At 37.7% G+C, this 119,349-nt stretch overlaps 5 protein-coding genes across 7 annotated transcripts; 2 read left to right on the top strand and 3 right to left on the bottom strand.

Annotated features, from left to right (window-relative positions):
- Positions 1–16,497: 16,497 nt before the first annotated feature.
- Positions 16,498–17,664, bottom strand: LOC149838955 (peroxisomal membrane protein 11A-like). Its single transcript, XM_090007875.1, has one exon. The coding sequence runs from the start codon at positions 17,549–17,551 to the stop codon at positions 16,790–16,792; it is 762 nt and encodes a 253-aa protein (XP_089864001.1). The 5' UTR covers positions 17,552–17,664; the 3' UTR covers positions 16,498–16,789.
- A 1,022-nt stretch (positions 17,665–18,686) lies between these two features.
- APP1 (aminopeptidase P1) lies at positions 18,687–56,694 on the top strand. 2 transcript variants are annotated; one of them, XM_090006891.1, is made up of 16 exons: positions 18,687–18,914; positions 20,935–20,998; positions 21,716–21,855; positions 23,635–23,919; positions 24,036–24,158; positions 25,354–25,617; positions 25,754–25,840; positions 26,741–26,808; positions 38,540–38,606; positions 38,749–38,883; positions 38,992–39,072; positions 42,193–42,247; positions 42,349–42,453; positions 42,606–42,677; positions 54,320–54,444; positions 56,336–56,694. In XM_090006891.1, the coding sequence occupies exons 1-16, from the start codon at positions 18,813–18,815 to the stop codon at positions 56,501–56,503; spliced, it is 1,941 nt and encodes a 646-aa protein (XP_089863017.1). In that variant the 5' UTR covers positions 18,687–18,812; the 3' UTR covers positions 56,504–56,694. The 2 variants fall into 2 exon arrangements, with proteins under 2 accessions (XP_089863017.1, XP_089863018.1); XM_090006892.1 differs by lacking the exons at positions 54,320–54,444; positions 56,336–56,694 and adding an exon at positions 51,981–52,111.
- A 9,240-nt stretch (positions 56,695–65,934) lies between these two features.
- On the bottom strand, positions 65,935–69,006 carry LOC149838953 (DNA topoisomerase 2-like). Of its 2 annotated transcripts, XM_090007873.1 has the most exons (5): positions 68,275–69,006; positions 67,035–67,977; positions 66,814–66,947; positions 66,553–66,721; positions 65,935–66,441 (listed from the first exon to the last, which is right to left on the bottom strand). In XM_090007873.1, the coding sequence occupies exons 2-5, from the start codon at positions 67,107–67,109 to the stop codon at positions 66,364–66,366; spliced, it is 456 nt and encodes a 151-aa protein (XP_089863999.1). In that variant the 5' UTR covers positions 67,110–67,977; positions 68,275–69,006; the 3' UTR covers positions 65,935–66,363. The 2 variants fall into 2 exon arrangements, with proteins under 2 accessions (XP_089863999.1, XP_089863998.1); XM_090007872.1 differs by lacking the exons at positions 65,935–66,441; positions 66,553–66,721; positions 66,814–66,947 and having other exon boundaries at positions 67,361–67,977.
- Positions 69,007–70,944: 1,938 nt separating this feature from the next.
- On the bottom strand, positions 70,945–72,586 carry LOC149838952 (protein BZR1 homolog 1-like). Its single transcript, XM_090007871.1, has 2 exons — positions 72,185–72,586; positions 70,945–72,088 (listed from the first exon to the last, which is right to left on the bottom strand). The coding sequence occupies exons 1-2, from the start codon at positions 72,413–72,415 to the stop codon at positions 71,258–71,260; spliced, it is 1,062 nt and encodes a 353-aa protein (XP_089863997.1). The 5' UTR covers positions 72,416–72,586; the 3' UTR covers positions 70,945–71,257.
- Positions 72,587–107,326: 34,740 nt separating this feature from the next.
- Positions 107,327–114,274, top strand: LOC149838951 (Major facilitator superfamily protein). The gene is made up of 4 exons (XM_090007870.1): positions 107,327–107,577; positions 109,461–110,084; positions 112,702–112,877; positions 113,508–114,274. Exons 1-4 carry the CDS (start codon positions 107,516–107,518, stop codon positions 114,104–114,106), a joined length of 1,461 nt encoding a protein of 486 aa, XP_089863996.1. The 5' UTR covers positions 107,327–107,515; the 3' UTR covers positions 114,107–114,274.
- Positions 114,275–119,349: the final 5,075 nt, after the last annotated feature.

Below are 119,349 nucleotides of genomic sequence, written 5' to 3'. Positions count from 1 at the left end.
TGATGTGAATGCACCCAAAGCAGGACGATGTACCAGGGATCTCTGTAACTGTAAGATAGCCCTCCTTCTTTTCTAACATTTCTACAATGCCATTAGCTTTTGAGGTAGGGATCGGGTATAAACAGGTCAATATGTATCAGAGATCGTGGTCTACTGGAACCGACACTGGATCTAGTTTTTGAAATGTGGATCCAGTTCCGAATCAAGATTCTAACTTGAATCTCACGTTGGAGTCACAATTTTGGTTATGATGTCTGAGTTCATGTGCGGCGGGATACATTAGAAGCTTGTAAAATATGTGTTGTGACGCTACAAGTTATCTACACCTTCTCCCTAACTCGAAAAAACCTGAATGTGGATTATGCTGAGACCATTAACGTAGGACACCAAGTGTTTCCTATGATTATAAATTGGCCAAGCCGGCCCAGGGCATAGGCTGCTAGTATTCATTTTATTTGGCAGTGGATCTGGGGAAAATGGGGCCCCGCTCTGCTTTGCCCTGTTTGGACCGGGAATGGAGGACATGAAATGGGGATGGAGGTTAAAATCAAAACCCGTGTGGGGATGGACTTAAGCTTTTTCAATCTCTGTCCTGCCTCGCCCCCTCCCCATCTCTAATCCCTGCCTTGCCCCGCCTTGCCTCATTCTCGATATTTTTTTAGGGATGACAGTGGACCGAGGGGAAATAGGGCCCCACCTCACCATGCCCCATTTGGACCAGGAATGGAGGATATGAAACTGGGATGGAGGCAGGGATAGAGGTTAAAATCAAGACCCATGCGGGGATGGAGGTAGGCAAAATCCCAGTTGGGGTCCCATGATCGCTCTGTCTTACGTGGCTTATCTCTCAAAGCTACAGATACACTCATGTTGTAACACCTCATCTTTCAAATTTAAAGAGATTTTTTTTTAACACAGCAAAAGACTTTTCAAAACTACCTCTAAAACTTTGGTGCATCACAATTTATAATCAAACCATTGCAATTCAATTAAAACAGAAAAAAAAAATCTATAAATTAAATTCAACATTTATAATTCAAAAAGGTAAAAACAATAGAAGAGTCCAATCCAATCCATCAAAAAAACTTGAAGTCTATGTGTACCTCGACATCTATCCATCTACATGCGCGAATCTGAAAATAATAAAGTATGAAGTGTGAGACATGCCATGTCTCAGCATGATACCTGATACCCTTACTAAGTCTCTCAAACAATCACAACACAATGGTTACGATTAACTATGTAACATTTACCTTATTTTTAGCTAATATAGAAAAATATAAATGAATAATTACACAACGTACGCATATCCTTTATGCGCACTAAAAACAAACAACTTATACATACCTCTATGCATAATTAAATATATAAGTCGTGTACACTTTTATACGCACAGAAAATTCAAACATATAATCATAAATATGTTTATTAATGCATTCACTTATGTGTACAGGTCACTCGAGCATGCACTTATGCCATGTGTCGTCGTCTCTGGTTGGAAGGAGGAGTGGGGGGGGACATTACCCCCTGCCTCTCTTTTTGTCTGGTCGGCGGGGGCCGGAGCCCCTACCTTTCTTTTCTTTTAGCCGACAGAGGGCTCCACCCCCTTGCCGTTGCTTCTTCTTGGCAAGGGGCAAAGCCCCTGCCATTGTTTACGATCAGCAGGCAGGGGGCTTCGCCCCCTGCTGTTGTTTCTTTTCGGTAGGGGTAGGACCCTTGCCCTTGTTTCCTCCAATCGACAGAGGGCTCTGACAGCCTGCTACTATTTCTTCTCGTCAGGCAGGGAGGGTGAAGCCCCTGTCTGTGTTTTTCTCCAGCCGACAGGGGGCTCCGCCTGCTATCATGGTTCTTTTCGTCAGGCAAGGCGAGGCAGAGCCCCCTGCCTATGTCTTTTCCTTTGGCCGACGGGGGGGGTCGCCTTCTGCCACTATTTTTTTTTCTTTTGACCGACAGGGTCGAGTTCCACCCCCTGACTGTCTCTATTTTTTCTTCTGGTGGGCACAGTGAGAGGGCTAGGACCCTCCATGTCGCCCTATTCTTGCGAAGTAAGGGCTAAGCCTTCCTTGTTTCCCCTTGTCGCAGGAAAGGGAGGGCCAAGCCCCTTCCTATTTTTTGCCCGGGTGGAAGAGAGGTTGGGCCCCTCTTCCCCTTTTTTTCCTGCTTTCTATTTTGTCAGACATACAGAGCCGAGCCCTTGTCTCTGCTTCCCTTGCAGGTCAGAGCAGAGCTCCTGCCTCTACGTCTTTCTACAGGGATTGGTGGGCGGTTGAGCCCATAGCCCTTTATGTCGATTGGGCAGGCAAAGAGTAGGGCTCTCTGCCTCCGCTATGTTTTGTGGTTTGCTATCAGCAAAGCCCTGAGGGGGGCTTTGTTGTTCTAGTGGGCAGTGAACTACGGGCTCCCTGCCTTACTGCATTTTCTATTTTTCTGCGGGGAGCTGGGCTCCCTGCCTACACTCGCATTGAAGTCCAGTACCACTGCAGGATTTATCAGACTCATCTCCTTTTTTTATCATGACATACTAACATCTTTGTGCTTTCAAGTTGCATGACGGAGCCCTCTCATGCCCTGTGGCCCGAACACGTTCATACCTACGCTTACAAGCGTACGGGAATTCGCAACCACACAAGCTAGAAGAAAGTTGCATGAAAGAACTATGAATGAACAAAACTAAAATAAAGAAAATACAATTAAAGTAAAAGATAATTATATATGTATACATATATATATATGTATGTCTTTTAACTCAAGGATGCAATTTTGTGATCCTTGTCCTCCTTTAATTTTTGTCATTTACCTTTCTGTTGTTGTCGCGCTTTATGTGCCTAGGCTTTTAATTTATGTCCTTTATCTTTTCTGCACTTTCTTTTTCGTTGCCTTGTGCTTTATGCGCCATGGCTATTTGCTTTTCTGCATTTTTCTTTCTGTTGCCCTACGTTTTATGTGTCGTGGCTATTTACTTTTCTGCACTTTCCTTTTTGTTGCCCCGCACTTTATGCGCCATGACTATTTCTTTTCTGCACTTTTCTTTTGTTGCCCTGTGCTTTATGCGCCATGGCTATTTGTTTTTCGCTATTAATTTTAGTACTTTTCTTTTTGTTGTCTCGCGCTTTATGGGCCTTGGCTGGTTACTTTCTGCTTTTAATTTTAGCACTTCTTTGTTGTTGCCATGTGCTTTATTCGCCTAGGCTTTGTTGTTGTTTTAGTTGCTTGCATTTATGCTCATGCTTTTGATTACTACTTTTCTTCTTGCTTATGTTATATATTATTATTTCTATTTTTGTGTTGGCTACTTTTGAGCTTTGGCCATAGAGGAAGCAAGGATTTTGCCTCTTATGATTGCTTACAGGATAAACCTTACAAGATGCGAGTGCATGCATACCAAGGTTCGCTCCTTTTGGGCGATACAAAATTGGGTACCAATGCCTTGGTCTCGAGAAAATATGCCCTACAGAAACTCTGTTTTATCTCAAGAATACTTACATGATTGGACTTGTTTTGGGTGCTTTTGAATATCCCTTGCCTACCATTGTAATCCCATTTTTTGACAGTGATGCGTGATACTATGATGTGTAGCATGAGAGGTTATTAAACCTCATGATGTGCAATAGGGCACAATTGTTGGAATTCCCAAAAATGGTAACTAAGCGAATTCACAAGCAAGATGCTCGAGTAGGTCTAATAGACCCAAGCATATAGAACGGGGCAGCGGTTAAAGAAACCTTCATTGTATAACGGTGTAATTTATGTCCTTTACCTTTCTGTTGTAGCCGCACTTTATGTGCCCAAGCTTTTAATTTATGTTTTTACTCTTTCTGTCGTTTACCTTTTTGTTGCTGCTGAGCTTTATGTGCCCAGGCTTTTAATTTATGTCCTTTATCTTTTCTACACTTTTCTTTTCGTTGCTCTGCGCTTTATGCGTCATGGCTATTTACTTTTCTGCACTTTCCTTTTTGTTGCCCCACGTTTTATGTGCCATGGCTATTTGTTTTTCTACACTTTTCATTTTGTTGCCCCACGCTTTATGCGCCATGGCTATTTGCTTTTCTGCACTTTTCTTTCTGTTGCCCCACGCTTTATGCGCCATAGCTATTTGTTTTTCTGCATTTTCCTTTATGTTGCCCCACACTTTATGCGTCATGGCTATTTGCTTTCCGCTATTAATTTCAGTATTTTTTTTTGTTGCCCCACATTTTATGCACCTTGGTTGATTACTTTTTACTTTTAATTTCAATACTTTTTATTGTTGCCCCACGCTTTATGCGCCTAGGCTTTATTGTTGTTTTAGTTGCTCGCATTTATGCTCATGCTTTTGATTACCGTTGTACTTCTTGCTTCTGTTGTATATTGTTATTTCTATCTTTGTGTTGACCACTTTTGAGCTTTGGCCACACAGGAAGCAAGGATTCTGCCTCTTATGATTGCTTACAGGTTAAACCTCGCAAGATGCGAGTGCACGCGTACCAAATTTTGTTCCTTTTGGGGCGATGCAAAATTGGGTACCAAGGTCTTGGTCTCGAGAAAATATGCCCTACAGGCACTCTGTTTTCTCTCGAGAATGCTTACATTATTGGACTTGTTTTGGGTGCTTTTGAGTATCCCTTGTCTACCATCGTAATCACGTCATTTGACAGTGATATTGTGTGATACTATGATATGTAGCATGAGAGGTTGTTAAGCCTCATGATGTGCAATAGGGCATAATTGTTGGAATTCTCAAAAATGGTAATTAAGCGCCTTTACAGGCAAGTTGCTCAAGTAGGTCTAATGGACTCAAGCATGTAGAACGGGGCGGCCGTTAAAGAGACCCCTGTTGTACTCGTTCGAAGTGGTTCGCCAAGAAAGATGATGGATGGTACAAAAACTTTGATAGGCAGGTCATTCATGGCTATTACAGATAAATGACTCGATTTTCCTAGTTATCAGAGTTAGGGAAAAAGAGGCTACCTTAATTATCCTAGGTGGTTGTCGCCTGACACTTCTACAGAAGTCAGATACATTCATAGGCCTTGTATGCCTTTAGAGACTTACTCTCTTGGTCACTAGTCGTCCCCTTAGGAGCGGACTCAGTCAGTCATTCAAGGTAACATAAAATATATGGCATAATAGACCCTCAAATCGATCTCGATTGTTTCTACATTTTGTGCCTTGTGCGTACCCACAATGGCCAACTAATAATCAGAACAAAAATATGATTGGCTCACATCATTGTTAGACTTGCACTCTGGTAGAGTTAAGATAGTTAATTTGTTCTTGGGCTTGGTTACCTGTTTTTACCTTACTACTTGTGATAGTTAATGGCGTGCATAGTTGGCCTTGTGGTAACTGTATGATTAGCTTGGTTATAACTACTTATAGTTAATTTTGTTATAACTGCTTGTGGCTAGTACTTGCTCTTTGCCTATGAAATTAATGCTTGCACAGTTATGAGCATGCTTTATATTAGTTGTTGTTCTTTCTGTTCTTTGACGCACCTACCAGTTTTTTGCGAAATTGACCTATTTTATGAGTGCAGGTGACGAGTAGGTTCTCTTTATAGTCGGTGTCTCAGTGCAACATAGATCAAGGCCTCACCCTTCTTTCTAGCCTCGTGGTTGCTTGTTTTGGATTTTGTACTTTTGTTCTCGGGAGATGAAGACCCCAAATCTTGTATAAGCTAAAATGATTATTAGTAAAATTCTCTTTTTTTGTTCACTACCTATTTTGGCTACAAATAGTTTCGTTGAATTTTTTTGCTAACGTGCTCAAAAGAATCAACTTGTTCATTCTTAAAAGAAAATCCACTATCGCTAAAAGCTTTCACTTTACAAACTCTAAATTTCGAAAGGATTTCACTAAATGTTTTCCTTATTTCAAGTTGAACTTTTGGGGCGTTACACTACCAGGATTGAGAAATCGTTTACATCTGACTTGGCGGAAACGACTTCTATAAATATTCACTCATTTTCTCGGAGTCAATATAGTGTAGGTTCACATATGACCCACTCACTCAACCTCAATAGTAGGAGCCAAGGTTACGGTATCACAAGGTTTGAACTTGGACTTACTTTCAATTTTCTTATGTTACGAGAACTTTTTTCTTGATGAATGTCATTTTACAAAGAATACACATGCCCATATATTATCACATCAACAGTTGCACTCGGGTCAATACTTGTACATTTCATGTTAACCAATCATACATCTTGTGTATATCACAAACTATTCGCCAAGTATGCGAATATCAAATATGGATAGTGAAACCTCACATTTGAGAACTCATTTAGGTTAATGCCCAACACATTCACATTTGAAAGTATACAAAGATACACATATCACATTTATGACTCATCATTTGTCACATTCATAAATACCATAAACGAATGGCAAAAAATCATATTCTTAAGGATCATTTTAGATAAATGCCTCTAAATTTACAACAAAACTAATACAATTCATTTACAAGTATACATTCACTCATCTTTATGCAACCTATCATAATCAGATATCTTCTAACATGTGCACTCTGTCCTATGTAATTAAGATTTAATGCATGCACCTATTCAATCTTTCTCATTCCAAATGTACTCTTAGACGAGTAATGTATATGCCAAGCTAGCATATATGTATCACAAGGTCAACATTCATCATTAATGCATATGACATATTAGCATGTCAAGGTTACCTGATTTCAATTCAATTACTTCATAACGATGAACATAAATAACAGAAATATTCCCGAGTATGCATCAGTTGTATATGCATGTATCACATATCAACATCCGATATTATACAAACTACCCAAGCACATGTACCTCATGAATATTATTGTTAAATCTACTTTCTCAATGATAAGAGTCATGATCAATGATGACGCTCCAACTGAACTAAGCACTAAGGGGGGTTCGCCTGAGCGCAAGCGTTTATTAGCCCATTAGGAACTAGTTAGCAAAGGAAACAAACCAAACAAGGGTTCGACTTCTGAAAATAAGTGCAACGAAAATATACACCCTGAGTACATGTGTGCAACATAATTCTTATATATATATATCATAATTGTATATGTATGCATTATAATACACACGATCAAACATATCCTCTATTGCATACACACACACAAATAAATATTCATTCGTATGTTGTTCTGACACACGTACACAAATAACAACATATTTTTCGTATGTATGCTGTAATCGCATATGTATATATCACATCACATATGTCTATGTGTATGCCTTACTTGCATAGGTGCACAATTATATACCCATACATATGTCGTCCTCACACACACACATCAAACATACACTTTTAATAGTCTAACTTATAAAATACAATTTTATATATCAAATTTTATCTTTTAAATATTTAATATTCATCTTGCAAAACAAAACACTTTAAATATTTCAGATCACTTGGTTCTATAATTTTAATCTCTCGTTCGCCAATTCCAACTCTCGTTAGTGTATAAACAATTGTTAAATATTTATGAACCCAAAAAAGCTTTTTTTAGAGTAAATATATCTCGACAGAAGTTAGGACAAAACTTGCCCTATTTCCGTACCCAATTATCCTAAGATGCAGGATACAAGGAATTGTATCTCTAGAGTCGTGTTCTTTGTTCATATACTTTTCAAACTTAACACACATTCTGGTGCAATATCGACCACGTGTGGGGCACACAACAATGACAATAGGGTATTTGTGGTGCGGTATGCGACAACAAGCATGAATGGCACAACAATGATGTTGGTGGCGCAGTAGTGATGCGAGTGGTGCGACAGTGATACAAGCAATGCAGGTTCAACAACGACTCTTGCCTGACATTAACATGGGACACACAACCAGTGGGGTTGTGGTTGCAGCTCCGATGGCGCTCTAGTGGTGTTTGCATATGGAGGGCAGCAGCGGGGCTGCGGCCGACTCTTCCCTCTTCTTCTTATTCTTCTTCTTATCTCCTTTATTTATTGTTTTTCTTCTTCTGCTTCCTTTCTTTCCCTTCATGGTGGAACCAAAAGGAGTAAGAGAGAGGCACAATAGAGGAGGGAGATAGGGTAGGCAGTGGTCGACAACAAGCAAGAGGAGGCCAACAAAGTGGTGGCTGACATAGGGTGGCCCTGACAGCGGTCAGGTGGCCTTTGCTGGAAGGAAGCCCCGACTGACAGAGGTGGTCGATGGGTGGTGGGGAGTGGCCTCGGCTGTGAGGAAACCCGGATGAACAGGGGTTTCGACTAGCAGCCGATCGATGGAGTGGCAATGGGAGTGGTGGTTAGAGTGGTGGCGGTTTGACGAGAGAAGGCTGACATGAAAGGGGAAAACATAGAGAGGAAGAGGTATAAGGAGAGAGGGTCAGTATATATATATATATATATATATATATAGAGAGAGAGAGAGAGAGAGAGAGAGAGAGAGAGTCACGCGGTGACTCCGTGAGAGGTCCCTTCTATGGGGACTTCCCAAAATGTCCTTTATTCTAGAAATTTTCTTGTAGTTGCTCCTTTGAGCTTCAGTTTTCTGAATACCTATCCAAGCCCACTCTGTATATGTCTCGCTTTCTGATAAAATGGGCTTTCTATAGTCCTTGTCAATCCAAATTCAGTTTGGATAGATTTTTTGATAACTGCACAACTCTATTTCTGAGTTTAGACCTAATTTCCCATGTTTGGATCACTATCAGATCCGAACTTACACAAATCTTATGTAATTAATTCCAAAAAACCATATTCAAAATTATAGTTATTACACATGCGCTAGAGGGGTTTTATCCGGGTCATCAAACCAACACCTTCACAAGCATCCCACTGGCCACACGAGCTGCTAGTATTCATTAAGCGACCATTTTTGCACTTTGGTATGGTCCGGAGATTCTGTACCCGAGATTCCCATGGGGAAGTAGGGGTGATATTGAATTTATGTATTAGATCTAAATTCATATTTTGTTATATTGGGATAAATTATCTTTCAAGAAGGTTATCAACGTAGGTAGTTTATTTGAGTTATAATTAGGTAAAATTTTATTTGTGCGTAGTAGTAGTAGTGTAACATAGTGTTTCTTCGTGAATCCAGGGTTCTATCTGCATTAGTACCCAACCCTGTATAGGGTGGGCCTGCGTAGGAAAATAAGCACATGACTCGAACCACAATCAACCGAATGTGGCAAGAACTAGATCAGGTTGTCGGTAGGTCAGCTTTAGATATTGGCTCATTGGGCCCTAGAATGTCGGGATGACGATGAGCGTAGTGCAATATGTATCAATAAGTTCCAACCGGTTTGGAAAGAGCATTGTTGGGATGGGTGTTTATGAAGTTTATGCATTTGAAGAAGTGGCGGCTGCCAAATTCATGATTTAGTGTAAATACAAAGGAGAAATGACCTCACTTCCCATTCCAAATGCATAAATGCCCATCCCAATGCGGAGATTCCAAACGGGCCATAAAGCATGGAATTGACAGCTACCACCTTGCCAAATCCAGAATTTAGCAGCTGCCACTTCCCATCCCCGCTACTAGTTTCCAAACAGGGCCTAAACAATGAAGAGGGAAGCTGCAGTCGGCATGATCAATAATATTTAAGCTTAAGATTAAAATAATTCAAGAAGAATAAAAAGAATATAACATTGTATTAAAAGTATTGTAGTTTGTGGACATACGCAAAGAAATAGAAAAAAGTTTTAAACTGTTATAAGAAGGTTTTTTAATTAGGCAAGGGAAAACTCGGTCCCGGTTGTATAGGGTGATTGATGAACATTGTAAGAGAAAAAACACGAGCCAACACCAAAAGACAAAGACATTGTACGTATTCTCCAGGCAAGGATCGTGAATCATCAACCAGTTGAGGATGCACAGTGACCCTACCACACAAACATAAAGCCGCAGATCCCGCTGGAATAAGGAATATAAACGGGTTGGATTTGGTTACACAGATATAAGTGGGACAGTAAAGCAGTTGGACTCGTGCAGATATTTCATGTTGTATTCTGGGACAGTTACTAAATATAAATCCATTCAATTACTTATCAGTTTTTGCGTAAAATGAGGTGGGACATTTTGTGGATGGCATGGATTTTTTTAGATATTTGTGTTTAGATATCGGATCATTATGTATGACCCATATTGTTATGATAAGTCTTATTTTTTTAGAAGGTTATCAAAATATGTAGTTAATTTGCATAATTTAGAATTAAGTAAAATGTCACTTATTCATAGATGAGATAGATGGATATTTTATTAAGATATTGAAATCAATTAATTTATAAATTTTCATTAATTTCTCATTATTTTGTTATTTTTTTCTAGCATTTCTTTTATATTTATTGTTTTTCTTAGATAATCGATCTCGTAATTGAGTAGAATTTTCTGTAAATCTGTTATTGCATTTACATCAAAATGGATAGAAATTGGTGACATTTTTTTCTCAAAAAAATGTTTGTGATCATTTTCCAGTCAACTCCTTGATAAAGTTGTTTAGGATGGTAATTCAACTTGGATGACATTGTTAATTTCCAACCAGCAAATGGCTGGGAAACAGCTACAATTTGTTTAGAATTGATTTTTGACCATCAATAAACCAAAAAACGGCCAGGATGCTAATTGACGTCCAGCTTGAAGGTACCAAAGCGGCCATCTTGTGGCCAGTGGTGCGCTCTCTCTCTCTCTCAAAGGGCCACCATTGCCATTTTCTGATGATCCCCTTTCCTAGGTAGGGGTGCAAACAGGTCAGAGCTCCAATATGGTTTTTAGCTGGATCCATACTATATTGTCATATTTAGTCAAAAAATGTCAAAGATAATTAGTAGAATCTCAATGAAAATAAGATAAATGAATAGGTTCGGATCCAGTTGAAATGGGGACTTTATCTATACCATACTTGACTCATTTTCTGCGGTTCCAATATCAAAGTGCATCAAATCCTATCCTCATCTGAAATTCCACGATGCATTGCAAGTCAGATCCGGATTTGAAAATGAACCCACTGGCACCACATTCAATCCACTTGCAACCTTACCGTCTGACTGAAGGATAGCTGGTGGTTAAGAAAAAAGGCCAGCCTCAAAAAGTAAATTCTATAAACTAGTGCAAATAGCACAAAATCAGATTAATTGCCATCCAAACAGCAAAACCAAGTTTTCAGAGTTTGCTGGCGATTCCCTGGGTGCAAGGTGTAAGCCCACGGAGTTTTATACTGCCAGGGTAAGCACGGCAGGCAAAGTCAGCATGGCTAGGTCTCTGATGGGTGGTTTCTTCGTGTAAATATAAAAAAAAAAAGTTTTCAGACTTTACAAAAATAGAATTGGAAAACTAAGCTTTCATATATCTAGAGAGTAAAAAAAATAAAGTTTTTTCAATGTGTCATTCAAATGCCCTTTAACAGATTTAGGTTAAACCGAATAAAATCACATCTAGCTGAATCATCATTTGGGAGTTTCTATCTTGAGACGAGACAAAAATGAATTTACTGGGTTCACAGGTTGTCTGCTATTTTTTATACATTACTTTTACTGATGCTTAGCGTGGATCAATAAGCACCAAAAATACTGATTTTTACAGAGTTTACAAGTGGTCTTTTGTTTTCGATGCATTACGCTAGCCTAGCTAACATGGTTTCATACTTTCTGTTTCTCCCATTTCTGTTCATATTTCATCCCTAATTGGAAATCCTTCCTTTGTTTTTTTTGTTGAAACCAATACATGTGCAGAATCCATTATCATGAAAACTATAATTTGCAACATTAGTGCACCCAACTTAAGCTCATAAACCGTATTCTAACATTTTGAACATCCACTCGGTTGCAAAGAACTCCCAAGGCAGCTAGTGCACGTACGTCACCTTGTGTTGGGACGTTGCAGGTTCAAAACTCAATGGTATAGTTGTAACACCATGAAATTTTGTAAGAATTTTTAAATTTTAATTTAGTGTTTATGAAATTCTGAGTTATGCTTTTATATTTGGGACTTAGGGTTAGTTTGTAAATAATGGATTTTATAAGGACAAAATCATAAATCTTGCACATGAGAAGGGCGTATTGATAAATTATTTTTTTTCAACGGCAATATCATCTTTTTACAGGAGCAGCTGGCGTAAATATACTGAGCTCAACCCTCACGTTTCTTTTTGTTTGTTAACAATATATTTTTAAGCTTAAGATAAAACCCGTAAGTTTGTGTTTTTTTTCTTCCCTTTATAACCTAGTTGAGTCTCTATTTCTTTCTTTATCTTGTTTTCTCTCCCTTGCAACCAAACCATCAGGGAGACAATTATATGGATCCTAAATGACGATGGTGCTGAAAAAATCCATCCTATGGTCTAGGAGGACCCGTTCTCCCGCCATATAGATTAGGGGATTTATGTAGTGACCAAGTCTCGGTTGGAGTCCTAGTGCTCCTGATTGTTTATCACTTGGTGGTTTGTTTGGATGGATCGCAACGATGCCATTTTTCAAGAATCTTCAGTTCACATTAATCTTCTTGCGCACAAAATCCTAATGAACGTTTATGCGATTCTGCATATTCATCTTCCCTATCTTACTTTTCCTGCTGGTGTTGCTCCGCTCCCCCCGGACAATTTTAGTTTTAAGGTTCCTGCGTGAGCCGCTTGTTTCTGTTTATTTTGCTATGCTTTTGTTCTCTTTGGGTTCAACTATGTTGACCTTTTTTGTGGCTATGTTGAAATCTTGTTTCAGCTCGGAGTTTAAAATACACAAAAATGTCTGTTTAAATATACACCCCCTTTAGGATGGAGATCATGCATCGAGGAGTTGTGCCATCGATTAATGTAAACAAAATCGAAACAATAACTATGAGTAAGTGTCACGTAAGTACAACAAAAATTAAATACAAATAAATAAGATACACTCATGCATTTAGAAAAACATTGTGTGTGTATTGAGTCGGCACCTTTGCAAGTTTTCTCTTGTAAAGAGATCCGCAGAGTTGCCTGCCACTTTAGAGGAGTGGGCCGAGCCGAGAGTTTACTTTCGATGTCTGTTTTTTATTTTAGGTGCTTACACTGTTTATTTTACGTGCTTACACTTTTGTACTACCTAGGCATGTAGAGGAACAAGTCTACAAGACCGTTGTTGTCTAAATTTATTACTTTAATTATTTTCAGATGTTGCGAGGCTCGGGACTTGGAAGGATTATGGGACAATTCTCTATGCTTTTGGATTTTTGTTGTAAATAAAAATTTGTGTGAACTTTTTTCAAATTAGAAATGAAATGATATTTTGTCTATGAATGCAAAATGTTTGTTGTATTAAATTGAGTTATGGGATTTGGTCCACTTTTTTTTACTAAAGTTTTCTTGATTATCAATTTAAGACAAAAAAAATAGCAAATTTTTGAGGGGTTGCAATAGTTGTATAATTGGTAGGGGCATGCTTAACCCCATATTGCCTTAAAAAAAAAAAAAACTCCCAAAGCAATTATCAGAGAACTGCACAAAGTGCATTGTGGAAATATATCCGACAAGCACATATTATAATTTTGCATAGACAACCATACTGTCACGGGCTTAGAAGCGAAGCCCCCCCGCAACGTAGCTTCGAGAATTTGCAAACATTGAAAGCAGGCCTTTTAAGCACACAAGCAATGCATAACACACGCGCACGAGCGGAAGCAAAAGTACGCACATGCACAAACACAAAGAAAGCAAAGAGACAAGGATGAAAAAAGCTTCTTTATAGATACTTGAAAACAAAGTACATCAAGAGGGGAAAAGAGGGTCCAAATACACGGGGTTCTTAAGCCGTAAGGCTTTGTGGGGCACTCTAGAGTGCCAAAGAGGTATATACATCATAGCAAAAAGGTGAAAAACGTGGCGGTCCGAAACACATACAATACACGAAAGATTTCATCTTAAGAATTATACCAATCCATGACAAAGTACCAACGTGCGTGGTTGGTAGGAGCTGTCAGTGCACGTCTCCCTGGACGTTGCAGGTTCAAAACCCCAGTGGTACGATTGAATAATAACCAGCAGGTGTATGCAACCCCAGCTAGACTTAAAAAAAAAAAAAATCCATGACAAAGTAAATTTGGAGAAAGCATCTTTTAGTTGAAGTCATAAAGAGAATTGAAATTGTTCTCCCAATAGATTCCAAATGTGCATGCACAATCTGATTAAGAAAAATGGATATATGGAAATTAATATACTACCCACCAAAAACCATTCGGGTATGAATTTCTGTTTCATTTCAGTGAGGCGACAACTACTAGCAACGGACAACAAGAAATATGCAACGTAGATTGATCAATTGAAAATGAAAAAAGAACTTGGAAGATGGTTGAGCAACTGCAGATATTCTATTTAAAACACAAATATCCAAAAAGAAGGCATTGTTCCATACTATACTGAGTTGAGCATAGATTCTGAAACTATTTGAAAATAATCATGAAATAGTTATTGAATTTGGTTATAGTTCAGTAAAACAATGAACCACATAAGGCATACATAAATAAAATGAATCCAGTTGGATTTGAAGTAAACAGCATATAAAAGGATTAAAAGTGAAAGAATGAAGTGAGTTACAATGGTGGATTATCATTTAAATGCCATTCATAGATTTGCGAGATTCCATAGGCTAAACCGTCTGACAGGCTAAATGATACAGATCTCTATGTACCGACCAAATTTATATTTAATCAGAAGCTCTCAAGCCAGGAACCTTGGCTAAGGACAAACTAATAAGTATGGGATACTCTAGGATTTTTCAGAATCCCTGGATTTGTTTTCCTTTCAGAATTTAGCTTATTAGGCACTCTTTCAACTATGAGCACTTAGCCGAAAAACCAAAAAAACTTGCAAAGAAGTTCCCGCTTCATTAACTCGAGGCTATTTCAACAATGACAGAAATGATGAGAGAAAAGAGAGCAGTCAAACTAGTTTGTAGCAGAACAGAACATGCCATAGAATACCAACTATGAACAAGAAAATTTCAAAGAAATTCAATGCCAACAGATTTGAAGGTAAGCTTAAAAAAGACTGTCAGAAAAATGTCATGATGTCTACAATGCATGATAGATATTCAGAAGAATTTCTGCAACGGTGCAACCACATGATTCCAACATAACTCCATGTGTCATGAATGGATAATGAACTGATCACATTTTTCTCCAAGACAATGGTACTCTAAGAGAATAATTTTCCAAATTTTGTCTAAGTTGCCTTGTGAAAGTGCTTTCATTCAGAAGTCTGTAGATGTCACACATGCAATCACCAAGCAAGCTCAGAAACTTTTGAAATGAAAACTGTCATACTTTTGATTTGAGAAAAGACCAAACTCCACAGAATTTGGAAAACCATTGGATGAGAAGCCCATAACACTCGCACAAAAAATAGAGGCATCATGGGTTGGGTTAGATTTTAGATGACTAAACAAAAAGTAGAATTGCAGTATAGCTTCCAAGAGAACAAACTAAATTCTCTTGCTGAAGAATGCCAGGCTTGCCAGCAACAGAATTAAGATCTTGTCTTAGGCACCATATCTCCTTGAATAACCATGACAAATACTATATGAAGTTGAGATAATCAGCTTACTCTATTTGTAATATGACTGTGCAATACTCACAAGAAATATGGCACAGAAAGGCATTTCCAATGGACAACAAAAATTTGGTGGAGGTCAAACGCACCTGCATACACCACCACCACCAAATCACATCTATTAGCTTGGTGAAATTCACAACAGCTGTCACTGTTGCTATGATGCCCTACAGATCTAAGGGAACCCAAACTGCGAAGCCACCTGATAGTTGCGGATCATGTTGCAACATCTAGTTCTGTATCAAATTTATGATCTTGGATATTTAACTAGAGGCAAGGTATTGTTGATGCTGGCATTGGAAGCTCTTATATTGTTGACCTTGCACTATCTACAAGCCTTCCTAAGCCACAAGGCAAACATTAACATTTGGGCCATGACAAAACATGCTCCGTTAAACCCATTCAAACAGAAAATCTGTCTACAACAAATATGCTTATTAAACAAAATAAGCAACACAGATTTGGAGACCATAAAAAACTGGATGGAACTAGCAAGCATCTTAGTGTGGAACAAGGAAAAGAATTTTGAAATCAATGAAGGAGTTGATCATCAGGCTACAGTGATCTTATAGGTGCAGCAATAGACCGAAAAACCTAAAAAGGACACAGATTTCTCACAAAAATGTTTATATTATGTATGAGTTCTCAAGGGGTCGAATGTGATAGATGCACCAGTAGAGCCGCACCATCTTAACCGGCTCTTGGATTCGAATCCGACCAAGGGCTAACCCCATCTTGCCTGTCAATAGAGGTATAGTTTTCAAGTAAGCTGAAAAGCAGCGAACAGAAGGTACAATTTCTCTTAAGGCAAAGGTACACCTTTGTGGCAATATGATTCATGTGACCGCCACCCCGTCATATTACTATTCCTCCCATAGATCTTTTGAGGCTTTCACCTCCTTCTCTACAATAAGAACTGATACAAGAAACGACTTTTATGACAATCCACAACCAACAAGCTAGTGCAAATCCAAATCTCACGCAACACAAGATAGAGGAACGTGTAGTTTCATCATTCGGCAACAGATAGGAAAGATAAATGAATGATGGGAGCATTGTGTCTTCTTTTCAAGTATATACAACAAAATATTGGCAAGTTTACTTGTGGTACGCATCGCGTCACACAATCACCGCATAAAAATCTGCACCATCGGAACAAGAACCCTTAAATTGCATCGAGAAAGGATGCAAAGTAAAACAAGAAAATTCCCTCCTTATTTTTTTTCTTTTATTTCCCCCCGATTTCACGGTACCTCGAAGCCGACCGCTCAGTCAGCAGGACGTCCAATTCTTATGCGTGCTGATGAGCGCAGACAGAAGCCCCGCCGAGGCGAAGAGGATAGGGTTCGCCAAGAAGCCCTTTCCGTCCTGCAGATCGCCGATCGCCATGAGGGCGTCCGCGAGATCCTGAACGATCGAAAGCTGCCTCAGCAACGCCTTAGCTCGCAATCTCCTCAGGTCTCCCGCCTCTTTCTCGAACCCCTGGCCCTCCGATCTCAAACTCTCCACCGTCGATTCCAACCGCGCAACCTCCTCAAGGATCACCCTCAGATCTAGGGTTCTCAACGCGACGCTGCCAACGTAGCCGACGAGCTCCGCCCAGGCACTGATCTTCTGCAACCTCACGGCGTGGTGGCGGTCGATCAGGCCCGCCTTGGTAAGCCAGACGAACTGCTCGATGAAGTAGTAGACGCCCTCTCCGCCGTAGGCGATGAGGCCGAGAATTCCCTTTCCGGAATCTAAACGCGACCGCTTCAGGGCGTTGACGTCCTGGACGAACTTCCCGAGCCGGAAGGCCTTCCGGCTGACGCCGACGCTGGACTCGAAGCTCTTGAGCCGCCGGTTGAGGTCGGGGCGGCTGGCGGCGAGGGAGGGTGCGATGGCGAGCTTCGCGGCGTACCTGGAGATCTTGAGGAGCTTGTCCACGCCGTCCCTTCTGGCGAGGTAAGCCTCCAGGTGGTCCGCAAAATCCCTCCCTCCCTCCTTCTTGGCCGACGCCTTAACCCTGGACTCGTCTTGCGGTTTCGACTCCATGGTGCGGTGCAGAGCCCTACCGCATCCGGTTCCGTCCGGCGCTTTTCGAGAAGACGCCCGCCCTGATTGCGTGCGGAAGCCCGTCCCCCTGCGCCGCTCCGCTATGATTGCGTGCCCTGCCCTCCAAGTTCTACATCCCGTCGGAGCGTGCGCAAGTTTGTAAACGGGTCTGATACGGATCCACACCCGGTTGGAAGATCCCGGTATGGTTCCGTCAACGGGTCGGATCTGTATCTATATCTGATTCGACTTGGATATGGATTTTCGAATAATTATGGGCATGAAAAGTAGCTCGGACCTGAAGATCCCAGAGATCTCAACGGATGAGAGACCCGAGGATTTAGATGGTTGATTTCTGTTTGGATCCAATGGCAACCAAATCAGATGGGGATAAATATGGGTGAACCAAACCTGGCCGCAGACTAGGACTCAAGTCAATACTAAAACCAGACTCAAACGTCTATTTCATGTTTAATGGTTTGGAAACCCAACAGGCTTAAAGATGCCGTCTTGCAATTAGCCAAGTTTCGAAAACAGAACTGCATTCCGCATATATTCACATGAATCGGGTCTCATTTAAGCCAAACCAGCTGAGCTTGAAGCCTTCAGGTTTGGCTCATTCTTGTGCCGCGAGCCCAGCTGATTTAGAGCTCTAATAAACCTAATGTCGATGAAAGCTTTGATTTGGCAGCCAACAATGCTGGGCTCATTCAGGTCCCATTGGGTCAGGAAATTCAACAAAACCTGAGCGAATATTCAAAATGCCAATTTTGTTTTCACATCGTAAAATTCACATTAAGTTCGGACCGGATGCCCAAAAGGAGTTTAGCGTAGTGGGATGCGACTTAGACTGCTAGGCAGGTGGTCCAAATCCCATACCCGTGAACAAGTCTACTCTTTTGGGGCAAGGGGGTAGGCTGCTAAGACAGCAACCCTAAGTACGGCAGCCAAAGCGGTGGCTAGGTCTCTGATCCTGGTTTCTCCGTGTAAATATAAATAAAACCACACTGGCCCGACCCTAGTCCCAACTCCATAGCCCAAGCAGAACCTAATCCGGCCCGTTTACATCACTACGGACCAAATCCAAGGCGGAAAAGAAAAGGCGTACGAATAAAGAGACGGATCCAAAAGAAAAGGAGGCGATTGCTCCTCCCTCGGTCAAGACTGAAGAGTCCCTCTTCACTAGCAACGCAACGCAACGCAACGCAACGCAACGCGAGACATCGGGGCCTTCTGCGGGAAAAGAAACGGAGGAAGTGAGATGGGAGAGATGGAAGACCCTCTCGATGCCCTAAGGTCGCTAATGGCCTCCTATTCCCCTACTCTGGCTGCCCTCATCGTCCCTTCTGAAGACGCTCATCAGGTTCCCTTAACCATCTTTCTTTGTGAGCGTTTAGTTCGTTCTTCCCCTCCTTTTTGGTGGCTCGAAAGCTCTTTATCGAGTGATTGTTTTCTTTACTGGTTTTACGATCTCTGTAGTTCCTTTTGTTCCGAACGAACACACCGAGAATAGCGACTTCTAAGAAAAATCAAAATATATGTGCATCTTCTGCGTCGGTTTCTCTCCTTTTATGATGTGTTTGGATGCACCAGTTTATCTGGGGATATGGCAGAGGATCGAAAATTGATCCCACTTTTTTTTTTCCGTATGAGTGGATGCATCTAAACTCCTCCTTGGCATGCGGGATTCTCACGGGTACACGTGAATGCCTTCTGAAAATCTGGATTTTTACATGATGAGTTAAGTTGCAGATGATCTAATGAGTTCGTTACAGTCCACGATTAATGAATTAGCTTCGGAGATCAATAGGATTAAAAAAAAACAGGTCCCTGCATGGATGTCGTGATTGGATATTTGATTAGAATGGTGGAGAATTCCTTGGAAAAATTTTAGCCTTTTCGGTGTCTCAATTAGGCTTCCCACCTTTAAGTCCATATCACCCGGTTAGCGCTCTTCAGCCAAAAAATATGTATGCATTCCCATATTGGTTGGACTCTAAAATTTCTCCTGTTTTTTGGCTGCTAATCTACAGCTTTCCAAGGGTTATAATCCATGCCAAACACTTGTTTTGGTTAGTGCCTTCGGTTGTGGTTCCCTACTTGAGTTGGACTAAAAGACTGAAACTCCTCATCAGTGGCACCTCAATGAACGATGCCATAATTCATCCTTCACAACGTAGTCGATGCTAAGTGGATTCTAGGATGCTAGTCCTTGTCTTTTAGTCATCTAACTTGTCTCTGTAGTTTCCTGTTCTGCATTGATGTTTGCTCTGGGGAGACTTTCGTGACTTAGTTGAATCTCTTCTCACATTTGGGCACACATTCTATTTCTTTCTATTAGGTAGAAATCTATTAGGTAAAATCATGCGCTGGATTTCCCCTGTTGGGTTAAGGTCGTGTTCTCTGTTGAGAACTAATTGCATGTTTCCAACGGCACAACCACCTTAAAACAAATTGCTTTATCGTTGTTGACATCTATATAAGATCCTTCACATAAAAAAACTCCATTTCCTAGAATGGAAAACTCTAAATGGCCTTCTCTACCATATGATAGAAAAGTTGACAAACTGGGGGATATGGGACCTTACTTTCTTGGATAGCGATTTCCGATGAAATTTGTTGTGTGTGTGTGATGGTGACACATCTTCTGCAACTTTGAGGGTATATCAGACAGGCCTCACAATGATGGTATACCCTAGGAATTCTAAAAATTAGCAGCAAACTTAACCATTAAGGAATTCATTGCCACTTGAATTTTATGGGCTGATATGTATATCAAGATGGACCCTCCATGTCTTCTCTTTTAGGCTGTATTTGCGGATCATGTAACTATTCATGAGTTTTATGATGGAAAATTATGTGAACCCAACACATCCAATGAGTTCTGATTTCCGAGTAAGTTGCAATATTATGGTCTGACCATCTGAAGGTGAATGACCATTTGAAAAGATGATTCTCTTGATTCAGGTTTTTCACACAGTTACCAGGTGTCTACTTTGGGCAGCAAACTCTGACCATGATCTCACATTCTGAGTGTACCTGAATCCTTTTAGTCCAAATGAACTAACCCCAGAAAACCAGGCCCTTTGGCCCTTTGTAACCCACGAACCCAAACTAATGAACCTGGTGTCCAATGGCCAAACCTCCTTTTCAATGAACACTTTAAGCAAAAAATCTGTTCTTTTAGTCAATTCATATAGTTTGCTGATTAATTGTTTTAGGCCTTGAAACTGTTTCCATCTTCCTTCATCTGAACTACTGCCCACCTATTAATAACTTTGTTACTAAATCATTTCTGGTCAATCCACATTTTTCATCGTGAATAGAACCTGATTGATTCACATTTGAAAAATTGTGATGTGATGCTATGCTGATTTTTGCAGAGCGAATATGTGGCAGCATGGGACAAACGGCGTGCGTTCATTAGTGGTTTTACTGGCAGTGCAGGTGAGTTTTTAGTTTTTACTTGTTTGATGTATTTTCCATTCTCTTTTTCACAATAGGCAGTTCTATTGCATCATTATAAGAAGGCATGCCTTTTTTGTACTATTAGAACTTGGTCTTTGTTTTTTGCTTCATGTCTAATAATCTAATGAACACATGCACACACATACACACATATATGCTCTCTCTCTCTCTCTCTCACACACACACACACACACATAGAGTAAGGGGTGGACCCAAATGCGGGAGAACATTTCCATGAGGGGAGGCCTTTCGCCTCCCATTTGTTTCTTGTCGGAGCCCCATTTACTGCAAACAAAGTCCAGGAGAGTGGGGATCAGACTTTGTTTTCACGGTATCACTCTCCATGCATAGTGTTCTTGTGTGGCACAAGCATGCCCTTGGCAAGGCATTTCCTAGCATCTCACCTTGAGGTAGGTGCCTCCTTTATTATTAGTTGTGAATAGGTTGGTTTTTTATAATGAATTGGGTGCCTTGGCTTGGTTCTTTTATTCTTCCCTTCTTTAAACCAAATGAAGAATGAACCACAGTTTAGGATCATCATGAATTGTTTGATCCTCTGATTCTCCCGCCTGTCTTTAAAAACTTAAGCATAGTGGAATTTTTGTCAATCAATCTATCAATATCTTTATTTTCTTTTTCTCCTTTCCACCTTCATTTTTTGTTTGTTTCTAACTCTAAATCTTGGAGTCTACCCAGGCTTGGCACTTGTAACAATGAATGAGGCTTTTCTATGGACCGATGGGAGGTACTTCTTGCAGGCTTCACAACAACTGAGTGAACGTTGGAAGCTTATGCGAATTGAAGAGGACCCTGCTGTGGAGGTTTGGCTGGCTAATGTAAGTTCCCATTTGCTTCAAGTAATGAAATTATCTTTGGCTGAACATGATGTCCATTTGTTCCATTGGTAGATGCACACATGATGTAGGTTTGTGCATCTCAATATCAATCAACTTTTAAACATCTTATGTTCTACAGACTCTCAGACATAGTTGCCAGAACAGGAATTGAAAACGGGAAGCAGTACAATAATCGGAATCGGGAAGCGGTCAATCCAAATTTTTGGAGGATTCGGGAAGCGGTAGGGGGATTTGTTCAGGAAGTGGTATAAGAAAATATGAGATATAATGATAAAATGATTGATGTAAGAAACAACTTTTAAAGAATGAAGTTCTTTGAAGAAAAAAGAAGTATGTCGAAATGAATAATTAAGAAATGACGTCTATAATTGACAATTATGTCATCTTATTAGAAAAACTACCTAAGATCATTTAATAGGATAACTAAATAACACATACAATCAATAAAAATGCAAAACCTTTAACAACTATAAGTTCATAAGTTTATTTTGGAGTTTGGATACAAAACATTGATATAATAAAAAATTTGTGCAGCAATTGATGTGTAATTCATCACACATTATAATTTTAAGAAACTTCAACTAAGCCTAACAATATAATCAACTGTCATATAATGCCTTTAAACAACAAGAAATGTACAAGAGTGAACAATTTTATATATATATCCGTGTGTGTATGTGTGCGTGTTAACAAAACAAACATCTAACAACATATAGCTACTTATGTATTACTAATGATTTCATATTATTGTATGTATGAATATAGTAATTGTAATATACTAAAGTTGTATATAAAATACATAAAAGCTACTGAGTTGCTGTGCAAAAGGTAATACAAATTAGGCTGATAAGCTATTTATCCTCTGTTAAAAAATTCAGCAATTTGAAGTTTTGAACAGATGTAGCTATATTATGAAACAAAAAACAAACAGCTGCAATTAAGAGAGAGAACAACAGTCCAACATGCATATAGAAAAACATATCGAACTAAATATGGTAATTCAAAAAAATAAAAGGAACTTTTTTTGCAATCAAAACAAAAAGACTAAAGTCAAAAGTCATGTGCTTTTATATTCTATATAGTATATGATATGTAAATCTGTGCATTTATTTGAGATGAACAAGAGAAAAAGAGGAGCATGTGGCTGCACTAGACAAAACCACACTACAAATAGTGAAGGAATAGAATTCCTATATATGAGGAATTGAAGGAATTATAATTCCAATGAAAATAAAAACTCAGCCATGGGAATAGAGATTCTCATGGTGGGAATTGGGATTCCTTTGTTGGGGAATCATGATTCCCATTCATAGGAAGCGCGATTCCACGCCGTTTCTGGTTCCCGCTTCCTGGGAATCACAATTTCCACCTTATAGTAGTGCTTCCAGTAACTATGCTCTCAAATATAAAAAAGTTTGACTTAGTATCAAGAAATGACTCAAATGCGAAAGTCCATTTGGTCTGCCTACTTTTTCTAGCATTAATAAAACAAAATGGCATGGATCTAATTTGCATTATTTGCTTGCCTATGTGCTTTGGGGTGAAACCTTGTTATGATCACTCCAATTTAACAAAGTTTTTCCCTTATGATTTAAAAAGGGCCTTCATCATCACCATCTTTCCTAAATATCTTCTGTCAACACAAAGCCCAATGATAAGTGATGAAAACATGTATTCATGTTTTTTCTCTTGCTCCTGTTATTAGATGAATTTTAGGTAGTCTTATGTACGGTATCTGGTGGCATTATTTTGATCCAGAATTTGGAGAAAGGAAGCGCTGTTGGCATTGACCCTTGGTGCATATCCGTAGAAACTGCACAGAAATGGGAGACTTCTTTACTAAGGAATGGACAGAAACTAATTCAGTTATCAACCAACTTGGTAGATGAAGTTTGGAAAAGCAGGCCTTTGCCAGAAATCAACCCTGTATTTATACAGCCACTGAAATTTGCTGGCCGCAGTGTTGAAGAAAAATTAAATGATCTAAGAGGGAAGCTTGCAGAAGAAAAAGCTTGTGGTATTGTTATTACAACTCTTGATGAGGTATTGTGTTTACCTTTACTTGTATCAGGGAATGTGTCCTCAACTGGGCCATTTTAAGCCCTTCACTTCATTCACATCCTTGTTCATCTTTTTTCCCCTCCATCTTATTCATTCAGGTTGCTTGGTTGTACAATATTCGGGGGAACGATGTATCTTATAATCCTGTTGTGCATGCATTTGCTATAGTGACTTGGAGCTCAGCTTTCTTTTACGTGGACAAGAGGAAAGTTACTGTTGAGGTTTGCCTTCTGAAATACATATACGTGCAATATGGCTGTACATTATTAGTGTAAACTTGAAAGTCTCACAGAGCATGTTCTCGAAAATTCAGCTTCTGGTGTTCAAAATCTCAATCTTTCTCTTGAGAAATAGCAGAATTGCCTGACTTGGAGCTTGCATTTGTTTTCTTCTTTATCATGACTTTATTTCAAATTGCACTTTGAAGATCTAATATGAAAAGTAAATCACCAGAATGAGGAGAGATTGATATACAATTGTTAGAATATACAATTGTTAGAATATACAATTGGGGGAATAAAGTTACCAATTAAATTAATATTTCTACAAAGTATTACTTAACAAAAAAATGTACCTTAATACCAAATATGCATGTTCCTATTGTTTCATTCAACAAATAATCGAAGACGAGTGGTACGGTAGAAAAGTAACAAGTAGCTAATTGGCATTAATGTAATTGTTCTTCTTCATTTTAATGTGCTTGTTTGTTCCTTGAGTGTGTGAAACACTTCGGTGATATCTTCTGGTGATCAGCTATTCTGCTTCATTATAAAAAATGCCGCTATAGTGGCTGGAGGGGTAAAAGTAAAGGACGGTGATTTGTTTCTTAAATTTTAGGTGTATTTGGTCAAGTCAAACTTGTTTATGGAACTTTTTTTATGGTCTTGTTTTTCAAGAGAGTTCTTAACTACAGTAAAAGATAAAAATAAAACATGAGAAAAAATTGTATGAGTAAGAGAACCCAACTATCCGTCCCTTAAAAGTATTAGGATAAAAGTAAATGGATGATCTCTCTCTCTCTCACTCTATCACATGCACACATGTGCATCACATTCCTCACAACACCTACATGCCCCTAACCCAAACAAAATGAAACTAAATGACCACACTTATTTTATTGTAAAGCAAAGGAACTGCCCCTAACCGTTTGATATCCCATGCACACAAGCACTTATGATGCATAATTAGGTTTCTCTTATTCTGTATCATTCAGAAAAGTGTACATATTTATGTACTGCAAACTGGGTTTTGTGTAAGTCATCCTCAAGTGTCATCATTGCTATGACAATGATCTTGTGTTTTTTATTCATTTTCTCTCCTTGGTGAACTTAAGCAGTTAAGCTTGCTCTTTGGTTTTGGTTGATTGACATGTTAATACAGCTTTGGCCTTTTTTTGGGTTTCCCTTCTTGCTATAGGTACACAAGTATTTCAGTGAAACTGGGATTGAGGTTAGGGATTATGGTGCTGTGGTACCAGACCTACTATTGCTTGCATCTGGTCAACTTATGTGCACATCTGATGTCAAGGATTCTAGCGCTGACCTTCAAAAGTATGAAGAAAATAAGCATAATCTTATATGGATGGACCCTGCTTCATGCTGTTTTGCCTTGTATTCTAACCTTCCATACGATCAAGTTCTTCTGCAGCAGTCCCCTTTGGCTCTTCCAAAGGCTATCAAGGTAACTGATGCTTTCTATCAGATCTTTCTTTAACTTGGACACATTCTTTCTTTGAAGAAAAGCTATTTCAGTGAAGTGCTAATCATGTCATAAGCTTCCTTGGTACAAATTGACACTAAAATTTTTGTGCTGTTAGAATCCTGTTGAGTTGGATGGATTGAGAAATGCACATATTCGGGATGGTGCAGCAGTTGTTCAATATCTGGTGTGGCTTGATGATAAGGTATGATCTCACCATCTGAATTTGCTAGATTAACTGTCTACCTCTCCTTGATATCTTTATTAAGTCAGTCTTGTTCTGATTTATAGTGTCTTAGTAATCTATACATGTTACCATATCACCAGAGTTTCTTGCAGTAGTTGTTGCAGTCCTATACTTGTATGTCTTTTAAATAATTACTTGATTTGTGTTGTGAGAGCCAGTTATTAACCTTCACAGTTGGCAACGATTATTTTAAATTTTCATTCTGTTATGATAATATCTACCACTTCTAGCAGACATCAACTAGTTACACCTACTGTTGTGGTCATTACCATGAAAATCATTTTGCTGGATTTAAGAAAATTCATTCATTAACATCTATTAAAGCCCCCAAATCCGATACAAGCAGTCCAAACTACAAGGCTGCCTTGTGCTGAGAACATGAGCACTAAACAGGGTATGTTCAGCTTCAAATGGCAAAAAGGAGCATCTGGCATTGAACCCAAGTATGATATCAACAAAGCAACATGGCATATTCAGAAGCCTTGTGCACGTGCATGTGTGCATGGGTGTGTGTAGTGTGATTGGGGGGGAAGGGGTGATAGGAACAGAGATTTATTCCATATGCATGTGCATGTGTGCATGGGTGTATGTGGTGTCATTGGGGGGAATGGGTGATAACTTGGATTCCTTGACAACTTTTGAGCCCCTTGCTGCTTCCTTCTCTGTTAGAAAATCTCCTTGTTTCAGCCCCTACTAGATAAGATTTAAAAACATTTGAATATGTTTCCTATAGAAAGATTTTTAAGTGTCCTTATTTTCTTCTCTTTAAATATGGTACTTGATTCTATTGTTGAAAGGCTTTCTTATTTCACCACTTTTAAGTGCCTTTATATTTAAGTGATATTGCTTAGTATGCAGATGCAAGAGATCTATGGGGCTTCTGGTTACTTTTCAGAGTCAAAAGAAGGAAATAAAAGAAAGCATTCGTAAGCTAGCTTTTTGCCTCACATCGATCTGCTTACTTTCAGCTTTTTTGTTATAATCTAGTCTTCATGAAATTTGTTATCTAGTGAGGTTTTTTATCTGTTTAATATTGTTAACAAATAACTTTTCCATCTGTAATGCATATAATCGGACATTTTTTGAGATTAGTTCTTTAATTTCTTTATTTTTTGTTCACTTGAGTTTGATTTGTTTCTTATTTTATGTCAGCGTTCATAAAGCAGACATTTATTGGTATATGTTCTTCTAAAAAATGTAATAACTTGAAGAACAAGATGGGTTCTTGTAGATGAGGAGAATATATACCGAATTTGATAGGTATAGCAATGTCCCTTTGCTTGTCAAAGTTAAATGCCATAAGTTCAAAGTTTGAGGTTATAGGATTGGTGTCTTTTGTAGACGTTGCTTTATTTTGTCAATATGCAGTTGTCTACTTTGTGAGAAAAATTGTTCCACAAGGACTTAACTGTATGGTTATAATAATTGCAGCTGAATATTCTTGTGCAACATTGGAGAAAGTTTTATACAACTTTTATCGGTAAAGAGTGTAAAAGGCCAATATATCAAGGGTGCTTGAGATGGGTCAACAAAACACCTAAAATACCTTGGGACAGCATAAAATGCACACACAACAAGTGCATGATAATCCTAAGTAGAGAACTTAAGATTATGTGTGAGATTTTTAGTGTATCATGATGTTTCCTTAATAATTTTAATTATGTGACCAAGCATGATTTTTTTGTGAACTTAAGATTATGAATCTTAGAATTTTTTTGCATAGTATTGTCTTTAGTGATAACATGGATATCTTCCATGAGTTTATAAGGTCCTTCTATCATCATGTGAATGTATTATTCCATGTATGTTTTAGTTATATTGCATTTTTTTTGAAAAATATCTTATTAAGTAAAAATTATTCTCTAGTTGATGGCTTGTGTATAATGTTGATTTAAGGAATTCTTGCATTATATTCCTAGGTATATGGCATGAGTAGTCTACTGTTAAAACATATGTAATAATACCATAATACCCGATAGGGGTATTATGGTCATTTCACAAAGTACCCCATAGGGGTACTTATTTTGTTTCTTTTATTTCACCATTTTTATTTTTCTTTTTATTTTTATTTTTGTATTTTTTGGATACCGAAAAGGGGCCCCACAATGGAGTCGTTGGGCCCCCCAACGGTCACATATGTGACCGTTGGGGGCTCCCAACGACTCTATTGGGAGCCCCTTTGGTCTCCTTTTCTTATAAATAGGGGGAACCCCCCATGTATGATGTATTGCTCTAGAGAGCTCCTCTTCAATAATAGTGATATTATTTTTCATGTGTGTAGCCTTTTTATAAGGCCCTTTGTATATCCCTTAGTGGATTTTCTCTCTTGTGCTTGTTGCACTTGTCCGTGTGGGACATAGTGAATGCTTTAGCATTCTTGGTTTCTTCCGCTTATTTCATTACATGGTATCAGAGCCATAAGATCTACTAAAGGTAAAATCTTGTCTCTCTCTACTTCTTTTCTTTCTCACATCTTCATTGTGTAGCAATGGAAGTCAAGATCGATCTATCATTCAAACTCAATGGAAAAAATTACATGATGTGGGCATCCGCAATGGAGAATAATCTCAAAGGCAAGAAGCTTTGGGGTTATGTAATGGGAACCGTTCCGGAACCCCAACTTAAGCTCACAAAGATGGAAGGAGATCAAGAGAAAGCACTTGAAGGCGATGCTCGTCTCAAGGCCATTGAAGATTATAATCATCAAATGGAAGATTGGGAGAGCAACCATGCAAAAATCCTAGCATGGTTTATGAATAATGTCGAACTTAAGGTATGTGCAAATATTGCAAAATTCCGCCGGGCAAATGAAGCTTGGTTTTTTATGAAGGGTATGTTTACCCAAAAGGATCTTGCAAGAGCTTATTTCTTGCAAGAAAAAGTAAGAACCACAAAACAAGGAGACATGAGCATACAAGATTACTATAGTGCTCTAAATCCTTTGTGGGATGAATTGGCTCTTTTAGAGCCTAAATGGGTATCTATGGAGGATGTGGTTCTAAGACAAAAACAAATGGAACAAGATAGATTGTTTCAATTTTTATTTGGGCTTCATCCCGAATTTGAACAAGTGAGATCCTCGCTTCTCCATAGATCCACGTTTCCTCCCTTAGAAGAAGCTATTGCCGAGATTACTCAAGAAGAGACTAGGCATAGCATGGGTAAAAGCATAGAGGAAGTTCTTGCCGTATCTAAACCCGGCAATCATGTTAAAACATACAAACCACCTCATTTTGGTAAGCAAGGGAGTGGTGGAAGAAAAATGATTATATGTCACCATTGTTATGAGCCGAGACATATTAAACCCGTTTGCCCAAAGCTAAATGGAGCATTCAAGCCAAAGGTGGCTTCCGTTGAAGAATCCACCACCAAAGAAGATGACGGCAAGAACGGGGATCTCAAAGATACTCTTGGACAAATCTCCTTGGCTCTTCAACAAATTTTAAAGGTCACTTCTTCCACCTCCGGTGCCGCCATTGCCTCATCATCACCTCCCGGTACGTACTCTTGGATTTTAGATTCCGGAGCTTCTTTTCACATGACCCCTCATGAAAATGCATTAACCAATGTGCACACCAATTCAAAAATGTCTTGTGTCTCTACGGCCGATGGAACTTTTCTCAAAATAAATGGTGTTGGAACTCTTGATTCTAAAAATGTTCAAAATTTCCTTGTTCCAAAAGTTAGAATAGTTCCAAAATTAAATCTTAACCTCTTTTCCGTTTCTCAAATAGCCGACCATGGATGTGAAATATCTTTCTCATCCCAAGGGTGCTTTGTGCAGGATCTCCGGTCCGGGAAGCGGATTGGGCAAGGCCATAGGAAGGGAGACCTTTATTTTATGGATAATTTAATGCTTCCAAATACCTCATTTTGTACTTATGTCCAAGACAAAAATATTGAAACTTGGCATAAAAGGCTTGGACATCCAAGTTACTCTAAAATGTATCTTTTTCCTTTTGGACACAAGTTTTGTAAAGAAAAAGATATCAATTGCAAAGATTGCATTTTTGGCAAAATGAAGTCTACTCCTTTTCCTATTAGATCCTTTGTGACAACAAGACCTTTTGAATTGGTGCATTTCGATGTTTGGGGGCCATCTCTGGTTCTATCTAAAGGTGGTTATTCATATTATGTTACTTTTATTGATGATTATACTAGATATGTATGGATTTATTTTCTTAACTTTAAATCGGAAGTTTTTAACTTCTTTAAAGAATTCCATGCAAAAATTTAAAATCAATTTCAAAGTCAAATATCCATTCTTAGATCCGATTCGGGTGGAGAGTACTTATCAAATGATTTTCAATCATATCTAAAACAACATGGCATTTGTCATCAAAAATCTTGCCCAAGAACTCCTCAACAAAACGGTCTAGCGGAAAGAAAACATAGGCATATTTTGGAAACCACTAGATCCTTACTTATTTCTAAAAATATTCCTAAAAATTTTTGGGCCGAAGCCGTGTTAACCTCCACCTATTTAATCAATAGGATTCCATCTTCAAAATTGAATAATATCTCTCCTTATGAAAAACTTTTTAATATGACACCCGACTACAATCGTCTTCGGATTTTTGGGTGTAAATGCTTTGTTCTTTTACATAAAAGAGATAAATTGTCACCGAAAGCAATAGAATGTGTATTTTTAGGATATGGTGAAAATCAAAAAGGCTATAGATGCTTTGATCATAAAAACAATAAGTTATTTGTCTCCAAAGATGTAACTTTTTTAGAAGATGAAAATGGATTTGACATATTGGAAAAATCAAATGAAATTGATTATATGTTTATCAATGATCTTTTAGAAGATTCAAATGATGACTCTTTGAGTCATCCGGAAATTTTAGAAAATACTCATGATTCTCATGATAATGATGTATCACCAACTAATGGTGACAATCTCCAAGTATACACTCGGCGTGAGGAAGCCCAACCTATTAGTGCTTTAGAAAAATTCTTGCGGCTTAATGAACCCCTAGAAGAAACCTCCCTTAGGCGTTCTTCTAGAGAATCAATTCCACCTAATAGGTTTGTCTCATATGAAACTCTTTCACCTAAATATAGAGCTTGTCTAATAGCCTTGCATTCTTATTATGAACCCTCCCATTATAATCAAGCAAAAAGTATACCTCATTGGGTTGAAGCAATGAAAGTTGAACTAGATGCTTTAAATAAAGCTAAAACTTGGGAAATAGTTCACCTTCCTCCAAATAAGAAAGCTATAGGATGTCGATGGGTCTACAAAGTCAAAACAAAAAGTGATGGTTCCCTAGAGCGTTATAAAGCTAGATTAGTTGCTAAGGGATACTCACAAGAATATGGCATCGATTATAAGGAAACTTTTGCTCCCGTGGCTCGCATGACAAGCGTTGGAACTTTAATTGCGGTAGCATCATCTAAGAAATGACCTATATTCCAATTAGATGTTAAAAATGCCTTTCTTAATGGTCAGTTGAATGAAGAAGTATATATGGACCCTCCGCCGGGAATCAGTGTTAACCAAGGTCAAACCCTTCGGTTATTAAAAGCCTTATATGGTCTTAAACAAGCCCCTAAGGCTTGGTATGATAGATTTAGTGCTATCATGTTACAATTGGGATTTCGCTCCTGTTATACTGACACTGCTCTTTTTGTTAAACATGCAGGTAATAGTATCATCATCCTTCTGCTTTATGTTGATGATATGATCATCACTGACAATGATGAAAGCAGTATTCTTAAAGTTAAAAATATGTTAAAACATAATTTTGATATGTCTGATCTGGGTTTTCTCAGGTACTTTCTTGGTATAGAAGTTGCATACTCTCCCCGAGGGTATATATTGTCACAGATGAAGCTTGCTGCAGACATATATTCCAAATCTGGGATTTCAGATGATAAAAAGGTGGAAACTCCCGAGGTTATCAATGCTAAACTACGACTGGAGGATGGAGTTCTGCTGGATGATCCTACGCCCTACAGGCAATTCATAGGCTCCCTCACCTATCTGACTATCACCAGGCCCGATATTGCTCATGCTGTGCACTCTGCAAGCCAATTTCAGCATGCTCCTACATCTGTGCATATGAGTGCTGTGCTCCGGATCATTCGATATATTAAAAATACTTTGACTAAAGGGCTATTCCTATCCTCACTCTCTTCCTTAGATTTACTAGCTTATACTGATGCTGACTGGGGAGGAAACCCAAATGATCGAATCTCAACTACTGGCTTTTGTGTGTTCCTAGGAGATTCGCTAATTGCTTGGAGGTGCAAGAAACAGCAGAAAGTCTCATTGTCTTCTACTGAAGCAGAATACAGGGCTATGACAACTACTACAATGGAGCTGGTGTGGCTTCAAAGTCTTCTTCAAGATATGGGAGTCGAAATTACTGGGGCTTCGAAGCTTTGTTGCGATAACAAAAGTACCATCTACATTGTCAGCAACCACACTTTCCATGAGAGGACGAAACATATTGAAATGGACTGTCATTATGTACGTGATGAATATCTTCGTGGGACAGTAACACTGCCATATGTCACTTCAGAATATCAACTTGCCGATTTCTTCACCGAAGCCCTGCCTGCTCCTCGCTTCTTGTTCCTCCTTGGCAAACTTTCGGTCATTCCCCCGTAAAGTTTGAGGGGGGGGTGTTAAAACATATGTAATAATACCATAATACCCGATAGGGGTATTATGGTCATTTCACAAAGTACCCCATAGGGGTACTTATTTTGTTTATTTTATTTCACCATTTTTTATTTTTCTTTTTATTTTTATTTTTGTATTTTTTGGATACCGAAAAGGGGCCCCACAATGGAGTCGTTGGGGCCCCCAACGGTCACATATGTGACCGTTGGGGGCTCCCAACGACTCTATTGGGAGCCCCTTTGGTCTCCTTTTCTTATAAATAGGGGGAACCCCCCATGTATGATGTATTGCTCTAGAGAGCTCCTCTTCAATAATAGTGATATTATTTTTCATGTGTGTAGCCTTTTTATAAGGCCCTATGTATATCCCTTAGTGGATTTTCTCTCTTGTGCTTGTTGCACTTGTCCGTGTGGGACATAGTGAATGCTTTAGCATTCTTGGTTTCTTCTGCTTATTTCATTGCAGTCTACATGATTACTATTGATGGGATAATTATGGTTTGTATTTAAATACATGTTTTAATAATTTTGAACATATTATGTATTTTGTGTGCATTTCATCTTGAATAAAGATTATATATTTTAGTGTTCTTTTAAGCTCCTAAGTAGCTATTGTGCTTGTCTTTTTTTTTTTGTGAGTTCATATTTGCCTATTGTTTGAGGTGTGTGAGTGAGAATCTTTATATGTTTGTCTTCGAGTGTCTCATAATAGACTTATGATTTAAATCTAGCTTCTTAAAAACTTCTTTTTAATAAGATCATATATATTGTTCTTGTCTCCTTGTTGAGAGTTATTGGATCTTTAGTATGTGATGTGCCTTAGTGCACTTGTTCCTTGATTGGTGGATTTATGATTTTATTTTGAAGAATTCTCAAACTTCATCTCCTCTTTGTAGATTGCTTATATTGCGCATGATTCTTGTTTTCTTATTCAGGGTTGTAAAAATTGCCATGTGACATATTGTTGTGCATATGATTGCACTATATTCATTCTAAGATTTCATCTCCTTTATTGGATTTTGATTTGAAACTTTCTCTTTTCAAATCTGTTATTTTTTTATGGACTCACCTATTTGGAAATTGATATGTGTGAATATGTATTGCCTTTTTATGACATTTGGATTATCCATCACTGAAGTTTATATAATGCACCATTTGTTTTTAGCCTTGTTTTTATTGGGTCTGAGTTAGCCATTGAGGTGAGTTATGTGTGCACCTCAAGTCATTTTATCAATCTAGATTCTCAAGTTTATGAGTGACATATTGTCATTTGTCTTGGGTCTGATTGTTGATTGTTTGACCTTTGAACTCATTGTTGTTAAAAATCCGAGTTGATCGTTGGGGTGAATTGCGTGTGTGCACCTTATGTCAGCTTGTTAATATAGGTATGTGCCTAACTGACTGATGATTGACTTTGGTTTCTATGAGTGTATTTTACCACTCATTTATTTGTGTGACCATTGTTACAATATTGGATGTTTGATATCTTGTTTTTCCTATGATGGTTATGATTTTGAAACCATGGAGTTTCAGAAGATTGATCTTCTTATTCTTCTTAATAGCATTAGTTTGTTTTTCATTACCTATGTCACATAGGTGCGGGTGCGGGTGCAGGTGCGACACTTTAAAAAAACTTGGGTGGGGGGTGTGGAAAGGATATATATATATAATTTTTAACATTTTTAAGTTAACACTATGTGTATTTGTGTGCATTTATGTATTTATATATATAATATAGATAAAAACAGACTTGATTAGGGTTAACTGAATCTACTTTTGGATAAAAATGGACCTCAGTGTGGTTGACTTCACTTAACATAAAGGAAGTTGTGTCCAAGTGTCGAACCTGCCTGGGTGCGGGTGTGGTGCCCTGTTAGAAGAGTTTGTGTGACATAGTTCATTACAAGCTTTCTTTACCTCTTGTGTTTCCTTCTGTTATGCCTCGTATCTAACTGTCATTATATGTAGACAAGAGATATTATTCTTTAATGTGGTGAGTTATGTGCACCCATTGTACTCTTGATCTAGTTGCTAATACACTTATTTAAGTGTTATTATATGTAGACAAAAGATGTTTATTCATACTTTTGTGTGTGTGTTTAGCCCGTAAGTGGTATTGAGATAATACTCTTGTTCTAGTAGCTGATACACTTATTTTAAAGTGTCATTATATGTAGATAGAATATGTTTATTTACACTTTTGTGTGTTTGTTTTTCTTATAAGTGGCATGGTGATTATACTCTTGTTCTAGTAGCTGATACACTTATTTTGAGTGTCATTATATGTAGACAAGAGATGTCTATTTATACTTTTGTGTGTTTGTTTAGCCCATAAATGACATTGAGATTATACTCTTGTTCTAGTAGCTGATATACTTAATTGGAGTGTTATTATATATAAACAAGGGATGTTTATTCACACTTTTGTGTGTTTGTTTTGCCCATAAGTGTCATTGAGATTATACTCTTGTTCTAGTTGCTGATACACTTGTTTTAACTGTCATTATATGTAGACAAGAGGTGGTGTTGGTTATTCACATTGTTTTGTGTATTTTAACTCTTTGTTGTCATTATGATTATGCTCTTGCTCTAGTCACTGATACACTTGATTTTTTGTTAGAGGTCTAGTGAGGTGATTGCTAGTGGTGGTGAAACTAGTGTTAAGATTTGCAAATATAATTCATTGTGTTATATGAGATTTTTAAATCTCTTCATGATCTTTCTAAACTCATTTTCTCTTGAATGAGAAATGGTTATTAAAATATTTTCATGCATTTTGCATTGAATATGCTTTGGTTGCATGATAAGGATTTTTTTTAAATATGTTTCATGATTGATTGTCTTGCCTATTTTGCATAAGTTTAGTTAATTCTTTCTAAACATTTGTTAATGAAAGATATATTATTTTTTACCTTGTGAGTTGATGTGTATTTTCATTGTGTGTTTTCCCTTGGTCCATAAGTTACTTTTTTAGTTGTATGGTTAATATTGCTTCTAAAATGTAACAATTAATTAATTTATGAGTATTTGTCTTTTCTTGAATGATTGAAATCATTTCTTGTATCTTTCGCTGCGTAAAAATGTTTTCATAATTTATACGCCTTTGTGAGTTATTTATTCATGGTATTGATGATGTTGAAAATCCATGCCTGTTATGCATTAATATGTCTTTTGTGATAGATATATGTGTACATGATTTTCATGAATGATTAAAGTGATTAATAACTATCGTGTTTGAAATTAATTCTTACTTTAAATGATTTTGAAAAATGCTAAAATTGACTTATTAAATATTTTCTATATATTGTATGTTTGTGTGCTTGGCCATCCTCTCTTCGTAATATAACTATTTTTTTGAAATCTTCTTGTGATATATGTGTATAATTGGATGTTTTGTTAGCTCTATTTACAGGTTGTTCAAGAATTGATGATATTGGAGATCCTGTGTGTAATTGAGCATACGATTGAGCACCCTTTAAAGAAGCACCAAATGGAAGAACTTGATGAAGTTTATGAAGACATTTTATGTAATGGGTTTTTTCTTTTGTAATTTTAAACTTACGGTGAGTCACTGTAAGTTTGAGGGGGTGGGGTGTGGGGTGTGGGGTGTGGGGAAGAGGGTGTTAAGATGGATGTATTCTTTGTGTGTATATATATGCATGTATATATGTTAATATAATATAATATATATAATATATTATATAATATATATATATATATTTCTTAGTCAAACTAGGTTTGACTACTTCTAGCCGTTTGAGGCTAGTCCAACGGTTAGTAGTCCCAATGTTGTAAAAAGCATTGAGGCGTAGCATAGCGCTCCATAAAAAACTAAAGCAAGGCTTTACGCCTCGAGGTGTAAAGCGTAAGCCTCAATTAAAAAAAACTTAAGAAAACCTTTAAAAATATTTACATAGACAAATAAATAAAAGAAATGCTTTATTGATGAAGCAACAACCAATAAAAAATAGAAAAAATCATCAATATAGAAAAACATGATTCAGATTGTAATAGACAGCAACAAGAACATTGAAAAAAATCAATACAGAAAAAATGATATAATTACAAAAAAATCATCAAATAGAAAACATCATGATTCAGATTGCAATAGACAACAACATTGAAAAAAATCATCAATACAGAAAAATGATATAATTACAAAAAAATATCAATACAGAAAGAAAGCATGATTTAGATTGCAATAGACAAACAACATTGAAAAAACATCAATACAGAAAAAATGATATAATCACAAAAAAATCATCAATACAAAAAAAGCACCTGTCGGCAGAGAGAGTCAAGCTCGAGTTCTTCTTCTTCCTCTTCTTCTTCTTAGAGACGACTTGTAAGAGAGCAGTAGAGTGAGTCAAGAGGCGAGATGCAGACAAAGAGGAGAGGCGAGAGAGAAGAGGGAGAGACAAGAGGGTGAGGCGACAAAGAGAGGCAGTTGACATGAGAGAGAGAGAGAGAGAGAGAGAGAGAGAGAGAGAGAGAGAGAGAGAGAGAGAGAGAGAGAGAGAGGCCCGATCCTATTTAGGGTCGGGCTCAGCCCCAAATTTTGGTCAAATGGGGGCTTTGACCCCCATTTGGCCTGTGTTAACTGAGGTGTGCACCTCACTTTGAGGCGCGCCTCGTCCCGAGGTGCCCATCTCATAACCCATGAGGCTTGCACCTTAAGGATTTTGCGCTATTTGCATGTGCCTCAAGGCAAAAAGGGCCTCTCCTTGAGGCAAGGTGCATTTTTTTGTGCCTTGAGGCACATTTTTAACAACACTGAGTGGTGTCCTCTTTCCTCTATCTCTCCCTCTTCTTTTTCCCTATAAATAGGGATGGGTGTGTGCCTTGTATTGGAAGAGTGTGATGGGTAGTTTTAGGCTTTTGAGTATTGAGTGTTTGTAGTGAGATTGTTTGTAATTTTGCATTTCTTTTTGTATTGTTTGAATTTCATGCTTAATGAAACTATTCATTTAATAATTCTTGTGTTCCATTGTTACTTCTATGGTGAGTATGTATTCAAATACATTATATTTTTGGTTCTTGGTATCCATTCCAGAGTGTATCGAGATTCGTGCCATTTTTATGACAAATCTAATCACTACAAAGATGTAAAACGATGCTCAATAGTACACTTAGGGACAAATTTTGAGTTCTAAGGGCACAAAAAATGATATTAAAGGTAAAAAAACTAAAAGTAAAGTAATATCTTCTAAAAACATAAAAAAAGAAAGGAGCTTACCCTCCTTCAACTTTAATCATAGACAAATGAAACAAAGAACGATGATTTTTTACCTTATCTCACTTCCTTTAGTGAAAATTGGGTGAAAATTCACTCTTGAGTAAATCACAGAAGTCCTCTCCTTTGCACACAGATTGGCCCCCAAATAGCACTCATGACTCTTAGGGTGCGTGAATACCCCTCTAATGGCCTCTACACAAATGAGGGAGTCGGCCCTCAAGAGGTATTTAAAACCCAAAAAGAAAAAATTATGATTCGGCCCTTTTTAAACTACGCCGAAGGTGTATTGTACGATACAATACTGTATTGTATGATACATACATGTATGATATACACTTGTATGATATTGATTTTCTGTATAGCAACAATAAATATCGTACCCTATCATATGATACATACAACCTTGCTCAAAAGTCAAAACTGCTCACTAGATAGTGCCTTCTCTCTTTTTCTATTGTAAGTGGCTTGTGATAGGAGATTGACGATGCATATCAACAATAAATACATACATACATATATACTATAATGATATTGATAATGTTTCGTAACATCTGACATGCATGCGAGGAACTTGACATCCATCTAATAGATGATTGAAATATTGCAGCATGTGAAATGGAACAAGAAAGAAAAAAAAGCACAATAGGTGTTACTCTTTATACTAATTTGATTCTTGTGCCCAGGCATTTGTTCTAATTAACAGCAAATTGTGCATGTTTTTAGCTGTTGATTCTGTGTTGGTCAGACAATTAGTTTTTGACACTTGGTTTTTTGTTTAAAATCTCCAGGGATGGTGCAAAATTAACAGAGGTATCTGTAAGTGATATCTTGGAGGGATTTCGTGCTAAGCAAGAGGTGCAATTTTCCTGGCACTTGTATAGTTAACCATTCCGAAGTGATTTATGTTGTTTAGTGGCTTTGATGAAGCACACATTAGTGCAAGCTTTTCATGACTTCTCTATACAAACTAATCTCCTTTTGGCATGGGCCTTTTCAGTTTTTTAAGGGGCTGAGCTTTCCAACCATTTCATCAGTTGGTCCAAATGCAGCTGTTATCCATTACTCTCCAGATGAGAAGACTTGTGCTGAAATGGATCCTGACAGCATTTATCTAGTTGATTCGGGGGCACAGGTTTATCTGCTACCTTTCAAGATATATTCTCGCTTAATTTGTATGTGAATTGATGCATGGCTTTTGATTCAATCTTTATGGCACTGACACATTACTGGGATTTACAAGTATCAAGATGGAACAACTGACGTAACAAGGACTGTACATTTTGGCAAGCCATCACCTCATGAGAAAGCATGTTATACTGCAGTAAGTGGATTCCTGTTAACCTCATAATATGCTATTTCATGTGCACGAGTTTAGCTTTTAAGTCCATGTCCAGTCTCTTGTTCAGATGCAGCTTTTATCCCTTTTTCTGATGGAATATTGGGATATGTGTTTTGCAATTAGCATGCAGAATTAGATATATTTCTCAAGCTTGCATAGTTTTTATTGATGTGGCTCTGAGGAAATTTCTTATTGACCATAACCTGCTTTGTCTTTTTACCAGTATACTTTTCTTGCGCTTTTGTAAAATATGGAGCACTAACTGTCCTTTGGTTGGTTTGTGGTTTCAATCAGCTTTGAGTCAGGTTTCTCCCTTTCATTATTTTGGTCTATTCCTTTTACATTGGCTACTAGGCACATGAGAAGTCCTTGACCACTGGTCCAAGTTAAATTTTCATTGGTGAAATGTTTCATTGGTGAAATGTTTCATTGATCAAGTAAGTAATAAGTTCTAGTTGGGCAACATGAGGTTGATAAAATCTGTTGAATCAAGGAAAATAGAAGTAATAAAAAGATTGAAAAAAAAGGTTTTGGCATTAAAAAGATCATTCTTATATCTGTTACATAAATCACTAACTTTTCTTTTAACTGCAAATGTTAGTCATGCAGTAATCTGCACACTAAATACCCATATTGGTTTTACTTAAAATGCTGAAGCACACCACAAAATGATTCATTTGCAAGTATAGTGATAGGTGTTGGGTCAGGCAGCCTCTTGGGTATCAGATATCCATAGCAGCCAGGTTTAGACTGCTCTTGGAGACCAAGCGTGATAAAACCCATGATTTGGCCCTACCTGTTAGCTTTCCTGGTGGCTTTTGCGCTCAAATATTGTCCAGAGGTTTCCAGACTCAAGCTTTTCTACCTGGTAATGGAAATAAATACAATAATTTACAAAAATCTGCGAAAGTTACCAGCTATTTACAAGAAGGTGCCTAACATTTCAGTTATTATATTCAACTGCCTGCTTTATTTCAATGTAATTCAAACATCTGCCTGAGGCATAAAATGACATTTTGTCCTTTTCTCATCAGAGAGACAACTTAAGCTCTTTTGCTAAACATATCAATCATGAGCCTTTTTCGTTATTTTGCTTCACTAAACATTGGTTAAGGAAAAGATTTTATGACCAAGCATGTCTTTGAAATGTAAATAAAATAAAAACAGATGCCAAGTGATTAAGCCTGATTAGTGATATGTTGTACTGTTTTTCTGTAATAGCTGATAAGTTGGGAGGCTTTCTATAAGTTATTCAATAAATGTTTTTTTAATTTTTAAATAGTCCACATCACACCCCATTCTTTCTCTTTTTCTCTCTCAGATCTGTCAGACAGTCAGTGTCAAACTGAATCTTATGCATCAGACTTCACACGAAGAGAGAGAGAGAGAGAGAGAGAGAGAGAGAGAGAGAGAGAGAGAGAGAGAGAGAGAGAGAGAGAGAGAGAGAGAGAGAGAGAGAGAGAGAGTGGCGATGCATTAACTGCAAAAAACATATAATGGTCAAGACAAGATTCACACGACATTGTGGCTCATCCATGTGTATAAGGTCAAGCGTTGCCAGGGAATTAACAAAAGGCTTGAGGTGACTTCTGGGCTGAGTAACATGGTATTTCTACCAGGCCTCCATACTGAGGTGCACCCCTACTGGCATTGGATATTATTGGGTATGGACCAACTAGGTTCAAATTTAACTTGACTCATTTTACCCATCTGATGATCCAGCTAATGTTTCAGCTCAACCCCAGAAGTGTATCATTAACTATATATTTGTTAGCCAAGTATATACCTGTGTCATGTTTTAGGCTTTTGATTCATAATTGACAGTCCATAACTTATATCTAGAGCATTTTGTAGAATGTAGCATACTCGTGCATTTTTTCATATGTGTGTGTGCATACCCATCTTTTAGAAATTTTCGTGTCGTACCCAATATCCCCACCAGTATCTATGTGACATAGCTTCTGGGTGAAGCATGCTAACAACTTTACAGATGGCAATGAAAAGTTGCAGTACCCTCTTTCAAACTGACTACAGTCAGCCAATCATTTCCCTTTAAATTTCTCATTCAATTTTTTTTCTTCATTCAAAAAATTTCCTTCAAATTTCTTGTAATATATTTTTTTACTAAACAAACTGAATTGCTTGATATTAGGCTGTGTTTGGGAACCCGTGTTGGAAGGAGTCGGGGGAAGTAGAACTACTGAAATTCAAGGGAAATGAATTTGGGAGTTGTAGAAACTCTCTTTTGTTTGGAAGCATAAACAACTCCTTCAAGGATTTAGGCTTGCAACTATTCCCGATTCTTCACCATGTTTGGGAACCCGTAGGATGGTATTTTGGCCAACCTAGGGCCTATAATATATATATATATATATTATGTATACATATGTATTATGCATATATATTACATATACATATATATATATTATGCGGATATACATATATATCATATGTATGCATACATATTATGTATACTTATATATTATGTATGCATATATATTATGCGTATATACACATATATATATATATATTATGTATGCATATATATTATGTGTATGTACATATATATAATATATACATATATAATATATGTATATATAACATAAAAATATAGGATTTACCGAGGTAAGATCCTATTGTTTAATGAAGTAAAGGTGAATATAGGATTTACTGAGGTAAATGGGGTAAAAATTTTGAACCATCGGAAATTTAGGAATCCACCAGAATCCTTGTGATTCAAGGAGTTGCAAATACCTCCTCTTTTTAAGAGGAGTTCAAATGGGTATTTTGGAGGAGTTGGAGTCGGCTGATTCCCAGGCTAAAATATTGACTCTCTCCAACTCCTCCCAAACAACAGCCAAATCCGTGAGATGAGTGCCACGTCGGATAACCGTCTCCGATTACACTACAAATACTCCGATAACGTGCTCCCAAACAGAGCCTTATGGATGTGTGGAAGCTGTTAAAAACTTGAATTGTATTTTTGTTCATATAATTGGCATTTTCCATTTTTATTGATATTTATTACTGCCCAAAGTTTATGTTGCTGGTGTTTACCTTCTATTCCTACTGATCATTAGTTTCCTTAATTGGTTGAGTTAGGTTCTCAAAGGGCATATAGCATTGGATACTGCTATCTTTCCTAATGGAACGACAGGTGCTTTCTCATATATTTTTGCAAAGTCTCTCTTTTTTGTTAACATCCATTTTCTATTCCAAGCATTACTGATGAATGGAGACCGAGATGAAACCTTGCAGGACATGCTTTGGACATTCTTTCACGAGTACCTCTTTGGAGAGATGGACTTGATTATCGTCATGGTACTGGTCATGGGATTGGATCCTACCTGAATGTCCATGAAGGTCAGATGATCCAGAAAAAAATTCTAAAAACCACCTTGTTGTGTTTTACCATGCTTACAAACTGTCGTACATGTTGCATTTCATCTGTATCCAAGAATTTTGCTTCATTAGGTTCCAGTTATTTGATTCAGCTTTTGGATTGGTTTCAACAGGTCCTCACTTAATCAGTTTCAGACCTCATGCTCGAAATGTTCCACTGCAAGCTTCAATGACAGTAACTGATGGTGTGTATTTTTTTTCACTATTCTTTGACCCTCCGGCCTAGCAACTTTTCTTTATTATTTTTATGTAATATGGGCCAAATAACATGTTCTTTTTGCCAGACATTGTGTTTCACTGAAGGAACCAATCAGGTTTTATGCCTTTTAGCCATGTACTTATATGGGGTCATGTATTTGAGTCTGTTTGAACACCTTACAAAGTGAACAATGGATGTCCTTTTACATGTCAAAGCTCTCAGTTTCGAAGTTGCTACCAATAGGTTGTCTTGCCTTCTTTCAGAGATGTCATTATCAGGGCTGGGAAACGAGCCGAGCAGCTCGTGGTTGGCTTGCCAGGAACTTGTTCGTGTTCAGTTCATATAGCTGGTGAACCGAGCCACGAGCAGCTCATTACCAAAAATGAGCCGAGCACGAACAAGGGGTGCTCGGCTCGGTTCAGCTCATGTAAACTCGTATGAATAGAAGATATAGAATTTAGGTGAAACGTTATAATTTAGGTGAAACGTTTATCATAAAAAACAGTTTTGTACAACTGGTTAGTCTGTAAGGCACCTGGTAGACAGGTTTCAGGTTCAAAACCTATTGTCCACTACGTTGATTTTATGCCAGCTTGTGGCTTGGCTCAGCTGACTCGAGCTCGGCTCGTCTACCTACGAGCACAAGCCAAGCTTGGGCGGACTTAAATGGTAAACGAGCCAAGCTTGAACAGGCTGGGCTGAGCTCGTTTACCAGCCTTGGTCATTATAATTTTTCATTAATCATCATAAATACCTGAAACCCCAGGATTACTTAGAAGCTGAACTTCACCAGTGCACCATGTTAATACATGAAATTGCCAGAGCCATATGGCAGTAGTTTCTTTGGTGCATAAAAGATCTAATAGTGGAAAACTGTCATTAACAGCCAGATAACAATTGAGAATCACATATGAATTTTCTAATGGGTGGGTTCTTCTGAGCAGCAACTTAAGAGTTCCAATGGCTTCCCAAAAATCAAATCCTCAAAAAGAACTGTCAGCTCTCAAATTGTTTTACTGGTTCTACTGGTGGGACCAGTGAGGCTGCTTACCAGCCTGAAAATTGATTTTGAGAAAAGGTTACATAGGATAGAATCCGTTTAATATACAACATGAGAAGTGTGATTTTTCCTTTTTTAAACTCTGTTTGTCCCTCTCCAACCCAAACTCTCTTGACTAACCTCACACATGCTTTCACACAAGGGGATCATGTCATTTACTGTTAGGATGTAGCTGTGTTTATGTTTGTATAATAAGAAATTGACTGAAAGCACAAATAACTCACAAAGAGTATTAGAGTGTGAAAACACACAAAATATAAAAAATATTTTATATTGAAAATGTTTGAGAGTTGAGACAAGCATACCAAAGAGAGGCAAAAGGCCTCTTTAAATAGGCCTTTACAAGGCTCTAAGAGCTGTTGGGAAGCCCCGAACGACTCTAATGGCCTTTTACAAGAATGCCCTTTCATAGATGTGAAAGGGCCAAAATACAAAAATATCAGAAAAATAGAAATAAAAATAAAAAATACAATGCCGCCCTAATGAACAGCTCCTATTACATAATAAGGAAATGGCAAAAATGCCCCTATGGGACATTACTAATTACAAATCATGTAAGCATAATATATATACATATAAATGTATTATACATAAACAAGTCAATATATATACATATATAAATGTGTATATATTTTAACACCCTCCCTCAAATTGACAGTGAGATCGTCAAAAGTTTGTCTAGAAAGAATGAGAACAAGAGAGACAACAAAGCTTTGTTGAAGAAATTTGCAAGTTGGCATTCTGATGTGACATAGGGAAGTTCAATAGTGTCCTTCAGATACTCATCACGAATATAATGACAATCCATCTCTATATGCTTTGTCCGTTCAAAGAAGGTATAGTTGCTGGCAATATAGATCATACTTTTGTTGTCGCAACACATCTTCCAAGGAGTAGAGATGATGACTCCATGTCTTTTAAGCAAACTTTTCAACCAAACAATCTCAATTGTAGTGGTCGCTATCGCCTTATATTCAACTTCAGTCGAAGACAATGACACCTTTTATTGTTTCTTACATCTCTATGATATCAACGAATCACCAATAAAAATATAATTGGGGTGTTTTATTCTTTGCTTCTTATTGAGTTTTTTAATTGGTTATGTTTTATTTTGGATCCTTCGATGTCGTCTTCAGACTCTTCACGTTCATGTCATGGAGATGATCCTGCATGGCAATACTGCAGAAGTATTGACGATGTACCATGATTAGGGTCACCATTGAATTTGAGATGTCTCTTTTGTGATGCTATTATTAGAGGTGGACTTCATAGATTTAAGCAACATATTGCAGGTCAAGATCAAAATGTACGTCCATGTGATTCTTCATTTATTCCTACCAGTTTTTGTGCTGATGTTATTGCTGAACTTGAAGAAATTCAAAGAATTTTGCAAAAATTCTAAGTTAGACTTACAACCATTGTTTCAGATTCTAAAAATGATGATGATAACCCAATTGCCACAAAAATGGTCGAAGATAAAGAGATCATCACGTAGCAGTTGGGCGCAGTAGTTGGATGCAATACTGAGGAAATACTATCCTAATGTTTGGCAAATAGGCTCTAGAAGATAATTTAGTTTTAGGATCTTTACAATTTAGAACTTTAGAGATGAAAATTGGCATGTAAGACATCGGTTAAATGTAAGATTTTTAGTTATAATGAACTCTTAGTAGTTTAGTTATGACTTATGACATTTTAGTATGACTTGAATGTGAATTTAGTATTGGTAGTTAATGCTTTAATTGTGTTTAAAATTTAAATTCTGTAGTTGCATTTTATTTACATTGTCAGCTATTAGTTGCATGGTTTGTTATTAATTTAAATTATAAATTATGTAGTTGCCTTCATATGTGGTTTTATGATTGTATTTTATGCAAATCATCATTGTTTTATGTGATATGATTTTTTAGATTTTTTGCTAAAATTTTTAGATTTTTTTAGATTTTTAGAATTTTAAAATTTTTTTATTAAAAATTTATGATATGTTTACAATGTGATACAATACGATACAATGTTACTTTGGGCCCGACCGATACGGGTAACGATATGATATCGGTATCGACTATATATGTCACCTGGGTACGGGTGAACATCCATACCTAGGCATGTGTAATGATATCAATTTTTTTTTAAAAACATTTTTAATTGTTTCAATGCCTTTTTTATCACTTCCTGTCATAGACACAAATATCAGTATCGGCTATATCTCAGCGAGGCTATTTCTTGCGGTATTATCGGTTTGGTGATAAATCTCGGGAAAATAGGAGGAAAATCTCGTGATTTAAAAGACAAAAAAATAAAAAAATAAGAAAATTTCATGTTTAGACAAAAAAGTACATAAATAATAAAAGAAATAAGTAAAATATGTAAAAGAAAGAAGATAAGATATTTAAAATGTAAATAATAATTAAAAAATAAAACTAATTGATAATATCACGATAATAGCGCGACAATATCACTATATATATCGTTTTTTCATCATATCACGATAATATCATGATATTTTCAAAATATCGCCGATATCTGTGGTTATGCTTCCTGTGATATATCAACATAGAACAACAAAATAGTTATATTGTTCCCTACATTTCTAACAAAGTGAGCTGTGTTAGTTTAACAAGAAACAAACCCACTATCAATAACAATTTTACTAAAGTGGTCGTACCAAGCCTTTAGAGCTTGCTTAAGATCGTAAAAAACCTTTTTAAGTTTAAGAAATTATACTTTTTCAAGGTCAGACCCAGGCAGAGAATCCATATAAACTTTTTCACAAACATCACTATTGAGAAAAACATTTTTGACATCTAATTAATAAACAGGTCACTATTTGATGGATGCTAAGGTCTAAAACTAGTCATCCTAACAACATGGGCAAAGGTTTCTTCATAATCAATACCATACTCATGTTAATATCTCTTTGCAACTAGCTTAGCCTTATATCTTTCTAAAGAGTCATCACTTTTAGTTTTAACTTTAAACACCCATCGACACCCATTAGCCTTTTTTTTCTAAGGGTAAATTCACTACTTCCCATGTGTTGGCTTTGTTAAGAGCTTTTAATTCTAATTTCATAGCATCTACCGATTGTGAATGTTGTTTGACTTTATGAAAATTAGAGGGTTCATGATAGTCATGGATCATCACCAAACACACTCTATATCCTAGGGAAAAAGATTCGTAGGACAAACCTTTGAGGACGCCTAGAAAGCCTAGGAGTTTTTCTAGGTAATGGTTCCTCCAAATGTTTTTCTAATGGAATATTTTGTGAATAAGTTTCAAAAGCATTTTGATGACTTTCCCCCTCACACCAGGTATACACACTAACTTCATTGGATTTCTCATGAAGGGAGTTATCCCTATCAAGGGAATTACCCTTTCTCAATATCAAGATAAATACTCTCATCACCACATTCAAAGTTAATACAATCAATTGATGCATCAAAATTATTTCTAGGTAATAAGTCAAAAAGAAAAGATTAATCAACTTCCTCCCTATATCACCGGGACACGGCAAAGTAGGCCACGTACCCATGTTGACACGACCCAACACGTGTACGGGTACTGGGTGCGACATAGGTACGTGGGTCTGTGGGTTGGGTTTGGTCCAACTAAGACCCAACCCAAAACCCCCACTCTTTTTTTAACTGTCGAAACCCTCTCCTTCCCACCCTCGGTAGCAGGAGGAGAGAGAAAGAGGGAAGTGAGAGTGAGAAACTAAGAGAAAAACCAAAAAGGGAGAAGGGCTAGGGCTATTTCCTTGCCTTTTTATAACATGGCTTCGTTGCTAAAAAAAGGATTTTAATATGGATCCTAATATAGATCCATACACAATCCAGACCCAAAATCTCTCTCTTTATATATATATATATAGCCATGTCCCCGTACCCTTATTTTTTGAAATTGCCGTGTTGTACCCAAGTGACATAGCTTCCTCCTTAGGTTCATTTTGATCAAAACTATTTTGATCTTCTAGGAATGTCACATTTCTTGAAATGTATAGTGTCATTTTTGAACCATAAAATCTATATCCTTTTTTATTTTCACCATACCCTATGAAAGCACATTCAAGAGTTTTTGGTGAAAGTTTATCTTTACCTCGAAAAAGAACAAAAAATTTGCACCCAAATACCTTTAATCTTTTGAAATCCGGGCATATTTTGAATAATTTTTCAAAAGGTAAAATATTTTTTAGAGAAGGCATTCTATTGATAAGTATATAGCGGTAAGTGTGGCTTCAACCCAAAACATTTAGGAACATTTTTGAAAAAGAGAATGGTCATAGTTTCAACAATGTGCCTATGTTTTCTTTCCGCAAGACTATTTTGTTGGGAAGGTTTTGGACAAGATCTTTGGCGAATAATGTCATTTTGGTTAAAATAATTTTGAAATTCATATGACATATATGTGAATATATTAGTTTGAAATTGGTTTTTGATAAGAATATGAAATTCTTTAAAAACAGAAGACATTGGATTTGAACTTAAGTACACACAAGTATGCCTAGTATAGTCATTAACAAAAATAACATATTAGGAATAACTTCCTTTTAAAATGACCGGCACTAGTCTCCATGTATCCGAATGCACAAACTCAAAAGTTTTTTTAGAAACAAAGTTACTATTATGAAAAGGATAAGAATACATTTTTTCAAGAATACAATCATTGCAAGTAAATTCCTTTTCATTACAAAATTTTTTCAAGAATGGAAAGAGATACAATTTAGGGGTACTTGGATGACCAGGTCTTTTGTGCCAAGTGGTAACATCCTTAGATTGAACATGATTACAAAAAGATTTGAAAGGTAAAAACAAAAAAAATCATATAGTAGAGGTCCCCTCTCTTATGGCCTTGCCCAATCAGCTTACGGGACCAAAGAGAGCAATCCGTAGGTGAAAAAGAGACTCTACAATCATGATCAAATATTTGAGAAACAAAAAAAATGTTTTTTTTTATTTGCTCAACTTTTTCAAGATTTTCTGTTCCTTTAACATCTAAGGAAGTACCATCATCGGTAGAAAAAAAGATTTAAAAGGGTTGGTGCTTTGTTTGGATAAAAAAGAGGCATTCAGAGTCATGTGAAAAGAAACACCTGAGTCAAGTATCCAAGAAGACATACTAGGAGGTGATGAAACCACGATACCGGAAGTGGATGGGGTAGAGGAGTTGTTCTTCATAAATTGTTTGAGAACTTCTATAAGTTGAGCGATTGATTCTTTATTGTCTCCATCCCTCTTTGATTCTTTATTTGCTTTGAATGACTTCTCTCCAACGTAAACCACTGTCTTCTCAAGCTTGGGACAAAAGTGATCTACAATTTTTCTCCTTCCACCATAGTTATTCCTCCCAAATTGAGGAGGCTTATATGATTTTATATTGTTCTCCAGTTTAGAAACCGCATGTTCTTCACCAACTTCCTTGTTTATTGAAAGACAAGTCTCTTCTTGGCATAGTTCGACAAATGCTTCATTAAGAAGAGAAGTAGTTCTATGGAGTAAAGATCCTTTTTCTCAAATTCGGGACAGTGGCCATGAAGAAATTGAATGAATCATTCTTTCTCTATTTGACGTTGCCTCATCTTAATAGCTTCTCCTTCCTATTGAGGTTCAAGAAGAACAAGTTCATCCCATAATGGGGATAGGGTACTAAAGTAATCACGAATAGACATATCGCCTTGCTTTATAGATCTTACTTTTTCTTGCAAGAAGAAATGCCTAGCAAAGTCTTTTTGTGTGTACATACCAAGGTTGTAAGTATCGTATCGTTACCCGTATCGGTCGGGCCCAAAATAAGATATGTATCATATTGTATCGTATCGTAAAAGGCCAGAATTTTTTAATAAATTTTTTCTAAAAGCTTAGAAAAACATCATAAAAAAAACAAAAATTATAAAAAAATCATGACACATGAAACAATGATGAATTACACAAAATACAACCATAAAATTACATATGAAACATTTATATCTCATGCCACAAGAATAATGCAAAATATTAAATATCTTGCAATTAAAAACATGCAACAAGACTCATACTTTCATATTATATAAAAAAAAAACAAAGTTTATAAACACTTTAGTGTTAAATAACTTCAATCATTGTCATTATCTTCTTCTTCTCCGTTTTCTTAGACATCCGCATCATCTCCAATATACGTGGGCTCTTCATCATCTACTTGTGCTCCTTCCACATTGATCTACTGAATGTTCTCTTCATTCAAAATGTTTGCTTATTCTTCAGCCCATGCATCCATTACATCAAAGCTTTTCAAATTGATGGGTTCAAATTGCTCTGTGCCTCGTTCATGATAATTTTTCTATTTACCTAAAAAAATGACATGAAAAAATAAAATTAGTTGGGTTTTATATGATATAAAAAACTTTAAATAAACGCATAAAAATGACAAATAAACTTTATAATTTTATATGCCTATGCTTCAGCCATAAGTTGTAGCGAACACAAACGAGGTCATTGAGCCTTTTGTGTTTCATTCTATTTCTTCTTTTTGTATGAATTTATTCAAAGACGCTTCAGTTTCTCTCATATCCACTTATACTACACGTTTGACGAAGAATGCTAATGACAAAAGTTCTTAAATTTAGAATATCACTTTCAAACATGGTCCATCATATGTCTAAAAAAAACAAGAAAATGAGAAATCAATAAGACAATAACATATACAATCATATAATCATTATAACTAAATAACAATATGAAACTAAAATTGAAATAGACAAAATAAATTACCTTAACGCATCATGGCACGGTTTCGCACTGCTGCAGGTCTCCCCATGTCATACAATGCATTATCATAAATTTCATTTCTTTATGAACTTGATCTTGAGTGCCGTAATCAGGGATCAACCTTTCGATGCAATCCAAAAGTCCCTTGTTGACTTCTCTGTCAATTTTAAAAGTAGGAGAGGTATCTAAATGCTGGATATAAATAATATGATGTAGCATGAAGATGTTGATGAAGTTTCCCAATCCACCCATGATCAATGATGTTCCATATAAGCTTGCAGAAATTTTCTTTCCATTCAAATTATCTCTAATGGTCTCTTTTTCCTTATCCATAACCTCATAGAGATAACCCATAACTGGTCTGTCTTCACTATCAAGTGTCAACCAATCGAAGCACCTTCACCAAAAGTATAATGATTTTCAACAACTTTACACATGAATTCCAAAATTCACTTAATACAATATGTATAATTTTTCTTGACTTTCTTTTTTGTGCATGGGGATATGCATTTCACTCATTTGATGAAAACATTTTTTTAGTGCAGTTTTATTCTTTACTAAACTTTGCACTGTCAAAAAGGTTCGTAGTAAATCTAGTAACTGCATTACGAATCAACTCAACATAACTAGTGTGCTTTCTCGTTAGGATCAAAATCAATGCATGATTGTAAATAAATTTAATAATTTCTTGGTAGCATTCAATTGTATGATTTATCTCATCCAGGAGGCCGATGTCCTCAAGCATGAGGTCTATGCAATGGCAACCCACGGGGTCCAAAAGAATGACCCATAATTTTTTGTCAATTCTTTACTTACTGCATATCAATAATAAAATTGAACAATATTTGAAGGTTGAATCACTTCAACAACTTGATCAAATACTCTGAGCAATACATCTGTTGTCTTGATAAGTCAATTGATCTGTATGATACGCCCAAGATGTTATGATGCTACACCCAATTTCTTTCTATGATTGCCTCATCTCGTCATAATATGCCTTTACTTCATTCATATTAGTATCTAAAATTTTTTCTCTCAAAGCATGATACAAAGACATTTTATATCCAAGCATGTTACTGGTTATGACATCTACCATGACTTGAAAATGAAAGGAATTTGCCGTATTGAAAAGAATGCAGGCATCATAGAACCATCTCCCGACTGCACCATTCACCTGCTTGACTAAATGTTGCGGAGTCATAGCAGTACGAATGTTGGGTTACACCCTAGGGGCAATCATAGGAGGAAAAAAGCTCCTAATAGAGCCTCTAGCTCTATAACTCCTTGCCCTTCTTTTTGTATTTGAAACACTATTAGTATCAGGCATACATTTTCCCTTTGCTGCAGAATTTTCTACTTCTGATGCTATGTTAGGGGTTGTAGGATCAAAAGTAAGGAGCTCATCTTTGTCATATACATCCTCCCAGGGCTGCACATATCCTATTTTTGCCTCACTTATCTCTTTTTCTTGTCTTTTTTTTTCTCTCAGACCAGTGAGGAATTGCTGACATTGCCATTTCACGACATCCAACAAATTCCTTGATATGCATGCTGCAACATTGAGATGTGTCCTGACAAAATGATGCTACAACCAAAAGATATCACTAGAAAAATATTATGGTAATAGTTGCACTCGATTTTCAATCGGTTTTTACTCATTACTTGAGTACCCCATTACCATGTTGGATGATCTGATGTCATCTTCCCTAAAAAAAACTCAATAGGAAGCAACACATAGGGATTTTTTACCTTAACCCATTTCTTTGAGTGAAAAAATGGTGGAAATGCACTCTTGAGCAAATCGCAAAAGCCCTCTTCCTTGCGCACGGATCAACCCCCAAATCTCTCTCACGACTCTTAGGATGCATGGATACCCTTCTAATGACCTCTACACAAACGAAGAAGTCGGCCTTTAAGAGGTCTTTAAAACCCCAAAAATAAAAAGCAAGTTTTGACCCATTTTAAAGTGCGCCAAATGTGTATCGTACGATACTATACACCATGCATCGTACGAGGCAGTACGATAGAGCTGTATTGTACAATACACCCGATACAGATACGATACACATTCATATCGTGATACGAGTGTGTATCGTATCACTTTTTCCTATAGTAACGATACAATATGGTACGATACTTACAATATTGGTACATACCTTTAATAAAAATCCAAGCTTTGTTGGCTTTTTTAAATTTTACAAGATTAGCACAAATTTTAAGTTCAACGTTGCTTATAAACCATGCCAATATCTTAGCATGTTCACTTTTCTAATCCTCCATTTTGTATTGATATTCTTGGATAGCCTTTTCCTTCTCTTCTTTATTTAGAGCTCTCTCTTGACCTCCCTTTTTGGTGAGCTTTAATTGTGGCTCGGGAACCGTGTTACTCACATAGCCCCAAAGTTTCTTTTCTTTGAGGTTTATTCTCCATAGCTGCCGCCAACATCCTATAGTTGGTTTCATTCAATTTGAATGAAAGATCGATCTTTGCAGCTTTGTCGGCAATGGCGAGAGAGAGTGAAGAAAAAAGATTTGCTTGTGTACAACCTTCATAAGCACTTCAGACAATAAGGCCCAAGTACAATGCCACTAATGGTCTACAAAGAATGTACAAACACAAAAGCCTCTAACGGGCAAAATACAATAAGCCACAAAGAGTATTAGAGAGAGAGAGAGAAAACACACAATATAAAAAATATTTATATTTAAAATGCTTGAGACAAGCATACCAAAGAGAGGCAAAAGGCCTTTGCAAGACTCTAAGAGCCTTTGGGGAGCTCTCAACGACTATAATTATAGCCGTTGGGAAGCCCCCGTCTCACAGATTCACCTAAGTGGCCGTTGCATCTGTGTTGACGTGACACTATGCTGGTGCGGGTGCGGGTGCGGCAAATATAATTTTTTTTTTTGCATCGGGTGCGGTCAACCTTCTCCCAGGGTTACGTTTATCCAAAATGAACTCGGTCAATTTTGGTCGAAAATTAAAAAAAAATTGAAAAGGGGGGTGGGGTGGTATTAGTTCATGACTGCACCCTGACTCCTTCCCTCTTCTTACGGCGGCGACCCCGACGACGACCACAGAGAAATAGGTACCTCTCTCTCTTTCCCCTCCGCCTCCTCTCTTTCTTCTTCTTCTTCTTCCTTCCTTCTCCTCCTTCCTTTGCTGCCTCTTCCTCTCTTTCTTCTTCCTTCTCCTCTTCCTCCTTTCTTCCTTCTCCTTCCTTCGTTGGCACAAGGCTGGGTTCAGCTCTGGTGAACCCAGGCCTGGGTTCATCAGAACCAAACCCAAATTATATTTATACCCTCCCCGCACCCAAGTTAAGTGACGCATCGCCACACCCGCACCTATGTGACATAGGAAGCCCCCAACAGCTCTAAGGGCCATTTACAAGAATGCCCTTTCACAAATGTGAAAGGGCCAAAATAAAAAAATAACTGAAAATAAAATTAAAAATTAGAAATACAATGCTGCCCCTAATGGACAGCTCCTATTACGTAATAAGAAAATAAAAAAAATGCCCCCTATAGGACATTACTAATTACAAAGCATGTAAGCATAATATATATATATATATATATATATATATATATATATATATATATATATATATATATATATATATATATATATATATATATATATATATATATATTAACAGCATATGGAGTCACTTTTTTTTCCTGCACTTTGAAGTCATTCTCTTGGTTTCCTGTTAATAGAAAGCTGTATGAATGTTGAATATCCTTATCTTCCAACTTTTTGTAGTGCATATGGAGCTCTTATTGGGTACATGCTAGTCTTTGATTTTGGATTTACTTACTTTCTAGAGCCTGGCTACTATGAGGATGGGAACTTTGGCATAAGATTGGAGAATGTGCTTATAGTCAAGGAGGCTGATACAAAATACAATTTTGGAGAAAAAGGATATCTTTCATTTGAACATATAACATGGGTACGTTTTTCTTTTTCTTTTCTCTTTTTTAATTGAATCTCCAACTGCATCGGGTTTGCTGTTCATTGACCATGAATCTTCTGTTAAGAGAAAAGATACATTATTTACATGATTAATCTAATTTAACTTTTTTAGTTTCTTTTCATCCATATGCATAACCTGAACTATTTTGAATTCAGTGGTTTAATCCAAGGTTGCCAAACTAGGAAGCGGAATCTGAAAACAATACGGGAAGTGGAAGCGAGAAGCGATGCATTTTAAAATGTATAGAAGCAGGAAGCGAGAAATAATATATATATATATATATATATATATATATATAAAAGAATTGAATGGAAATCAAAATGAAACACAAATAAAAACTAAAATAAAAGACTAATATTAAATTTCATGATTTTTTTAGTGTAAATTAATTTTTTAACAAAATCTAAAAAAGATGACTACCAATTTATAGAAAGCACATGGAAGTGAGTGAGAAGAGAGAAAACACATAAAAAACATGAAAAGTTGAGTAAGAGAACATATAAGAAGAATAAATGAAGCCTGTGGAAAGCATAGGAGAAGCGTGGGGGGAATCGAGTTTCTCATTAAGTTTTGGAAGCCAGGAGTATCGCGCTTCCGAAGCGAGTTTTCGGAAATCAGGCTTCCCAACTATCTAAGAAGCTTTCGGTAACTCTGTTTTAATTCCTGAAAATATGCTGCTGATACTACCTCAAACTGTTTTTTCATATTTGATTTCCGTGTACCTGAAACATTAGTTAAGTGTTTGCAGCATTTTGGTTGAACCTCTGTCTGTTATAGCAGCATGACAGATAGACAGATGTTGACATCCTATTTTCAGGCTTGGTTTGGCACTTGTAATAATGGTTAACTATTTAAGCAAAATCAGTTATTAACTTAAGGTTTTCTCTACATCAATGAAGATCATATGCAAATCTCTCACTGTTTGTTAAAATTTCTGATAAGTTGCCTTGACAAGAAAATGAAAGTTTTAAAGGTGTTTACCCACCTGGCTGGTGGATGGATGTGATTGTCTTAGGATTCTTGGACATCCCATGTTCTAATCCCCACAACCATGGCCTTAGGGCTTAAGTGAGGGAAGACCTACCTTGGATTTGTTTTTTGTCCCTTTTTTTTGGGGGGGAGAAGGGGGGTTGGACCAGCGGATCCTGAAAATGAGGGGGGTAAAATGCTAATTCCTCCTGGCAATCCTAAAAAAACGGTGTTTTCCCGTCATAAAAGAAGAAGGTTTCAGTTGTTCTCAAGTTCTACTTTAGTTCATGTCTACTTGTAACTTATACTCAACTCTATCATTCTTGAACATCACAATTCATCATTGGCGGTCTCCTATATTTAGCACTTTAATTCTATCATTGACACACTGGGTCTGCTTCATGTTCCTTTTTTACTGTTGAAGTAATTTCTATGTTGCTTTCAGTCCTTTGTTTTCAGTTCCAGGGCTTCATGTAGAGAACAAGAGACGTTCTTTTGTTCTGATAGCTCATAACTGTTTCTGTTTTTTAGACTAATCGGCTTCCATGCGTAGGGGCCATCAAACATAGATATTACAAATTTCAACCAAGTTTAGAAACAGTGCCATTTCATCTTGTGGTGTATTAACTAAATCTAAATGTATAGTCAAAGCGAAAACTGTTAAAAGGACCCAAAAACTTGTGCATCACAACTTCAAGGTTTTCAATGCTATTGTGAATAAGCTTGCAATTGTTGAATACTTATGGCTTGAATTATCTTAGTCTCATAAAGGAAAAAATGAATGCCTCTTTCAGTCGACAAATAAGAACATGCTACGATTCATTAACTATCAATTGAGCTGTTCATTTTTATTATTTTTATCACTTTTCTGCTTATGTGTGTGTTCATACACTTGTAGGTACCATACCAGAAGAAATTGATTAACCTGTCGATGTTAACCCCAGAGGAGATAGAGTGGGTTGATTCATATCATTCTAAGTGTCAAGAAATTTTGGCACCATATTTGGATGAATCAGAGATGGCGTGGCTCAAGAAATCCACAGAGCCCCTAACTTGTGGTGCTTGATTTTCTTTCAGCTGTGAAAAGAACTGTTTTCATGGCCATATTTGGCTTAGAATTAGACAATATAGCCATGAACTTGGAGCCATTCATTTTTATGCTCTTGGATGCATTTATTCATTCCGCTGATTATGTGCATAATTTGTTCATGAAATAATTAAAGCATTTTTAGTTAAGCAGAAACTATTGAAATTGCTTATGCTGTCTTGGAAAGAGACGAGCTATAAAAAAAAATTTAACTGGTAAAAACCACCTTTTGAGCTCATTGGTGTAAAAAGCCCAGGTCCTCCCTGCCCATCATGGAGTGCATCCCTGCTTTAGCCTCACGGCAAGGGATGTTTATTTGTGGGTTTCAGACTCATTATATCTGTTCGGCTTGGTAACATTCACAAGTCACCCCTACCAGATGAGCAGAACCCTCATGGGTCCCCAACAATAAAATTTGAGGACATGGTGGAAATTCTTTCTGTTTGAAGTGACCAAGCGGATTTTTGACGTGAAAAATCTGTGTAAATATATGTCGTAATCTTGCTTCTTTGGTTACAATGTAGAATTGACTATTAGTTTGGACTCCTTTCTATTCCATTCTACAAAAGCATGAAACAACCTCATCTTACATCGACTCTTGCTTGAGCAAGATATGCTAGTAGTTTTGCTCCATCAAACAAATGTTTGCCTCATAATTCTTCAAAGATCTTGCTATGTAATTACCGTATTCAAAGTGGAAGGGATCCTCCAGTCTCAGTTGGATACTAATATTTGGTGAGTTTTACGAAAGGAAAATTTGATGAAGTGAAGCACAATTCAGTCCATCGTTGAGGGCCTTTGAAAGACCAGTTCTTGCCTTTTTATGGTTTCATGGTATTTCTTCAATGCCGTGGATACAAATGAATGGAGAAAGAGAAATAATAACAAGGCCAAACCCACATGGGTGTGAAAATGAAATGCTTAATGAGTTAATAGTGATGACGGTGATGTTGCTGAACTTTGGGTACCAATTAACAGTCATTCCTGAATTTCCTCGCTGATCGGATCCATGGTGGTGGTAATTGCATATGGCTTCATAATGTCTGAAGACCTTGTCAGGTTATTTTCAACTTTTGGTTTTTCCCCTTCGGGTTTTCTCTGGAAACTATCTGCAAAAAGAGAAAACGAAAAGGGAGGGTGGGGACAGGAGTTGATCGCTTCGCTTCTTCTATTTCCGGCAGAGTTCCAAATCTGTTTAGTTGGATTCAGATTTCATAAAGGAAGCCATACCGAGTCACAATCTGATTCCGCTTACAGAAGCCGAGCCTTACACATGTAAGTGCATATCCGGTAAATAGGGATGCAAATGTCCCCAAACTTTTAACCCAAGTCGACCAAGTAATCCCATAAATAACCGTCATTAAAAATGTATATATCTTTTTTTTTTTTATGACGAGAAACCCTCGCCCAAGAGAGGAAAACACTGGGTGAGGCTCCACGACCACCTGCCTTACGTGGCCCACCTCTCAAAGCTATGGAAACACCCATGCACCAGCGGGATTTGATCCAGTGCCTTCATCTCAGCATCCTTACAACCACCCTGCTGGCCACGGGGATGACCCCCTGCAGTGGTAGGAGTGGAGAGCTCATGTCTATGTTTGGGTGTATCGTGCTTACTAATTCTGATCTCAATTCTATATCAAGTTATTGGATGATGTGTTACCAACTCCTTGGTAAAGTCATAAGCTCTTTAGAAGCAATTATACATAATTTTTTATGGAATGGCTAATATTAGGAAAAAAAAAAGCTTTAACTTGCTCAGCTGGGAGGAGGTGTATCGACCCAAGTAACAAGGAGGATTTGGGATAAGCCGACTACTTGATACAAACATAAGCGTTTCAACAAGGCTGACCTAGCCCTTAGCAATCAAAGTTACCTCTTATATTGCGTGAAGATCTTACTAAAGAATCAATTTGGTTTCGCTAGCCTAAGAGTCATGGATCTTGGTCTTGAAAGCATTACAGCATCCATTTTTATCATTGGGAAAAACTCCATATGGGCAAGTCGGGAATGGGAGCAACATTGATTTTAGGAAGACAGTTTAGCATAGGCCCTCTACAAAGCTTGTTGTGATGGTAAACTTGCAGATCATGATAAGGCATACGGTCGTCAATGCAAAATTAAGGATGATAATCTTACATATTTCACTACCACTAAGGGAGGTTGAAAGATAACTGTAAAGAATAAATACTCACATGGAGATGCACCCATTTTAGTATGATAGATTTGAACCGTTAGATGTGTTTATCATGTTCTATTTAGTATAAATTGACTCTTTAACTATGGTTTTCTGATGAAAAAATATATTTTTCTGAGATGTACCTTCTTAGCCATTGATTTTGGATCACTAGAAAAAACTCTGTACAGGTCAGATTCTGGCGATCCAAAAGACATTTTCCACTAAACAAAACCTATAGATCACATCTACGGTGTTAGACATGAGAAAAAATACTTAAAATTATGATTTTTGAAAGTGCCTAACGAGACCTAACAAAAAAGGGGACCTATGATTTTCGTCCACTGTTACTCGGACGTGCACCTGCCACAGCAGCCATGCGTTAAAGGGAAAAACACCCTTTAGTGACAGTCACAACCGTCGCTAAAGGGTATTTCCCACCCAGCTTATTAGTGGCAGTCAAAGACCGACGCTAATGCACCCATATCAATGTTGACCGCACGTTGAATTGCACATTTGCCGTTTTAGGGGTTCAACATTGCCCCCATATATATATATATATATATATATATATATATATATATATATATATATATATATATATATATATATATATATATATATATATATAGTAATGCTCTTATTCGGCCAACATTTCATTCGGTTTGGATCGGCTCCAAGCAAGCTTTCCCATCAACTTTGATCAGAGGACTCGGTGCAACCCATTTGAATGTCCCGCTCATTTGAAAATGTAAAAAAAAAAACAAATAATAACAAAAACATACATCCTGCCTGCCTTAGTGCACGTCCCAAAGCAACCCTGTCCCCCTATTCTCTAGCCTTTTTTTTTGATAGGTCCCTATTCGCTAACCTTGTTTCCGCCTTTCTTCCCTCTCTTTCCCCCACCCTGACGAGGAAGCAGATCAGGTTATGCTGAATATGAGCGTATTTGCTCATGCGGACATCGTGGCCGTCTGTTTGCGTTTTGGATGAATGCCACATGGTTTTGTTGACTTTTGAGCTTTTTAAAATGAAAATCAGATGGCCACGATGTCGGCATGAGCAAAAAACGCTCCCCCCCCCCCCCCCCGGCTACCCCTTTTCCCGCGACTAGCCACATTACCCGATGACCAGCAACCCTTTTATTTTTCTGCAGAATATAGCAAGAATAGAACATTGCTTCCTCATTATCTCTACAAACCAATGTCTCACTTGCGTAGGTGCCACCACCAATCTTGATCATTCGTATGACACTTGTTTTAATAATGTTTATTCTTGAATCAAAAGATTGTTTGCATGGTGTATTATTCACATGATTGTTTTCTTCAATATAAACAAATCTCTCTCTCTCTCTCTCTCTCAATTGTGATCATTATTTGACTATAAAATGATCACATTGGGTAAATTTGATCATTTGATAAAAATGATTGATGCATTATTCAAAAGATAATATGGTTCATTATTTTATATTTTAAGTAGCTCTTAGAAATTAGGGGTTTCCATCTTTTTCAACTAAACTGCGCCCTTATCCTCCTCCACCCACCAGCGCTTGCCTCTACGTGTCAACATTCCAAATCTCAAAGTTTGATAGTCAAAGTACACTAACTACTTAAGGTTTGTGGTTGCAAATTTTTTTTATTGGGTATATTTTGTTGTTGGTTTTTGCAGGCTCTTTTGTGGTGGTTAAATGCTGGCAGATGGTCCAAAGGTTTGTGGTAGTCCAGTGACGAAGATGGATGCACCTGCCAATTTTGGACGTCCCCACCAGTTACATGAAGGCAAAGAACCTGTTCCTTCAGCTTCTAAGAAGCGGGATAGGGAAGTGATTGATAAGGATTGCGAGAAAGGTGCCTCATTCATGGATTTGGTGGAAGGGGCTATTCCTTAGTTCGAATTTGACTCAGAATTGCATACCGACGATTGCTTGGTGTATGATATAGATTCTAGAGTTGCAGAAGCTGGTGCTTGCCTTTTGGTTCCTCCAGAAATTAAGCTATAGAAAGGTCTCATTCTGGTTTCTCTTTCTTTTATGGTACTCACTTGTCCCTTTTCATTCCTACCTCTAGTATCTGTCTTCAAAAAACAAGACCCACGATAGCGTGCTAAATGTTTGATATAAAACTGGATCAAGATGTAGAAATGATGGAGGAGATAGTTCACTTTGTTATTTTCTATTGTGTGAACTGTAGAATGAAATTTCAATAAACCTTGTTTGAGTTTGTGTCTCTGGTGCTGTCATGATAATGTATGAGGTCCCGTTTAAAAAAAATTACTGCATCTTTATTGATACTGTCTTTAGTGTCCGAACAAAGAATTGATGCCTCACACTATTTTTGCTACTAAAAATTGTGTCAAGGAGCCAATTATGATTGCTTGTTTGGTGATTCTGTTTTTAATATCTCAGAACACTTCGACAAGTTGGATTTCTCAATGTCCAATCTCAGGCAGTCATGCTGCTTCTTAGCCCTTTGTTGTTCTTTTGATCAGAACTATGTCATGTTTATTCTTTTTCATGCGTAGTCTTAAGTCTTTGCAACTGTAATCAGGACTTTCTTGCTAGATATTCAGTCCAAAAGAAAGATGCTAGTAATGGAGGAATTTAGACTCAGGCGGTTTTGTAAGAAGCCATGAGCCAAGGCATGAACACGTACTGAGAGGAAAGCTTCTCTATGCTTCAAGTAGGAAAGGAATTAAATGATCAAAACAATCATAAGGTTATGCATATCTTAACTCATCCTGAAACAAACTAAAACAAGTAATAAGAATACTAGAAACATGGCAGTAGTCTGGAATATAATGGGAAAGATCTGAGGTATAACATTAGGAAAGTAGAAAAAAATTGTTCTACCGATCACTGATAAGAGCCAATAAATGGTGGTAGCAAGATAGCAAGATATGATGATTAATGCTGGCTAACAAACTACAAAATAAACTATGGTACTATTTGATCCAAGTGTATCTAACTTCTTGACCATGCCTTTTTCAGCAACTGCTTAGTTTTCTTTCTTATATAATTTGTTGATTTACCTTTTCTTGTTAATATGCCATCTTTTTTTTTCAGAAAAACTTCCAAAGAACATTAGAAGCTCTTATTTTGCAGATGCTTTCTTCTGCTGGAGCAGAAATTCTGACTCAAAAGTTTGAGGAGATGGATAAGAAGACTACAAGAGGAACAATATGTACATTGCCTTTTGCAGAGCATCAGATCTTTGCATTGATCTTGTTATATTTGAACTAGTTTCTTCCTTTTGTTTCTCCATTCAGGATCCCTAACACTTATGTTTCACTTTTTCCTAATCATTTCAGAATTTCAAAATTCTAACAGAACTCTAAAGGAAAAATGTTAATTCTATGTTATTATTGTTATTTATTTAATGCTGGTTCTTTTTCAGGATTGAGTTTTATGGCCTTTTCTATGGCATTTTCGATGATCAGTGTGCTGTAATGGATGCTATCTTGAATGGGAAAGAAGCATTTGACTTTCAGGTAGTTGCATTGTCTAATGGAACCACTGAAGATTGCATATATAAACATTTTATAATATAATAAGTTTTATTTGATTGAAATCCATAGAATATTGATGATCAGTGTAATGTAATGGATACTATCTTGAATGGGAAAAAGCATTTGGCTTTCAGGTAGTTGCTTGGTCTAATGAAACAACGAAAGATTGCATGTGCAAACATTTTAGGTAGAACCAATTTATTAGATTGAAATTCATGTAAGCTCTGTGCTACTTTCTATTCATGGCATCATAGACCAGGAGAACTTTTAGATGTTCCAGTGTGACAAGAAATTCTCCCAGAAATGTCTATGCTGGTGGTTGTAACGAAATTGTTTAATTTTTATAAATTTCAAATATTAGTTGATTGTTGTGATTTGGATATGTAGCATACGTGCCAGTGAGGATAATACCAGTATGGAATTTTCGGTTCTTATATTTCCAATGGACTTGGGACTAGAGTTCTTCAAGATAAACCATCTCCCAAACTGTTATGACATATTGTAGAACATGAGATGCCCATTAATCACGTGTTTCTGTAATTAAAACAGAAAGATTGCAACCAGATTCTGTGACTTTAATCTCCTAAACTGTTAATGCCGGGTTGAACACTGGTTTGTGTTTGCTTTAGGGTTTATCCAAGTACTATCAAACATGATTATTTAAATTTAAAGGTTTTCTCCTTGTGCACTTTCAAGTACTCAGAAATGTGCTGGATCAGCATCTGGGGGTTACATGTGATAGACCTAAAGAGTTATCTAAAAGGCGGCGTACATAGCACAATAAATTTTCATCAGACTGCTGATCTTGAAAGAGTTATTGTTGAATGATTACTTTTTGTTGTATTCAAGGATGTATTCTTCCTCTCATCATGATGGTGGTTTTATCTTAAGCAACGGGAGGCTCTTGCTCTTTTGCTCATTGGAATTTCTGTCAACCAGCTCCGGTCACTTTTAGAGGGTACCACGACGTTGGTTAAAAGATTTGTTAACATTGCAATTCTTTGAGAAAGGCAACATGGTCAAAGATTCCACCAAGATGGTCCAGTCCCTTGAGCTAATGCATCTGGTTTCAGTTGGCAACCTCCACTGACAGCCATGAAACTATCAAGTCCACCAACCACTAAGGTACCTTTTCAAGTTAAGAGCACTAAGGTGATCGTTTAAATTTATAAAATGAATAATCTTTCCTAGTACTTTCTCATTCTCGATAATTCTTTAAGATGATTGATGAATCTTTAGGAAATTAAAAATATCTGTAATGGGTCCAATCAATTTAAGGCATGAACCAAAATCTTTGGAATAACAGTTTTTTATAATGAGTTCTATTTGAAGATGAAAATGTACATTATTCTGGAGGATCTTTAATGACATCATTGCTATCAGTCTGTTGAGGAAACACTGCCAACTGTATTGAATATATGAAATCCTTTCAAAAAATGATCCAAAATATTTTATGAATTTATTAATTTCCATTAAAAACATAAATGTTGGTTTCTCAAAATGGTACTTTAAGAAGTCTGTGTCCTGTATATCAAAGCGTTGTCTCTATGGTGGATGTGGTTGATGTAGCTTATAAAAATCAAATATTCACTAAATTTGTTTGGTCTGTGTGCCATTAACTCATCTTTCAGTGGGTATGTGATCTGTAAACACAATTCAGAATTTTTCATTGAAATTTACAACAATCAAGTAGTAGTTAGTTTTCTCCATTCAGAATTCAAATAGAATTTTCCATTGAACATCTGCAGGTGAAAAAAATAGTGAGAAATAAAACACTAAACTTAGTATATTAGACCCTATAATCATGGAGAAACACCTTACTCAGACACCACAAAACTGACATGTCACACTAGTTAACTGATTTTTTAAAATATATATATATATATATTAAATAATAAGACTTGATCAAAGTTGTGCCCATTAAGAGATACGTGATGAGTTGTGGAGCCTGATTTAGAGTTTTTTTCCTTACAGGAGGGGGGTCCGGGGGTTCCCTCGGTGCGGGTTCCGCTACTCTAATTTTTTGTCAAATGAGAACTTTGACCCTCATTTGATGAAAAAATTCAAGGTGTGTACGCCTCGGCTTAAGGCGCGCCTCAAGGCGTATGAGGCGCACGCCTCAAGGCTCTTTTTTTTTTTTAAATTTTGTGATGGATTAGTGACGGATAATATCCATCGCTAATATTTAACGATGAATTTTCGATGGTTTGCAATGGATTATATTCTGTCGCTAATTCCGTTGGAATATAATTCGTCGTAAACCCAAATCAGTTCTTATTTAGCGACGAACTCGCGACAGATCATGTTCGTCGCTAATCTGTCGCAAATGAGCGATGAAAGTAGCGACATATAAGTTCTGTCATTAATTAGCGACCAGGATTATGCGATGGACGCTATCCGTCGCTAATCTGTCACCATTCCATCGCTAAACTGTTTAGCGATGGATTAACGATGAATTAGCGATGGATAGCGTCCGTCGCTAATCCACATTTTTCTTGTAGTGTACCTTCATAGCCATTAGTTTTGAATCACTGAAAAAACTTATATGCAGGTCAGATTCTGGCAATCTAAAAGTTGGTTCCCACTAAACAAAACCTATAGATCGCATCTATATTGTTATTCTTGAGAAAAAAAACTTAAAACAATGATTTTTGAAGGGGCCCAATGCGACCTAAGGGACGCATTACTCATGGATATCGGGTTATGTAGATATTAAATGCTTCTCATTTTTTATATCGTTGTATACGTTTGGTGGGACAAACATAGGAGGCACTGACTGTGGTCCATGTATTAGATTTTCAGAAATTTTAGCCTTAATTTACACAAAAGGCTTTGGGTTGGGACCATAGGTGAATCACCAAAACTTTCAAAGTTCAGAACTTAGGGAGTTTTAACGCTGCCAGGACAACGACTGTAAGTATGGTAGGCAAAGCCAGCGGGGCTAGGTCCCTGATCTTGTGAGTGGTTTCTCTATGTAAATATCAAAAAAAGTTTGGAAAGGTTGACTCTAATCTCAGATTTGACTCAACAATCCTCTAAACTATAACCTTGAAAAATGCTCGGTGGAACGAGCCATGCATGTGTCTAGTGAACTGGGTTCTATTTTTTTGTTTTTAACAAGTGAAAACCTTGCCCAACCGGAAACTGAGTTCGAACCTGGTACATCTGCTTGTTTTGACCAAGGTGACGCCCCTGCCAGTGGGTTTCGATCATTAGCCATTCCATGACAAATGACGACTTCCGCACCTCGCTGAGTAAGGAGGCTGGAGCCTCAAGGCTATGTGAACTAGGCTCTATTAATTAACGAGTCAAAGCTATATTTCACTACAAGAAAAATATGGATTAGCGACAGAAAGAGTCTGTCGCATAATCCTGGTCGCTAAATAGCGACAGAACTGATATGTCATTATTCCGTCGCTACGTAGCGATAGATCATGTTCGTCGTGAATCCGTCACTAAATAAGCGACGGATTTAGTTTTGCGATGAATAATATCCATCGCTATTTTAGCGACAGATAATATCCGTCGCTAATCCATCACAAAAGTTTAATTTTTTTTTGAAATATAACACCAACTATTTCAACACAAGGCAGTGATATTCATGATAAAATTTTCCATGTCTAATGCTTGTCCATAGATAATCTGGTATTGTTATGAAAATGAATCATGAATAGTTTTGTTCTTATAGGAGACACAGGAAGAAATGTTATAATTCTTAACCTAACAATTACACATACAACTTTTGAAATACATTAGCTGAACACAAGTAATTCAATGCAAAACCACAAAAAGACAATAGCATTAGGCAGTAACAATAGAAATTGTCAACTGCAAACCTAATATCAAGGAGCCTATTTGATTACCTTTAATTTCATTTGATCCAAGAAAGCTGAAGGGCTGATCCTGGTTAAGCTTTTCTTCATCAGAGGAGCGTCTAGATCTCCTCCTCCTTAATAGGAAGAATGAAAGAATCCCTCCAATAACTAAAAGAGTTATCACTACATGTTATAAATGTTCTCAATACTGAAACCACAAAACTGTTACTGACTTTGATGAATGGCTCCTTGATCTTCTCATTCCCCGTCATCATGGACTCCAAGAATTCCTTGTAATCCTGTGTCCACCTACGAATAGGCAGCTTTGTAATTCTCAAGGTTGTTTAATTGATTTGCTCTATGATGCCACTAACTGTATAACTCGCACCGGCTTCTTTTGTAGCAGATTTTTCATTGGTTCCCTATAAGGGATTATGAAGTATTAGCAAAAACATTTCACAATTATAAAATCGTTTAGTTAGTTTCACTGGGGAAGAGAACTTCCAAACGTGAAAAGCAAAAAGCATCTCTACCTTGAAGCCTTTGTACCAAGGATCCATTGGTTGCATACATTCCCCATTCAACACTCGTTTCACATTAGCAACAATATCTCTTGGGTTATAATTTGGGACATAAGAGCTCCACCCAGTCCCAATCCCTTCACTTCCATTAACCAAAACAATGGGTATGATAGGCATGCACCTAAATATCACATTAAAAGAAAGACTTCATATGATTTCATGCAAAATTTAAGAACTAGCTGCGCAGGATGTGGGGCATGCTCAAGTAACTACCATTTGGGTTCAATTGTCTGTCCATCTTCTTTGAGGTAAGCAAGAAGAATATCATCATCTTTAAGGAATAGGAAGCATGTCAAAGGCAACAAACAGGTGAAGATATATCTTGCACTAGCATGATCTTTGCCTCCCTGATTTAATAAAGGAAAAGATTTAGTTCTCAAATTTTAAAAACAAGAACAAGAGAGAGCAAAATGAAACAAAAAAGGATTACCCACTTGATTTCTGGTACCAAACTGTCCAAGTGGAAGCAAAAGGTTCATATTGTTGCTTCCCACATAATCATGAGCCATACCAATAATGGTACTAGCAAGACTTGGAAGCTCAAAATGAAAGTGGCAAGAGAAGCAACATAAAGAAATAAATGAGAAAAATTTAAAAAGCAAATGAAAGCAATCAAGCCTTAATGACTACAAGGGAGTAGCCATTTTTTACAGAATTGAATGGTCTGCATTGATAATTCAAAACAAATCCGATTTATGCTTTTGTTGACACATCCATTAGTAACAACCAAAGAATGCAATGCCTCACAAAAGCAATAAAATGGAAGAGAAACAACAAACATATTGAAAATCATTAAAATAACATTAATGACAAGAGAAAATGGAGACAATGTCCCCAAGATGGAAAACTCTGAGCCAAAGAGAGGATGTAAAATCTAAACCTAAACCGTTTAACCATAGAGATTTTCAAGACATAAAATGGCAAAGAAATTCATAGATTTCAGAAAAAGTATGATCTTGGATTGAATCGCGCAATGAAAATGATTTGTTAAAAGGATAAAGAGTTCAAAACTATAACCCAAAAAGCTAGGCTCAAATTTTAGCAGCTCCATCGATCTCTGGAAATCGTGATTACTCTCAGAAATCCAACAACAGTTGAGGCAGAATCCTCTCCAAGTGAGTTGCTTCGACTTTTCCGGCACCTTCAATGCCGGAGACGTGCAAGTAACTCTCTCACCTTCTATGAGCACCTCGCAGACTTCCTCCTTTGTGACATTGAGGGCTCTAAAAAAGGATGGCGATATTTTGGGACTTCTTTGGGTCGAGCACCCTGTTCTCCTGAACAGGTGAAGGAAGAACAACCCGTCTGTTCGTCTCCTTTGTTGCAACATTCGTGGAATTGCACATGAACAAAGACTCGATCATTTCTTCATTCAATCTGCAGGATGAATGATAAACATATAACCAAGAAAAGCCACAAATTTCAAAATGAAAACAAAGCCAGTAAATGTGATATGGTCGTTAGCGAATATAACAAGAAAAACAATGATGTGTAATCTCTAAAAAAGTCTGACCTTTCCCTCCATAATCCACCAATCAAAAAGTTCAACTCCATAAAAGCTAAATAATCCTTTCAAACGTAGAAGTAAAAGTCTAAACAAAAATCATGCATTCGTAGCATTACCCAACGAAGGAAGAAAATAAAAAATTTGAGATTTATAGCTCAAGTGCTTACTGGAACGAGCTAGATTTCAATTGGTCCCACACCATTGCTCGATCTGAGCTCGCCTTAACCTTGTCCCAGTGCAACGGCTTCAATTTAGGACGTGGGATGTCTTCCGATTTTTCAGCCGAGGGATCGCTGCTCTCCGGCGAACTGGGTTTGCTCTGCGGCTTAGCTTCCGACGAACTCTCGGTTTTCACAGACTCTGAATTCTTTGGTGGAGGTATCAACGGAGGAGGTCTGACAATTGGCCGGCTTGAAGGTCGTGGAGGGATCGGTAAATGCCACAGACTTCCACTTGGGGGTGGTGGGGGAGGCGGAGGAGGAGGCCGGCAGGAAAAAATCAGCTGTTTTAGAGGAGCCGGCTGCCCAGAGAACGACCATCTTCTTGATGCAGCCGATTTTTCCGATACCACCGATCCTACAGAAGGAGAGGGCAAATTTTGCTTCCGTTCGAACGGCATGGGCGATGATGGAGGTGGTAGCCGGAATCTGGCATGGCTGGGTGCTTCAAAGATAGTGGACTCTGTCTCCGGCTCAGGTGAGGGGGGCTTTAAGGCTTCCGGAGACGTCGATTGGGAAGATGGGTAGGAAGGCGTTGTCAAGTGCGAACCCCCAGAGTCACGCCTTCCGGGCGAGTGCAAGGGGAAGGCCCGCCGGGAGCCAGGTCCAGTACCCGGGCTCCCCTGTTGGTTCCCACCGGACGAGCCCCTTGGCGAGTAAGACTCCTAGTCATCGTCGTATTCCTCAAGGATCCAAAGCACATTGAATAACTAACTTTCCATGAAAAGATCAATTTGTTTGTAACCAAAATCAATTGAACATAAGGCCATTATTTTGAAGTTAACATGTGAGCATTGAACGGGGTCACGATAGTAATATATATTAGCCTACTAGTATAAAGGCATGAATAGATGGCTGTATAGATATTTTTTTGTTAATTTCCTAATGATGCATCCTCTTTTGAGAGAAAGTGGAAGCTGTCCCTCCCATCTTCTGCCTTCTTTTCCCTTAGAAAAGGGAAAGGATGAAGATGGCTGCCAATGAAAGAAAACGAAAAGGGAAGCCAAGACTGACGGGTAGGAGGAGGAGCTCACAGGTTCTATGTACCACACCAAAGGGGTTAAGAGTTTACAAATCCCTGTGATCTTGAAAGAAGCTTTGCATTACTGCAGTTTAATTCGATGGAGGGATGTGCCTTGAGATTCAGAGAAGCCACATGCCTCCCCCCAAAGAAGTGACCCCACACAGAAAGTGAGTGAGCTTTGTTATAGCCCCTGGACCCACAGAGGAAGCTGCATCTGTGGATATGAATTGGGGTATTACTGCATTATTGTTCTTCAATTATTTCAATCTCCCAGTCACGTGTAAAGTTGAAATAAAGCTTATCACATTATTGGCCGAAAAGATTAAACGTCTTTATCACATTCATAAAAGAAGTTTGTGTTAATAAAGAAGAAGAAGAAGAAGAAGAAGAAGAAGAAGAAGAAGAAGAAGAAGGGTGGTATTTACACTCATGAACGCCATTGGATTTCCACAATCCCTTACGCTGAAATTTACAATGTTCAACACACACATAGCCAATGTTCACAGTTTTCGTGTGGACTATCAACATGCAATGATCTTCATCTCCAGGACCAGGTTGCTTGTAGACTCATCCTCCCGGCCATTCAATCAAGAAAATTGGCCCACGGTTTTTTTTTTTTTTTAAATGATGTGGTTAGTGACAGATTTCAGTTGATTGCGGGCTACACACATGTTTGTTTTCTAAAGTTCTTGTGAACACATCATGCAACTCAACTTTGTTCAATAGCGTGGTTGGTTCATCTTGAGCTGGGATTAGGTGAACTAACACAGGTTATTCTCGAATATTAGAACTTACATCAAGTGAGCAAATGCACATTGGATCAGGACAGCATGAGTCAATGTTCCTGGCCGACGACTCAGGTGAATCACCCAATAACATTACTCAAGTGAATTGGTTCGCCAAAAATTGATTAAAAAATATTATGTGTCACTCAGAATGTGACATGTGTTACAACCATTAAAATAATTTTAAGAAATTGTTTACATTTATTAAAAATTATTTTTCTGCCAATACGATAAGATGATATGGATCTGATGCACACCCAAAATGACAACATTGAGCATGACAAAAGGAATTTAACAGTGGGCAAGATAAGAGTGAGCGTTGACAGGACCAACCATGGAGAAAAGGGGCAACCCCCCCCCCCCAACTTTGGACTGACAACAGTGACACCCCAACTGCAGACTAAAGACAGAGAGGAAGTCCCCACTTAGGTATAGACCACCACCACCAACCCTGACCCACCCATTTTGAACATACAGGAGCCAAACCCACACGACCCTGTTCCACCAACAACCGCACGGGCACGGATAGAGAGGTAGTCAAAGAGATGGCAATTGCGCGCCTGCTGCGTGGTCCACCACCACCACACTTTGAGATTAATTAATTCCTCTCTATGGGTAACTAACTAGTGATCAAGGAAGAATCAAATACAAAAGGGCGCCTATGTCATTTCCTCTAATGATATTAAACTTTAGGGTTTATTCTCGTGAAGATATGTGAGAACCAAAACCCAGCTGCTCGGATTCAGTCAAAAGTCAAAAACCTCAATTCAAAAATCGAACTACAAAGTTAAAAAAACATCAGAAATTATAAGAAAAAATAACGCACATATGTTATCTAATTACTTACACTGTAAATTTCTCCCCTTTCACTACATTCATGATCCCAGATGAGAAACACTCGGATCATTGCTCTAAATCCCTCATTAATACCGTTAAAAAAGAGCGTTTGGCTCTAAATCCCTCATTAATAGCGTTTGGCTCGTGCCACCCGTATCATGCTCTCGAGAAAGGACGAAAAGTATTCGAAATGCAAGGGAAAAAAACAAAAAGAAAGGGAAAAAGAGAAAAACAGCAACCATCGTTACGATTGCCGGAAAAATCTTCACAAAGGGAGGATTTCCGACTAATCTCTGCCGGACTCCCGACGCTTTCCGCTACCGAGAGTGAGCTCCAAATCATCCAAACCGATCTCCTCCTCCTCCCCACAATCCTCGTGTATCCTCTCTCCTTCCCACGGCTTCACCCTCACGCACTCGAACTCGAAATCGCCACCACCAGCTGCGCTCCCACCGCTGCCACTGTCTCCACCCAACAGGGGCTTCGAGAACTGTTGGCTCTCCGGAGACCCCACGACGCTCCGGCTGCCGGAGGCCGCAGCCCACATCGCCCCGGCGGCCATCTGCTGCGCAGCAGCACCGAGCGCCCACCCGTGCTCCGCGGCGGCATTGACAAGGTTGAAGGTGGGGGATGTGGGGGCAGCTCCAGCCGGGAGCCTGATCCACCGGCCGGAGGATGTCGAGTCGCCGGCCGTCGACACGTCCGACTCGTCGCATTCGGGGATCGAGCGGAAGAGAGAGCGGCGTTTGGTAGGGCTAGAAGGAGCCGACGCGGCGAAGAACGGGAAGCCGGGGAGGCGCGGAAACCCGGCAGCGGCAGCGGCGGAGGCGTCCCAGTCAGGCTTGGACTTGGAGGTTGGGGAGGAGAGGGGAGGGGTGACGGGTGCGGAATTGGAGATGCGGAGAGGAGGAAGGGAGTTGGGGTTGTGGGCGAGGTTCTTGAGCCAGGGGATGAGGAAGGAGGCGGTGGCGGAGGAGCGGGAGGGGCTGGGGAAGGATGAAGAAGATGGGCTCGCGTGGTAGGAAGGCAGGGGGCTCGCGTGGTAGCACGACGAGGCCGCGGGGCTAATGGTGGTCGATCCGCCGGCTGCGTCGAGGGTGGACGGTGGCCTGCAACCCTGCATGGAAGAAGGAAGAAGAGGAGGGTGAGTTGGGGTTAGGGTAGGCGAAGAAGAAGAAAAGAGGAAAGAGGGAAAGGGGTGAACGAAACAAACCTTGGGATAGGTGGTGCCGTCGTCCTCGACGGTCCAACCGGCCTCGGTGCAGAGGGCCTTGAGGACCTCGTTGTTGTCGCAGTGCTTGGGGAGCTTGTAGTTGCCGAAGGCCCTGAGCCCCGCATAGATCTTGGCAGCGATGGCCCTCCTCCTCCTCTCCCTCCTCTTGTTGTTCTCCCTTTCCTTCCATGTTGGAAGCCGTCCTGATGACCCTCCTCCACCTGAAGTCATCTCTCTCTCTCTCTCTCTCTCTCTCTCTCTCTAGAGAAGTCTGTTTTTGGGGAGCTGCCTCGGCTTTTGTTTGGGGGGCTTCGGGGGACGATGATGGTGTCCAAATTGGGTGGGACGAGAGAGAGCGCGCGCGCGCGCGTGAATAGATACTTTTTTTCTTTGAGAGAACACGCCGGACTAGATACTACTACTCCTTAATGTGAGAGAGAAGTAGTGGGTAGGACTTGGAGAAGCCTAGAGAGAGAAGAAATCTGTCTAGGGGTATGGGGTCCCCTCCTTCCTCCTGGGTACTCAGTTCGACAGAAGGATAAATCGGGGGAATCAACCCAATTATTTGCAGCGTAAAATGTCTTTTTTACCCTTATATTTAGAGAGGGTGGTCGTTGTCGCGATCTGCTTTTATCGATTTTCGAGTAGAAACAGTGAGATTACGTGGCGGGGCAAGGCACCAATCGGCTTTTCGACGTTGCTCCCCTGACCGTCAGATCTTGGAACTCCAACGCTCCAGATTTCTCCTCATTGCACGGGAGTGTGCTTCTTCCCTTTGTAAGGCCAACTTAAGCGAGTGGGAGGCCTCATGCCAACACGAATCGTCGTGAGCACCGGCTTCGGAAGAAATGGTTTGTACACCACCCTCGGTGTTGTGCTTTCAAGAACGAAGCCCTCCAATAGATTGCTGCCATTTGAAAAAATGAGACGAATTTCTGGTATACAAAACCGCAAGAAATAACAACCGCGGTAGTTGCCCTTGCCCATGTGGTTAGCGGGGTCATATGTGTGAAGCTGAAGAAGGCTCAGGGATCGAATCCCGTTAGAGAAACGGGGGCTGCCCATGTTTTATCATGATTAAAGCATGTAAGGCTTAGTGGTCGCGTCTTCAACCGCATAGTTTTACCGAGGGTTTTCCTTCGTCACAAAAAAACTGAATTACAAACATAGAAAATACATAATTAATTTATGCATGCTTTATACATTTGGTTCTAATTTTGTAAAATAATGTTAAAAAGGCACTTTTAAATAATCTTATCATCATCATTATTGAGCATTAATTATGGTAACTATATGAGGTCTGCTTATTTAGAGTTTTGAGTTCTATTTTAATAATATTTTACTAAAATATATTTTTAAATATTATAAATAAAAAAGTAGTTTTTATTGCTTAATAACTTTTTAAAAAAAAGTTGTGTCCCTTTCCTGTTTTTTCAAAAAGATTTTTCCAACTTGTGCATCCCGTCGTACTCATTTCCGTAGTACGTGCCTGCTAGTATCACTCTCTCCAATATGATTAACTTGGACCAGCTTGGACAAATCAAGGATTGGTACATGAAAAACTTCTGCGTGGTAAAATTATTTTATGCCACTTCTAGCTACTTGATCATTGAAAACAAGACACCTTAATTATTGTTTTCATTTCTTTTTATCATTTTGACAAGGTACTTGATTTTTCATCATGATATTGATGTCAAAATGGGAACTTTTAGGACATTTAACTTTGATATATATATTTTTCTTGTATACTGATATGTTGATATGAAAGAGGGGACCCCTTAAATGTACGTATTTTTTGCTTTTGATAAGCATGCTAGTGTTCGGTGGGAACAAAAAAAAAAAAGCATGCTAGTGTTAGGCAGTACAGCTTCACATTGTGACGAGCAGTGTTAGGCAATTATTCGGTGTGACGAGCAGGAAAAATAAACAAATTTTAAAATGTAAAAATATTAAAATAAAATTATATGTGGTTTTGGGCTTCTTGTTTGGGTTACTAGATTCATGTTGTCTTCATCACAAGACATTCAATGTGAACATATTCTGATATTTTAGCCATTAAAATGGTTAACATCCGTTTTTTTCTTTAAGATAGAAATGTGATTGTGTTAGCTGTAATTTTTTTAGCATTTCAAGCCTTGCAGATTCATAGCTCTGAATCTGACAAAAAATGAAAACCCAAGAAAGTATAAAAACTTATATTTCTTGTTATGGCGTAATCACAACCTGTCGAAATATTAACCTTTTAATTAATCTAGCATGACACAATTAAACAAAAAGGATCTTGGATGTTTAAGCAATGCTGAGTGTAACGTCTACGTCCCAAAAAGAAAGCGCATAAATTAATAGAGATAATGAGTGTGCCTTCTTGTTCTATCAAAAACAGCAAAACAATATGTTTTTTTTTAGTTTGTGAAGTACTGCAACATGTCTATTTTCTGACTGGCCCGTGACATTGAGATTGAAAGCTGATTCCTTTCAACTAAAATATTGTTTCTACCCTTGTTATCTATCTGCATGCTACATATTCTTCTTTTGTGGAACATGAATTCCTTGCTTCATCAGAATCATGATATAAAATAAATTTATCTATTCTATCGATTACTCTCTTAATTTCATGAATCAAAGACCCGATAGATAAATGAGAAATCACTTCACTTGTGTCGATCAGTTGAAACCAATGTTGTCAAAATAGTATCGGCTATAGAATCGGTTGGCCAACTATTCAGGTGAATCGGCTAAAAATAATTAAAATGAATCATTCAGAATCGGCTAAAAATAATTTAAAAAATATTCGGTGTCAATTAGAATGTGACACATGTTAAAACCATTAAAATAATAATAAAATAATGTTAAAAATTAATTTAAAGTTCTTTACATTTATTAAAAAATAGCCCATTCAGGTTAGTATTGTATCGATTTTCTGCCGACACACACGATATGAATGAGCCGATTGAGGCCGATTTGCACTGATACTGACAACATTGGTTGAAACTCAGTCGATCCTTGTAATATTGAATGAGGTAGTCCAACACCGTTCAAGAATAGTTTTGAACTCAAATTACAACTGAAGATTTAATTCGTTCATTCCTTACCACAATCTGAAAGAATTAAGGATTTTTAGTACTTGATCAATCACATTGGATTTTATTTAAAAGAACCGCTGCAAACTTTATAATATTGTAGAAGCATCATTAGACTGAAAGATGAAGCTACTATTATTAAAGGTCGTAAAAAAGAATATCCATATCAGTTGTTTCTTAGCCAGAATCCATGTATGGCCATATAGCCTCGTAATGTTCTTTTGATCAGAAAAAAATTGATGCCACCAAGTCCAAAAACTCTAAGCTTGATTCCACAGATCAAGCAGATGATTTCAAGGTATGAAAAAAACAACAGAACACACAAGGAACTCGAACCACACACACAAAGGATTTACGTGGTTTGGTCTATCTAGACCTACGTCCACGGTTTAAAGGAACCCTCTCTCTCTCTCTCTCTCTCTCTCTCTCTCTCTCAATGAGAGGGGACTATGATTTGATCTTTCATTAATATTGCTCTCAATTACAAGTTTCCTTGTAGGAATACAATTTTTAACCGAAATATGACCAACATTTTTGGTTTCTTGAGTTTGATAAGTTTTCTAAAAATAAAAACTTTTCAAGCTTTGATTTCTTTATTCTTCTTGTAAACTTTGATTCTCTTCTTTCTTAACTTCCTTTCTAAACGTGAAGCCTGGTTCACTCCTAAGTGAGCCTCCATATCCTTATCAACTTCTTTTATCTTGTTCACCAATGCTCTGCTGAACCATTTTATTCAGGAGTGTGAGGACATGATATTCTATGTCCAATCCCAGGCCTTGTCAAAGTACCTTGACACATATTGATATTTACCACTCTAATCTGAATGCAATTACTTGATCTTACCACCAACAGCTTTCTCAACATGAGCTTCAAAATTTTGAAAAAACTTACAAAACGTTTTATTTTTTGCTTTAAAAAATAAATCCAAGCATATTTAGTGAATGCATTTTATAAAAATCACATAATAATAGAAACCATCTAAACTAATCACCTAGGTTGCCCCCCAAACATCAGAATAAATAATGTCCAACCGTCCAACAACTTTCACTATAGGATGTTTAAAAGGAAAATTATGATTCGTTTTTTTGACAAAGTTCACAAACTTTGAAATTAAAAGAATGTTCAAATGGTAAGCCAAAATTGTTAACTACTTGATGTACTACTCTAAAAGACAAATGTCCCATGCACATATGCCACTGCTCCAACATGGCCTTTTATCCAACAAAAGTTGTCTTTCTTTTACCTGGCTGTTCCAACTTCAACTAATGGAGCTCACTTTCACTTGGCCTTTGAAGAGAAACTTTCCTTGTATATAGATTCTTTACGTAGAAAACATTTAGGTGAAACTCAAAAAACACATCATTATCCTAAGAAAACTTATAAGCATATAATAAACCTTTTGAGATATGTATCACATGCAAAATATCATTCAACTTAAACTTTGATTAAGTGTAGAAGAACCAATTTATTGTATAACCCAACCCGATCCATCTACAACCTATATGGCATCTTGTCCCTGATAGTTTGCATGAATTGACAAGTTGTTTAAAATGCTTGTCATAGAGTGGAGTCAGGATACCAATAATCATCCCCCACCATATATGGAAAAGCACCATGTGAGGCAACATGATAAGCAATGGGTTGCTTGACTTGTTTTGGGCATAAATGATTGGAAACAATTTATGAATTCTTAAGACTTGTTATTTTATTTAATTATATTTTCAAATAATTCAATTAAATTTATGAATGATATTGTCTTAGTATTATTTCGAATATCAGATTCCTGAGTTGGAACCGAATTATAAGTTGGACTTGAAACTAAGACCAATACAAGAATTAGATCTAGTCCTGTGGTGTGTTTAAATACCTGTATCTCGTCCAAGATTTTTAACCAAAAATTTAAACAGTGTTTTCGATCTGTTTTTTATTTTCTTGATAAAGAGTTCTTGTCTTTAGTTGTCTTCTTTTCGAGCTGAATTTTAGTGATCTATTAAACTTTAGTTCTTGCACACAAGCTAACTTTCTAGAGCTTAATTAGTCTAATTGAAGCAATGCTATAAATAAGGCCTATATATATATATATAATTTAACATATTTTTTAATTAAAATTTTGGAACATTACACTCGGTTACATAGTTCCTACCATGTTCTACTGCAAGAACTTGTGCACCAAAATCAAAACCAAATAAATATGAGTCTCAGTCATAGTTCTCCTATATCACTGACAGAGTCTCATGTCACTCCCATAGATGAACCCGATCATGTACCTAGTTTTGAGTTTTCTAGAATAAATCTTGCGGTCGATCTCACTAACTAAAGTCTCATTAAAACTCATCATATGATAACCAGGTCCCAAGATGGAAAGTTGAAGCCAAGACTATTTACAGTTATGAGATATCCCATTCATATTGGCCTTTTGATTGGAATCAAACATGAACTCTTGTACTTCCCACTTTTGCCTATAACCTAGTTGGTTGTAAATAGATCTACAAGATAAAATGTCATGCTGATAGATCCATCGTTAGATACAAAGTGCGTTTAGTAGCCAAGGATACAATCAACAAGTGGGTATAGTCTATTTCAAAACTATACCATAATCAAACCTACATCAGTCTGCTTCATTGTTGTTAATTGTGGTTGGCAAATACATCAATTAGACGTTAACAATGCTTTCCTGCATGATTTTCTAAAAGAATAACTTTACATAATATAATCTCCAAGATTTGAGGATAAGTGTTACCCTGATTATATGTAAACTTACTCAGAATTTATACGGGTTGAAACAGGCTGCATGTACATGGTTTGAAAGGTTGAAGGTGTACTTGGAGAAACTGAAATTAGTGAATTCCCAAGCTGACTCATCTTTGTTTATTTGTCATGATAATGAGTTAAAAATCTCTATCTTGATATATGTTGATATCATTGTAACAGAGAATTCTTACCAAAAGTCAAAAATATCATTCACACCTTTGAATAAAATCTAAAATTCTCAATTAAAGATTTGGGTTTCTTGCAGGGTATTAAAGTTATTCAAGATCCATCAGGACTCTTTTTAACACAAAGGAAGTAAATAATAGATCTCTTGATAAAATCGGGTATGGTTGTTTGTAAATCTCACATAAAGTGCCACGAATATTTCACTTTGAATTTTTTTTGGTGAACTGATAGATAATGCTACTCGGTATAGAAGCATTACGGGACACGCAACCTTAGGTTCGAAATCCTAAGTCATTGTTTTCAGGCTGGCATGGACCAGTGGTGTTAAAATGGATCTGAATCGATCCTTTTTGTTGAAACTGTACCGGGGCCTATTCGACCTAGAAAAACTTTTTATCTTCCCTGAAAAAAAAGTTTCGATTCAGACGGGTTTTGGTAATAACGGCTTGGACTGCAGGTTGTGAAATAAAATGTTCCACGTTGAAGTGGTTTATTTCATTTCTTTCTATAACACGGTTTTCCCCAATTAAAAGGGGGGAACATGCTTTAGTGAACTACGAATAAAAGCAGTTTTCGCCGGTCAAGGGGGATGGGGGGATTGGGTATTTTAAACAAAAGCAAGGGTAAACAATATACATTACTACTGCTCTCTGACGCACCTGGATGGAGCCAAAGGCGTCGATGAAAAGATACATTTACATAATTATCCTCCAATTCAACACTTTGACCGTAAACCCAACGTTGCCAACATCGACAAAATGCCCGCAATCAAAAAGTCAGTGGTGCATCAAACCGGGCACACGGGGGAGGCGTGATGGCATGTTCCGTAAATTTACGTTGAACGGAGGGCTATTTTGTCGCAACGTCCACATGATACTGGTGGGGCCCTCTGTTTCCCCCAATGGCGTTGCGTCCTTGCGGGGTGTTGAAAGCGGAGTCCCACACGTGCGGCGGTCGACCACCCTCCCGCTCGATTCGCACGTGTTAACGGTCTCAGCGGTTGCTGCGCCCTGACTCTTCTCTTCTCCTGGAACACATGGGGCTCCTAGTTTCCCGCGTAAAGTTGCTCGAAAGTAACCCTTGACTTGTACTATATGACGCCTGTATCCTCTTTCCCTTTACGCGTGTGGGAGTCCGGCGGTAACCCATGTTATTTGCCTTCGCTTTTCAACGGCAAGTTGATCGAGCGAGCCCAGTTGCGCACTTGTGTAAATTGAGAACCCAAATGCGGGTCCGGTCAAAGATCAATCAAGAATAAGCTGGAACGAACTGGTCGAGTCACCAGTCATGTTCTCGATGGTTGGTCCGGGCTTGCCAAGATTCGAACCAAGGCCAACTCTGACACCCCCAAGTCCAAATCCGTAGATCAGGTCAAATCCACTAACGGTCTCCAACGTCTCTGTCAGCACTTGTGTACGCACCTGGGAGGAATAGCTGTGGGGCCTGCGGGCGCCGACTCCCCGTACCGTAACGTCCCAAGGGGGAGAGGAAAACGCATTTCGCATTCTCCGTCTGACGCGATGCACAGATATTTACCGTTTTACCCCTCCCTTCGTTAATGATAACCCAACAACTGGCGAGACCAGATGCTTTTGATTTTTTGGATGCACGGCCTGGTGTAACTGGTTCGGGTGTATCCGACCCGATTTTAGTGGGCCCATGGGTTCAGGTTGGGTTTAAAATATAGACCCGTAATAAAAATGGATCAGATCTTAGATGTAAATGAAGACCTGAATCTGTTTGGACTCGACCTGCTTTTTATATGCTACCCAAATGGTTCTTAATATTGCAAAGCTGAACCGACCCAAACCCAACCCAATTATGTACCTGAAACTTTAACCCGCTTCGTACCGAACCAACATAAACTCGAACCTATTATCTACTTAGACCTATTTTATAAGTGAACCGACCTCATCCCAAACCGAGCTAACGATACATTTTGAAGACGATATATCATTGACGTCTCTTTATTTCAACTTCAAATGATTAGTTCGTATAGATTTTTTTTTTATATTTATATTTTGATATTATTAAAATAATTTATAAACTTTTCGTTTGTTAGCATATAATAGAGATGAATCCATTAATTTATATATTTTCTGTTAGAGAATAATTAAGTCTAGAATACTAATCATGTCGAAACTCAAACATCATACCTGAACCGGTTAACTGACATGCTTCTACTTCTTTTAATCACTCCAAACTTGTAGTCAACCCGATTCAAGACGGGTCCGTCTTGATTTATCCAAACCCATATGGATCCTCAATTTCCAGCCTTATCCGAACTTGAACCGGAACCTGAATTAGATTGAGTGAGGTTTGAGTCTTACTTTTAAACCTGATTCGGAATCACAGTGGTTGTCTGAGCCTTGACTTTTGCTTTGTACCTAATACCTGACTGTCACTACCAAGGCTAGCGTGTTTAGCTCAAGGCATGAAGTGACTTGATTTTGCCCGACCATGGCTTAAGATAACTATACTGACGATCTCACAAAGATTCACTACAAAAAATCTGTGGATTAGCGATGACCTCAATCCGTCGCTAAACAGTTTAGCGACAGATTAATGACGGATAACTTTTATCGCAAAATTTTAGTCGCTAATTAGCTACAGAAACTATTTGTCATAAGTTTTGTCGCTAATTTATGATAAATTAGCGAATGACATGATTCGTCGTAAGGCCGTCGTTAATATGCGGAGATTTGGTTTGACGACAGATTTTAATCCGTCGCTATTATAGTGACAAATTAAAATTTATTGCAAAAACATTGGCCGATTCACTTTTGCGATGGATAAATATTCGTCCCTAATCCATCGCTAAATTAGACATTGATACTAAATAGCGACGGATAATATCCAACGCTAATTCGTCGCAAACAATAAAAAAAAATTTAAAAATTTATTTAAAACATAAATATCGAAAAAAAATTCTCGTGATACAATGTATATTTCCTGTGCAATTTATATTTCCTGTGTATAAAAAACAAAGTACACATAAAAAATACATATAAATATCAATTAAAAATATTTATCGATCCACTATAATCCTCGCCAAGTTCTAATTATTTACAAGTGAACATTTACAAAGATTTTCTTTTGAAACAACAAGAAAGTACAACAAATTCAACATATGAATCTAATCATCACCAAGATTCTGTCTGTCATCTTCTTCATTGTCTTGATCTGCCCCTTCAGCTCCTCTACGCTGATTATCTCCAACATCCTACAAGAGAAAAGAAAGGTTAATATTGATAAACAAAATATAATAAAATAAATTATATGCAACACACCTGAGTTAAGGCCATCAAAGTAATATGAGTGAATTACGCATAATCTAGTTATCAATAAAGTGAAGGATATTAACAGAATTCAGATGTGTTCAAAGGCTGACATAAAAAAATTATAATAATTCAATCATGCAAATATGCGTTCTAATCATGCATATACTAGCTTGAAATCTAAGGACATGAAACAAATCACATAAAACTTTCATACCTGAGAGGCACCTGCAGAGGAAGTTCTCCTGTCCCGAAAAAAGTTGCACAACTCATTACGGATAACGTCGAAAATTATTTCATGTAAATAGTCACGCATTGTGTCCTTAACAAGTTGGCGGACACCATCCCAAGAATTAAGCAGGTCAGTCAGATGCTTGGAGCTGATGCTGATGGGAGAAGTCTGAGAGCTGTGACTGGTGAGGTGTTCATATTACTCCCAAACCCGAACACACGACTCTTTTTGGGTTCACTTGTTACAGTCACCATACTGCAGGATCAAAAGGCGGATGCTGAGTAGAGTTATCGTCATATCACTCTACCATCTGTTGCTCGTATAACTCCTACAAAGTAATGATTACAATATGGATTAATAATTAAGAATTATAATGTTTATGATAACTTGTATATTATAATATTTATTAATACAATAAATACATACCGTTATCGTTCTCGCCTTCTCTGATATGAACTCTCCCGTGGTCTTACGTTTATGTGTTTCAACAAACACATCCTTGTATGACACAATGCCTTTTTTTCTGCTTTCTGCGAAGTTAAATGATACAAAAAATTATCAGAAAGTTAGTAGACATGACTATAACAAAAAATTAAATATGAAATACATTAACTATGAGAAACGATTATATACCATGAATGAGGACCATAATCTGTCCAACACCTCATTCGGTTACTCTTTTCATTGAGCGACCGGTCTTGGTAGATGTTGAACTAGTGAATACTTAATCTCTCGTATTACCTCTTGTGGCTCGAACCTCGCACTGCACATGAATTGGTATACATTAACTATCAATATATAATATTTATAAGATAAGTATAGAATAAGTCAAAATGAAATACCTATAGTCGATTATCGATATACACTATTTGAATAAGTCATCGTGTGTCAGACTGAGAAGACCCTGCATCCAGCGTTGTCTCGTGACTTGTATGAACAACTGGTGTAGGTGGGTCATGTGCAGGCAAAACATCATCTTTAGAAAAATGAGTTAGAAATTCACATAATGCGCATTTAAACTAATCAAGTATATAATTAGTTAAATGATATACCTATCGAAACAGCCCGTGAAGATGAAGGCTGAGACCAGAGCCGGACCTGTAAAGAGGCCAATGAGGCTTGGGCCTCAGGGCCCCTGGGCCCAAAAAAAATTTTAGGGGCCCATTTTTAAGGCCCGAGCTCCCCATAAAAATTTTAGGGGCCCATTTTATTGTTATTTTGATTCTTTAAAAAAAAATCGGAGGCGCTGCCCCCAAACTCCTACTATTAATAGGGGGCCCATTTTTTCCCTCCGCCTCAGGCCTCATAAAACACAGGTATGGCTCTGGCTGAGACTAGCTACCACTGGGTGCTCGACAACTGTAACCTCCATGAACCATATTCGAATAAATAAAAAATGTCATGCAATACATTCAAACATTGTAATACCTTCAAATCATTCGAATCATTGTAATACATTTTAATACATTCAAATCATTCACATCAAATATTGAAATACATTAAAACATAAGATATGACATCACTTGCTAATCATGGATAACTTATCCTTAACTTACAATACAATTTGATCAGTTACACAACTCAATATCATCATGGATACATAATCAAATCGAAAATAACTTCATGCAAGACATTCAAACATTGAAATACATTCAAATCATTCAAGTCATTGCAATACATTTCAATACATTCAAATCATAACTCTATACCTATCGAAGATACATAATCAAATCGAAATTAACTTTATGCAATACATTCAAACATTGTAATACATTCAAATCATTCAAGTCATTACAATACATTTCAATACATTCAAATTATAACTCTATACCTTTAAGATCCATAATTTTTCAGTAACTTTTTGAATAAATTTATGAGGCATTTCCAAGTGAAAATAGCATTCAAACTCAAAATACGAAACAAATCAATTCCTACGAGCCAGATATACTTAGGATATTCGTATCTTCGTGAATATATGATTAAACCATCGGAGAGTCATAACTTTCTCCCTGAATAAAATCAAGAAATTTGTATAAGTCAACTTTCTTAGTTATGTCAATACGAAGATAATGGCGTACTCATAATTTTTTGGAAAAAAATTACCGAAAACCTAAAATTTTTTGCGGGACCCACAAAAATATTTCTCAGAAAATATCTTGTGGGACCCACAAAATATCCTATGGAAATATCTCATGTGGGTCCCACTTGAAAAGAAAGCTCTTGGAATTTTCGAAAAGCCAAGGGCAAAAGGGTAAAAGGCAAACTTGGAGCCCAAGTTTGGATTACTTGGAAGCCAAGTAATCTTGGCTATAAATAGCCTTGCCCCCTCTCTCTCCTTTAATAAAATTTGACCCCCCTCTCCCTTCTCTCTCCTCTCTCTCTCCTAAACCTCCCCTACCTAGCCCACTTGGACTGAGCCCACATAGCCTGGTTCGAGCCTGCCTGACCTGGTCCTAGCTCACTTGAACTAATCCAAACCTAGTTGACTTGACTTGAACCTAGTTGGGTTTGAAGTCAAAGTCAAAATCCTTTTTGGTCCCAAACCTTGGTTTGATTTTCTAAACCCAGACCTAGTCAAAGTCCGAACCTGCTGAACCCAGTTAACTTGGATCGAACCCATTTTGGTTCAACTGCTCTTCCTCTTTCTCAACTAGGTCGACCTCGTCTAACCTAGTCTGACCTCTCGAAGGAAGGTTCAAACTCCATTTGAAGCAGTCAGAGCGTTTTAGAGCCATTTCTTCCGTAATTTGAAGTAAGTTCACTTCGTTGATCCATCTCTCTCAAGAATTTGCTTGTTTGTATATAACGTATACCTTTTGAAGTAGTATCTCACCCTAGTCCTTGGTTGAGCCTTCTAGGACACTTTGGTGTTCACGCGCTCGCCTCGTGACTATCGTCGGATATATATGTTTCAATGCGCAGTATATGCGTTCTTACAAATAGTATCTCACCCTAATTCTTGGTTGAGCCTTCTAGAACGCTTCAGTGTTCACGCGTTCGCCTTGTAACTATCGTTGGATGTCGATTCTCGTATATATTGTCTTGAGATTGTCGTCGCGTCTTATATCGCCAAAGCTTCTACTTAAATGTAATTTACCATTCGTCGTGGCGTCGTATGATGTCAAGGCTCCCTGCTTTCTATAATTTTTTATTATGCCTTTAAATTACATATTTTATCCTGCCATCGCGTTGAACGATGTCAAGGTTTCTCTGCTTTCTGCAAATATATATGTAGAATATTTCGTTCAGTTTCACCCCCTAAACAATAAGTATATGCATTCCTTTACGCCGCCGCTATATAAAGCACTAGCTTCTGCTTATACTAAATATATGACACGTAAGTGAGCATTCAAATGAAGATCAACTCTCAATCACCAATGCAATTTCATTACCGTTCCTCAATCAAGATTTTGCTTGACGAATGAAGCTCCTATTGGAAAGGCTTCACTTTTGCGCAAAATTGCTTTTTCGTAAAGACTAAGTCATTTGCGTATGACCTGGCTATGACTCAAGATTCTAATCAACCTTGATGGATGCAAAGTACGCATAATGGTGCACATCCATTTTTTTAAGTTAAAGCGTAGCAATTTCTCTGTCAAAGAGGAAAAGTACTGCTGTAAATTTCTAAAAAGATGCTCTCCAAACTTAAAAGAATCACACGCTTCCTCATTCAAAGAAAGGGAGTGTTGCAGAAATGTCTAAAAAAGCCCAACCAAGCTCTGAAAGAGCAGATCATGTTACTCCATCATGCAGAGGAGGTGCTGCCCATATGCTCTCAGTACTTTTTACAACGTAGAAAGGTTAGACTCACTTCTATCGTCAAAGCGAAGGAAGTGCTGTCGAAATAGTTGGCAGAAGAGCTGTCGAAAGCAGTTGAATGACACAAAGATGCCCGGTTGTTGGAACGTTGCCAAAATGACCCGTTTTCATGTTTTGCCTATAAGGGCACCTTACTCGCAAGGGCCGCTGCGCCTTGACAAGGTTAAGTGCTTGATGCGATGATATACGCCGAGCAGCCGATCCATTGAGATCATGTCATATGCATGCTCATTGAGAGACTGATATATAATTAGACTCGTAAGGGTCGCAGAGCTAGAGTACGTTGTCTACCCGGAAGAGGTGAGATGCTCGTGATGGCCGCAATGTCGAGAGCAAAGTCCAGCATACATATGAATAAAACTAAAAGACCCCGCGGTTGATGACCGTTTTAGGGGCATACTGAATGAGTTCGAGTACATCTCCTCAATGGCTGCCCTATAGTCATAAATTAAGTAGTTTGTAAGACCGGCAGAATCCTTCAGAATTTTCTCACCGAGAAAGACGGTGATGGTGCAACCTTGAGTGACATATATTACCTTCGAACCTGATAGAGTTCATGATGGCCTCTGTCACTCAGAAGTATGGAGGTCATGGTTATTCTTAAATATCTAAGGATTGAACCCAACTACTGCAGTAACATGATGCATCCTAATATCTAGTAGGGACTTCTTCTGGTATGAAATGTACCGTCCTACTATAGGGATGGGGTCAACAAGCCTCTAGGGTATCTAAAATATATAGAATAATCAACCCCTAGATCATCGTGTTGATGCTCAGATATACCTCTTTTAAGCCTAGGGGGAGGGGTTAAATATCAAAACAAAGCATTAGCTTAGGTTCAGCGATGCTTGAATGTATGAGTAAATGAACGTTGTTGTGTTAAGTCCTGCATAACCTTTGTGAATGTGTCATAATTGGTATACTACTGGACCGACTGGGCAAATACCCAAGTTGTATCCGCATGACTAAGTGAAGCTTGATGAGTTGTCCTTAGATTCGTGGGATATGAATGTGTCAAGTATAAAGACTTGAGCTAGATATCCTTTGAGGCCTAAAAGAGGCATACACTAAGTCACGAAGACTTGAGCATTATATTCAAATCACAATTCGAAAGAGGCTTGCGCTAAGTCATGGAGACTTGAACGAATGTTCAACTCATAGCCCCGAAGAAGCTCTTGCGATATACGTTAAGTCGTGGATACTTGAGTGTTGTTATAGCGAACTGTGACCCTGAGTGGTCAACGTATTTGCTTGAGTTGAATGAATGTATGAATGCTTGCTTACCAGACCATCAGTGGTTCTGACCCCGTTTAATGAGGATTTCAGGTGTTGGACCTGCGTTGCGATATGCGGAACAAGACGACATTGAGTTTCAGGGTTTCTCTAGACAGTGTTGTACTGCTTCCTTTTATTGAACCAATACTGTTTTTTCAAGCTGTGATGTTTGTAATAAACAAGTGGTTTTGATAAATAGAACACCTTGGTGGTCAAGGAGTGCTTGGCCACGTACTTATAATGTGCTCGGAGCTTTCTAAAACCGATGACTCATTATCATCTATTTCGGCTACCAAAAGCTTTCTAAGTTCCGCTGCCAAAAACTTTCTAAGTTTCGCTACATCGAAAAAAAAAATTCATGAAAATTTTAACTTAGTCTTCTTTTGGAAATCCAGGGCATTACAGAAATGGTATTACAGCAAGTATCTGAGAAACCTGGTTTAAGATTCGTCATGTTTGCGATATCATACTGTAAGTATAAATTTTATATTTTTTCTAATTTAGATGCATCTGTGTGAATAGATAAATGACTTCTATGACGAGGAGAACCATGCCAAGCGAAGAGTCTCATACGCAGGAGTTCCTGCTAGAAACACTCAACAATCTGATCACTGTCATTCATGAAACAAGGCAAGAACCAGCTCTGCCTCACAACGAGAACCTCAGAACAATAACTTATGAAAAGTTCCTCAAGCTTGATCCACCGGTCTTCACTGGAAGAGCTGATCCAGAGCTTGCAAAAAGCTAGATCAATGAAACAGAGCATGCATTCCTGGTATTGGGAGTATCAAAAGAGAAAAAATTAACTTCGACACATATAGGCTGAAGGACAATGTACGAAAGTGGTGGGATACTACTAAGATCATCTAGTTCTCCCACCTTGAAGTCATCCATTTGGATGATTTTTGAAAAACTTTCTTGGATAACTACTTTCCGTTGCACTCTAAAATCAAGAAAAAAATGAAGTTCCTGGAACTAGTGCAAGGTGGTACGAGTCTCATCGACTATACCATCAAATTTTAAAACCTTGAGCGATACTGCTTCAGGTTATTTGACACTGACCAGAAAAGTGTCGATAAATATATAAATGGATTGCAGGAAGGGTTACGATCTCGTATGATAACCAATATGCTCTAAACATTCTAGGCTGCTGTGACAACATTTTCAAAGATTAACATAGACTAGAAGTAATCCAAAGAGGTCGTAGAAAAGCGACCAGTAACAAATAATGGAAACAACAAGAGGACGTTTTCAGGTGGCCAGGAATTATGACCACCTTTTTATAAGAGGATTTTTTAAGAAAAGAACTTTACTCCACAGGCCGAACGGCCATTGCAGATGATAGAAGCCAATCAGCCCTACCAACAGTCCAATTTTTGTTGTCCAAGGTATAGTTCAGATCACCCTGAAGGAATTTGTCCTCGCGATGCGGAAGGTTGCCTATATTGCGGCTAGCCAGGGCATCGTATAAGAGAATGTCGCAAGAAGACCTCACATCTTCAACAAAAAAATATGTGATATGGAGGACCCTCTCGACAACAACAACAACTGCCACTACTTAGGGTAGAGCAAAAACCCATTGCAGGTCATGTTTATGCCGTGTCAACCGAACAATTCATGGGTAATGACCGTATCAAGGAATCTAAATACCTTGATAGATAGAGTTGTGATGAGTATAAAGCAATCGAAAGACAAGATCTAATGAATGCTTGAGACAAGAGGCTCATGACCTTGTGTACGATCATCTGGATCGATATGTATCATTGTTCTCTAAAGTAATTTTGTATTGGTCAAATCGAATCTTAAGTGCTTATGCCCAAAATTGATGGCTATAGACCTCATGATTGAGAAATTGAGTTTGCATAACTAGAATGCTAAAAGTCATTTAATAAAATAAACCATGGAGGAACTATTTCCAAGAAGAGAGTTTTGTGAGGTTTTACATATTCAAGATCAAATAGTTTAGCCAGGGCGAGCCTGTGAGGGTATACAACTCCGTGCGAGTATATATGCTCCAAAACCAGTAGCTTGGTTAGTATGATTCTATGAGGGTGTACTGATCCAATATCAGGTAAGTCTGACGAGGGCGAACCTGTGAGGAGGTACATTTTCAATACCAGGTAGTTTGACAAGGGACTTGTTCTAAAATGGTTAAATCCTAGTAAGAATGATCGGTGTATATGAAATAGTTACACAGAATGACTATGATTGATAGCGGTTGAAAGAATATGGATTTATGAGAGCTACTGTTGTTGTAGCATAAATTGAACTCAAATATGAGAAGCATACCTCATCGATCATGGATCATGATATGAGGTTATGATTGGAATAAATACGATGTCGAACTAAGTGAATAACATTATAAATCTAACATATGAGAGAAATATCTCGAGTTACGCACTTAGTACTCTTAACAAAATTTTGCGAACGAAATTCATTTAAGGGGGTAATGATTTAAGACCCACAAATTTTCAGTAACTTTCTGAATAAATTTATGAGGCATTTCCAAGTAAAAATAATATTCAAACTCGAAATACGAAACAAATCAATTCCTACGGGCCAGATATATTTAGAATATTCGTATCTTCGCGAATATATGCTCCAAACTGCCAGGGAGTCATAACTTCCTCCCTGAATAAAATCAAGAGATTTGTACGAGCCAACTTTTTTAGTTACGTCAATACGAAGATAATGAGGTACTCAGAATTTTTCGGAAAAAAATCACCGAAAACTCAAAATTTTTGCTGGACTCACAGAAATGTTGGTGGGACCTACAGAAATATTTTTCATAAAACATCTTGTGGGACCTACAAAATATCCCATAAAAATATCCCATGTGGGCCCAACTTGAAAATGAACCTCTTGAAATTTTCAGAAAGCCAAGGGCAAAAGGGTAAAAGGGAAACTTGGGGCCCAAGTTTGGATTACTTGGAAGCCAAGTAATCTTGGCTATAAATAGCCTTGCCCCCTCTCTCTCCTTTCATAAAATTCGACCCCCTTCTCTCTTCTTTCTCTCCTAAACCTCCCCTACCTAACCCACTTGGCCTGAGCCCACCTAGCCTAGTCCGAGCCTGCCTGACCTAGTCCTAGTCTGCCTGACCTGGTCCTAGCTCACCTGACCTAGTCCAAACCCAGTTGACTTGACTTGAACCTAGTTGAGTTTGAAGTCAAAGTCAAAGTCCTTTTTTATCCCAAACCTTGGTTTGATTTTTTGAACCCAGACCCAGTCAAAGTCCGAACTTGCTGAACCCAGTTAACTTGGATCAAACCCAGTTTGGTTTAAACCACTTAGGTTTAGCAGCTTGACCTGCTCTTCCTCTTTCTCAACTAGGTCGACCTCATCTGACCTAGTCTGACCTCTCGAAGGAAGGTTCGAACCCCATTTGAAGCAGTCAGAGCGTTCTAGAGCCATTTCTTTTGCAATTTGAAGTAAGTTCGCTTTGTTGATCCATCTCTCTCAAGTATTTGCTTGTTTGTATATAACATATACCTTCTGAAATAGTATCTCACCCTAGTCCTTGGTTGAGCCCTCTAGAACGCTTCGGTGTTCACGCGCTCGCCTCGTGACTATCGTCGGATATATATGTTTGAATGCACAGTATATGCGTTCTTAAAAATAGTATCTCACCCTAGTTCTTGGTTGAGCCTTTTAGGACACTTCAGTGTTCACGCGCTCGCCTTGTAACTATCGTTGGATGCCGATTCTCGCATATATTGTCTTGAGATTGCTGTTGCATTTTATATCGCCAAGGCTTCTGCTTAAATGTAATTTACCATTCACCATAGCGTCGTATGATGCCAAGGCTTTCTACTTTCTGCAATTTCTGATTATGCCTTTAAATTACGTATTTTGTCTTGCCGTCGCGTCGAACGATGCCAAGACTTTCCTGCTTTCTGCAAATATATATGTAGAATATTTCATTCGGTTTCACCATCCAAATAATAAGTATATGCATTCCTTTACGCCGCCATCATATAAAGCACAAGCTTCTGCTTATACTAAATATATGGTACGTAAGTGAGCATTCAAATGGAGATCAAGTCCCAATCGCTAATGCGATTCTATTACCGCTCCTTGATTAGGATTTTGATGGATCTGGCAATCCCAAAGCCCACCTTGCAATGAATTAGGCTCACTTGGTTTAGATAGATTTGAAATGTCACGGGTTGCCGTGATTTCAGAAATCTTATATTGGGTTGAACATGTGATTTCAGGCTATTAGAATTGCTTTCGCAAGTTTCCCTGAGAAAGTGATTCTGAATGATCCAACCGAACGTCCCCTTAGTTACTTTTTTTTCATTCGATGGGTTTAGGCATTACTGAATCTGACATACTCAGATCTAGCTTAAGCAGATTTAGATTAGGATGAGAAAAAAAGTAATACCCAAATTATACCCATAATCAGATACTTTTTAGTTATAATCAGGTTGGATTATCTGTCAGTTTTGATTTGGATTCAGCTTCAAATGCAAAGCTGCATGCATGTACCAAATCCCAATCCTATTGTTAAGAGGATCATGCTTGCTTTTATTGAATCACGAGTAATATTCGGATTCATTCGGATATCTGACCCAAACCCAATCCATTGACATCCCTTGGGTTGAAAACGTAGTTGCAAGTGTCAGTGATATTTTGAAAAACAATTAGATCTCTATCAAATTGTGCTATATTTTTTCTAAATGACATGGTTTTATCATGATGTTATTGTGAGATTAACATGGTCCTTAATAATTTTTGCATTTTAAATTCTTTTATGTTTTTCAAATTATTTTTCTTATTTGAATTATATATATGCTGATCTATTTCTTATGTTTTGCATACTAAAGATTTCACTTATCACAAGATTTTTGCATTGTGAGAAAATCTCGTTATCAAGATGTGTAACAAAGGTGAACCTGAAAATGACGTCATTAGGGCTGGTACGTAACCCGTGCTTGATGCAATAACCTCAATCAGAGTAACCGGATCAAGAGTAAGCATTGTTGGATAGAAGACTGTTATAAAATCAGCTGTGGGAAGAGAAGACCACATAACCTTGAATGTAACAAGTGGGTTTTGAACCTGCAACGTCCCACCACATGGAGACATGCACTGACAACTCCTACCAACCATGCTGAGCCCCCGTTGGTATTTACATTTCATAGTTTCAAACTTATGGAATCTCTGTAAGCAAGTTGCCAGAACCTTTACTTGACGAGCTCTACCTTCTACTACTTTAGAAACTGCATGAACCACATCAAGCCTTGAAGTTTCAATGAATATCCTATATACGAACTACAACAAACTTTTATAAGTTCGCTTTTGCTTAGATTTTGTTTTTTAATTTATAACCCCAATAAACTGCACCGACACGAAGACCTGGCTATACATGCCAAATAACTTATCCTTTCAAAGCACTATTGATGAAAGTCCAGATTATGTACTGCAAATTCACGCATTGCATGAAATTCACATGACATACTGCCTTGTGAAGTAGCAATTCATCGACTCCACTCATCTCCTACGTCATCCCTATCTTCATATCCTTCCTTGGGATTTCATTGATGCAAATTGTTTTGATCAAATTGAACTCCATAGATGTGATCTATATCATTCATTATAGTGAAGATCAAAATCCGACTCGTATGTAGGATTTTTTGGTGATCCAAGAATCAACATTTGACAAAATACAAATTTTTGTGATTTAAAAAATCATATTTTTTTGTCGAAAAGATATGGTCCAAGGGTAGATTATTATTAAATCAACCATACTTAATTAATCCGTCTATGGGGTCAGATTTGATTAAAGCAACTTGCACCATAAGTTCTAAGAGGGGCATGAAGATGGGGGATGACCAGGGGGCAGTGCTAAGAATTTAAGTCGGGGTACGTGGGCACAAATGCATAATGGCTGGGGAATTGGTTCCTCCACTAGTGACACTTAGGCGAGTCAACTCCATGACTCGTCCGATTGCATCTAGTTTTTTATTAACAAAAAATTGAAGTATCAAATAACTAAAACTAGTGTCTTAAACTATAGATTAAATAACACAGTTGAGGTAAGTAATCTAACATCCATAAAACCCGTTCTAACTTAGGTCTTCTTTCAGCATTCATAAATTCATTCAAACATGTAGCTTCATGACTTGTCAAAATTATAATTTTATTTTTAGCACATAAATTTCTCCAAACATTTAAAGTTCAAACACAAAATTATATCATTCAAATACAAACATAAATTCCTTCTACTAACATTTAAACATAAACATAAATTTATTCAAACATATTTTAATCTAACTATTAAATATTCAAACATGGAACTTCATAACATACCCACCAATTCATTTAAAAATATAAATTTATTCTATACTCATAAATTTCTTCAAATATTCAAAGTTCAAACACAAACATATATCATTCAAAGACAAACATAAATCTATTTTAATAATTAAACACAAAAGTAAATTCATTCAAACATATTTTAACTTGCCCATTAAATATCCAAATATGTAACTTCATAACTTGCCCATCAATTTATTTAAGAATATAAATTTATTCATTGCACATAAATTTCTTCAAACATTCAAAGTTCAAACATAAGTATATATTATTCAAACACAAACTCATTCATTCAAAGAAAATACCTTCCATGAGTAATGATGTGTGACGAAGCATAAACTTTGATATTGAAATGCATTAAGCAAGACGTGACAAATAAACACAGACCTCCTACAAACAAATAGCAATTTAATTAGTTAATCTTCCAAAAAATCTATGAAGAACATTATAAATGTTTTATAAATAATAAAAAAAAGTACAAGTCAATCAAAACAAAGAGAAACATAAAACATATATAGTAAATTTTATGTTTTTCACCAATTTATCTTTATGGTAAAGTCAATAAATCAAAATACCAATCCAATAAACAAAATATAATAAAATTAATAGGAAACTAAAATATATTAACATATTTTAGAAAAGATCAAATAGTTACTCTAATGAATACCTTTTATAATTGACCTCGTAGGTTTTTCATATTTTGAAAACCATTCATAATTGATTCAATTCACATGATTTTTCTTCGTCATATATTATATCTTCTTCCATTGAAAAAGAATGATGAGAAATGAGCTTTCTTATGACAAATTTATACATCCCTAGAAGAACAAAAGTAAGTATTATTTATCATTAATTACACACTCTATGACAAAAAGACATAAATGTGTATTTTTATAGTAACATAATTAAATGAAGCCTATTTAACAAATTTTCTAATCAAATCACTCACCAACCAAAGTTTTTTAAGTAACTTCTTAAAAAAATCATATACTAATGACGACTAACAAGTAACAGGTAACAAGTATTTAAAATTTTATTATTCTAAGTTCTAATCAAAGTCAAGTACTAAAAAAAAATACATGACACCCTGAAAGCATAATCAAAATTCATGTCATTTAAACAAATAAAAATTGAAACTTTAATTCGTAAGTGAATAAAAACTGCATTAATTGGAACAAATACATGCTAATTAAAAAAACTTAAAATTCTCATATATATGCTAATTAAAAAAAACCCTTAAATTCTATTATTCTAAGTTCTAACCAAAGTAAAGTATTAAAAAAGAAAAATACATGATACCTTAAAAGCATAATCCAGATTCATGTCATTTAAACAAAAAAAAATGAGACCTCAATTAATAAGTGAATAAGAACTGAATTAATTGAAATAAATACATGCTAATTAAAAAAACTCTATAATTCTCATCTATGCTAATTAAATAAAAAAACCTTAAATTTTATTATTCTAAGCTCTAATCAAAATCAAGAACAAAAAAAATATATATATGACGCCCTAAAAGCATAATCCAAATTCATGTCATTTAAACAAATAAAAAATTGAAACTTGATTACAAGAATACGAATACATCTCATTCTCAGGAATACAAATATTTTTTTAGCCCACCTATTCAAACTAATAATACAAAATTATGAATACATCTAATTCTCAACCAACAATTACACCATAAGAGAGCCGAATCCACAAAAACAAAGAAAGAAAAAATGATCTTCACAAAAAAAGAACTTGAAAACTATATAAAACCCATAAAAAGAAGAAAAAAAAACAAGATGATGACTGCTAAGAATATTAGAATCTTACACAACAGATCTGATGAAATGAGTGCTCTTATCGACAAGAAAGAGACATCATTTTCAAACAGACAAAGAGTAGAGGGGATCACTGTGAGGTTACAGCCTCGCAGGGAGGGCGGATGATCGTAGAGAGAGAGAGAGAGAGAGAGAGAGAGAGAGAGAGAGAGAGAGAGAGAGAGAGAGAGAGTACCACCGATTGCACAACCACAAGTGGGTGGGTGGGTGGTTGGGTGGGGTAGGGTAGGGTAGGGTAGGGTAGGGTAGGGTAGGGTAGGGTCAGGGGCACTGCCCACTCTGACCTGTATCCCTCTTAAGGAAAGTTTACTAGTCAGGGTGGGCACGTGCCCACCCTTGTTGGAATTTCTCCTTAATTTAGTGGGTTAGGCAACTGAGCATGAATCAGGTATGCTCAGAGGCATGCGTATACACACGCTATCTCAGTATAATGAGTACTTATGCAACTATGCTCTCAGGATACAACTGAGCTTTCACCTACTCGTGGAAAATCGATCCACACCCTGCATTGGGTGAGACCGATAACCTCAACATAAACCACCTTGAACAACCTCTTCACTAGGATAAGAAGATCTATGTTCGAATTGGGTATTGATCATGGGTTTGGATATATGTATGGATTCAAACAATAAATGAATCAAGATCTTAACAACTGGATATGGGTCAAATCAACAATCAGATCTGGATCTGAATAATAAATAGACTAGGATCCTGGATAGAGATTCAAACAAGAACTGAATCTGGATCCAAATAACAACTGGATCCAAATCTTGGATAGGGATCTGAATAAGAACTTGATATGGATCTAAACTAGATCTGGATTTGAACTGGATTTGAATATGAATTGAATCTAGATTTGATCTGGATATAGATTTGAATAATAACTAGATCTAAATCCAAACTAGATCTGGATTTGGATTCGAACTAGAATATGGATCCAAACTGGATCAAGATTTGAATTGAATCTGAATAACAACTAAGATCTGGATCCAAATTATATCTAGATTTGAATTGAATCTGAATAACAACTAAGATTTGGATCCAAATTATATCTAGATTTGAATTGAATCTGAACTGGATCAGGATCCAAACACTGAAACATCAAAAAACTAAAAGAGGAGAGGAACCAAAACTCATGCAGAGAGAAGAGAGCAGAGAGCACTCGAGAGATAGAGATAAGAGAATGAAATGGGATAAGAATGGAAAAGGGTTGGGGTTTATATAGGCCTCAACCCAAGGCCACCCATAAAGTCCATAAAGGGTCTTTAAGAGACAAAAATAAACAGAAATAATGAGATATGGCTGGCCAAAATGGCTAGCCATAAAAGCCCAAACTGTTATACATAAAAGGGCATAAAAAAAGTCCAAAATGATTCTAGAAGGACTAAGAATGACCTTCACCGAATCAACAGTCAAACTGAGCTAAGGATAAGAGGCAACTTTGGACCATTTTGAACCTTTAGTACCCATGCAAAATTGTTGGACAAGGTTCAAACGGATCAGGATAAGATCCATATAGGTTTAATGCAAAGTCAAAGCCAATAAATGAGCTTATCAAAGTTGGTTTTAGACTTGGGGATTGAATCTATCCTAGTACTGAAAAGATAAGTCAAATCCAAAAGCCCAAAGTCCAAAGTCCAAAGGTCAAGGGTAAAGGGTTAATATCAAGATCAAAATCAAGGTCAAGATCCAAAATCTAAGAATAAAGTGATGTACAAGCCCAAGATCTAATGCCCTTGAGGGCCTTGCCCTTTAAGGCATCACCCCTCTATATAAAGACAAGAGTTTTTTCAAAAACCTTTAATTTAGGACTAAACTTTTATATTGAACTTATTACCTACAAACTTATGAAAAAAAAAAAATTAAAGAAAAACTTAGGGATAGTTTTGAGCCAAATTTTAACAATCTCCTATGTGGATCAAAACTATAAAAGATGACTCAAGAGACTGTTCATGAAAATTCAATGCATAAGTGAAGGTACATTTTGGGTTTGAACCCCCCACGTTAGTGTTACTTAGTCTCAGTCAGTCTAAGATTTCAATAGCGTTAGCTTTGAATTGAAAATCCAAATTTACCTTCCAAACACTATAACACACACTTTCACTTCAAGTGATCACAGTGTGTCTACCAATATATAGAAGCTGCATATTAAGGGTCTTGTGATGTATCCTACGTTTCATGAGTGCTCTATAGACAAAAGTCCCTGTTCTATAGAAGGCAAACTATTTGAAACACCCCAACCATAAGGCTTATGAATCTTAGAGTTCAATTCAAACTCAACCTTCTTACACATGTTTTGAGCACTTGACATAAGGACTCAATAAATTATTAAGGGCTCAATCCAATCACTCAGAGACTTTTTCTTCCTATTAAATCGCTCGACATGGTTTGACCCTTATCATGCGGTTGAGATTCCATCAATGGTGATTGCTTTTATAAACTTTAACCTCAATCTCCTCAATGTCTTAAATATGATATCTCAAAAATGTTTCTTTGTCAATGGATTCACTAAGTTTTGACAAAATTTTATATATTCAATTGAGATTAATCCTTGCTTGAATAAACTATTCACATAATTGTGTTGTAGACTGATATGTCTAGATTTTTCATCATAAATATTACTTCATATTTTATATATAGCTGATTGATTATCGCAATGCACAACCATCGAAGATACTAGCCTATCTCCTAATAGTGTCTTTATTAAGAGATTCTTTAGTCACTCAGCTTCCATACTAGTTAATGCTAGTGATATCAACTCTACTTCCATTATAGAATGGGTTATCACAATTTGCTTTTTGGATCCTCAAGTAATTGCTCCAGATCAAAGGATAAATATACAACCACTTATGGATAATGACTCATTGAAATCAGAATTTCAGTTTGCATCAATGTACCCTTCAAGTACAACATGTTCTCTTTCATAGAATATTTCATATTCTAGAGTTTCTCTCAAGTACTTCAAGATTAGATATATTACATCTCAATGCACTTATCCTAGATTACTCATATATCGGCTCAACTTGCTTATGTTGAAAGCTATGTTTGGTCTAGTTTCATTTATAGCATACAAAAGACTACCAATAATACTTGAATACTCTAATTGAGATATGCTCCTTCTAGTGTTCATCAATAGCTTAACACTAGGATCAATCAGAGTAGCAATAAGCTTACAATCATAATGATTATTTTCTCAATGTAATGGGATTGAGTTAATGCATAATCATTCTCGTGTATAATCAACTTAATAGCAAGTTTAACATTAGCTAAACCCATATCTTTCATATCAAATTTAGATGAAAGAAATCTTTTAATATTATTTATGTATTATACATTACTACTTATGATTAACATATCAGCCACATAAAGACAAATAATTATAACATGTCTATTTTCTACTTTGCTATATATACATTTATCAAAGTCATGAATTCTAAAACCATATGAAATGATTTCTTCATAAATTTTTTATGTCATTGTTTATGTGATTGTTTTAAACATTACAATGACTTTAACAATTTGCAAACTTTCTTTTCTTGAACAATATTTTGTCTATGTATTTGATGAATTTTAAAAAATTCAATGAATTCATTGGAAAAATATTCACCATCTCTATCAGATTTAAAAGACTTTATTTTGTAATTATGAAAGTTTTTAACCTCAACTTTAAAAATCTTAAATTTTTTAAATGATTAATCTTTTCATTTCATGAGATAGACATAAGTATATTTTGTAAAATCATCCATAAAAGATATATAATAATTGTTACCCTCACGATTTAGAGTAATTTTCAAATCACACACATCACTATGCATTATATCTAATAATTTAGACATCACATTTTCTAACACGTTCAGATTTGCTTTTAGGAATAAGTCTTAAGTTGTAAGGCCCATGATTTTTAGAAAAGAAAAAAAAATTGGACCCGGGTCAGATCCGAATCCGACCCATACCCGAACACAGGTACCCAACACCCCTCGTGCTTATTTAAAGCATGCAGGGTGCGAGGGTTTATCATCTGAGAATTCCTATGCTCCTGCTCTGTCTCTCTCCCCTCATTCGCCTGATGCCCCCCCTCTCTCCGCAGCTCGCTGGAGCCCCACGCCGGTGACCCCATCTCGTGTTCGGCCACTCATCGTCGGCAGCCCAGCTGTCGTTCCCCTTCCCCGATGAAGTCTGACCCCTGTTCCTGCTCTCTCTTTCTCCCCCTCACTCTCTTCCTCTGGCAACCCACGATCGGGTTCCACCCATCGTCCGACGTCCCCCTATTCCCTGTGCACTCTCCGGAGGAGCCCTCCCCGACGCTCTCCTGCTCGACAACCACCCGATGTCTTCTCGCAGGTAACCTCTCTCTCTCTCTCTCTCTCTCTCTCTTCGTTGTCTTCTTCTCTTTGTCTTTCTCTTATTTTTTGACAGGCCGACAAGGGCAACACCCCCTATCGCCTATGTATAGCCGACAGGGGCGAAGCCTCTGCATGTGTCCTTCTTCTGGTAGGTGGGGGCTTTGCTCCTGCTATTATTTTTCGGCAGGCAGGGGCTCCGCCCCTACCTCTGTGCTTTTTTGATAGGCAGGGGTGAAGCCCCATGCCTCCCTCTTCACTGTTGACAGGCAGGGGGCTTCACCCCTGCCTCTGTGCCTTTCCGGCAGGTAGGGGCGAAGCCCCTTGCCTCCCCTCTTCACTGTTGTCCCCTGCCTCTGTGCTTTTTCGGCAGGCAGAGGCGAAGCCCCCTGCCTCCCTCTTCGCTGCTGTCAGGTAGGGGCTTTGCCTCTGCCACCCTTTTTGCTTTTATTAGGTAGGGGCTTCACCCCTACCTTCTGGCTTTTTTGATGGGCAGGGACGAAGCTCTGCCTTTGTGTTTTTCGACAGGCAGGGGCAGAATCCCTCCCTCCCTCCTCATCTTCCCTTGTTAGGCCGGGGTCGGGCTCGACTTGACTGCGAGCCTACCACTCGCCCCTCCTCTGTTGTGAGCAAGGGTTGGGCTTGGCCTGGCAACCGAGCCCACCCCTCTCTTGCCTCCTACTTGCAAGTGCCTGGTTCGACCCTAATGAGGTTGATATTTTTTTCTTTTTTATGAGTTCTCACTTTTGTTTTTTCGTAGCTTGCGCAACAGAATTCTCTCGCACCCCACAACCAAAGACATTCATCATATACACTCGAAGACATGCGCAACGCCGCAACTCTCCTAGGTTGGGAAAAGTTGTGCAAAGGACAATGGATGAACTAAAATAAAGCAATTAAAATTAAAATGGAAAAAGGATAAAGGACAATATATATATATATATACATATATCTACATACATATGCCTTTAACTTAAGAACATGGTTTCGTGATCCTTGTCCTTTTTTATTTTTTGTCTTTATTGCTTTATGTTGCTGCCATGCTTTTTATGCACAGGCTTTTGTTGTCGTATATACTTTTCTGCCTTTACTGTCTGTTGTCGTCGCGCTTTCTGTGCACATGCTTTTACTTTTTTAGTTAGTTTATGTTCTTTATTGCTTTCTGTCTTTGCTGCTTACTGCCTTTACTTTGCGGCCGTGCTTCAATGCAAATGCTTGCTTTTGCATTTGCTATTCCTGTATTTGCTTTGCCGTCACACTTTAGTGCATAGGCTGTTGTTTTTGTATTACTGCTCATGTCTTTCTTTGCCGCCGCACTTAGTGCACAAACTTATATTTTTGGCACTTGTGACTCCTTAAATGCAAGTCTCGCAAGGTGCGCAGGAGCGCATACCATTTTCGCTCTTTGTCAAAAAGATGCAAATTTGCGTACATGTGCTACAGTCTTAAGAAGAGGATTCGTTGCACAGATTTCAGCTTCTCGAGTACGCAGTCTTACAAAGCAAAGCTAGAGAATCTTGTGAGTTACAAATTAGCAACTAGCTTTCCCCCAAAGTCGGTACACTTGGGAGAAGCATTTCAAATCCATGAAGATTCTAAATCAGGCAAGTTGTTTCCTGTTTCACAAGACTAAGCATGTCTAATTTTGAATTACTTACATAATGTATTTGTGGAACTCTGTGTTGGGTTATCTTTTGAGAAACCCATGCCCCTATCATCGTAGCCATACTTTTAGGTATATACGGTATATTTGTACTATGACGAGTAGGATGAGAAGTCGATGACAACCTCAAATGTATGATGAAACCTTGTTAAAATCACATAAAATGGTAATGATTTACCTTCATAGGCAAAATGCTTGAGTGAGTCTGAAAGACCAGAACATATAGGATGGGGCGTTAATTAAGTAACCCCTAACACGCTCATTCGCCGCTTATTTCCATCAAGGAAGATGACGGATTGGTACAAAAACTCTGATGGATAGGTTATTAACAACTACCTCTCGAGCAAATGACTCGACGTCCCCAATCATCAGAGTTAGGGGATGAGACTACCAAAAATTATCCTAGGTGGTAGATCCCATAAACTTCTGCAAAAGTAGGATGCAGTCGTGGCCACAAATGCCTTTGGAAAATCCTCTTTTGGTCACTGATCGTCCCTTTAGAAGCAGACTCAACTAGCTATCCGAGGTATCATAAAATACATAGCATAATAAACCTTCGGATCAGTCTCGGCTATTTATACGTTTCGCATCTGTGCGTACCCACATGCTAGCTAATATCGAAACAAAGATTATCTTGTTCACAATATTTGCTTGATTGTGTATTTTGAGATTTATGAACAGATTATTATGTATGCTCATATCCCATGTTAGTTAATTGCTCATGTTAGTGTAGCTTATGATTATCATGCTAGTATAATATGCCTTACTTTAATTTTGTTTCATATTGTCTTACTTGTGTACCTACCAGTTTTTCATAAAACTAACCCATTTTATGGGCACAAGTGATGAATAGGTTTATCAGATAGCCGATGACATGATGCAAGATGGCTCAAGATCTCACTCTTCTGCTCGCAGTTTTGTGTTTGGGATACCTGTTGTAGTTTTGAGCTTTGTATAAAGGGAAACCCTAAATTTTGTACAATTGAAAGTTTATCATTAATATATACTTGGCTCACTAATTGTCGTGCTAAAAATGTTTTTGATAATGATGGTTTCGATGATGGATTTCTACGCTAACGTGTCTAAAGTTGTCAACTTGTTTTGCTTTTTAAAAAAATTCATTTTTTTATTTTTTAAAATAAAAACTCTGAAAAATGAAAGGTTTTCTAAGTATTTCCAAAGGCTTACAAGTTTGAAATTTTGGGGCATTACATAAGTTACCCTTGCTTCTCAAAGACTTATAATTTACATATCCTAGTCTAACATACCATAAAGCATATGAGTCAAACATATAAACTGAAGCATAAACAACTTTATTCATCAGGTTGAGCTTGAATGGCCCATTGGTGGGGTAGACCTTGTTTATAAACTTGTGGTTCTGCGACAATAGATTCTAATACAACTTTAAAACCATAAGTTACAAGAAAATAGGCAGATACAAGTTTTTTTGTGATGGTAAGCACATGATACACATTTTGAAAGGTTAAACATTTCTTAGAGGTGAAATAAAGTTTCACACTCCCTTTTTATAAGCCTTAGCTTCATGTTTATCACCTATATAAATCATATGGTCTTCTTCCATGGTTTCGTATGTTTTAAACACACTTCTATCATAGCATGAGTGAATCGTTGATCTAGAATTCATGTACCACCCTTTATCTAAATTAATCATAAATATGTCACTAACTACAACTATCAGGTCATCATCGGGTTTACTAGCTTTATTGCCTTGAATTTTCTTCCTGTATCAACATTTTCTAACATAGTGACCCAGTTTTCTATAAATATAGCATAAAATGTTATTTTTCTTCTTAGCCATGAACTTGGATTCCTTGTTCTTGTTTCTAAGTTCAGGTTTGAACTTTGGTTTTTATTATACTATATTTTCCTTAGCTCAAACTTTTTTTACTACATATTTTTTTATCTTAAGATCGAGCATCCTCTTCGATTCTAAGATGTTAAAGAAGTTGTTCTAAGGTAAACTCTTCATTCTTATGTTTAAATTCACTTTGATAATCTTTCCAAGATGGGGGCAATCTACCAATAATTGCAGGCACTTGAAATTAGTCATCAAGGTTCAATCCCTCATACTTGATCTGATTAGCCAAGAGCTGCCTCTCATGGACTTGAGATAGCAGTGACTTATCACCAAAGAATTTGAAATCCATATACTCATTAACAAAAAACTTATGATTTATTTCATTCTCTATTTTGTACTTGCTTTCAAGAGCTTCCCACTACTTCTTTGCAGTGTTGACTTCGAGTAGAGGTCGAGCATGATGTTGGATTGTGCATTCAATATGTGTCCACGACACACGAAGTCATCCTTTTTCCACTTTAGTCTCATGTGGTTTTCAATAATGATTTCATCCTGATAGTCCTTCATGAGCACATATACCAGTTTAGCAATCGTGAGGAAGATGAGCACATTATGTTGCCATCGTTTGAAATTGGTGTCATCGAACTGGGATAACTTGGGCATCTTCTCGTTTTCAACCTTTATAGTTGTCATTTGCAGTACCATCACTTAAAAATTATTGGAATTTCTACTTAACTTAGTGGGTCAGGCAACTGAGCTTGAACTAGGTATGCTCAGAGGCACACGTATACACGCACTATCTTTCGAGCGATAGTTGCCCCACTTAGGATCAAGTCCTCAGTGCAATGGGTACTCGTGCAACTATGCTCCCAGGATACAACCAAGCTTTTGCCTACTCGCAAAAAGTTAGTCCACGCCTTGCACTGGGTGAGACCAATAACCTCGACACGAAGCACCTTGAACAACTTCTTGACTATGATAAGAAGTTCTAGGTTCAAATTGGGTATTGAGCATGGGTTTGAACATAGGTATGGATCCAAATTGTAAGTGAGTATCAATCCAAATAGCAACTAGATTAGGATCTTAATAAGTGGATATGGGTCTAATCAACAACCAAATGTGGATCTAAATAACAAATAGATATGAATCCTAAATAGGGATTCAAACAAGAACCGAATATGGTTCCAAATAACAATTAGATCTGGATCTTGGATAGGGATTCGAACAAGAACTTGATATGGATCCAAACTGGATCTAGATATGAACAACAACTAGATATGGATCTTGATCCAAACTATGATTTGAATCTGGATCTAAATTAGGATCTGGATCAAAACTAGATCTAGATCTGAGTTGGATCTTGATTCGATCTAGGATCTAGATCTAGATCCAAACTAGATCTAGATATGAACTATATCTGGATCGAAATCTAGATTCAAACTGGATCTAAATCTGAATTGGTTCTAGATCCGAACTTGATCTAGATCTAAGCACTAAAACATCAAAAAACCAAAAGAGGGGAGAAACTAGAACTCGTGGAGAGAGGAGAGAATGAAATGAGATGAAAAGAATGCGAGAGGGTTGGGGTTTGTGTAGGCCCCAGCCCAAGGCCACCCATAAAGGGCCTTTAAGAGGCAAAAACAACCAGAAATAATAGGCTATGACTGGCCAAAACAGCCAGCCATAAAAGCCCAAACCGTTATACATAGAGCGACATAAAAAATGGTCCAAAATGATCTTGAAAGGGCTAAGAAAGTCCTTGACTGAGTCAACAGGTCAATGCTCAAACTGGGTTAAGGATAAGAGGTGACTTTGGACCATTTTCAACCTTTAATGCCCATGCAAAATAGTTGGGCAAGGTTCAAACGAAACTAGAAAAGGTTCAGATAGGTTTTATGCAAAGTCAAAGCCAATAAATGTGCTTATCAAAGTCGGTTTTAGACTTGGGAATTAGATCTATCCCAAGTACTAAATAGATAGACTTATGAAGAACATGTTTTTACATGGTGCATTACATGAAGAAGTGTTTATGGAACACCCCCCTAGCTATCCTGAGGCTGACCCTAAGTCCACTGTTCTTCGCTTGCGAAAGGCCTTCTATGGTCTAAAGTAAGCTTCTCGTGCATGATTTGAGACTTTTAGTGCTGCTCTCTGCTCTTTTGGCTTAGTCCGAAGCTAGTGTGATTATTCTTTATTTGTTCATTCATATCAGTTTTACATCACCATTATTCTTGTCAATGCAGATGATCTTGTTATTACAAGAAGTGATGCAGGCAGAATCATGGCAGTCAAATCGATCCTTAATAAACTGTTAAACTGTTTGACATGAAAGAATTGGGTCCTTTACGATATTTCTTTAACATTGAGGTTGACCACACACAATTCTCTCATCTTATCCCAATGCAAGTATGCTTTGGACATTTTATCTTGCTTTAGGATACAGATTGCAAGCTAGTTCTTACTCCCATAGCATTAACTATGAAGTTAATCGAAGATGATCCTCATGACCTTGTGCTATCTCATCGGGAACAGTTCAGGAGTCTTGTTGGAGCCCTTCAGTATCTCACCTTTACACAACCCGACTTGGTCTTTATTACTAATCAAGTCTCCTGCTTTATGCAATCTCCTCATCACAGTCACATGGAAGCAACAAAACAAATGTTTCGTTACGTGAAGGGCACAATCAATGATGATTTGGTTTATAGAAGGCATCCTCATAGCCTTTCTACCGGGTTGGATCTTTTTATTCTTGCCTATTCGGATGCGGAGTGGGCTAGCGGTCCGTCTTTCAGGCGTTTTGTCACAGGTTATGCAATTTTATTGGGCTAGCATCTCATCTCATGGTCTACCCGAAGGCAAAAGACCATTATCCAATCCAGTACCAAAGTAGAATATCGTGCGATGATAGCCGTCACAACAAAAGTGTTATCGACTAGGCATTTATTGGTCAATCTAAATCAAAGGATCTCTCGTTGTCTCCTATATTGTGATAATAGGAGTGCAATTGCTATTGCCACCAATTGGATGCAACATGGCAACATGAAACGTGAAAATTGATCAACATTTTGTGAGAAAAAGTGTCGAAAGTCAAGAGATCTATCCTATGTATCTTCATGGTGAAGATCAAGTGTTAGATCTCTTCACCAAACCCTGAGCAAATTGTTCATGGTCATTCAACACCTAACAATACACTTCTTATATTGTAGAAGGCATTTTTATAATTTCTTGTAATATGTTTTATTCTCAATATATAAGTCAAAGAGGTGTCCCAGCCAGGGTACAACCTTAGTTATTCTCCTATCTCTTTCTTTCTCAGTGCAGCAGCCCACGCAAGCTGAGAGACTCAACAACCTTCACATAGTATCACCTTTGCTCTTTAAGGCGCCACCCCTCTATATAAGGACATGAGTTTTTCACCAAAAGAGAAAGAAATAATTTGGATAGTTGGACTCACTGTCAATTCACTGGTGGTATGGATGCAAATCAGACGGAGCTTCAACCTGGGTCCGACCCAAATAGTTCAATTGAATATGCAATCCATATCTGAGTTTGATCTGGAACAAATGTGGTCGACTCTGCTTCCAATCCCACTCTTTACCTAATCACAGAAAATGGTGTTGGCCACACAAGACTCCTTTAAAATAAAATCCCTCAAGATTAGAACTCGCGAGTTTTACATTATTATTTTTTAAATACTGAACGTAAATTTTAACATAAAAATAAAATAAGCACACGAAAAAGGAAAAAGTAGACTTGATAAATCATAAAAATCAAGTCATGTCCTTGTGATGTGGGACACATATGGACGCAGGAGTCCGGATCGGGTGCAATCACATTGCACAAAATTTGTGCATTAAGCGCCTGATTGCCTCCATCAGGCCTTGGGTCCCACAACTGACAGGCCTTGTCCCAAGATGGAGGGTGATCAGTGCTTAATGCACAAATATTTGTGCAATCATATTGCACCTGATCCAGACATTACTTTTAATGATTTCAACAGTTTTTAAATCAAATTTAGCAATATTTTTATAAAATTATATTTTATATATTAAATACCAAGAAAAACTTGCGAAAGTGGATGTGTATTCGTAATGTTTCAAAAGTCAGACGTGTGTTTGTAAATAATTCAAAAAGTTAGGCATGATTTTGTAAAATTTTCTAATATAAAAAATAGATTTTTTTTAATTAAAAAAATAAAAATCATACCCGAAACCTACAAGGATTATACACGAACCAGACCCGGATCAAAATAAAATTTTTAATCATTTTTATATTAAAAATTATGAATCTTAATCGAAACTCAGATCAGGCCCCGATCTGGTATGAAATTTCACAAACCATACATAGCTCCATATATTAATCGGATTCTTCGAATCTAACCCAGATTCTAATTAAGCCTTCTTATTTATTACGAAAACCTATAGGGTTTGGTACGGTTCGAATCCTGGTCAATCCCGACCCATTGACACCTCCTAATTCTAGTGCCAGAAACGTTAACTCGTTTCCCTCCCTCCCACTTCTGCAACTATTTCCTTCATCCCTCTGATCCTCTACTCTCGATTATATTGATTTTCTTTCCTCCTCCCCAACACTTCTTCTTCATTGTGCAGAATAATTAATTGCCAATGAGCCCTCTATTTTATTCGTTTTCACGAGCGACGATGTTGGAGGCGTGGGTTCAGAGGCGACGATTGGTGGTCCGTCGTTCCGGTTATTAAGGGAGATGGTGGTGCGTTGATCTCGATGGTTGGCCTCTTCCCTCGTTCTCGGGTTCGCTCCTCCAGATCTCACAGGAGCATCATGAAGTGAGCGCCTCCTTCTTACTCTTCCATTCTTCTTTGTTTTTTGTTTTTTGTTTTTCTTCCTTCTTCTAACTTCTGTTCCATGATGCTAGAGAGGATTCATGATAGAGTTTTATTTTAGGGATTTTTTTTTTTTGCTTCTTTCTCGATGGATCTGTTTCGGGTGATCATTCCATTGTATTTTTTATTCTTTAATATGGAAACTTATCAACCCAAATTGCTGTTTTTCAATTTGTTTTGTTCTTCTTAGTTTCTTCTCGATTGCTGATGGGTGTGCTTGATGCGAATTTCGTGGTTCGTTTGGTTGTATGGTAAACTTTGTGGTTTAGTAGAATTTTTTGGATGGATAAGATCCCATTTCGTGTCTACCAACGTTGAAATTTTTGGCATCTTCTGGTATTGAACTGTATGAGATTGCAATTACTAGATTGAGCTATTGAATTTTGGCGAACATCATATGCTTTTTTCCCCTCTTTTGTAGAAGGGACTCGGTCTTGGAATTGTAATTGTCAGTCTTGAGTATTAATCTGCCAAATATATGATTGAATTAGATAACTAGATCGTAAAGTCGCACCATCACAACAGATTCTTGGGTTCGAATCAGAAAAAAAGGAAAACAAAAACCCTGCCACATAACGTTTTGCCCAGAAATTTTGTTCCATGAACACGAGATCCTGCTCTTAATGATCTTTTTAGTGACCTTGTTTACCGTTGCGTTTTCTTGTCCTTGGAATGCTTTTGCCACTTGAGATTTATTTTCATTCCTCGTCTCTATTGTTTCTGTTATTCAAACTGATATCTATCTTCCTCCTCTCTTTGAAAAAATCTTTTGGATTGCAAATATGCACCTTCAAAAGCATTAGGTGATGCTCAGATTCTCGTTTCTTGGTTTTTGTCTAACACAGGCACTTTCTTTCTTCCTTTCTTTTTTTTTGGCCACTAAAGAAACCCTAACAAAAGAAAGAAAAAATCGAATTTCAGGCGTTCAATTTTGGGTCACTATTCAGATGGATTGTTTTGGATACCTAGACTTGTTCTGCATTAATTTGGGATTTTAGGAAAACTTTTTCCTGCTGCAAGATTGGTATAAACCATCAATAATACCTCGAGGCTAATGCGGACCATGAACCTCTAGACAATTCCGTGCTGTTTGCTTTTTAATTATCTAAATGAACATCTTGATTTTCTTTTTTCCCCTCTATGACCGAGAAAGTCTTCCATATCGGTTTGGTGGAAAGTGACTTAGATTCTTGCAGTTTCTGTTGGTGGATTATCTAATCCTGATCCCATCTACAATGGCTTCCCTCATCATAAAAGGCATGTGTTAAAGGAATCTGTTATCTTAAAATTAGAAAATTTGTCTTAATGACTGATTTGACCACTATTGACTCTTCTTATTTTGGAGCTGAGGTATCAATTATTTATACATTGGCTTTTTATGCAATATATGTTCATGTAATCTAGATGTTTTATGATTTGGAATTGAGTTACGGAGCCTTTCTGCAGTACTTCACCGAAGTTCAATATGTTCGTCTCTAGAAATGATATGATTATGCACATATTTCTAAGCATGCATGGTTATGACAGGTAGCTAAATTATTAAATAGAATAGGTACTTGTAATCATGCTCTCACCATGTAAGTTAGTCCAGAAAATTTAGACTATACTTTGGATTCTTGTACTGTATTAGTGAGTTTGCTGCTAAACATGTCTGATTGGTACAGTTGTTGCCTGCACTTTTAAAATTTATTCTGGGTGCAGGATTGAAATTCTAGCATTTATTGTTGTCAAGTCCTTTGCAATGGTTGCGAAGAAACACAATTTATGTAGATATGTTCTCTAACCCTTTCTTGCTTCATGTGCTGTTATTTTTATGATAATCACAGGACAAGAAAAATATTTGGGGTATCCCTCTCGCTTATTCTTATAAACATGGCTGCCATAATGGAGCGGGCTGATGAGAATCTTCTTCCATCTGTTTACAAAGAAGTCAGTGTTGCTTTCAATGCTGGCCCTACTGATCTAGGATATCTCACATTCATACGTAACTTTGTACAGGCATTAGCATCACCAGTTGCAGGTGTATTAGTCCTTCACTATGATCGCCCTACTGTTCTTGCGATGGGCACTTTATGTTGGGCCTTATCAACAGCTGCAGTAGGTGTCAGTCAGCACTTCCTTCAAGTTGCATTCTGGAGGGCGATCAATGGATTTGGTTTGGCAATTGTCTTACCAGCACTTCAGTCCTTTATTGCTGATAGCTATCTTGATGGTGTACGAGGAACAGGCTTTGGATTGTTGAGCCTTGTTGGTTCAGCTGGAGGTATTGGAGGAGGTGTTATAGCAACGATGATGGCTGGGCAAGAATTTTTTGGGGTGCCTGGATGGCGCTGTGCATTTATTATGATGGCTTTTTTCAGTTCACTTATTGGATTACTTGTTTTCATGTTTGTCATTGACCCAAGAAGGGCACCCCTCTTTGCCAATGGAACTGGTGATAGCTCTGAAAGGTAGTTGATACTGGAGCTCTTTAGAGTTGTTCTTTTGATTTAAAAAATGGTTGTTCATTCCATCAAACAAACAAAATATCTGGCCAATTCAGATTGATCATTCATGTGCATTGCATTTCTGCATGTGTAGTGGATAAAGTTGTCACATTTTTGTGTGTAAGCTTCAAGGTTAGGATGGAATAAAATATTTTTCTTAAAATGCAGATTATAGGGAAGATACTTGCATTTAATATTCATATAAAAGTTAATTGGGCTAGCTCTCACGACATGTTTAAGGATGACTCCAAAACTATGAATACAATTCCGTATTCCTTCTGTTCCAAAATATGCCAAACTGCTCTAGTTGAACAACTTCTTGACAGATTGTGTTGCTGGTTGCCAAGTGCCTAAAAACCCCTGTTTGCTGTGCTAGGAACATTTAGCACTTTGGTTGTAGGTCATGGATTGCAGCCTTAAGTAGATAACCTGGTAACTCTGCATAGCACTCTGACCTGATCAAGCTAATATATTGACTTCAAAGCATTCGGTTGTGTGTGATCAATTGAAATCATATTATCAAGGAACTCCAAGCTTTGATAGTTGAACATGTTCGTTTTGAAGCTTTCAATAATTAAATTCATTTTAGTTAAGCTAAAAGTCTTCCTCTCCCTCTTTTTGGTAATAGGATTTTGAATAAGATTTACAAGAAGCACACCACATTTCCATGGAAGGGAACTAGGATCTAAAAGCAGCACACCAAGGTGATCAAAAGGTTGCCCCCATCATCAAGTCTTGGTATTAGAATTTCAAATGGGCATGTATTACAGGCAAATACTTGTATAAGTGGCCCAGATGCATTGACATCTAGGACATTAGTTTGCACATCAGGGTTTGGAGGGTATCTAAAAATTTTGGACATTCCTCCCATTGAATATTTTGGTGATTTTACCTCATGTTAGATGAACATTAATTGTTTACTCAAGGATAGTTGGTCTAGGGACAGTCATTGGGCAACCTTTTAGCAAGGACTGGGCTTAGTGTTGTGAAGAAATGAGATGATGGTTTGCCAAAATGATTTTATTTCAAGTATAGGCAACGGTGATGAAATTTTCTGAAGAGTTGAGACAGTGGTTTTGTTAGCAGAATCTTGTTGGAGTCTTCAAGTGCCTCTCTCTCTCTCTCTAAAAAGGCCATTGGGGTAAAAGCTTCATTTGTTCTAAAACATTTGCATGCTGGTTTCTCTGCATATGCAAACCCCTTAGCATACCACTTCCCAAGCTGGTGCTTCTAGGTATGGTGCTGGGTGCTTCTGGATGTTGCCAATATATGCCATATAGTACATATTATATGCTTTTGGATATGGATTTTTATTCTCTATATCTTTTCTTTGTGATTTAACAAAGTGATCTATTTTTAGTTGCAGAAGTACACACACTAGCAGCCATGCTTCTGTGTCTTTCTTATATAAGCCACCTGTATTGCACCAGTCATACCTCTGCCAGAATCCATGTGGCATAGCATATTTTATGATGTGGAACCTTTGAATGTAGGTTTTATCATCTTGTTGGGAGAGAAGGTAAATATATGAAAAACGACCTGTAAGAACAACAAAGCTACTGATAGGTAAATTTTCCAAAGACCTAACATGGAATTAGATTGATATTTAGAATGCAAACCATCTTTACAGATAGAGATGTAAAGAAGTGTCAAAAGTGCAGATCTACTGAGCTTGTTTTGCTCACATGTCAAGTGTATAGGTGAATGTTGTGTGTTCTGAATTGATAATGTGTATTAACCAATTTTCTTATTGAGGATGTACATTGAAACCTGCACTTGAAGTTGTAGAAGGCTGCAATTGAATACAAATTATGGAATAAAGAGATTGATGAAATGTTATGTTGCTCTCTCTTCTCCCTGTTGCCCTACTATATTTTACAGGACAATTGTCTGACTGACAAGAGCAAGAGTTACTACCTTTATGCATCTGAATTTCTTAACCAATACAATATGAATGTTTTTAATTTAAAATCCCCTTTATGCATCTCCACAAAGTACGCTACCACTGCCAAAATATTATAATTTCAGCAAAATTTAAGACAAGAAAATGGCGAAATCTCATATCATCAGTGTTACAGCAGTTGTCTGATAGTTTCTTTGGGAACATTTAAAACTGAAACAAGAGATAATGTCCTGACAGCCAACTGGACTGGTATGTTCCAACTCAAATATGTATCTAGAGATTCTTAGCATTTGTATACAAGTTTAAGAATAACATTCAAATCATTTGGTGTCAACCAATTTCCTCGTTCTGATTGATAAACTTTCATTATATTAATTGTATGTCTGAAACATTTATGGTTTGTTTGAGAGGATGAATTATTACATTTCTTTTGTTGAACCATTAATATTTTTACATGCATATGCATGCATATTTGAAGTACTCAGATTTTCATATTTAATGGTACTGGAATGGACAATGTGCTGTTTGAAGAGCTTGCGTTTAACAGCTGCCTCTTTTCATGTTCAATGATTTGAGGTAGTTAGAGTTACATATTTTTCAGTTACATAATATTTTTACTAGCAATGATATAGTTGTTTTGGAGTACACAGCCTCTCATGACATCCAACTCTTCTCCAGACGTGATTTAATTGAAAAGGCAACTACAGCTTCCTCCTCCCTATGGCATGATTCATGGATAGCCATGAAAACTGTTGTGAAGGTGCAAACTTTTCAAGTAATAGTCATGCAAGGCATTGTCGGTTCATTACCATGGACAGCAATGGTGTTCTTCACGATGTGGTTTGAACTAATTGGTGAGTATGGTAATCTATTTGTCAAAGGAGTTGATATAGTACTTGTGGATGTCAGTAGCTCCTAAAAGTTCAAAATATTTACTGAATTTTAGTGGAACTGGGCAATTTATTAACTATGCTTCTAGAGTTTTACTGATGCGATGTTGGCTTTTTCAACAGATATAGTTTTTTCCTGAAACATAAAAATGCATGTTGTTGCTTTTTCCAGAAGCATGATGTGCATGTTGGTACATTCTGGAATGTGATGTGCAGCCCCTGTTAAGCTAGATGCCATGTTAGATTTTCAGAAACTTGATGCAACTGCTGTTTTTTTTGGCAATGAGAACATACAATTTGGTTTTGTCATTGTTTTTCATATGGTAGACTGTTGGACTCTAGCACTATTTGAGTATTGAGCAAGATCTCTGTGATATACCCTACCTGGTAAATGGGATCATGGGACTCGTACAACCAAAGGTTGTTCTTTGAATTATTGTTGCTCAGGTTTGAGCTTCCTAAGCCTGGGATAATTGAGGCTGTTAGGTTTATACGCTGCCCATGGGGCATTGAAGCTACAGATTTTACACAGTTTGCATATGCTGACTGGAGTCTGAAACACGCTGGTTACTTGTTTATTTGTTTCTTTCTCAGGTTTTGGGCATAAAAGCTCGGCTGCACTTCTGAGCCTTTTTGCCATAGGATGTGCCCTGGGAAGCCTTTTAGGGGGTTATTTAGCAGACCGCATTTCACGGGTGTACCCAGACACCGGGCGTGTCATGTGTGCTCAGTTTAGTGCATTCATGGGAGTTCCATTTTCTTTCTTTCTTCTTGCTGTGATCCCACAGACAGAAACAAGCTGGTTTTCATTTGCTGTCACCCTCTTGCTCATGGGCCTTACCATCAGCTGGAGTGGCACGTGTGCAAACAACCCCATTTTTGCTGAGGTGGTCCCGCCACAACACAGAACTATGATATATGCCTTTGACAGAACTTTTGAAGGATCCTTCTCTGCTTTCGCAGCACCCATTGTTGGAATCCTCTCCGAGAAACTTTATGGCTACAATCCAAAGGCTGTAACACTGGGTTCAGGATCAGCCAAAGAGGCATATGCATTGTCACGGGGACTGCTTTCCATGATGGCTATTCCATGGGCATTGTGCGCACTGTTCTACACTCCCCTATATATTACCTTCAGAAGAGATAGAGAAAATGTAAACTTGGCTTCTTTGAAGGAACAAGAACTGACATGACGAGCTGGATGATAAATACACCAGTGTATGTTGTAACATCCAATAAGGCCAGTACAATCATCTTGCATTAGGTACTTTTGTTTGTATCCTGATTTATTATCCATCATTATGACTATCACAGGCCTATTTCTTTAATAATCTAGTGTGGCACGATGGTCCTTTCTTACCCCCTCAAGCTTTTTGGTCGCTCACTCGCAACTAATTTGTGAATGGCATAGATTGTTTCGCAAACCCATGATCCACTAGCTTAACGATCAAAGGTAACATACTAATACTTTTTCATGTGTTGAATCATTTCATTAGTCCTGTACACTACTTTGTGCGCAGCTGTATCAAGCACATTTTCAAATGCGTATTCCACTTAGTGCATAATCGTTTCATACCAACTATCACTTCCGAAAAAAGCGCAAACTTACTTTAGCTTTGTGTGCCATGAAGCGTATTGCGATTCTATGCTCACGTCATAACAAAACCTCGTCACTAAAGGAACAAGATTTTACGCCTTCCCGTCCGAAGACCAGTTGATGATTGAACACCATAGTGAAAAATACCACTCAGACTTACTCATCGGCACCTAAGCATGCATTCTTTCGCCTAGTCTTGAGTCACCATACTCTGTTAAAATCACCTAATATGATTTTTAGAGAAATTAGCCCTAACTCACACGTACTCCTGTGCGTCCAACTGTTATGCATAAAAAATCTTGCAAGCCGATAGGTCCTTGACCAAATCTTCAAAGGCAACATCCTCTGATCTGCTGGCACTATTTAATATGTTTGTGCCGTCACACAACAATGCACTAACGACGATATCGTTGCCTATCGTGTGCCATGCTACCACCGCACGTCATCGATTAAGCCAACGCATACCGTGCGTTCCTACACTTGCATTTTTACTCAGCTTCGCACTACACATGCGCCATTCTGAAGGCTTGGTCCGAGACAATGATAGTACTCAATCATGATTTCTCGTCCCTTGCAGCTATTCTGAGAAGGGCAGCACTAACTGATTTGCTTCTTTTGTTATCAACAGGAGGAATCCAATTTCAACATTTTCTTTTTACTGGACAGTGCATACACTAAACACGGCATTGATGTAGATTGATATATATTTATCATTTTATATGCCTTAATTCATTAGCAATTATTTTCTCTGTAGCTAAGTTGATGAATTGTCGAACCGTGGGAACAAAGTTATGATATCCAAAGCAGTAGAGCTCCTGTGCCATTTGCAGGCTTTTGTGCATGTTTGCTTGGACAAATTATTAAAATGGTGAAAACCTGGGAACAAACTTTGCTTGAACGAGTTATTAAAAATGGCTAAAATAGAAAAGCGACCTGTATTCTAATTCCTGGTTAAGGTTTCCTGAGGATATATGCAGATGTTGGATGTTGTAGAGCTTTCAGAAAACCTGATGTAGCATATGTCAGTTTTTCACTAGAATCAGAATTGCAAAGCCTCTGATGTGTTTTCATGTGTTTAATAAAGTACGAGAGAGAAGATTTTGTGTTACTTCAGAATATTATCACAGTATTCAATGTATTAGTTCGTTTATGTGGATGGACAAGTAGATTTTAATCAATTTGCAAACAGGTAACTTGCATGTTATCTACGTGGTGTATGATATGTAAAGACGAATTCCAAAAAAGTTCAGTTTTTTCTTGCAAAGTCATCGGCTCAAGGTATCATGGATTTGATAAAATCGCTTGTATTTGGCCTTTTAGTTAATTTGTTTGATCAAACGTGGTGACTTGCTGATTTTAGGGCCAACCGTGTACTTGAAATTAAAAATAATGAGATGGTCCCCGGCCCCCTTCCCTCAATAATAAAGTTTGGGGATTAAGGCCTCCTTTTTATTGGAAAAACAGTTTTGTTAGGTCACCGACACCCAAGCCCTTACAGAGCCTGCCAGATAAAAGCACCTGCATTATTAATTTGTTATGGCATTTTTCTTCGCGTCTTCCTGGCTCTTGCGAAGAGGAAGATTGACAGTTTGTCTGGACTATGCGATGCCTTAGGCAATGAGCTATGTAAGCTTGACTGAAGTGGATTCGAGGCGGTGCATATCTCATGCACACTTAGTATAGCGGAATATCTGAAGCAACAATCGAACAGGTCGATAGAGCGGAGCGATGCAGAGGTCTTTGATGTACGAGCATTCAAGTTAATGAAGGACGGGTGTGTCGCCTTCTTGTGACGAGCACACGGACAACCCTCGAAGTATGGCACATGACTGCGGGTAGCATGAGCAATGTAGCATTGCCTCATGTCATCACTGTATGCCATAGCCAAGGCATGGATTTTTCACTTAGAAATGTGTATGTCATCGTAGGCCCCACCGCACCGCACATACATGTGCATCACTTTCTCCGGGTGATGAATAAAGTTCGACACATTCTCTCTTACTAAAACAAATCAACATCCTTGTCGATACTTCTTCAATTGAGAGGCGCCTGAAGCCGAACCACAGGAGATGGTGTAGAGAAAGCATCTTTCGAGAGTCCGTGTGCAAGGCAGAAGAGTAGAATCGGGTTCTGAGATGTAGCTTAGTGTCACTCCCTAATAGTGTGGCGTCTGAAAGCCACTAATAAAACGCCGATATGAGAATCACCACCCACTAAAATGTGCGGCGTAGCAACCGCCCGGGAAGTTTTGATGTGGTCAAGGTTTGGAGGTGGTTCAGTCCTCCTGAGCAGAGCGAGTGTTTGACACCTGAGTATATGTGACCCCTACGAGATTGCGAAGCTGTTTTCAGCAATTGTGTTGGTCCTTGAGCAGCTGATAGTCCTTCGAAGAAGAGCTGCTTAGCGTCAACTTCTCCCAACAAAGCACAACTAACAGGTTGGATATGGACTGCCTTCACAATTTGCTCACATGGACGGATAGTCGAACCTAGTCAGCACCTTCTTCATGAAAAAATAGTTGGTTATTAAACATGTTAACAAATAAATAGGGCCCTCTTTATAAATCGTTGGCAAATTCAGCCCTTGTAGGTTTTTACTCTTGCATATCTTAATGTCCAAATTAAGATACAATTTGTTTTAAAAAGAATATTCAACTAAATATAGACTCTAGCGGCTCACAAGGTGTTCGTTAATTTGCTTTGGGTCGATCATGGAGATTGCAAAGCCTTTTGTGATGTGGTACACCTGTTGGTTGGGTCTATCAATGCCATGGGTCTGATCAGCTTTGTCTCATTTACCCAAAGCAAACACAGACATCCAGGTATAGGCATAAAAAATGCTGGCCCGAATGTTATTAGGGTTGACCCAAACCTAACCAGAGTAACATATAGTTTGGGTTTGGGCTATATTTTTGCCAGATATCTGATCTGACACATCTGAGTATGGTGTTTTCTTATTTGTATATAAAAGAATCCTAAATACCCTCTAAATTATGTGGGCCAAGTGTAGGATTTCATTTTCTTGACCTGACATAATCTGAACTCGAACCTAAGTGTGCTTGGGTGGGTTTCAGTGTACCTTGATGGTTTAAATACTTGATCCCTTGACAGCCTTAGTTAGGGTTGGGCAATGGGCCGGGCGGCCCGGTTGGCCAAGCCGACCGGCTCACTATGAGCTGGGTTTGGGTTAAGGTTTTAGGCACTGACACATTAGTTATTGGGTTAAAACCTGGCTCGGGTTGGCTCATGGACTACCAGACCTAAGCTACCTAATTAATTTTGACAACTATTGCCATTTACCTAATTAGTTTTATTGATTATATGAAAAATATAAAGATAATTAGCTGGGTGCATTAATCTTTAATTTAATTCATTGTTTTTGGTATTATAGAAATTAATTTATGAACTTTATGACCTGCTGAACATTGGCCCAATGGGACAATAGTCTGTTCTTCAAATTCAAGCCCATTAAAAATCAGGCCGAAATCCGATCCATTAATAAATGGGCTGAGCCATCTTTGAGCCAGGCCATATTTAAAACCCAATGGGCCAAACTCTAAATGGGTCTGAGTCAGGGCCTGGGCCTGATGGCCACACCTAGCCTTAGTTGGGAAGTAATAAGGATCGATGATATATATTCAAGTCAAAGAACAATTCCACTTCTTAGGCCGTAATGGGACGTTTGAACCACAATTCTTGTTTATCTTCGCTTCAAAAGAAATGTCAAAGAACAATACAAAACTATGCAGAATTGTGATGCAAGGACATTTGAATTAGGTCAAAAACAGGACTTAGTGAAACTGAAAAAAAAAAAACAGCAGAATAAGGTCCCATGCATTGACTTCAATTTGGCAGGGCCATTAAGTCACTCTGTTCTCGGTGAGGGTTTTTTTTGTTATAAAAAAAAGGTCCCATGCATTGACTTTTAGCTGGTGGGGAGGGGCCTATTAAGTGACTCCGTTGTAGGTAGGGGTGGGGATCGGGCAGGCCCGGCCCAGCCTGTTTACTAACAGGCCGGGTTTTGGCCCGGTTCTTAACGGGCTCAGGTTTGAAGAGCAGCCTATTGGCCCAACGGGCCAATGCGAAGCGCGCTAGATTCGGCCTGACCTGATCGTAAAATGCATAAATGCTTGACTGAAATTATGGGTTAATGAGAGAATAGCAAGTTTCCGTGCAATTAATTAGATTCTTAAATAGTGCAACTAATTAGGTAAACGATAATAATAATTAACAAATAGCAAATTCTCGTGCAACTAATTAGGTAAATAATAATAGTTATTCAAGTTACTATGTAATAGTTAATTTAATATATATATATATATTATTAAAAAATTAATAAATAACTCAGGCCCATCGAGCCAGCCCAGTAGCCCGCAGGCTGGCCCGAGCCCAGCCCACGTATATAACGGGCTGGGTTTCGGCCCGGTACCTAGCAGGCCCTAGCCTTAAATCAGGCCCAAACCCATCCCATGGCGGGCCACGTCGTCGACTTGGCCCATCCGGCCACTGGGTCGGTTGGCCACCCTTAATTGTAGGTGAGGTTCCTTCGTCATCGAAAAAAAATAAATAGAATAAGGTCCCATGCATTGAGTGGGGCTGGTTCGTTGAATTGCTCAACTTGCTTTAGACACACCAGACTGTCACCTGTTGAAAACATTTAAAATAGGCCATTTTGTACATGAGGAGGGATCCCTTCAACATGATACCTAGCATAAAATTCTTGTATATATATATAAATTCAGCTACGATGTGCTTCCATTAAATCCCCACAAAAACTTAACTCTTAATTCTTCTTTTTTTTAGGTAAGCATGGAAAAACCTGGTTCTCATCAGCCGCAAT

Source organism: Nuphar pumila, chromosome 5, assembly GCF_984573655.1.
Source record: "Nuphar pumila chromosome 5, dmNupPumi1.hap1.1, whole genome shotgun sequence".
Taxonomy (NCBI): Eukaryota; Viridiplantae; Streptophyta; class Magnoliopsida; order Nymphaeales; family Nymphaeaceae; genus Nuphar; species Nuphar pumila.
The sequence above is the reverse complement of the archived record's forward strand: the minus strand, read 5'-3'. Positions and strand labels throughout refer to the sequence as shown.

What these genes read in the sequence shown, in the direction of transcription:
- LOC149838955 (XM_090007875.1), bottom strand. Translation starts at nt 17,551, where the DNA reads ATGGAGTCGAAACCGCAAGACGAGTCCAGGGTTAAGGCGTCGGCCAAG.
- APP1 (XM_090006891.1), top strand. Translation starts at nt 18,813, where the DNA reads ATGGGAGAGATGGAAGACCCTCTCGATGCCCTAAGGTCGCTAATGGCC. An exon ending in TTATTACAACTCTTGATGAG is followed by an intron (nt 23,920 to 24,035) that starts GTATTGTGTTTA and finishes TTATTCATTCAG; the next exon opens with GTTGCTTGGTTGTACAATAT. An exon ending in CTTTCCTAATGGAACGACAG is followed by an intron (nt 42,248 to 42,348) that starts GTGCTTTCTCAT and finishes GAAACCTTGCAG; the next exon opens with GACATGCTTTGGACATTCTT.
- LOC149838952 (XM_090007871.1), bottom strand. Translation starts at nt 72,415, where the DNA reads ATGACTTCAGGTGGAGGAGGGTCATCAGGACGGCTTCCAACATGGAAG. An exon ending in ACGGCACCACCTATCCCAAG is followed by an intron (nt 72,089 to 72,184) that starts GTTTGTTTCGTT and finishes TCTTCCATGCAG; the next exon opens with GGTTGCAGGCCACCGTCCAC.
- LOC149838953 (XM_090007872.1), bottom strand. Translation starts at nt 68,726, where the DNA reads ATGCCGTTCGAACGGAAGCAAAATTTGCCCTCTCCTTCTGTAGGATCG. An exon ending in TTGAAATCTAGCTCGTTCCA is followed by an intron (nt 67,978 to 68,274) that starts GTAAGCACTTGA and finishes TTCATCCTGCAG; the next exon opens with ATTGAATGAAGAAATGATCG.
- LOC149838951 (XM_090007870.1), top strand. Translation starts at nt 107,516, where the DNA reads ATGGTTGGCCTCTTCCCTCGTTCTCGGGTTCGCTCCTCCAGATCTCAC. An exon ending in ACTGGTGATAGCTCTGAAAG is followed by an intron (nt 110,085 to 112,701) that starts GTAGTTGATACT and finishes ACTCTTCTCCAG; the next exon opens with ACGTGATTTAATTGAAAAGG. An exon ending in GATGTGGTTTGAACTAATTG is followed by an intron (nt 112,878 to 113,507) that starts GTGAGTATGGTA and finishes TTTCTTTCTCAG; the next exon opens with GTTTTGGGCATAAAAGCTCG.